This window comes from Hyla sarda, chromosome 1 (genome assembly GCF_029499605.1).
Source record: "Hyla sarda isolate aHylSar1 chromosome 1, aHylSar1.hap1, whole genome shotgun sequence".
Classification (NCBI taxonomy): domain Eukaryota; kingdom Metazoa; phylum Chordata; class Amphibia; order Anura; family Hylidae; genus Hyla; species Hyla sarda.
The window spans coordinates 212,125,393-212,269,571 of record NC_079189.1 but is presented as its reverse complement, the minus strand read 5'-3'; the positions used below and the strand labels follow the sequence as shown (position 1 = coordinate 212,269,571).

General features: G+C 43.3%; 1 protein-coding gene and 1 long non-coding RNA gene across 3 annotated transcripts in view; both read right to left on the bottom strand.

Moving 5' to 3' along the window:
- Positions 1-37,519: 37,519 nt before the first annotated feature.
- On the bottom strand, positions 37,520-97,832 carry BTC (betacellulin). Of its 2 annotated transcripts, none has more exons than XM_056568198.1 (6): positions 97,532-97,832; positions 70,500-70,598; positions 57,841-57,958; positions 54,923-55,069; positions 53,352-53,453; positions 37,520-37,866 (listed from the first exon to the last, which is right to left on the bottom strand). In XM_056568198.1, exons 1-5 carry the CDS (start codon positions 97,563-97,565, stop codon positions 53,354-53,356), a joined length of 498 nt encoding a protein of 165 aa, XP_056424173.1. In that variant the 5' UTR covers positions 97,566-97,832; the 3' UTR covers positions 37,520-37,866; positions 53,352-53,353. The 2 variants fall into 2 exon arrangements, with proteins under 2 accessions (XP_056424173.1, XP_056424181.1); XM_056568206.1 differs by lacking the exon at positions 97,532-97,832 and adding an exon at positions 91,979-92,012.
- Positions 97,833-138,934: 41,102 nt separating this feature from the next.
- LOC130362979 (uncharacterized) overlaps positions 138,935-144,179 on the bottom strand; it is a 46,672-nt gene continuing 41,427 nt past the window's right edge. The window contains exons 2-3 of the long non-coding RNA XR_008891669.1: positions 141,599-141,664; positions 138,935-139,079 (exon numbers count right to left, since the gene is read on the bottom strand). This is a non-coding gene — a long non-coding RNA (uncharacterized LOC130362979). The remainder of the gene's footprint in view (positions 139,080-141,598; positions 141,665-144,179) is intronic.

The window sequence follows — 144,179 nt, the reverse complement described above, 5'->3', positions numbered from 1 at the left end:
AATACAGTGAAGGATGTATCGGTGCATCCTGTTGCGGGTACATACCTGTTGCAAGGGCATACCATAATTCTATAAAAGGAAGCGGTTAATTGTTAACTGAGGATAGATATATGTTTATCCAAGAGATGTTTATATTCACTGACTGTATTTTTACCAACCACATCTGTTGGGAGACTGTTCCAAGTATATATAATAATAAGATTGTGCCCCATTCATGTTGTGCTTAGTTTCTTAATAAAAACACTTCCCTTTTACTTCAACTGGGTGAAAAAGTAGTATGAAGAACACAATAATTGTATCTCTTTATATTGTCTTGGAACAAGCTCCCCTAATTGCATAGTTTTACAGCGAGCTGCACACTCCTTTGTTAGCACAATAAATATGAAGTAGGCGTTTGGCACAATGCTAGAATTATGGTTGCACCCAGCTCTGGAAGTCACCTGTCTTTCGCGATTTTTCATTGAAAAAATAACTTAGGTTTTGTAAGTGATAAAGTTTGTTTACCTAGTACATACTAATGTTAATGGTCAGAACGTGTAATGTAGCCTTTGTTTCATCGTACAAAAAATATGTCAAATAGACTACTTACTATTTAATGTGCAAAAAAGCCATGTGGGTATCTGTAAGGGGGAATTTTTTTTTTTTCTGGGATCCCCGCTGCCGCACTGCGCTCTCATTACAGCACAGAGCGAGTTCGCTCTGCACGTAATGATGGGCAGTACAGGGGCCGGAGCATCGTTACATCACGGCTCCGCCCCTCGTGATGTCACAGCCCGCCCCTTTCAATACAAGTCTATGGGAGGGGGCGTGGCGGTCGTCACGCCCCCTCCCATAGACTTGCATTAAGGGGACGGGCAGTGATGTTACGAGGGCCGGAGATATGACATCACGCTGCTCTGTCCCCCGTATCGCCCGTCATTACGCACAGAGCGAACTCGCTCTGTGCTGTAATGAGAGCGCGGTGCCGCAGCGGGGATCCCAGGGCTCCCCAGCAGCGGGACCGCGGCGATCTGACATCTTATCCCCTATCCTTTGCATAGGGGATAAGATGTCTAGGGGCGGAGTACCCCTTTCAGGATGCAGGAATTTTCCATTTTTGTTCTTTTGTTTTTTCCTCCTCACTTTCTAATAATCAAAACGCTTTCAATTTTCCACCAATAAAGGCATCATTTTTGTGCCACCAATTTTACTTTGAAATGACATCACACATTTTACCACCAAATCTATGGTAAAACAAAACAAAAAATATTTGTGAGGCAAAATTGAAAAAAAGAATGCCATTTTGCAACTGTTGGGGGCTTCAATTTCTACGCGGTGCAATTTTCGATTAAAATGATACCAAGCTTATATAGGTTTTGTTTAATTTTATACTTTAAAAAAATTACTTTTTTGTATGAAAATGAGTATGCTTAAAAATGTCCTCTTCTGACCCCTATACCTCTTTTATTTTTCTGTATACAGGGAAGTATGAGGGCTCATTTTTTGTGCTGTGAACCATAGTTGTTATTGGTGCTATTTTTGTTTTGATGGGACCTTTTGATTGCTTTTTATCATTTTTTTTTCTGGTATATGAAATGACTAAAATATTTGTTATATTTTATAACATTATATAACTATAATATATGTTTTTTTTTTTTTTTTTTACATTATTTTATTTGGAACATTGGAAACGGAGGGTAATTCAAACTTTTATTAGGGAAGGGGTTAACTTATTGCTTTTTAATGTTATTGGTGCTCCATTGCTCTATCCTGCCATGGCTGCTGGAGCATTAAAGCATCAGATGGCAAGGAGAAAGGTAAAGGACCTCCCACTCTCCTCTCAGTTGATCGTGATCTCGCGATTTTGCCACTGGTGTCCAGATCAGCTCCACTGAGCTACCAGCATGGGAATGTTCCTGTTTTCTAAGGGGTTAATGTCGGACATCGGCCGGGCATTAGCCATGTGTCCTGAATGCTGAAAGCAAGCCCAGACCCTCTGGGTAGGTAGGACGCTTCATAACACAGGAGCGGGTGCAGGACGTACATATAAATCCTGCATCATTAACCCCTTAAGGACTCAGCCCATTTTGGCCTTAAGGACTCAGACAATTTAATTTTTACGTTTTCATTTTTTCCTCCTCGCCTTCTAAAAATCATAACTCTTTTATATTTTCATCCACAGACTAGTATGAGGGCTTGTTTTTTGCGTGACCAGTTGTCCTTTGTAATGACATAACTTATTATATCATAAAATGTATGGTGCAACCAAAAAACACTATTTTTGTGGGGAAATTAAAAAGAAAAACGCAATTTTGCTAATTTTGGAAGGTTTCGTTTTCACGCCGTACAATTTATGGTAAAAATGACATGTGTTCTTTATTCTTTGGGTCAAAATGATACACGATTAAAATGATACCCATTATTACATACTTTTATATTGTGTAAATCACAAACTTTTTAACCAAATTAGTACGTATATAATCCCTTTATTTTGATGACCTCTAACTTTTTTATTTTTCCGTATAAGCGGCAGTATGGGGGCTCATTTTTTGCGCCATGATCTGTACTTTTTTTTGATACCACATTTGCATATAAAAAACTTTTAATACATTTTTTATAATTTTTTTTTAAATAAAATGTATAAAAAAAGTAGCAATTTTGGACTTTTTTTTTTTCGTTCACGCCGTTCACCGTAAGGGATCATTAACATTTTATTTTAATAGTTCTGACATTTATGCACGCGGCGATACCAAATATGTCTATAAAATTTATTTTTTACGCTTTTTGGGGGTAAAATAGGAAAAAACGGACGTTTTACTTTTTTATTGGGGGAGGGGATTTTTCACTTTTTTTTACTTTTACTTTTATATTTTTTTTACATTTTTTTTTACACTTGAATAGTCCCCATAGGGGACTATTCATAGCAATACCATGATTGCTAATACTGATCTGTTCTATGTATAGGACATAGAACAGATCAGTGTTATCGGCGATCTTCTACTCTGGTTTGCTCGATCTCAGACCAGAGCAGGAGACGCCGGGACCCGGAAGGAGGAAGGTGAGGGGACCTCCGTGCGGCGTTCTGAATGATCGGATCCCCGCAGCAGCGCTGCGGGCGATCCGATCTTTCATTCAAATCACGCACTGCCGCAGATGCCGGGATCTGTATTGATCCCAGCACCTGAGGGGTTAATGGCAGACACCCACGAGATCGCGGGCGTCGGCCATTGTCGGTGGGTCCCTGGCTGCGATCAGCAGCCGGGATCAACCGCGCATGACACGGGCATCGCTCCGATGCCCGCGGTTATGCACAGGACGTAAATGTACGTCCTGGTGCGTTAAGTACCACCGCACCAGGACGTACATTTACGTCCTGCGTCCTTAAGGGGTTAAGAGGTTAATTAAAGTGGTTATCCCAGGATATGACCATTTTCAGGGGATGGGGGTAAAATAGCAAAGTAATACTCACCTACTTTGATTCCTGCAATTCTCATGCAAATTTCTTCTTTTTCTTGATTGAAGAGCCAGTCATGTGTCCCTTTCTAGCTGCTCTTTTTTTTCTTCTTCTGATCACAACCCGTGTTTCTGACTTCCGTCGGCCTGGTGTTATTTCTGGTGTAACTGGCATAAATACGCGGAAGTATGGCTCTTAACTGGAGCATGCGAGGTGCGCCCTCTCCATGGTTGCCACACGCATGCTCTAGTGGCGGCCACTTCTGCCGGATTTCCTACACGGGATGTCATTACTGATGTCAGTGCCGGAAAGACAGCTGAAGTGTAGTGCTCTACAAATGTACTGTCATTGAAACTTGGTCTTCCAGGCAACCATAAAAGGAAACTTAAAACCTGATGAGGGTGAGTTAAGATGACCATAAAGAATGGAGAGTACCCCCGTGCTACCAGGAGAATATTATGCCATATCCTCAAATCATTTCTGAAATATTCCCACGAGAAGAGACTACAGACTTCAAATAAGAGAACACTTGCTGAGCCCAAAAAGTTTTGGTTGAAGGAAGAGTAGCAGTAGAGTAAAAAGTGCTCCATAGCAATAGAAAATCAGAGAATTTAGCAAAGTTATTAGAGTTATTACTAAAGGAAAGGAGACGGGTCTAGACGCGGTTTGAAGGTGAGGTTGGGAAGGAGAGGTGTTGGGGGACAAGCAAAAGAATGAAGATAAAACTTAAAGTGAACCAGGCGCCATAGAGAATGGGAAATAAAGAGTGACTTGAGCATTGGGGGAACCAGATGAGAGACAGGAGAAGAAGCCCACATTAACACAAGAAGAGAGTAGGGAGCTACCAGGTTGGATTTAAAAATAAAGGAGATAAAGGATGTTCACAAAGAAGTCAAAGAATTCCATATGCAATAGAAATTTAAAGATATGAGGTCAGGACACACAATCAAAACTCTTTTTAATATCTAGGGTCAAGTCCAACATAGGAGTACAGAGTGGTCACTGAATGAGATTAAGGACTGATATTGAATTTGTTTGATATTGAATTTCTTTGTCTTTCTTTTCCCTGGAAGTTCGTTATCTGCAGCCTAGACAAGAGTATTGTCTTGAACCTTTTTTAGCTTGCTGTGCGGCCTGAGCCAATACATGCTTTGTCTGTTTTATATGAAGCCAGGCCCCCTGATAACGTTACTGGTGCACATATGGATGCATTCTTCATCACACAGATCCACAACTTGTGTCAGGTTGTGCATTGCTGCAATGGGTGGGGAAACTGATGTGTGGGAGGGAAAAAAATCACCTTGCTCCCTGAAACAAAGGATCCTGGGGATTGTCGTCTGAGAGAGGTCACCGAAGCAGGAAGTAGCCAGTTCCCAAAAACAAGCCAGCAGCATGATGGGGGACACAGCACACAGCTATTTACCACCAACACAAGCACAGATCCTTGGTAAGCATGTCCATTACTGTAAGACACTTAATCACTAAAGTCACCTTATGTTGGATAACCCCTTTGAGGGATCCTCTGACATCCAACATCAAAGAAGGAAGAGACAGACGTGTAAAAAAAAAATCTAAAATAGTAGAATAATCAGAACACCTGTCAAGTTCAGAATGTGAAGAATGGAAAAAAATTAAGCACAGAATAAATATGAGAAAAAATTCGGATTAAAAAACAGTCCTGCTAGGTTAATGATTTGAAAATGAAAGTTGAAGAAAAGAAAGAAAAAACAAAGGGAAATATGTCCAATAGATTCAATTGCAATTTATTTAAAATATACTAAGATGCCTTCTGCAGGGCCCATGCATCAGACATAAGTTAATAATAAAAATAAAGTAATAAAAAGTAATTAGTGTATTGTACTCAGGGCTCAAGTCCTTCAGGAACTCTTGGGAATGGAGTTCCTGCACTTTTACCACAGCAAGAAAGCAGTTCCCATTAGCAGGAGTCCTGCAGGACCAACCCTTACAGGGGTACTCCGCCCATAGACATCTTATCTCCTATCCAAAGTATAGGGGATAAGATGTCTGATCGTGGGAGTCCTGCTGCAGGGACCCCCGCGATCTCGGTTGCGGCACCTCAGAGATCCAGTTCACGGAGCGAGCTCCGCTCCGTGCAGGATGATTGGTGATGCGGGGCAGAGGCTTGTGACGTCACAGTAATGCCCCCTCAATACAATTCTATGGAAGGGGGCATGACGGCCGTCACGCCCCCTCCCATAGACTTGCATTGAGGGGCCGTGACATCACGAGCCTCCGGCGCTGCACCCAATGCTCTAAACAAACGCCGGGTGCAGCAGGGAGAACATGGGAGTCCCCAGCGGCGGGAGCCCCGGGATAAGACATCTTATCCCATATCCTTTGGATCGGGTATAAGATGTCTAGTACCCGTTTAAGTGGAAATCTTGGGTGAGTTCCCACACTTTTTTTTCCCCCAGGACTTGACCCCTGATTGTACTGTAATAGGATGATGATTTTCTCCGCACTATGATGTTATACAGTGATACAGCGTTAATCCAATGTGATGGCTCGGGTGGCGCCGTGCCGTGTTAGTAACCGAAAGTAAAGTTAGTGGGTGCCGCCATGAGTGCTGCAGTACCTCTATTTCTGTCCCACTCTACCCTGACAGTGCAGGGCTATGTGCAGTTGTGTCTTTGAGTGGGATGGGGATTAGGTAAATGTGCATAGCGTGCCTGGCACCTAATCCCCATAGAGGTATTGCAGCGCTGCTGAGCGCACATGCCGGCACCCACTAACTTTACTTTCAGTTCCTAACACGGTACGACGACGCCCGAGCCATCACATTAGATTAACACTGTATCACTGTATATCATCATAGTGCGGAGAAAATCATCATCCTATTACAGTACAATACACTAATATCAAGTGGAGAGACTCTAAGCCCTCCCAGTAAGACTGTATGCCAAAAATTCATTTCTGCAAGCAATTTTAACAATTCTGCATATTATCATTATCATTTTTAGTACACCTTTTTTATTACTTTATTTTTAACTTGCATCTTAGTATATTTTAAATAAATTGTAATTTAATGTATTGGACATATATCCCCTTGACTTTTCTTTTTTTTTCTTCCATTTTCATAACCTAGCAGGACTGTTTTTTAAATTTTTTTCTCTTTTGTCCCGAATAAAAGCATTATGGGCTAAACAAATCCACACAGGATTAGTAGCATTGAAGTGAGAGAGATCCTCTTGAACCTGTGTCTTAATAAGGGGAACAGTCAACATAGCCTCATTAAGTCTCTATAGGGAGTGGGGGGGGGGGGAGTACCCAAAAAATCTAAAACTGCCAAAACAACATCATGATCCGACAAGGTTGTCAGAACATGATATGTATAAAGTTAATGGGAAAAAGTAGATGTATTAAGCAACACCCAATCTATGCTGGTACGGTGATGATGGGAGGGTAAGTAATAAGGTGCCATTATGTTCTTTCCACACATCTGCCAATGGAGAAACAGAGAATTAATGAGGTGTTGTTGTGTCACAGATCTCCTGAATGGAGCAGAATTAGACCGTTCCAAGCAACCTTTAAAAACTAGCTTAAAGTCACCTGCCCACAAAAGTGGTCCGTGGGGGCACAAGTATTAACAAGACAAATAGTAGCATCATTAGAACAGCCCAGAAATATAGTACCCCCATAAACTCACTAACATAAGAGGCTGTTTGACTCCTGCTGTAGGAGCGGTGAAAAAACTTTGGAATGGAGTATAATGGGAATTTTTAAGACAAATAACATCCAGTTTCAACTCTTTCTTCTGCTTGCTGGGCGCATTAAAACCCCTAACATTGTGGGATATAATCCTACACATTGACAGAAAACTAATACTATACTAATACTAAACTAAAAAAGTACAGAAACAAACTCAGGTCTAGAATAGCAATTAAAGAAAAACTGTCACAGTGTCACACGAACTAACCAGTGGCACTGGCTGGTAGTGCGGGTCACACTGATTACAATCATGCCTACCACAGCTTGGGGCACAGGTAGGGTTACGATCTCTCCTTCAGGCATGATGACATCAGTGCTGTTCGTCCAGTGCTCGGTTTAGCTCATAAATATTCATGTCATTCCTCTGCCTCCCCACTCTGTTTCATGACCAAGGTCCAAGATGGCCGCTGTGAAGTTGTGTCATGTCTGCTTCCAAGTATACCCAGATACCCAAGTATACCGCACATGCGCACTGGGGCATGAAATGGAGCAGGGAAGCAGAGGAATGATATCAATATTTATGAGCACTGAATGAACAGCACTGATATTAGCATTGCTGAAGGAGAGATCATAACCCCGCCCGTGCCCCAAGATGCTAGTTAGCATAATCACAAAAAGAAGAATGACAGAGATCCACATCAAATTGGCATCATTTTAATCAGCTTCACCCGCACTACCAGCCAGTGACATTGGTTAGTGCGGGTGACACTGGTGACTGTTTTGCTTTATTAAGATACATCTTGTGGAATTTCTGTGCAATAACAGACAGAGAAATAGAACATGTTATGTACCCCAGAACATAAAAAGCAAAATGGGAAAATGCGCTTTTTCCTATGTTTTGCTTTTCTTTTTTTTACAACTCTTCTGATCTGTCGGGTTTTTCCTCAGCTTAAATCCCCCACATTTTATGTGGAAACCTTAGTAAATATGTTGGGATTTTTCAAAACTTTCAGGGGCACTCCCCTTTTTGTCGGGACCACACACCCTTTCTTATATGGTCATGCCCCATTTTTTGTTTTGTTTTGGTTTCGCACGTACAAAAACTGAGCACAAAACCCGAGAAAAAAACAGTCGGGATCACGTTAGTAAATAGCACCCAATTTGTGTATTAGGACAAACCATCATCCTTCCCAAAATGGGTGTGGGATGCAACAAAGTCCAGAGCGCAATTGGCCATGCTAACTATAGGGGAATGTCTTACAAAAAATCAAAGGTCAAACAAAGATAATAAAAGGTAGGCATGGCATTCAGCAGTCCCCATCCTACAGAGGAAACATATGGTCTTGTCTGCAGTCAGTAGCGGTCCGACTCTGTCCGGGCCAGGATCCACATACCAGATGGCCGTTTGTCCCATTGAGGCTGAGGTAGAGAAGTGGACATGCAATGTTTTCTTTAGACAGAAAGTCCCGAGCTTCTTGGAGTAAACAAACTGTATGGGCACAATTGCGCAGCTGGGAGAAAAGGGAAAATGGACATCCCCATTCATACTTGATTTGTTCTTTTTAGAGAACCAGGGTCATAGGTCAAAATTCTCTGCGACTTTCCGGGGTTGAGGTAGCCAGATCAGAATATAAACGAACAGGTGGAAGCACACCTGGCAGGTCTGTAAGGGGCCGTGTGGCATTCAGAAGGGAGACCCTGATATCAGGGTAAGAGCTTGAGTATCACATCACGTGGTAAATCTGGGTTCTTAGGCTAAGCAATCCCCGATATATGGTAAAAATGTAAAAGTTCTGGCCTATGTCATGGCAATAGTGTTTGGAATAGAGTTTCCACAAAATCTTTTAGGTCCAAAACAGCCTCAGGCAACCCCCTAATATGAATGTTAGCCCAGGGAGAGCTGTTTTCCAAATCTTCTAACTTAAGCTCAAAGATTTGCAATTTAGGAGTATGGCTATCAAGATCTTTGCCATCAGCTTCCAGGGCATCTGTCAACTCCTCTAGTTTGGATTCATTATCTGCCACCCTTTGTCCCAGATCCTGGATTTGCGAAGTGAAATCGCTTACTGCCTTGCTGAGCTCCTGTTGGAAAAGACACTGTATGTTTTGTAACATGGCATTAGGAATTAGGTGACCCAGGTTAGCGAAGTCATGAGATGCAGTATGAAACAGCTGAGGAATAGACTTAGAGAGTGGTTAGGTAAGCTATAAATTCTTCTTTTTTATGCAGATTTAGCCATGTCAGGGGGAGATTAGAAACATTTATCCCTGCTATGGAATACATTTTTGGTGATGAAAAGGCTGAAAAAGTTCGAACAGCACTGAGATGACTTGAACAATATCCATTTCAGTGACCCCCCAATTTAAGTCACTTCAGCTATAGATACAACATTCGATTGTAACTGTATAACAAAGAACTAACTTGTGATTGGCCGAACAGGAAGAGGTCATCTCTGTGCATACGCAGTAGACACAGCCTGTTGTCCGGATATTACTCCTTGTAGGTGACTGTAGTCTGCATCAAGATTGCAGGGTTGCTTCCCCACTTATGTTGATTTTGCAGGCAAGTTATTGCAGGCAGGATCCCCAGCACTGCTTCAGTGGCTGGCCGAGTCTGTAAGGCTTCCACTGTGTGGCTATGCAACAAGGCCTTCTCTCTGATTACAGCTAAACATGGCCAATCCCGCTGGTACACCACTCTAAATGACCCCCTTCTCCTCTTTAAAATGGGCTAAATTGGTTCAATAGCTTAAAGAAGATGTCCATCAAAAAATACACAGGATAGGGTATAAGTGTCTGATTGCGAAGGGTCTGACCACTGGGACCCACTGGGATCACCTATATGGGACGCGGGCTCGGCCCGACTCTGCTCAGCTCAAGGAAAGACATTTCGCACCCAGCATGTCAGCTGGTTGAAACATGCCCCCTCCATTCATCTCTATAGGAGAGGAAGAGACCCAGGTGCTGGGTATAAAAAAGCGCATTAGCAGAGCAGAGTCAGGGCCCGTACAAAAGATCAGATACTTATCCCCTATGCTGCAGAATTTTTTAACTTGACATCTTCTTTAAAGACCTGGTAGGACCAGACTATACAACTAGCCTGGTGTTATAGGGGGATGTCCAGACTACACAGCCAGACTGCTATTATAGGGGGAGGTTCAGACTACACAGCCAGACTGCTGTTATAGGGAAACATTCAGGCTACACAACTAGACTGCTGTTAAAGAGGGATGTCCAGACTACACAGCCAGACTGCTGTTATAGGGAAACATTCAGGCTACACAACTAGACTGCTGTTATAGGGGGATGTCCAGACTACACAGCCAGACTGCTGTTATAGGAAAACATTCAGGATACACAACTAGACTGCTGTTATAGGGGGAGGTCAGGACTACACAGCCAGACTGCTGTTATAGGGGGAGGTCCAGACTACACAGCCAGACTGCTGTTATAGGGAAACATTCAGACTACACAACTAGCCTGCTGTTATAGGGGGAGGTCCAGACTACACATCCAGACTTGAAACATTCAGACTACACAACTAGACTGCTGTTATAGAGGGAGGTCCAGACTACACAGCCAGACTGTTGTTATAGGGAAACATTCAGGCTACACAACTAGACTGCTGTTATAGAGGGAGGTCCAGACTACACAGCCAGACTTGAAACATTCAGGCTACACAACTAGCCTGCTGTTATAGGGGGAGGTCCAGACTACACAGCCAGACTGTTGTTATAGGGAAACATTCAGGCTACACAACTAGCCTGCTGTTATAGGGGGAGGTCCAGACTACACAGCCAGACTGCTGTTATAGGGAAACATTCAGGCTACACAACTAGACTGCTGTTATAGGGGGAGGTCAGGACTACACAGCCAGACTTGAAACATTCAGACTACACAACTAGCCTGCTGTTATAGGAGAATGTCCAGACTACACAGCCAGACTGCTGTTATAGGGGGAGGTTCAGACTACACAGCCAGACTGCTGTTATAGGGAAACATTCAGGCTACACAACTAGACTGCTGTTATAGAGGGAGGTCCAGACTACACAGCCAGACTGCTGTTATAGAGGGAGGTTCAGACTACACAGTCAGACTGCTGTTATAGGGAAACATTCAGGCTACACAACTAGACTGCTGTTATAGGGGGATGTCCAGACTACACAGCCAGACTGCTGTTATAGAGGGAGGTTCAGACTACACAGCCAGACTGCTGTTATAGGGAAACATTCAGGTTACACAACTAGACTGCTGTTATAGAGGGAGGTCCAGACTACACAGCCAAACTGCTGTTATAGGGAAACATTCAGGCTACACAACTAGACTGCTGTTATAGAGGGAGGTCCAGACTACACAGCCAGACCGCTGTTATAGGGAAACATTCAGACTACACAACTAGCCTGCTGTTATAGGGGGATGTCCAGACTATACAGCAAGACTGCTGTTATAGAGGGAGGTCCAGACTACACAGCCAGACTGCTGTTATAGGGAAACATTCAGGCTACACAACTAGACTGCTGTTATAGGGGGATATCCAGACTACACAGCCAGACTGCTGTTATAGGGAAACATTCAGGCTACACAACTAGACTGCTGTTATAGGGGGATGTCCAGACTACACAGCCAGACTGCTGTTCTAGGGAAACATTCAGGCTACACAACTAGACTGCTGTTATAGGGGGATGTCCAGACTATACAGCAAGACTGCTGTTATAGAGGGAGGTCCAGACTACACAGCCAGACTGCTGTTATAGGGAAACATTCAGGCTACACAACTAGACTGCTGTTATAGGGGGATGTCCAGACTACACAGCCAGACTGCTGTTATAGGGAAACATTCAGGCTACACAACTAGACTGCTGTTATAGGGGGATGTCCAGACTACACAGCCAGACTGCTGTTCTAGGGAAACATTCAGACTACACAACTAGCCTGCTGTTATAGGGGGAGGTCCAGACTACACAGCCAGACTTGAAACATTCAGACTACACAACTAGACTGCTGTTATAGAGGGAGGTCCAGACTACACAGCCAGACTGTTGTTATGGGGAAACATTCAGGCTACACAACTAGACTGCTGTTATAGAGGGAGGTCCAGACTACACAGCCAGACTTGAAACATTCAGGCTACACAACTAGCCTGCTGTTATAGGGGGAGGTCCAGACTACACAGCCAGACTGTTGTTATAGGGAAACATTCAGGCTACACAACTAGACTGCTGTTATAGGGGGAGGTCCAGACTACACAGCCAGACTGCTGTTATAGGGAAACATTCAGGCTACACAACTAGACTGCTGTTATAGGGGGAGGTCAGGACTACACAGCCAGACTTGAAACATTCAGACTACACAACTAGCCTGCTGTTATAGGAGAATGTCCAGACTACACAGCCAGACTGCTGTTATAGGGGGAGGTTCAGACTACACAGCCAGACTGCTGTTATAGGGAAACATTCAGGCTACACAACTAGCCTGCTGTTATAGAGGGAGGTCAAGACTACACAGCCAGACTGCTGTTCTAGGGAAACAATCAGGCTACACAACTAGACTGCTGTTATAGGGGGAGGTCAGGACTACACAGCCAGACTGCTGTTATAGGGGGAGGTCCAGACTACACAGCCAGACTGCTGTTATAGGGAAACATTCAGGCTACACAACTAGACTCCTGTTATAGGGGGATGTCCAGACTACACAGCCAGACTGCTGTTATAGGGAAACATTCAGGCTACACAACTAGACTGCTGTTATAGGGGGAGGTCAGGACTACACAGCCAGACTGCTGTTATAGGGGGAGGTCCAGACTACACAACTAGCCTGCTGTTATAGGGGGAGGTCCAGACTACACAGCCAGACTTGAAACATTCAGACTACCCAACTAGACTGCTGTTATAGAGGGAGGTCCAGACTACACAGCCAGACTGTTGTTATAGGGAAACATTCAGGCTACACAACTAGACTGCTGTTATAGAGGGAGGTCCAGACTACACAGCCAGACTTGAAACATTCAGGCTACACAACTAGCCAGACTGTTGTTATAGGGAAACATTCAGGCTACACAACTAGACTGCTGTTATAGAGGGAGATCAGGACTACACAGCCAGACTTGAAACATTCAGACTACCCAACTAGACTGCTGTTATAGAGGGAGGTCCAGACTACACAGCCAGACTGTTGTTATAGGGAAACATTCAGGCTACACAACTAGACTGCTGTTATAGAGGGAGGTCCAGACTACACAGCCAGACTGTTATTATAGGGAAACATTCAGGCTACACAACTAGACTGCTGTTATAGGGGGAGGTCCAGACTACACAGCCAGACTGCTGTTATAGGGAAACATTCAGGCTACACAACTAGACTGCTGTTATAGAGGGAGGTCCAGACTACACAGCCAGACTGTTGTTATAGGGAAACATTCTGGCTACACAACTAGACTGCTGTTATAGAGGGAGGTCCAGACTACACAGCCAGACTGTTGTTATAGGGAAACATTCAGGCTACACAACTAGACTGCTTTTATAGGGGGAGGTCCAGACTACACAGCCAGACTGCTGTTATAGGGAAACATTCAGGCTACACAACTAGACTGCTGTTATAGGGGGAGGTCAGGACTACACAGCCAGACTTGAAACATTCAGACTACACAACTAGCCTGCTGTTATAGGAGAATGTCCAGACTACACAGCCAGACTGCTGTTATAGGGGGAGGTTCAGACTACACAGCCAGACTGCTGTTATAGGGAAACATTCAGGCTACACAACTAGCCTGCTGTTATAGAGGGAGGTCAAGACTACACAGCCAGACTGCTGTTATAGGGAAACATTCAGGCTACACAACTAGACTGCTGTTATAGAGGGAGGTCCAGACTACACAGCCAGACTGCTGTTCTAGGGAAACATTCAGGCTACACAACTAGACTGCTGTTATAGGGGGAGGTCAGGACTACACAGCCAGACTGCTGTTATAGGGGGAGGTCCAGACTACACAGCCAGACTGCTGTTATAGGGAAACATTCAGGCTACACAACTAGACTGCTGTTATAGGGGGATGTCCAGACTACACAGCCAGACTGCTGTTATAAGGAAACATTCAGGCTACACAACTAGACTGCTGTTATAGGGGGAGGTCAGGACTACACAGCCAGACTGCTGTTATAGGGGGAGGTCCAGACTACACAACTAGCCTGCTGTTATAGGGGGAGGTCCAGACTACACAGCCAGACTTGAAACATTCAGACTACCCAACTAGACTGCTGTTATAGAGGGAGGTCCAGACTACACAGCCAGACTGTTGTTATAGGGAAACATTCAGGCTACACAACTAGACTGCTGTTATAGAGGGAGGTCCAGACTACACAGCCAGACTTGAAACATTCAGGCTACACAACTAGCCTGCTGTTATAGGGGGAGGTCCAGACTACACAGCCAGACTGCTGTTATAGGGAAACATTCAGGCTACACAACTAGACTGCTGTTATAGGGGGAGGTCAGGACTACACAGCCAGACTTGAAACATTCAGACTACACAACTAGCCTGCTGTTATAGGAGAATGTCCAGACTACACAGCCAGACTGCTGTTATAGGGAACCATTCAGGCTACACAACTAGACTGCTGTTATAGGGGGATGTCCAGACTACACAGCCAGACTGCTGTTATAGGGAACCATTCAGGCTACACAACTAGACTGCTGTTATAGGGGGATGTCCAGACTACACAGCCAGACTGCTGTTATAGGGAAACACTCAGACTACACAACTAGACTGCTGTTATAGGGGGAGGTTCAAACTACACAGCCAGACTGCTGTTATAGTGAAAAATTCAGACTACACAACTAGACTGCTGTTTTAGGGGGAGGTTCAGACTACACAGCCAGACCGCTGTTATAGGGAAACATTCAGGTTACACAACTAGACTGCTGTTATAGGGGAGGTCCAGACTACACAGCCAGACTGCTGTTATAGGGAAACATTCAGGCTACACAACTAGACTGCTGTTATAGGGGGAGGTCCAGACTACACAGCCAGACCGCTGTTATAGGGAAACATTCAGGCTACACAACTAGACTGCTGTTATAGGGGGAGGGCCAGACTACACAGCCAGACCGCTGTTATAAGAGGAGGTCTGGACTATACAACTAGACTACTATTATAGGGAAGGTTTGAGGCTACACAACTAGACTGCTGTTATAGGGGGATGTCCAGACTACACAACTAGACTGCTGTTATAGAGGGAGGTCCAGGCTACACAGCCAGACTGCTGTTATAGGGAAACATTCAGGCTACACAACTAGACCACTGTTTTAGGGGGAGGTTCAGACTACACAGCCAGACCGCTGTTATAGGGAAACATTCAGGCTACACAACTAGACTGCTGTTATAGGGGAGGGCCAGACTACACAGCCAGACCGCTGTTATAAGAGGAGGTCTGGACTTTACAACTAGACTACTATTATAGGGAAGGTTTGAGGCTACACAACTAGACTGCTGTTATAGGGGGAGGGCCAGACTACACAGCCAGACCGCTGTTATAAGAGGAGGTCTGGACTATACAACTAGACTACTATTATAGGGAAGGTTTGAGGCTACACAACTAGACTGCTGTTATAGGGGGATGTCCAGACTACACAACTAGCCTGCTGTTATAGAGGGAGGTCCAGGCTACACAGCCAGACTGCTGTTATAGGGAAACATTCAGGCTACACAACTAGACCACTGTTTTAGGGGGAGGTTCAGACTACACAGCCAGACCGCTGTTATAGGGAAACATTCAGGCTACACAACTAGACTGCTGTTATAGGGGAGGGCCAGACTACACAGCCAGACCGCTGTTATAAGAGGAGGTCTGGACTATACAACTAGACTACTATTATAGGGAAGGTTTGAGGCTACACAACTAGACTGCTGTTATAGGGGGAGGGCCAGACTACACAGCCAGACCGCTGTTATAAGAGGAGGTCTGGACTATACAACTAGACTACTATTATAGGGAAGGTTTGAGGCTACACAACTAGACTGCTGTTATAGGGGGATGTCCAGACTACACAACTAGCCTGCTGTTATAGAGGGAGGTCCAGGCTACACAGCCAGACTGCTGTTATAGGGAAAAATTCAGGCTACACAACTAGACCACTGTTTTAGGGGGAGGTTCAGACTACACAGCCAGACCGCTGTTATAGGGAAACATTCAGGCTACACAACTAAACTGCTGTTATAGGGGGAGGGCCAGACTATACAGCCAGACCGCTGTTATAAGAGGAGGTCTGGACTATACAACTAGACTACTATTATAGGGAAGGTTTGAGGCTACACAACTAGACTGCTGTTAAAGGAGGGAAAGTCCAGACTACACAACTAGACTGCTGTTATAGGGGGATGTCCAGACTACACAACTAGACTGCTGTTATAGGGGGATGTCCAGACTACACAGCCAGACTGCTGTTATAGGGAAACATTCAGGCTACACAACTAGCCTGCTGTTATAGAGGGAGGTCCAGACTACACAGCCAGACTGCTGTTATAGGGAAACATTCAGGCTACACAACTAGACTGCTGTTATAGAGGGATGTCCAGACTACACAGCCAGACTGTTGTTATAGGGAAACATTCAGGCTACACAACTAGACTGCTGTTATAGAGGGAGGCCCAGACTACACAGCCAGACTGCTGTTATAGTGAAAAATTCAGACTACACAACTAGACCACTGTTTTAGGGGGAGGTTCAGACTACACAGCCAGACCGCTGTTATAGGGAAACATTTAGACTACACAACTAGACTGCTGTTATAGGGGGAGGGCCAGACTACACAGCCAGACCGCTGTTCTAGGGAAACATTCAGGCTACACAACTAGACTGCTGTTATAGGGGGAGGGCCAGACTACACAGCCAGACCGCTGTTATAAGAGGAGGTCTGGTCTATACAACTAGACTACTATTATAGGGAAGGTATGAGGCTACACAACTAGACTGCTGTTATAGGGGGATGTCCAGACTACACAACTAGACTGCTGTTATAGGGGGATTGTCACGATGCCGGCTGGCAGGTAGTGGACCCTCTGTGCCAGAGAGGGATTGGCGTGGACCGTGCTAGTGGACCGGTTCTAAGCCACTACTGGTTTTCACCAGAGCCCGCCGCAAAGCGGGATGGTCTTGCTGCGGCGGTAGTGACCAGGTCGTATCCACTAGCAACGGCTCACCTCTCTGGCTGCTGAAGATAGGCGCGGTACAAGGGAGTAGGCAGAAGCAAGGTCGGACGTAGCAGAAGGTCGGGGCAGGCAGCAAGGATCGTAGTCAGGGGCAACGGCAGAAGGTCTGGAAACACAGGCAAGGAACACACAAGGAACGCTTTCACTGGCACTAAGGCAACAAGATCCGGCAAGGGAGTGCAAGGGAAGTGAGGTAATATAGGGAAGTGCACAGGTGAAAACCCTAATTGGAACCACTGCGCCAATCAGCGGCGCAGTGGCCCTTTAAATCGCAGAGACCCGGCGCGCGCGCGCCCTAGGGAGCGGGGCCGCGCGCGCCGGGACAGAACAGACGGGGAGCGAGTCAGGTAGGGGAGCCGGGGTGCGCATCGCGAGCGGGCGCTACCCGCATCGCGAATCGCATCCCGGCTGGCAGCAGGATCGCAGCGCCCCGGGTCAGAGGACGTGACCGGAGCGCTGCAGCGGAGGGAGTGAAGCGAGCGCTCCGGGGAGGAGCGGGGACCCGGAGCGCTCGGCGTAACAGTACCCCCCCCCCTTGGGTCTCCCCCTCTTCTTGGAGCCTGAGAACCTGAGGAGCAGACTTTTGTCAAGGATGTTGTCCTCAGGTTCCCAGGATCTCTCTTCAGGACCACAACCCTCCCAGTCTACTAAAAAAAAATTTTTCCCTCTGACCTTTTTGGCAGCCAAAATTTCCTTGACCGAGAAGACGTCCGAGGAGCCGGAAACAGGAGTGGGAGGAACAGATTTGGGAGAAAAACGGTTGAGGATGAGTGGTTTGAGAAGAGAGACGTGAAAGGCATTAGGGATACGAAGAGAAGGAGGAAGAAGAAGTTTATAAGAGACAGGATTAATTTGACACAAAATTTTGAAAGGACCAAGATAGCGTGGTCCCAACTTGTAGCTAGGGACACGGAAGCGGACATATTTAGCGGAGAGCCATACCTTGTCTCCAGGGGAAAAAACGGGGGGAGCTCTTCTTTTCTTATCCGCGAACCTCTTCATGCGTGAAGAAGCCTGTAAGAGAGAATTTTGGGTCTCTCTCCATATAATGGAAAGGTCACGAGAAATTTCATCCACAGCGGGCAGACCAGAGGGCAAGGGGGTAGGGAGGGGGGGAAGAGGGTGACGGCCGTACACCACGAAAAATGGGGATTTGGAGGAAGATTCAGAGACCCTGAAGTTATACGAAAATTCGGCCCATGGAAGGAGATCTGCCCAGTCATCCTGGCGGGAGGAAACAAAATGTCGCAAATAATCACCCAGGATCTGGTTAATTCTTTCTACTTGTCCATTGGACTGGGGATGATATGCAGAGGAAAAATTTAATTTAATCTTGAGTTGTTTACAGAGAGCCCTCCAGAATTTAGACACGAATTGGACCCCTCTATCCGAGACAATCTGCGTAGGCAACCCGTGAAGACGAAAAATGTGTACAAAAAATTGTTTAGCCAACTGAGGCGCAGAAGGAAGACCAGGAAGAGGGATGAAATGTGCCATTTTGGAGAATCGATCAACGACCACCCAAATAACGGTGTTGCCACGGGAAGGGGGTAAATCAGTAATAAAATCCATACCAATCAGAGACCAAGGCTGTTCGGGGACAGGCAGAGGATGAAGAAAACCAGCGGGCTTCTGGCGAGGAGTCTTATCCCGGGCACAGATAGTGCAGGCTCGCACAAAGTCCCCAACATCCGTCTCCAGAGTCGGCCACCAATAGAAGCGGGAGATGAGTTGCACAGATTTCTTGATGCCCGCATGACCTGCGAGATGGGAGGAGTGACCCCATTTGAGGATTCCGAGGCGTTGGCGTGGAGAAACAAAGGTCTTTCCTGGAGGAGTCTGCCTGATGGAGGCAGGAGAAGTGGAGATCAGGCAGTCAGGTGGAATGATGTGTTGCGGAGGGAGATCAACTTCTGAGGCATCCGAGGAACGAGAGAGAGCATCGGCCCTAATGTTCTTATCGGCAGGACGAAAGTGAATCTCAAAATTAAATCGGGCAAAGAACAGAGACCACCGGGCCTGGCGAGGATTCAGCCGTTGGGCCGACTGGAGGTAGGAGAGGTTCTTGTGGTCGGTGTAGATAATAACAGGAAATCTTGATCCCTCCAGCAGATGCCTCCATTCCTCAAGTGCTAATTTAATGGCTAGAAGCTCTCGATCCCCGATGGAGTAGTTCCTCTCCGCTGGAGAGAAGGTCCTAGAGAAAAAACCACAAGTGACAGCATGCCCGGAAGGATTTTTTTGTAGAAGAACAGCTCCAGCTCCTACTGAGGAGGCATCAACCTCCAATAGGAAGGGTTTGGAAGGGTCAGGTCTGGAGAGCACGGGAGCCGAAGAAAAGGCAGACTTGAGTCGTTTAAAGGAGTCTTCTGCTTGAGGAGGCCAGGACTTGGGATCAGCATTTTTCTTGGTTAAAGCCACGATAGGAGCCACAATGGTAGAAAAATGTGGAATAAATTGCCTGTAATAATTGGCGAACCCCAAAAAGCGTTGGATAGCACGGAGTCCGGAGGGGCGTGGCCAATTTAAGACGGCAGAGAGTTTGTCTGGATCCATCTGTAGTCCCTGGCCAGAGACCAAATATCCTAGAAAAGGAAGAGATTGGCATTCAAACAGACATTTCTCAATTTTGGCATAGAGTTGGTTGTCACGAAGTCTCTGAAGAACCATACGGACATGCTGGCGGTGTTCTTCTAGATTGGCAGAAAAAATTAGGATATCGTCCAGATATACCACAACACAGGAGTATAACAGATCACGAAAAATTTCATTGACAAAGTCTTGGAAGACGGCAGGGGCATTGCACAGTCCAAAGGGCATGACCAGATACTCAAAGTGTCCATCTCTGGTGTTAAATGCCGTTTTCCACTCGTCCCCCTCTCTGATGCGGATGAGGTTATAGGCGCCTCTTAAGTCCAATTTAGTGAAGATGTGGGCACCTTGGAGGCGATCAAAGAGTTCAGAGATGAGGGGTAAGGGGTAGCGGTTCTTAACCGTGATTTTATTAAGACCGCGGTAGTCAATGCAAGGACGTAGGGAGCCATCTTTTTTGGACACAAAGAAAAATCCGGCTCCGGCAGGAGAGGAGGATTTACGGATAAAGCCCTTTTTTAGATTCTCCTGGACGTATTCGGACATGGCAAGAGTCTCTGGGGCAGAGAGAGGATAAATTCTGCCCCGGGGTGGAGTAGTACCCGGGAGGAGGTCGATAGGGCAATCATAAGGCCTGTGAGGAGGTAGAGTCTCAGCTTGTTTTTTGCAGAAAACATCCGCAAAGTCCATATAGGCCTTAGGGAGACCGGTTACTGGAGGAACCACAGAGTTACGGCAAGGGTTACTGGGAACCGGTTTTAGACAGTTCTTGGAACAAGAGGACCCCCAACTCTTGATCTCCCCAGTGGACCAATCCAGGGTTGGGGAATGAAGTTGAAGCCAGGGAAGTCCAAGGAGAATCTCCGAGGTGCAATTGGGGAGGACCAAAAGTTCAATCCTCTCATGATGAGATCCGATGCTCATAAGAAGGGGCTCCGTGCGGAAACGTATGGTACAGTCCAATCTTTCATTATTTACACAATTGATGTAGAGGGGTCTGGCGAGACTGGTCACTGGGATGTTGAACCTGTTGACGAGAGAGGCCAAAATAAAATTTCCTGCAGATCCAGAGTCCAAGAAGGCCACTGTAGAGAAGGAGAAGGCAGAGGCAGACATCCGCACAGGCACAGTAAGACGTGGAGAAGCAGAGTAGACATCAAGGACTGTCTCATCTTTGTGCGGAGTCAGCGTACGTCTTTCCAGGCGGGGAGGACGGATAGGACAATCCCTCAGGAAGTGTTCGGTACTAGCACAGTACAGGCAGAGGTTCTCCATACGGCGTCGTGTCCTCTCTTGAGGTGTCAGGCGAGACCGGTCGACCTGCATAGCCTCCACGGCGGGAGGCACAGGAACAGATTGCAGGGGACCAGAGGAGAGAGGAGCCGAGGAGACGAAACGCCTCGTGCGAACAGAGTCCATATCTTGGCGGAGTTCCTGACGCCTTTCAGAAAAACGCATGTCAATGCGAGTGGCTAGGTGAATAAGTTCATGTAGATTAGCAGGAATTTCTCGTGCGGCCAGAACATCTTTAATGTTGCTGGATAGGCCTTTTTTGAAGGTCGCGCAGAGGGCCTCATTATTCCAGGACAATTCTGAAGCAAGTGTACGGAATTGTACGGCATACTCGCCAACGGAAGAATTACCCTGGACCAGGTTCAACAGGGCAGTCTCAGCAGAAGAGGCTCGGGCAGGTTCCTCAAAGACACTTCGGATTTCCGAGAAGAAGGAGTGTACAGAGGCAGTGACGGGGTCATTGCGGTCCCAGAGCGGTGTGGCCCATGACAGGGCTTTTCCGGACAGAAGACTGACTACGAAAGCCACCTTAGACCTTTCAGTGGGAAACAGGTCCGACATCATCTCCAGATGCAGGGAACATTGGGAAAGAAAGCCACGGCAAAACTTAGAGTCCCCATCAAATTTATCCGGCAAGGATAAGCGTATCCCAGGAGCGGCCACTCGCTGCGGAGGAGGTGCAGGAGCTGGCGGAGGAGATGACTGCTGAAGCTGTGGTAGCAACTGTTGTAGCATAACGGTCAGTTGAGACAGCTGTTGGCCTTGTTGCGCTATCTGTTGTGACTGCTGGGCGACCACCGTGGTGAAGTCAGCGACAACTGGCAGAGGAACTTTAGCGGGATCCATGGCCGGATCTACTGTCACGATGCCGGCTGGCAGGTAGTGGACCCTCTGTGCCAGAGAGGGATTGGCGTGGACCGTGCTAGTGGACCGGTTCTAAGCCACTACTGGTTTTCACCAGAGCCCGCCGCAAAGCGGGATGGTCTTGCTGCGGCGGTAGTGACCAGGTCGTATCCACTAGCAACGGCTCACCTCTCTGGCTGCTGAAGATAGGCGCGGTACAAGGGAGTAGGCAGAAGCAAGGTCGGACGTAGCAGAAGGTCGGGGCAGGCAGCAAGGATCGTAGTCAGGGGCAACGGCAGAAGGTCTGGAAACACAGGCAAGGAACACACAAGGAACGCTTTCACTGGCACTAAGGCAACAAGATCCGGCAAGGGAGTGCAAGGGAAGTGAGGTAATATAGGGAAGTGCACAGGTGAAAACCCTAATTGGAACCACTGCGCCAATCAGCGGCGCAGTGGCCCTTTAAATCGCAGAGACCCGGCGCGCGCGCGCCCTAGGGAGCGGGGCCGCGCGCGCCGGGACAGAACAGACGGGGAGCGAGTCAGGTAGGGGAGCCGGGGTGCGCATCGCGAGCGGGCGCTACCCGCATCGCGAATCGCATCCCGGCTGGCAGCAGGATCGCAGCGCCCCGGGTCAGAGGACGTGACCGGAGCGCTGCAGCGGAGGGAGTGAAGCGAGCGCTCCGGGGAGGAGCGGGGACCCGGAGCGCTCGGCGTAACAGGGATGTCCAGACTACACAGCCAGACTGCTGTTATAGGGAAACATTCAGGCTATACAACTAGACTGCTGTTATAGAGGGAGGTCCAGACTACACAGCCAGACTGCTGTTGAAAAATTCAGACTACACAACTAGACCACTGTTTTAGGGGGAGGTTCAGACTACACAGCCAGACCAATGTTATAGGGAAACATTCAGACTACACAACTAGACTTGCGTAATGAAACAAGGAGTACTCTCACTAACTTTATCGGAACAACACACAAGCTGTGGAAGCTGGGAGAGGAATAAAAATATGCTCCCCTAGGCTTTATCACTGCATTGCCAAAGGGCTGTGGCTGTAAAAGGAAGTACAGGACTCCAATCCTGGTAAGGAAAAAGTAAATTTAACAGATAGCAGGGCTGGGCGGGCTTAAAGGGGAACTCCAGTACATAAGTTCCTATAACCCTATCCTATCCACAGGTTAAGAGACCTCTGGTATCCCCGTGATCTCCTGTTCAGCACCCGGCTCAGCACCCTGCAATCAGACACTTATCCCCTATCCACAAGATAGGATCAAATGTACCAGAGTTCCCCTTTAACAGAGGTGGTTTGTGGATTTTACACCCCAGCTGTGTAAACACATGTTTGTAGTTAAGTGTTTTAAAGGGGTTATTCACCATAAGGTGATTTTAGTACGTACCTGGCAGACAGTAATGGACATGCTTAGGAAGGATCTGCACGTGTCTTGGGGCTAAATGACTATGTTGTGAGATTACCATAACACTGTGGCTAGCTTTTTGTGAACTGGTATTTCCTTTTTGAGTTTTCTTCTTTGCCTGCAAATCCTATAATTCCATTTTCCTCCCTCCCACACATCAGCCACTCCACCTATTGAAACATAAATGAGCTGCATTCATTCAAAAGACCTGTGGTTTTCAATCAGGGTGCCTACAGCGGTTGCATTAGTTGCAGATTGATCTCTCTCCCACCAAGCGATCGCTCCACCCATTGAAGCAGACAGGCTCCCTGTCATCAGCTGACTAGTGAGTCAGGTCTCGGCCACATTGCAACCTGGGATAAATTTGAGACAACAGTAATTTTGTATGCTGTTAAAAATAAATATTTGGATGAAAATCACATAAGAATTGTGAGAAAACCGTAACACACAGGTACAGACACTATATTATGAACTACACTAACTTTACAGCACCTGTAACATTGTCAAATAAAAAAAATCCTGGAGTACCCCTTTAACTTTAGCCAACATGTTCGGTTTAACAATAGGATGTGCAGAGGTAACACAACTTGGTGTGCCGAAGGGGGCCCAAACACCCTCTGCCAAAAGGAAAGCAACAATATTAAAAATGGTATATGGTGGACAGTTAGAAATTTTGTATTGAAACCAAGCAGCTTCACATTAGGCCTCTGGCTTCCTAAGTAAGTTGAGTCATTTAAATGGAAACAATTCTCAGTATCGATTTAGTACGGTGATTGCTATAGTACTGTGAAATAAAGCCTTGTGATTCTTCTCTATGTTATTGGATTTTCAGATTACACATAAAGGTGAACTCGATATTTCAGATCTTATCAATCAGATAGTCAGAATAACTCCCAGAATATTCCACGTTAATTATGAATCAACAAGGTGTAATCCACAGCATTGGGAAAGTTACTAATCTGGATTAGCATCCTCCCACCTTGTTTATCCATCAACTTCATAACCAGCAGATGATTATTAACTAAAGTAATGTAGAAGAACGTGGGATGTAATATGTGCAGAGAAGTGTGGCCAGGATATAATGTGACACTATAGTCATGTGTTATGGCCACTCTCAGGGGAGGGTAAGTCCTTAGTGCTTGCTGTATAGTGAGCCGACTGCTAAACACATGATCCATCTTAAATCACAGGATATTTTATTGATTACATTTAAAAAAAGTTAAACATTTTAACAAGTTTGGCAATAAAATTAAACACTTTTAAATAAATGTATATATAACACAATAAATACACTGTAAGTATTATAGTTTTATACAGTTACAATTAGTTGAGATAGCGCCTACATGCATTGATATAAAAGTAATAACATTATAAAAAAATTTTTTTAAGATAGCACTCACCTAAATTAAGAAGTAAATTCTTTAATGTATATTATTTTTACCAGCAAGTGGCACTATACTAATCAGTCATAACAAAACTAAAACCACCTACTCAGGGACGTGCACAGACATTTTGGAGGACAGGGGCTCAAATAAAAAAAGGGCACTATAAAAAATAGCGTATTTTTTATAAAAAGTGATCAAAACAAAAATGGTACAGATAAAAACTTCAGATCACGGTGCAAAAAATTAGCTCTCATACCGCCCTGTATGCAGAAAAATAAAAAAGTTATGGGGGTCAGAAGATGACAATTTTAAACACAAATTTTGGTGCATGTAGAACTAATTTTTTCAAAGTAGGAAAATAAAATAAAACCTATATAAATTTGGTATCCTTGTAACCGTATGGACCTACAGAATAAAAATTAAGTGTCATTTTTACTAAAAAGTGCACTGCGTAGAATCCGGAGGCCCCCAAAAGTTACAAAATTGCTGTTTTGTTGTTTCAATTTTGCCCCACAAATATTTTTCTGGTTTTGCCATAGAGTTTGTGGTGAAATGATTGAAGTCATTACAAAGTACGATTTCTGATGCAAAAAAAAAGCCCTTATATGGGTATATAGGTGGAAAATTGAAAACATTATGATTTTTAGAATGTGAGGAGGAAAACACGAACGAGAAAAAAATAACTTCTGTAGTTCTATTCTTCTTTTATTTTCGTCTGGAAATGTTTGATTCAGAGTTTCCCAACCAGGGTGCCTTCAGCTGTTGCAAAACTCCCAGCATGCCCGAACAGCCAAACAGCTGGAGACACCCTGGTTGGGAAACACTGGTTTGGTTATAGGCCATTATATGCTTGATCTCCTCAAAATCAACTCCCTCCCTCCCCGGCTCCCCCCAAAAATAGCTCAACTACAACCACCAGCATGTAAAGGAAAATAGCACTACTACAACCACCAGTATGTAAAGGAACATAGCTCTACTACAACCACCAGTATGTAAAGGAACATAGCACTACTACAACCACCAGTATGTAAAGGAACATAGCACGACTACAACCACCAGTATGTAAAGGAACATAGCACTACTACAACCACCAGTATGTAAAGGAACATAGCACTACTACAACCACCAGTATGTAAAGGAATATAGCACTACTACAACCACCAGTATGTAAAGGAACATATCACTACTACAACCACCAGTATGTAAAGGAACATAGCTCTACTACAACCACCAGTATGTAAAGGAACATAGCTCTACTACAACCACCAGTATGTAAAGGAACATAGCTCTACTACAACCACCCGTATGTAAAGGAACATAGCTCTACTACAACCACCCGTATGTAAAGGAACATAGCTCTACTACAACCACCAGTATGTAAAGGAACATATCTCTACTACAACCACCAGTATGTAAAGGAACATAGAACTACTACAACCACCAGTATGTTAAGGAACATAACACTACTACAACCACCAGAATGTAAAGGAACATAGAACTACTACAACCACCAGTATGTAAAGGAACATAGCACGACTACAACCACCAGTATGTAAAGGAACATAGCTCTACTACAACCACCAGTATGTAAAGGAACATAGCATGACTACAACCACCAGTATGTAAAGGAACATAGCTCTACTACAACCACCAGTATGTAAAGGAACATAGCATGACTACAACCACCAGTATGTAAACGAACATAGCTCTACTACAACCACCAGTATGTAAAGGAACATAGCTCTGCTACAACCACCAGTATGTAAAGGAACATATCTCTATTACAACCACCAGTATGTAAAGGAACATAGCACTACTACAACCACCAGTATGTAAAGGAACATAGCTCTACTACAACCACCAGTATGTAAAGGAACATAGCATGACTACAACCACCAGTATGTAAAGGAACATAGCACTACTACAACCACCAGCATGACAGCCTATACAGCTGGCCGCACCCTGGTTGGGAAACACTGATTACAGACAAATATAAAAACTTATATACAAACATAAGTGTACTTCAGGGGCACCATGCGATTTGCAAACACCACTGCGATAAGTGCTGTATCAATCCTGAATATCAATTCCTATAGATCACTTGGGTGATCCTAAAAAAAACAATTTCCCATATATCCCAAAGCTTTATTATTATTATTATTATTATTATTATTAATAATAATTATTAACATTATGTGTGTTAATAATTAATAATAAAGCTTTGGGATATATGGGAAATTTTTTGTTTTTTTTGATCACCCAGGTGATCTATAGGAATTGATATTGAGCATTAACCCACCATATATTGGTCTTTGTATGGCTGTATCAATCCTGGGCCTTGTTGGCCTAGTGACAGATACAACACTGCATATAACATACATAAAATACTATACATATACACACTTACACATATACCATACATGTATATATACATGCAGTACATACACACCACACTATACACAAAGGCTAGTAAGTAACAGACATTACACACACATGTTCACACAATACATCGGCATACACATTACACACACATGTTCACACAATACATCTGCATACACATTACACAGACATGTTCACACAATACATCTGCATACATATTACACACATGTTCACACAATACATCTGCATGCACATTACACACATGTTCACACAATACATCTGCATACACATTACACACACACATGCTCACACAATACATCTGCATACACATTACACACACACATGCTCACACAATACATCTGCACTCACTTTTATAGGAAGCTGGCTGGGCGCAGGGAATACTTCAGTAAATGGATGTTCAGGCAGGACTCTGTGCTTCCTGCTGCCTGCAGACTCGTTCACTCATCGGCAGACAGGAAGTTACACTGTGCAAGATCGTTCAGCAACACGAGGAGGAAGACGGAGGAGCTGGGGAGGAGGGGGTGGGGGTTAGGGGGTGTTAAAGGAACCGAGCATCTCCAAGAGTGCCAGCGCTATACCAGTGACCCCTGCAGAGAGGCTCACTCCTAAATGAAGGGCAGGGAGATGCTCGGCTAAAGGGCAGGGGCAGGGCAGGGGACACACAGTAGGCCCAGGGACACACCTAAAAATTTACTTAGGGGAGTGGGGGTCCGAAGAGTCACAAAGTCAGTAATAAGTTATAGCGTGCTATGTAACATCTCAGGCTGGTTTATGGAGATACCTAAGAATGCCAGAACCAGTGGCGCACATTGCACAACATTTTAACTTATGCCCTCTCAATTTATTTAGACTTAGGCTATGTTCACACAGCTGAATTTCCACCATTCCACAGAAATTCCATTCAGCAAAGCTGGAATTGAAGCAGAATTGCCGCAGAATTTCTGTGTTCTTAGAACACAGAGTTATGCCGAAATTGAAGCCCAATTGATTTCAATGGGATTACACAAAATATAAGACTGATCTTATATTCCTGCAGAATGCGGAGCAGCAGAATGTAGAATTTCTGCAGCAAAATGCTTGCCACAGAAATTCCGCCATGTGAACTTGCCCTAATACTGCTGTAAATGCAGCCTAGAGCTATATTAAGAGTGTCTGTGGTATGGATCAGGGCCCTTCAACTACAGTAACACAGCCCTCTACCAACTCTAGACTAAGTCCAAGAACAGTCACCTATGACTTCTGAGCTACATGCTTTACTTCTTACATCAGGAGTCTTAAAGGGAATCATTCAGCTCTGTACAAGGTAGAGGTCTGCAGACACTGGCGGGTAGGTAATTGGGAACTTGAGCTCTTTTCCTATAGGCTACTCCAGGGTGACTGCTTCTTGGTACCTGGTAAGGAGTTGACAGATTCCCTTTAAAAGATCAGGAGCATAGGCCCCGCCCCCTCATAAAAAATGCATACCCTAATATAGTTATGAAATAACATTGTTGCCGATATACCATGAGCAAAAATTACCAAAATAAAGTTATAAAATATTACTTCTATACTGTTACTGAACTTAACACCATATACACAGAAAGCTATTACCAATAACAACACTACATAATGCCTTATACTGCCACACAATGACTGCTATAATTACCACTACATACTGTAGACCATATAAGTGATTACAATGCAGTTACATTCATTGACACAGGTGACACCATTTCTGATTGGAGCCGTTCACTTTCCCTTTTCATCTTGATACAGTCCAGATGACCATGCTGATTTTTCCAGGTTGCCAAATAAACAATTTAAGCTCCTCACATTTTTCGAACCCTCCCATCTTTTCCCCCCACCTATAGTGCCCCAATGGGTATAATGCCCCCTTAGTGTCCTGCACAGTAAAATGGGTAGACCCCTGGATGCAGCTTGCCCTGTTTAAGTAGGATCCTTGTAGGTAGTTTGTCCAATTTAGGTAGGCCCCCTGTAGGTGATTTGCCCTGTTTAGGTAGGACCCCTGTAGGTCATTTCCCCCCCATTTAGGTATGACCCCTTTAGGTTGTTTGACCATCAATGTCCCTCTTGTCTGTTCACCAATAGTCCTTTCTTGGACAGTTTTTTTGTAGCTACTAAACACTGGATGCCGAGACCACTCACAATTGGGACCTTGTTGCTCAGATCCTTACGATTGCCCCCAGCTTCCAACACTACTGCATAATATTTTCCCGCCCTGTGGAATTGTGACAAGATAATCGTTGTTATTCAATTTAGGTTTTAATGTTATGGCTGATCAGTATAGATTATAATATGTGATGGAGTTATGCAAAAAAAAAAAAAAAATATATATATATATATATATATATATATATATATATATACACGAAAAACAGTCTTTAGAAATAAAGTACAATATACATTTTTATTAATAAAACATTTATTAAAATACTTTAGTTTCTTCTACAAAAATAGTTTACGATGATACAATAACTACAGAAGTGAAAGCTTTATTAATCGTTTTTCAGATATAATACTTACAGAGTTCATGAAAATACAGCTAAACATAAAAAACTATAGATAAGCTTAAAAGTGATGAAGGCTCAATTGTTAAGGAAGCAATCTGTGACCTCTTACCAAAACTATAAATTGTTCTAAAATAACTAAAAAAACATGGTCCATTCATAGCTAAACCATTTTATGGCCATATACATGCAAGTCTGTTATTTACAGAAATAGAAATACGTGCTGCTAGTTGTACCATATGTGTGTATTGTTAATACAAGGTCTTATATGGGGGTAGTGGATTTTAGGGTTTGTCTGCTTTAGAAGATCCCTGGTTAAGAATCCCAGAAGGGCACTTTGCTCGGACTGAATGGATACCTACACTGAACCTACACTATGTTTTCTCCAGTGTCGACTGCATTTTCTTGGTGCAATGGGGACTACCAGCATTCAGTCTGCCTAATGAGGGGTCTGAACTGAGTATGCCTTATTGTAGGAGAGATAAGCATCATTCTCATCCTACCTGAAGGAAACAATAGAACCAGGCAAGTAAAAGCCCAACCTGTTTGATCCTTTATTACCCCAACAGCAGAGGTAGGCAGACTGGTTGGTAGCCCCTAACTGTCTGTATACCTGCCAGAAGGTTTCCTCTTGAAATTATTGTGTATATGGACAAATACCACAAACAGCTAACAATGGTAAACAGTGCCATACACAATAAGGCTTTAAAAAAAGAAAAAGAAAAAAAAAGCTAAACAGATATTAACATATTTTTCTAATCTCACTGTTATAACTATATGACATTATGCCCCTTTGTAACCAGGTACTGAATACTTACAATTTCTCTAAATGTTCCTATGTTATGTGTCTGAGCCCAATTTTAGCAGACTGGAGGTTTACTATGTTGTGCTGGTTCCTACTGCTGACTACCATAAACATACTTGACAACCCTCTTGGGGTCTCCGGAAAAAGGAGAGACCTCTCAAAATCCTTTATTCCAGGCCAAAACTTTTTTTTCTTATATATCAACTGGCTCCGGAAAGTTAAACAGATTTGTAAATTACTTCTATTAAAAAATCTTAATCCTTCCAATAGTTATTAGCTTCTGAAGTTGAGTTGCTGTTTTCTGTCTAACTGCTTTCTGATGACTCACGTCCCGGGAGCTGTGCAGTTCCTATGGGGATATTCTCCCATCATGCACAGCTCCCGGGACGTGACATCATCATTGAGCAGTTAGACAGAAAACTTCAGAAGCTAATAACTATTGGAAGGATTAAGATTTTTTAATAGAAGTAATTTACAAATCTGTTTAACTTTCCGGAGCCAGTTGATATATAAAAAAAAGGTTTTGCCTGGAATACCCCTTTAACGACCATGAAAGCAGCTAAAGTGCTGTTCTCGATGTATACCATACAAAACACACACATACGTACATAAGGTTCTCTATATTAAAAGTGATCAGCACCAGAAAAGGACGAACATGTACAAAGATGTTTGGCTAATATCACTAGCCATGTGTTCTCTACAGCAGACACAGTCAGTAAAAGCACTCTGGTACTGTTCTGAGGGCACTCTGGCTGACATTATTATGAAGGCACTCTGGCTGGCAAAGTTCTGAGGGCATTCTGGCTGGCACTGCTTTAAGGGCACCCTGGCACTGTTCTGAGGGAACTCTGACACTGTTCTCAGGGCACTTTGGTTGGCACTGCTATAAGGGCACTCTGGCACTGTTCTGAGGGCACTTTGGCACAGTTCTGAGGGCACTTTGGCACTGTTCTGAGGGCACTTTGACTGGTACTGTTAGAAATGCATTCTGGCTGGCACTGCTATAAGGGCACCCTGGCACTGTTCTGAGGGCACTTTGGCTGGCACTGCTATAAGGACACCTTGGCACTGTTCTGAGGGCACTTTGGCTGGTACTGTTAGGAATGCATTCTGGCTGGCACTGCTATAAGGGCACCCTGGCACTGTTCTGAGGGCACTTTGGCACTGTTCTGAGGGCACTTTGGCTGGTACTGTTATGAAGGCAATCTGGCTGGCACTGTTATAAGGGCACCCTTGCACTGTTCTGAGGGCACTCTGGCACTAAGAGAACACCCTGGCACTCTTATGTGGGCACCCTAACACTGTTCCGAGGGCACTTTGTTAAAACATTTCATTAAAGTCGTCCGTAAAGACTCTAATGATCAATAGTTTAGCTTTTTTGTATATTTGTGTTGTATAGAGAACTTTGGTCTAACTTTTAATGACATAATATCTGTTATAGTGTACATACATGTCACAAGCTAACTGTGCCATCTACTGACCATTTTTAGGTAAAGCATCCTAGTGAAAGAAACCTTGGTGCTTATTGGTATATTTGCATCTCCAATTCTTTTTTTATTCTTTATTATTTATTGCACTGCAGTTCCCATATTACACATGGAGAGACAGTCACCTACTGTTTCATGTGAACTGTCTAAACCTGGGTTTCTGTGAGATAAGCACAAAACTATGTTCCCAACAGGTTTTTCTGTATTCTATGGTTAGCATATGTTAAGTTGTCAGAAAAGGTTACTGATACATACCATTATGTCATTGGACCCAATGAGTTTAAGGGACCAAGGGAGCCAACTAGTGACTACATTCTGTCCATTTCCCCAACATACTGGCTAATTTTGCAGGACTCATAAGTACTGAAGTAACATGATGGGAACATAGCAGAAATAACAATGTTACATATCATTCAAAAAAGTAAGTTTTCTATCCAGTTTTGTTGTCCCTATTGTTTACAATATACAGAATTACATTGTTTGGTGGACTGAAGCTCTGTCAATTGCTTTCCCTTCTCTAAAACTTAAAGGGGTACTCCCGTGGAAAACTTTTTTTTTTTTAAATCAACTGGTGCGAGAAAGTTAAACAGATTTGTAAATTACTTCTATTAAAAAATCTTAATTCTTCCAATACATTTTATGGGCTGTATACTACAGAGGAAATGCTTTTGTTTTTGGATTTCTCTGATGTCATGATCACAGTGCTCTCTGCTGACCTCTGCTGTCCATTTTAGGAACTGTCCAGAGCAGCATATATTTGCTATGGGGATTTTCTCCTGCTCTTGACAGTTCCAAAAATGGACAGAGATGTCAGCAGAGAGCACTGTGGTCATGACATCAGAGAAATCAAAAAAGAAAAGCATTTCTTCTGTAGTATAAAGCCCTTAAAAAGTACTGGAAGGATTAAGATTTTTTTTTTAAATAGAAGTAATTTACAAATCTGTTTAACTTTCTGGCACCAGTTGATTTACCCCTGGACAGGGAGTTCCCAAAAAGGCATATACCTAAGTGTTTCTTTATGTGTCCCAAACCAGACATTTATAGAACATGTCGAAAAATAAAAAAATGGCTGCTATATGCGGTAATGCAACTAACTCTCTTCACTTTAATAGAGCTGAACCGCAGTACCAGACATAACCTATGCACCAGTTTGACAATGTCTTAAAGGGGGTTTCCAGAAAAATATGGCTGATTTCTTTAAGAGGCACTGGATTATCAGCCATATAGTATCATTTGATGGTCATAAATATATAACACTTTTTTGAAAGGGTAGAGCCCACAAATATAGGTAAATTAATTCATGGTCCAGTCCCAGGGCAGTACAGTCCAGTTCCAGTTATCTTCTACAGGACATCATTCCATAACTAGAGCTTATACTGTATAAAAATAAGTGTTTGCATCTGTGTACTAACAATATACACAAAGCATGGGGAGTAAAATGCATTTCTCTTTCTACAGACCATGCTGAATAATGTAAAAATAGCGGCCCCCGCCAGGTCTGCCATATGTAGAAATGGTTAATGTACTGCCCATAAGATAATGTATTGAATATTATTACCTGTCTATTATACATAAATAAATAGAATTAAAATAAAGTAGCATCGGTGAGTTATCATATATTATTGTATATGAATGATTCTATCTGTGAAATAACCTTTCGTTTAGCAATAAGTAAGAATCCATATACGAGCATTATTCAAGAGCTTGTACTATTACATGAAATTGTACTTATAGGGTCCCAGATGAGCTCCCTTTCTCACAAAATAGTAAACATTTACTAAATAGTAGAGAACTGCATTTTTTGTAATCTCCTAATATATTTCTATCAGCAGTTATATTTGTGTAATATGGACCTGAATGAAAGACGATCTTTAAAGGGGTACTCCGTTGGAAAACTTTTTTTTTTATCAACTGATGCCAGAAAGTTAAACAGATTTGTAAATTACTTCTATTAAAAAATCTTTATCCTTCCAGTACTTATTAGCTGCAGAATAGGAAATTATTTTATTTTTGGAACACAGTGCTCTCTGCTGACATCACGAGCACAGTGCTCTCTGCTGACATCTCTGTCCATTTTAAGAACTGTCCAGAGTAGGAGAAAATCTCCACAGCAAACATATGCTGCTCTGGACAGTTCTTAAAATGGACAGAGATGTCAGCAGAGAGCACTGTGCTCGTGATGTCAGCAGAGAGCAATGTGTTCCAAAAACAAAATAATTTCCTATTCAGCAGCTAATAAGTACTGGAAGGATTAAGATTTTTGTAATAGAAGTAATTTACAAATCTGTTTAACTTTCTGGCACCAGTTGATTTAAAAAACTAATTAACATAATTCTCCAGTTAGAGGGTCACTGTAGATACAAATGACATTCCTCAGCAGTTATACATAGACCTGACATACTACAAGGGGCTGAACACTGTTTATAGGTCAAACCAGTTTCAAATTCTGATGATTTTTTTTGTACACTTTTTGTAATCTCACCTGAAATTTTAGTAATAATCATAGTATAGCGCCACCTTTTTTTTTCCAGTAAATGTCAGCAGAGATGCTAAGGAAGCACAACTAATCTCCTCTGCTGAGAACTTCACCTGGCTCACTGCACCAGGGATCCTTTATAGACCCAGTGAATGAGAGAGAAACATATGAGCATGTGTGTCCACCTCGACACTTACTAAGATGGACAACATAAAGCTATTGAAAAGAGATAGTGGGTGGTGTGATATTAAAGGGTACCTCTCATCAAAAAAACTTTTGATATACCGTATTTATCGGGGTATACCACGAACCGGCCTATAACACGCACCCTCATTTTACCAAGATATTTGGGTAAAAAAAGTTTTTTACCCAAATATCCATGATAAAATGAGGGTGCGTGTGTGCGCGTGTATACCCCGATATACCCCCAGGAAAGGCAGGGGGAGAGAGGCCGTCGCTGCCCGCTTCTCTCCCCCTGCCTTTCCTGGGGTCTAGAGCGCTGCTGTCGGCCCTTTTCACCCCCTGGTTATCGGCGCCGCTGCCCGTTCTGTCCCCCTGACTATCGGTGCCGGCGCCGATAGCCAGGGGGAGAGAAGCGACGCCGACAACCAGGGGGAGAGAAGGGGCAGGTGCACCCATTGCCGGCGCCGCTGCCCCGTTGCCTCCCCCCATCCCCGGTGGCATAATTACCTGAGTCGGGTCCGCGCTGCTCCAGGCCTCCGTCGTGCGTCCCCAGCGTCATTGCTATGCACGACGCGGCGCTCTGACGTCATGCACCGCGCCGTTCAGCGCATAGCAATGACGCCGGGGACGCACGACGGAGGCCTGGAGCAGCGCGGACCCGACTCAGGTAATTATGCCACCGGGGATGGGGGAGGCAGCGGGGCAGCGGCGCCGGCAATGGGTGCCGCTGCCCCTTCTCTCCCCCTGGCTGTCGGCGCCGCTTCTCTCTCCCTGGCTATCGGCGCCGGCACCGATAGTCAGGGGGACAGAACGGGCAGCGGCACCGATAACCAGGGGGTGAAAAGGGCCGACAGCAGTGCTCTAGACCCCAGGAAAGGCAGGGGGAGAGAAGCGGGCAGCGACGGCCTCTCTCCCCCTGCCTTTCCTGGGGGTGTATCGGCGTATAACACGCACACAGACTTTAGGCTAAAAATTTTAGCCTAAAAAGTGCGTGTTATACGCCGATAAATATGGTATTATAGATTAATGTATGCAGAATAACTTCACAATTGCATGTTATAAAAAAATATTCTTCTTTCTATTTAATTTTCCACTTTGAAGAAATGACCACTAGGGGTCTCCCTACCAGTTCTGGCAGCAAGCATTTCAGACTCATGCTGGAGTCCTAAACACTACGAGCTGCCAGTCTGCCTTGTTCACAAAGGAGAACACTCAGAGCTGCCAGCCTGCTTTGTTCACAGCCTGTTTGGCTGTGAACAAAGCAGGCTGGCAGCTCTTAGTGTTTAGGACTCCAGCATGAGTCAGAAATGCTTGCTGCCAGGACTGATCGGGAAAAATACAATAGAAAGAAGCATATTTTTCATTAACATGCTATTGGAAAGTTATTCAACATTCATTAATCTAAAATATATCAAAAGTTTATTTGATGAGAGGTACCCTTTAACATTACTGGAAAATCTGAAAAGAGGAACATTTTCTGAATCATTGTTAACACAAAAATGTTCAGAATTCGTTGCTGGATTTAACTATTAAAAAGATTTTTCATGGGGAAGCAACTATCTAACACTATTGTAGAAGTAGTTACAGAGATGGATGTTGCTATAACTTTATGACTTTAGCCTGCTGCTTTCTTTTCTATGTGTTCTATTGTATGCCGACCCCTACTGCTATACATGAACAGTCTCTAGCCTTAAAGGGGTAGTCCAGGCTACTGAATTTATCAAACACTTATCCCCTACCCACATCACGGGGAAGGGGTGGTCCAACCACGTGATCTCCTGTACTTAGCCCCAGCTACTTACATGTCCCCTGTGCACTTCGTCCCCCACCCTCCTGGATGGAGGCAAGTGAAGGCACACTTAGCCAATCACAGTCAGAGGTAGGACACAACTGCAACCGGGGATTGGCTGAGAGGGACGTTACTTGCATCAGTCCAGAAAGGTGGGGGCCAGAGCGAGCCGAAGACATGTAAGTAGCCAGTGCCTTGTACAGAGATTGCTGGCCAGCGGTCAGACAACCCCTTTCCCCATGATCAGACATTCATCCCCTGTGCCCTGGACTACCCCTTTAAATGAAGGAGCAGGAATGTGGCATTAGTCTACTCATCCTTTCCAGTCTAAGGCACAAGTTTGTGTTATTTATGGCACGGGAATTAGTTCTGTTGGTCAGCAAATGTATTGGCCTTGCTTAATTTTTAAATTCAAGCATTAAAACAGCTATTAGATGATACAATAGATTTGCAGCAATGCACATGAGCACTGGGATCACAGGTGCCTGATAGTAGGGGAAAATCTTCCCGTCCTAATAATTTCACTTCACTGCTTTCCTGAGCCTCTTCTTAATAGATCAAACAACAATATTGTTAGTTACACATAAAATAATATATTGGTCATAATAATTGAAAGTTATCAAAATATAATATTTTCTATATACACATTCCTATTTTGAGTATCCAATAGCCTTTCAGTATCCGTGCAAGGATAAGTTAAAGGGGTACTCTGGAGGAGAATTTTTTTTTTTTCAAACAAACTGTTGAAAGAAAGTTATTTGTAAATTATTTCTATTTAATAATCTCAAGTTTTCCAGTACTTATCAGCTGCTGTATGCCCTGAAGGAAGTCATGTAGCCTTTCCAGTCTGACCATAGTACTCTCTGCTGCCATCTCTGCCCTAAGAAACTGTTTGGAGCAAGATAGCTTTGATACTGCTCTAGTCAGTTCTTGACACTGACAAGAAGGTAGCAGCAGGGAGCACTGTGGTCAGACTGGAAAGGCTACATGACTTCCTTCAGGACATACAGCAGCTGATAAATACTGGAAGGTTTTAGTAATATACAAATCTATATAACTTTCTAACACCAGTTGATTTGAAAACAATAGTTTTTCTCTAGAGTACTCCTATAAATGAAATAGATAAATTCTTATCTATGCTGTTATAGAAATACATTAATTTATCTCATAGATCAGAGAACTTAGTAATACTGCATTAGAAGACTACAGAAGGTATTGAAAAAGATTTTAGGGGCTAAAATGTTATATAAAATGTGTGTTACAGTCCCAATGTTATTAATGTGCCATCCAATTTCCTTCATCGTTTCTCAATGGTGCAGCTTATTCTTTTGGGTAACAGCAGCATGAAACCTGCCTGCAGGTATTGTAGCTTCATTGTAACCTGGGGAAACACATGAATAGCAATAGTTAAAACAAAAGTTCTTGGTATAAAGTAATGAGAAATCACATTTCAATTTGATATCAGACAGCCATGTTGTCATCTCATACATGTCTAATCTATATATGGTGTGTATTCAGTAAACAGGTTTTTTGAAAGGGTTAAGTGATTTAGCCCTTAGCTTTTCAACCATATGTTAGGTACTGGCATTGTCCTCAAACTGAGCTTTGATGCAGTTTATTTGAGTAGGTTTTTTTTTGGCTCTGCTGGCAGTACATTATACATTGGTGCATAGCACACTTATGTATACTATACAGGAGCCGGGACTCCCATTTCTTTATTGACGGGAGTCCTTGCTTCTAGCGGGGCTGAGCTATGCCTGCAACAGCTGATGATGAATTTACAGTGAAACAGCAATGTGTAGACATTGCTGCATTACTGTAACCCCTTGCTGGGCTGTGAATTAGCCCAGCAAGGAAAGAGTTAACTCACACTGCTGAGCATGTCTAATTAACTGTTTGAAGGGTAGCCAGTATATACAGCCATCTATAGATGACTGTATATACTGGATACAGTAGACAGATGTCCACTTATCCCTGTGTAGCTCTACCCCTAGTGACGTCTTAGGATTGGAACTACAGCCGGGAGCCAGTGTGGTGAGTATGGCTCTGTCCTCTATATTTGTTTTGCATAATGTGAACAGAGCCTTTCTGGCAGTGTTTTCACAAGCAGGGAGCCTCCAACTGTTGCTAAACTATGATCCCCTATCATTCCCAGACAGCCTTTGTTAGTTTAGCAACACCTGAAGGCTCCCTGTTTGTGAACATACTACATTATGGGCGTGCTCCCATGGGGAAAAATGTACTAACCTATTTTTTATGTTTTTCTTTTCTACTCGTTTCAGATCTGTGTATCCTGTGGACTATGTCGGATTCGGTGTACTACTTCGTTGACCGGATTTTTTAAAATTTCAAGAAAATAGTTAACGAGGGCTTGTGGGAGCCAGTTTTTGTAATAAAATGTTTTTTCCAACATGCTGAGTTTCTTTAAATTTAAATTTCAGGCTTAGTACTGGAAGCCGTCTCATAGATAAAGTTCATTACTAAGCCGGGGCTTAGCATGAGCTCCAAAAACAGCTAGCGCTAACCCCCAATTATCACCCTGATACTCATCACCACAAGGGTACTGGTAAGAACCGGTATTAGTAGGCTCAGAGTGTCAAATTGGCGCTTCTGGACCTAGGTAGCAACAGGCTGACATTATTTAGGTTGGGGAGGGCCAGTAACAATGGTCCTCGCCCACCTTGGTAATGTCAGGCTTATGCTGCTTGGTTGGTATCTGTCTTTTTTCTTAAAAAAATAAATAAATAAAAAAAGAAAACAAACATTTGTGGTTCCCCTTATCTTCATTCTCATCCAGACACCAAACAAACAGCAACAGCCTGACATTATCAGGGCGGGTGAGGACCATTGTTATTGGCCCTCCCAAGCCTAAGCAACAACACCCTGTTACCGCCTAGGCCCAGAAGCGCTGATTTTTATGCTTCAGACCTGTTGGAACCCTTGTGGCAGTGGGTACTGGGGTAATAATTGGGTGTCATTGCCAGCTGGTTTCGGGGCTAACACTAAGCCCCTGCTTGGTAATGGACTCTACTGCTAGACTTAAAAATGTTATTTAAATAAACATGTTGGAAAAAACATTTTATAAAAAACAAAGCTGGTCATTAAAGTAGTCCACATACTACACAGGATACAACCTTTGGCTGTCTGGGAATGATGGGGGTCAAAGTTTAGCAACAGCTGGAGGCTCCCTGCTTGGGAACACACTCTCAGCAAGGCTCTGTTCACATTATGCAAAATGCATAATGAGAACAGAGCCATGCTCACCACCCTGGGCCCCAGCTGTAGCTCCACCTCTATTGACATTGAAGAGTTAATTAGCACTGCTCAGCAGCATGAGTTAACTCTTTCTTTGCTGAGCTGGCATATAGTGCACAGCCCAGCAAGGGGTTACAGTAATGCAGTAATGTATACACATTACTGTTTTACTTTATTTTCTTGCTGGACAGGATATATACAATGTATAACTACTGCCCTGCATCAGCTGTGCTCAGGGCTATATAACAACAGTCATAGCTTAGTCCTGATCTCTGCAAGGACAGTATATAGCGCTGCACAATGCTGAATTGGATACTGTACAGCTGCGGAGGGAAGTAGTGATGGTATTCCCTTACTACTTCCCTCTGATGCTGAAAATATGACCAGGTCAGCGAAAAAAACACCATACCCAAAATGCAAAGTGTATTTGCAGTTGTGCATTTCCCTATAAATGCCACAGGGCAGTTTGGGCATATTTTTGGGGTGTTTTTGCCCCAAAAAACTAATAAACAAGTGGAAACTTAACCTAATACTCCCTGGCATCTGAGCCAAATCTTGGCTGATGGCATCATATTTCTGTCTAATCAGTGCTCTGAGTTTAACACAATTTTTATGTTTTTGTTTGTCCCCCTTTTTTTTGAGGATTGAACAAGTTCTGTCTCATGTCACCGGTAAAGCATTTTTAGACCATTCATGGGTAAGGTTGCTTTTCTTCTAAGGGAGTGGGTTCACTCACAATTTTACCAAAGATCATTGCCATGAATAAAGAATGGCATCTAATCATCCTCCAAGAGCGGCTTTTCTCAATGATCCAGTTGCAATTTGGTGATGAGCAATGCTTTTTCCAGCATGATGGAGCACCATGTCGCAGGACTAATAGTAAATAAGTGGCTTTGTAAACAAAACATTGATTTTTTTTTTGCGTCCATGGCCAGAAAACTGTCCAGATATCAATCCCATTGAAAACCTGTTGTCAATCTTAAAAAAGGGTGGATGATCAAAATCACAGAAATTGTGATAAACTGCAAGAACTGTTAAAGTAACAATGAGTTGTCATCACTCAGGATATGGCCCAGAAGATGATATCCAACATGCAGGGGCAAATTGCAAAAATCTTGGTTTCCATAGAAACACTTGACTAAAAGATCTAAAAATACTCAAGCAGCAAACTTTGTAAAAACCAAAATTGATCTTAAATGTTTTGTCCATGACTGTAAATGACTCATTTCAGTATGCCCTAGTAGAGGCTACAGAGCTAGTAGAAAAAACAGAGATAGGTACATCCTTTAACTAGTTGAAATCTATTGCATTGTGGAAAATAGGTACTGTCAACAGAAATATGTAAACACCAGATTACAGCAAAACTTCTTTAAGAAGGCCACCAATAATTGCATAGAAATGTGTTGTTCTATAAGGTTGGTCTTAAAGAAAATGGTCATAATGCAAACTGTATAGTTGACTAAAAATCCATCACTTGAAATCTGGTCTGAATAAGGAAGTGGTCGTCTCATAGAAGCAGTCTTTTGGAGAGGTTCCACTGTACATCACTGTCTATACACTAGAAATTGTGGATGGCACCACAGCACCTTTCGGTGACAAAAAGAGTGTGACATATGCTGACTGAGGGAAGAAAATATGCCAAGCAATACACCTAAGAAATTTCCAATCCACTATGGTCACTGATGTTGATTAACTACATTGGGTGGGGTTGGACAGAATCCAGTATCTCCAATTAGCAGTTTTCAGCAAATTCAAGAATATTTAAAATCATTCCACAAAAAAATATGCAGCATATACAGGCATGGCCGTAATTGTTGGCACCCCTGACATATTTCATGAAAATGAAGTATTTCTCACAGAAAAGGATTGCAGTAACACATGTTTTGCTATACACATGTTTATTCGCTTTGTGTGGATTGGAACTAAACCAAAAAAGGGAGGAAAAAAAGCAAATTGGACATAATGTCACACCAAACTCCAAAAATGGGCTGGACAAAATTATTGGCACCCTTTCAAAATTGTGGAAAAATAAGATTGTTCCAAGCATGTGATGCTCCTTTAAACTCACCTGGGGCAAGTAACAGGTGTGGGCAATAAAAAAATCACACCTGAAAGCAGATAAAAAGGAGAGAAGTTCACTTAGTCTTTGCATTGTGTGTCTGTGTATGCCACACTAAGCATGGACAACAGAAAGAGGAGAAGAGAACTGAATTGAGAACCAAAATTGTGGAAAAATATCAACAATCTCAAGGTTACAAGTCCATTTCCAGATTTGCCTTTGTCCACATTGCGCAACATTATCAAGAAGTTTGCAACCCATGGGACTGTAGCTGGAGAAAAATTGATGAAAGGTGTAAACTCAGGATAGTCCAGATAGTGCTTAAGCACCCCAAACCAGTTCCAAAGATATTCAAGCTGTCCTGCAGGCTCAGGGAGCATCAGTGTCAGCGCGAACTATCCTTCGACATTTAAATGAAATGAAACGCTATGGCAGGAGACCCAGGAGGACCCCACTGCTGACACAGAGACATAAAAAAGCAAGACTACATTTTGCCAAAATGAACTTGAGTAAGCCAAAATCCTTCTGGGAAAAGGTCTTGAGGACAGATGAGACCAAGATAGAGCTTTTTGGTAAAGCACATTATTCTACTGTTTACTGAAAACAGAATGAGGCCTAAAAAGAAAAGAACACAGTACCTACAGTGAAATATGGTGGAGGGTCAATGATGTTTTGGGGTTGTCTTGCTGCCTCTGGCACTGGGTGCCTTGCATGTGTACAAGGCATCATGAAATCTGAGGATTACCAACGGATTTTGGGTTGCACTGTAGAGCCCAGTGTCAGAAAGCTCGGTTTGTGTCCGAGATCTTGGGTCTTCCAGCAGGACAATGACCCCAAACATATGTCAAGAAGCACCCAGAAATGGATGGCAACAAAGTGCTGGAGAGTTCTGAAGTGGCCAGGAATGAGTCCAGATCTAAATCCCATTGAATACCTATGGAGAGATCTTAAAATTGCTGTTGGGAAAAGGCGTCTTCCAATAAGAGAGACCTGGAGCAGTTTGCAAAGGAATAGTGGTCCAACATTCTGGCTGAGAGGTGTAAGAAGCTTATTGATGGTTATAGGAAGCGATTGATTTCAGATATTTTTCCAAAGGGTGTGCAACCAAATATTTAATGGGTGCTCCAGTGGAACACTTTTTTTTTTTAATCAACTGGTGCCAGGAAGTTAAAGAGATTTGGAAATTACTTCTATAAAAAAATCTTAATCCTTCCAGTACGTATTAGCTGCTGAATACTACAGAGGAAATGCTTTTCTTTTTGGAACACAGAGCTCTCTGCTCACATCTATGTCCATTTTAGGAACTGTCCAAAGCAGCATATGTTTGCTATGGGGATTGTCTCCTACTCTGGACAGTTCTTAAAATGGACAGAGATGTCAGCAGAGAGCACTGTGCTCGTGATTCAGCAGAGATCTCTGTGTTCAAAAAAGAAAATAATTTCCTCTGTAGTATTCAGCAGCAAATACGTACTGGAAGGATTAAGATTTTTTAATAGAAGTAATTTACAAATCTGTTTAACTTTCTTGCACCAGTTGATTTAAAAAAAAAAGTTTTCCCCCGGAGTACCCCTTTAAATTAAGGGTGCCAATAATTTTGTCCAGACCATTTTTGGAGTTTGGTGTGACATTATGTCCAATTTGCTTTTTTTCCTCCCTTTTTTTGGTTTAGTTCTAATACACACAAAGGGAATAAACATGTGTATAGCAAAACATGTGTTACTGCAATCTTTTCTGTGAGAAATACTTCATTTTCTTGAAAGATTTCAGGGGTGCCAACATTTACAGCCATTACTGTATTCCCATTGAAAACAACTGGTTTGCATTGCACATGTTTTCCAGCTTATATTTTGGAGCATAATAATTATCAAATAATGTATTGAAAAATTCTGTGTGAACCCAGCCTTAGTCTTTACTCATAACGCATATCTGGATCCATCACAACTAGGGAACATCGATAGCACACACTTGTTTCCTTCTTGACTTTTGAAGCCATCCTTCTTTACATGTAAGAAAACAAGTTTTGAGCAACAAAACAATTGAAGGTAGGTTTACAAATGAGTTGCTTTTCTATCAGTTTATGTAGAGATGAGAACAACCTAATGAAGAATCTTCTGATATTTCGGCATGATAGGGTGCTAGATCAGATGTAAATGTAATGGCGCCCTTTGAAAAAGCGATTTAATGGCAAAAAGTTAGTAAGGAGGATTCATATTTTATTGCAGCACTGTGACATGGGTTCCAATATTAGTATATGGAATGCTGGTACTTACAAGTCAGCTGATAGTATAAACTATATACATCCAGCCTATATTACAAGTGCTTAAAAGCATGGTTTAAAATTCATTCATCAGAACGTGTATGCACAGTGCTGTAATTTTAATACTCCACTGCCACCTTGTGGCCACTGAGCACAAAGTCTTATTTTCTCAAATGAAATAAAAGTTAAGTTTTATTTGCATACTAGCTGAGTACCCGGCATTGCCCGGTTTTTCCTTCCTAATCCTTGTTGGGGAGGAAAATCAACAAAGGAGGAAGCTTCTGACTTCAAATCCCATCCCCATATATTGTTGTCATATCTCAACCCCATATCCCGTCCTCATATCCCGTCCTCATATCCCGTCCTCCTATCCCGACCTCCTATCCTGTCCTCCTATCCCGACCTCCTATCCCGACCTCCTATCCCGTCCTCCTATCCCGTCCTCCTATCCCGTCCTCCTATCCCGACCTCCTATCCCGACATCCTATCCCGTCCTCCTATCCCATCTTCCTATCCCGACCTCCTATCCCGACCTCCTATCCCAACCTCCTATTTCGACCTCCTATCCCGTCCTCCTATCCCATCCTCCTTTCTTGACCTCCTATCTTGACCTCCTTTCTCGACCTCCAATCCCGTCCTCCTATCTCAACCTCCAATCCCGTCCTCCTATCCCGACCTCCTATCTCGACCTCCTATCCCATCCTCCTATCCCGACCTCCTATCCCGTCCTCCTATCTCAACCCCCTATCCCGTCCTCCTATCTCCACCTCCTATCCCAATCTCCTATCCCGTCCTCCTATCCCGTCCTCCTATCCCATCCTCATATCTCGACCTCCTATCCCGACCTCCTTTCTCGACCTCCAATCCCGTCTTTCTATCCCGACCTCCTATCCCGTCCTCCTATCTCCACCTCCTATCTCCACCTCCTATCCCGTCCTCATATCCCGACCTCCTAACTCGACCTCCTATTCCGACCTCCTATCTCGACCTCCCATCCCGTCCTCATATCCCGACCCGTAATATGTGTACCAGGTATTGAAATATCTCCAGACGTACAGAAGTTATGTGGGAACATACATTTCCTATTGATTTGCATGGGACTTTAAACAAAAACCCTGACCCTCACAAATGGGGTAGTTAAGGGTTAAATTAACTATCCTATATTTTAAGTGGACATATAAGAAACATGTGACCAAATATTATCGAAAAATTTCCAGCCGTTTGGAAGTTATGCAGCAACATATATTTTCCATAGACTTGTATAGGACTTTAGACATAAACCCTGCCCCTGGCAAATGGGGGTGAGTAAGGGTTAAATCACCTATCCTATGTTTGTTGTTGACATATAAGTAACATGTGTGCCAAGTTTCATGGTAATATCTTTAGCCGTTTGGATGTTTTTGTGGAACATACACACATACATACATACACACACACGTTGAGTTTTATATATATATAGATATATTTTGGGAGTCTTTAGTCAGGGTTATCCCTGAGGGGAGTAACATCCCCAAGGAATTTTGTGTCACATATATGATGCCCTAAGACCCTCAGGGGACCTTTCTTGGTGGTTTTTAGTAAATGTAACGGGTCACGGCAGGCGGTGGATCCTCCGGGCCTGTGTGGATGATGACGTGAGCTATGCCAGGGAGCAGAGTCTAAGGTGCCACTGGTTTACACTAGAGCCCACTGCAAAGCGGGATGGTCTTGCTGTGGCAGACGGCGACCAGGTCGCTACCCCTGGCACGAATCGTCCACACAGGTTGCTGGGATGTGGCGTGGCACAAAATGAAACTGGCAAGACATGGTCAAGGTAACAGTAGGTCAAGGCAGGTGGCACAGGTGCAGGGTTAGATAACGGAACAAGGATCTGGTACACAGAAATCATGAACACAGAAACACAGTAGCTTTCTCTAGGGCACAAAGGCAACAAAGATTCGGCAGGGAACAAAGGGAGTAGCTGACACGTAAAGACAGGGTGCAGGTGTGAACACTTAATTAAATGAGTACTGGCCCTTTAAATGTAAGAGCTCCAGCACAAGCGCGCCCTAGGAGTTGGGGGCACGCCTGCCGGGGCTGCAAGGCCAGGAAGACAAGGTAGGTGAGTGACGGGCTGGGATTCACATGTAGGCCCTTTCCCGTGATGCAAATCCCAGCCCTGCCGGCAGATGGGACAAGAGAGCGCTCACGGCCAGCGTGTCTGGCTCGGAGCGCAGATGTTACAGTAAAAAAGGGTTTCATGGTGTGCTACCTAGTTGGGATGGGGGAGGGGGAAATCACAGGAGGCTATTTTTTAAGAGAGAAGAATTGTGGATTTTTGCCCTTAATTCCACATATCCAGCTGGTCTAAATTACTGACATGACCTTATTTGCCATTGGGACTAGCACAAAATCATCTATCAACAATTTTTTTTTTTATATATATATATATATTGTTCCTTATGTAATTATAAGAAACTTTGCTATTTTCTTGCTGTTAAAATTCTCAACCTTTATGTTTTAATGTGATTGAAAAACTGGCCACAGATAGTTTGGTCTCCTCCTGGCCTGGCAGGAGACCAAACTCAGGAAGTGCGTGCAGGGCATGGCAAGGTACAGTGACATCACGCCTGTTGGGGAACGCACACATTGTGAGCAAGGGGAAAGGTATGATACACAGCTTTTTAAAGCTCAGAAAAAAATGTAAGGGCAGGAGGAGTGTTAGGTGTAGTTAGGGAATATTGCCTGAGTTAGTTTAGAAAATATGGTTTGATGACAGGTACTCTTTAATCTCTGCATCAAAAAATATATAAGTAAGTTTTATGGAGTCTTTCTTCTCCTGTTTTTTTTTTTTCTTGGTAAACTTGATAAACTTTAGTGTTTTGCTTGTGAAGGAGCCTGATCTTCAGTGTGTAAGAGCAGAATAATACTCTAAAATGTAAGGGGAAGGAAGATCTATGTCACTTATAGCACTTAGATGCCATTTAGAGCTAATACAGTGATGAGACTCTGCCTCCACTTTCTGCAAACTTTGAGGAATCATGGGAAGTATAGGCAGGAGTAGTAAATTATATCAGAAAGGAAAGAAGAATCAAGATGGCAGAAAGTATATGCATGCCAGGTACAACACAAGCCTTCATTTTATTATTTAATACCACCCTATGTTGCTATGTATAAGGTAAATCCTTTTTTTCCTGGACTGCTTCTGTAATGATGAAATAAGTGTGTGCTTTCTATGTTCACTAATTCTGAGTAATGACTTAGGAGGAGTAAGAACTATTGATCCAATTTTTTTCAAATGAATATGATGGCCTAAATGACATATTACACATAAAGAAGATAACCATTCTTTTATCAAGGGACAGAGTGTTTCTTCCACTATTGCTAAACCATGTCCAACATTTTCGGTGCACCTGGGGCATGGGGAGGTGGACTTTGTATGTTGGTTTGAAAGATGCTGACTGATGGTACATACAACACATTTGGAAAGTCTTGAGACCCTTTCACTTTTTCTCATTTTGTCATGCCATGGTAAGAGAGGTAACAAGAACCCAAAGGTCACTTTGACTGAGCACCAGGTCCTGGTAATGATCCTATGTGGGAGAAAGTTCCAGAAGGTCCCCATCACCATAGCACTCCATCAATCTGGGCTTTATAACAGAGTGTCCAGAAAGAGGACTTTCATGTGTAAAAGACAAATGAAAGCTCATCTAGAGTTTGCTAAAAAAAATAAAAATAAAAATAAGAACATCTTGTCTGATGAAATCTAATTCAACAAATTAAACTGTTGGGTCTCAATTCCAAGTTTCATGTCCGGGAAAAACAAGGCATTACTCTTCCTCTGCCCAATACCTTCCCTACAGTGAAGCATGATGGAGGGGGCATCATGCTGAGGGGTGTTTTTCAGCAGTTGGGACAGGGAGACTTGTTAGGGTTGAAGGAAATCTTGAGCAAAGAACATAGACATTGTTAGAGAAATCCTAATCCTTAGTGCTCTGGACCTCAGACTGGGCTGAAGATAATAACACTATGCAGACAATCAAGACAACACAGGACTGGCTTAGGCACAACTCCCCGAATGTCCTTGAGGGACCCAGCCACAGCCCTGACTTAAACATCTCTAGAAAGACCTGAATATGGCTGTCCACAGATGGTCCCCATCCAACCTGACATAGCTTGAGAAGATCTGCAGAGAACAATGGCAGAAAATCCCTAAATCTAGGTGTACATACCTTGTGGCATCATATCCAAGAAGACTGGAGGCTGTAATCCCTGACAAAGGTGCTTCAACTAAGTACTGAATAAAGGGTCTGAATACTTATGTCAATGCAAGATTTTAGTTTTTCCTTTTCAATAAATTAGGAAAGATTTGTAACATTCTGTTTTCACTATGAGGGGCATTTACTAATCTTTTACTATGTAGTCTGGTTTTTACCCTGTTTTTTTCTACTTCATTTTTGACTATGTGCGACAAATTTACTAAATTGTTGCACGGCATTAATAAATTTGGCACACATAGGCAAAAGTGGGAAATTTACTTCATGCAGTAGAAAAAATAGTCTGTTCCTTTTTCCTGCTGTCTGAATAGGTTTGGCTGCTGGTTTCCTTATGGATCTTTTGTTTTTGAGTTTTTTTTTAGCTTTTTCACCACATCTAAATAATTCAATAACTACAGTGGTCCCTCAAGTTACAATATTAATTGGATCCAGGAAAACCATTGTAAGTTGAAACCATTGTATGTTGAGACCATAACTCTATGGAAACGTGGTAATTGGTTATAAAGGCACCAAAATGTCATCCAAAAATAGGAAAAAGTGACAAAGAAAAATAAGTAGATAACTAATATAGATAAAGCAAATCCTTACATATAAAAGTAATAAAGATCTGCTGGGAGCTGTAAATTACTGTCTATGTCAGTGTTTCCCAAGCAGGGAGCCTCCAGCTGTTGCAAAACTATAACTCCCAGCATGCCTGGACAGCCAAAGGCTGTCCGGGCATGCTGGGAGTTGTAGTTTTGCAAAAGATTGGGCCACCCTGCTTGGGAAACACTGGTCTATGTAGAGGACAGGAGCTTCCTCAGGGGTCCTGTACAGTACAATCAATGTCCCAAACAAGTAATGGAGTCACCCTCACCAGGTGTCCAAAAGAGCAGCTAACCCTGATACAGGTAAAGTGTACAGAACATGTAATACCAGACACCAGTCAGTGCATACACTTCAGTAATACAGGGGTTTTACCAGTGAATGCCCATTTTGATTGGTTGGTTCTTCCAGCCATTGACACGTTTCACAGATCTGGACTGTCTGTAGCATTGTATGTTGAGTCTGGTTTCAACTTACGATGGTCCAGAAAAGACCATTGTATGTTGAAACTATTGTATGTTGAGGCCATTGTAAGTTGAGGGATCACTGTAAATTGTAGTCATGGCTCAGAAGTGGTAAACGGCGTTTAGTGTGTGTGTGTTTATTACATTTTTTTAACACAGTTGTTTTCTCCCTAAATGTACTTACACTTTTTTTTTTGGGTTACTTCTTCTACAGATCTGTGTATCCTGTGGACTCCTTTGGATTCGGTGGACTACTTCGACGACCAGCGTTTTTCTTTGCTTGATGTTAATAAAATGGTTAACGAGGGCTTGTGGGGGAGTTTTTTTGTAATAATTTTTTTTTCAAACCTGTTGTGTTTTTTTTTATTTTACTTTACTAGACAGGCTTAGTAGTGGAAGCTGTCTTATAGACTGAGTCCATTACTAAGCCGGGCTTAGCGTTAGCCACAAAAACAGCTAGCGCTAACCCCCAATTATTACCCCGGTACCCAACACTGCAGGGGTGCCGGGAAGAGCCGGTACCAACAGACCCGGAGCGTCAAAAATGGCGCTCCTGGGCCTAGGCAGTAACAGGCTGGCGTTATTTAGGTTGGGGAGGGCCAGTAACAATGGTCCTCGCCCACCCTGGTAACGTCAGGCTGTTACTGTTTGGTTGGTATTTGGCTGAGAATAAAAATAGGGGGACCCTATGCGTTTTTTTAATATATTTAATTATTTATTAAAAAAAAAAAAAAAAAAACGCATAGGGTCCCCCCTATTTTCATTCTCAGCCAAATACCAACCAAACAGTAACAGCCTGACGTTCCCAGGGTGGGCGAGGACCATTGTTACTGGCCCTCCCCAGCCTAAATAACGCCAGCCTGTTACCGCCTAGGCCCAGGAGCGCCATTTTTGACGCTCCAGGCCTGTTGGTACCGGCTCTTCCCGGCACCCCTGTGGCGTTGGGTACCGGGGTAATAATAGGGGGTTAGCGCTAGCTGTTTTTGTCGCTAACGCTAAGCCCAGGTTAGTAATGGACTCTGTCTCTAAGACAGCTTCCACTACTAAGCCTGTCTAGTAAAGTAAGAAAAAATCACAACAGGTTTTAAAAAATTTTTATTACAAAAAACACTCCCCCACAAGCCCTCGTTAACCATTTTATTAAAATCAAACAAAGAAAAAGCTGGTCATCGAAGTAGTCCACCGAATCCGAAGGAGTCCACAGGATACACGGATCTGAAATGAGAAGAAAACAAAAAAAATGGGTTAGTACATTTATTATCACCTGCTCACACATCTCCCGCCCCGCACGACTACAACTGCCAGCATGCCCTTACAGTAAGGACATGCTGGGAGTTGTAGTTGTGTGGTGCAGGAGATGTGTGGGCAAGTGACAAGCTTGTCCGCTGCCCCCAGCTGCAGGACTACAACTCCCAGCATGCCCTTACAGTAAGGTGGGGCGGAGGCCGGGCACAGTGTTTCCCAACCTGGGACTTGTAGTTTTGCAACATCTGGAGGCACCCTGGTTGGGAAACACTGTTTTAGGCCAGTGTTTCCCAACCAGGGTGCCTCCAGATGTTGCAAAACTACAAGCCCCAGCATGCCTGGACAGTCAAAGGCTGTCCAGGCATGCTGGGAGTTGTAGTCTTGCAACATCTGGAGGCAACCTGGTTGGGAAACACTGGCCTATAACAGTGTTTCCCAACCAAGGTGCCTCCAGATGTTGCAAAACTACAAGTCCCAGCATGCCTGGACAGTCAAAGGCTGTCTAGGCATGCTGGGAGTTGTAGTTTTGCAACATCTGGAGGCAACCTGGCTGGTTAACACTGGCCTAAAACAGTGTTTCCCAACCAGGGTGCCTCCAGATGTTGCAAGACTACAACTCCCAGCATGCCTAGACAGCCTTTGGCTGTCCAGGCATGCTGGGAGTTGTAGTCTTGCAACATCTGGAGGCACCCTGGTTGGGAAACACTGGCCTAAAACAGTGTTTCCCAACCAGGGTGCCTCCAGATGTTGCAAAACTACAACTCCCAGCATGCCTGGACAGTGAAAGGCTGTCTAGGCATGCTGGGAGTTGTAGTTTTGCAACATTTGGAGGTAACCTGGCTGGGAAACACTGGCCTAAAACAGTGTTTCCCAACCAGGGTGCCTCCAGATGTTGCAAGACTACAACTCCCAGCATGCCTCGACAGCCAAAGGCTGTCGAGGCATGCTGGGAGTTGTAGTCTTGCAACATCTGGAGGCACCCTGGTTGGGAAGCTTGGGTAACTTACCGGCTTCCGTAGGATCCAGCGCTGCACGACAGTGCCGCGCGACACTGCCGCGCGATAGTACCGCGCGACGATCCCCGACAGCGATCGTCGCTGGAGCCTCGGAAGGTTAAGTGAACGTCTTCGCCGGTCCCCTTCAGCTGTTTAGTTTTGCAACAGCTGGAGGACTACAGTTTACAGACCACAAACCAGTGGTCTGCAAACTGTGGCCCTCCAGCTGTTGCAAAACTACAACTCCCAGCATGCCTGGACCGCCAATGGCTGTCCAGGCATGCTGGGAGTTGTAGTCTTGCAACATCTGGAGGCACCCTGGTTGGGAAACACTGTTTTAGGCCAGTGTTTCCCAACAAGGGTGCCTCCAGCTGTTGCAAAACTACAACTCCCAGCATGCCTGGACAGCCAAAGGGTGTCCAGGCATGCTGGGAGTTGTAGTCTTGCAACATTTGGAGGCACCCTGGTTGGGAAGCTTGGGCAACTTACCGGCTTCCGTAGGATCCAGCGCTGCGCGACACTGCCGCGCGTCACTGCCGCGCGACGATCTCCGTCAGCGATCGTCGCTGGAGCCTCGGAAGGGTAAGTGAACATTTTCGCCGGTCCCCTTCAGCTGTTTAGTTTTGCAACAGCTGGAGGACTACAGTTTACAGACCACACACCAGTGGTCTGCAAACTGTGGCCCTCCAGCTGTTGCAAAACTACAACACCCAGCATGCCCTGACAGCCAAAGCCTATGGCTCTCAGGGCAGGAGCCCAGGCTGAGATTACAGTGCAGCCGCCCGGGCTCCTCATACGGTCTCCCCGCTACCCCCCCTTGTCTCCCGCCCGGGCTCCTCATACGGTCTCCCCGCTACCCCCCCTTGTCTCCCGCCCAGGCTCCTCATACGGCCTCCCCGCTACCCCCCCCCCCCTTGTCTCCCGCCCGCGCCGCTCAGCTCCCGCTGCTACAAGACTACAACTCCCAGCGTGTCCTCACTGTAAGGGCATGCTGGGACTTGTAGTCTTGCAACAGCAGACAGATGGGAGTTGTGTGGCGCTGGCAGGTGAGAGGGGGGTGGGATGTAAATCACTGTAGTGTCCCGGTAGCGCAGTGAGGGTAGCGGGGAGAAAGTATGTCGGAGCCCGGGCGGCAGTAGCTTTTCCTGCTCCATGTTGGAGCTGGAGTAAATTTAGTCAATTTTTACGGCCGTTGCGACAGTTTATTGCGCAACTGCGACTGTCTCAGTTAATAAATTCCTGACCACTGCAAGTAAAAACTGAAAACTTGCGTAAATTAAGCGGGAAATTTTTTTTTAACTTTCTAGCTCTTGCTAGGGAAAGTCGCACAATTTATAGGGTAGGCGTAATTGCGACAATTTTGCGCCAAAAATAGTCAGAAAAAAATGACTAAACCCCTTAGTAAATGCCCCTGTATGTTTTTATGGGGTATTGAGTGCAGAATGATGGGGCAAACATGATTCCTTTTTATTTTGCACAAGGCAGATACATAACAAAATGTGAAAAAAGTGAAAGGGTCTGAAGACTTTCCAAATGTCCTTTATATATTTAAACATTTGTCTGCCTTGTATTTTTTCTGTCACCATTAGTTGCTGTCCTTACAGAATCATTCATGCTAAATGACAGATCTGCAATTCTATCAATGGACGCCCTGATTAGGCCACAGATCATGCCAGAGATCAATTGGTAACTTCTCTGAAATCTGAAAAAAAAATTCAGAAGAAGGAAAGATAAAGACCAAACCAGTTACCTTTAGGCAAAATGTGTTTCTTCCATTTTCCCTGTGGGATCATTACTAAGGCTTTCCATTTCCTTCCCTTTTATTTTTCTTCTATGTGCTTTTCTGCAGTGACTGTTAAAAGGATACAATATAGTTAAAAGCAGCTCCAACCACAATGCATTATTTTCATCAATATCCATATACTAGGATGTTATTTATACAAACTTTTAACATGTTGGGAAAACCTGTCAAAAATGTAGATCCCAGCAGGTCTTACTCCTGCCGAGAAGTAGCACGGTAAAGCAAGCAGCAGTGCACTTTACTTGCCGGCTAACCACCCGCCCGATCCCATGATGTGATCCATAGACTATAATGGAGCTTAACCTTCTGATTGGGCAACTGGTCATGGAGGAAAGTGTGGTGCCTTGTGCTTCACCTGAGTATAACTCATGATCTCAGCGTGTCTCAGGAGTGAGACCCGGTACGATCTGAACTTTTGTCATGTCTGGACAACATGGAAAAAGTCTGTATAAATGACAGAGATGCTTTACAGAGGTTTCCAAGCTAATGGGAAAAGCTGCAATACCAGGTAAAGCCACCATCAAATGTACAGAGCTGTGACTGGTATGAGAAGAAGAGGCCACAGGGGCGGTCAGACCCCTACCATCTGTTACTGATCCTAAGACTAGGCAATCAATACATCCCAGAAAACCCCTTCAATGTATTGCAACAGATTTTTAAATCAACACATTTCGATAATTAAGGGGGAGATTTATCAAAACCTGTGCAGAGGAAGAGTGGTGCAGTTGCCCATAGCAACCAATCAGATTGCTTCTTTCATTTTCCACAGGCCTCTTTAGAGGCCTGTGGAAAATGAAAGAAGCAATCTGATTGGTTGCTATGGGCAACTGCACCACTCTTCTTCTGCACAGGTTTTGATAAATCTCCCCCTAAATTGATAACAGTGACTATCATTCTCCCAGTTCATCACCAGTATGAATGCATAGCATATTTTCCTGTTCAAGTTGCCAAACTGAAATAAGAAAATAAATCCTGCTTTATATGTAGGGTTTCAGCAGCAAGGATTGGATATAACTTGGATCACAGCTGTTTAGCCACTTAGATGCTGAAAGTGGTTACCATGCTGCAGGAGAGAAGGGGAGTAGCTGGACTAGTAGAGACAGTGGCAGACAAAGAGACTGCAGAGAAAAAGTAATACAGACCTTGATTCACAACTCCCACTGTTCCATACTGCTTTATAATGTTGACCATGCTGCTGCTATACAGGGTGTGCTCTACTATGTGTGTGCAAAATATGGGATACACCATAGCAACGTGTCTGTAACCACTAATTCAGGGAGAACTGAAAATTAGTGATGAAGCCTGCAGAGCAGGCTAAGTCGACAACCGCTGTGCCGCGGGGTTCGTGCAGAATCGAAGTACTGTAACTTCGCTCATCTCTAATCAATTCACAAACAATAGTTTCATTTGATGAATTTTCAATATTATCAGTACATTTGTTAGCTGCTATCTGGTCATACATAAGATTCTTGTAAATATGACATTTTAAGATGAGTCCTAGTAAAGTTCAAAAATCTTACTGGGAGCAAATGCAAATAGAAATGATGACAATAATAAGTGCCACCATTGCAATAATGAGGCCAATCACAACAAGTTGTCCTCTGTCTTCTTTCAAGTAAAATAGGTCCAATTTTTCACATCTCGACCCGGTATAGCCCTGTTCACATCTAGAAAAGAAAATGGAAATGACTACTATTATTTCTAATGAAACATTCTGTTCTAAGCCTTGCTTCTCACTAAATGCTTGTTCCATGCTGCAAATACCTAATGTACATGCCAAAAAGCTTGTGTCCTGATTTCTTTGCACAGGAGAAGCCACATACTCATAGACACAATGCTCAACCGTCCAGACAGAATCAAATATATCATAGTTAGTATAAAACAATAACTGTCACTTGCTTATTATTAGCACATTATTATACCTATTAATGTACAGTATATTGTTATCTTTATTAGTTTATATCAGTGATCTCCAACCTGTAGCTCTCTAACTGCTGCCAAACTACCACTCCCAGCATGCCCAGAGAGCCAACAGCTGTTCAGTAATGCTGAGAATTGTAGTTTTGCAACAGCTGCAGACAGGGACAAACATAGAATTTATAGGGCCCCATAGCAAAAATCAGAACTGGGCCCTCCAGACTAATATTCACCCATAAAGTGACAACTTAGCAGTAGATTTCAACAGTGACTAACAGGTGACATATTCTTGAAATCATTCTTTTTCCTTCTCTAAACCACCATGATGACTTCTTCCATCCATGATTCTTTTCTGCAGACTGTGCCAGAAAAACATCTAGGGCTTCTTCTGACATGCATCCTACCTCTATACAATCTCCCTATCTATAGTCTCCCAAACGGCAATACTGCCCCCTTGGTGTCCTGCACCGTAAAACTAGGTAGGTAAGTAGGTCCCCTGTTAGGTAGATAGTGTGGTGTCCCAGCACCAAAGGCTGTCCTGTGGCAGGGTGTGTGATGCAGGGCAGATGTTGTTACCCTAGGGGCAGATGGCATTAACTTCTTGTATTCGTGACGCAAGGGCGTGGTTTAGCCTATAACCACCCGAAGGTATACCGCTGGATCCTGGGCTAGCCACTGGGGCAATAAAGACTCTGACACCAAGTTATGGACAACAGTAGCTTTACTGAGGGTAGACAGCTGGTAAAGTCTATACAGTTCAGCCAGGGCACAAGGAGGAGACCAGTGATGCAGAGACCTTAAAGGCTTGCTGGGACTTGTAGTAGGACTGGACAACTGAATGCAGACCACGCTGACTTGGCAGATGACAGGGACTTACTTGACTTGACTCCTAAAGCTGTGACTTTAGCTTACTTGACTTGATGGTGGCTGCAGGACTTGACTTTGAGGTCTCCAACACTCTGGACACACACATTAGGCACGACTGCACTGGACCTCAGCAGAAGAGCAGAGCTCAAAGAGAGAGAAGCTAGCTCCACCCAGGGCTTATATGGGGGAGTCTAGCAGGAGCCCATAGGTCACTCTTAGGATCACCTGGTCACTGGTACCTCTTGGGTAACAATCACATGACATATCACATGGTATAATTCTTAAAGCAACATTACATTTTCTAACACTTTACATGGTAAAACATATTTACAATTGGGAAACAAGTGCAGGGGGCCTTGGGGACACTAAAGGAGGCTGCCAGACAGAACAGCAGGAGCACGGGGTAACACCTCCCGTACTGGGCCACCACAGCTGTATTCTTCTATTATATGTGTACTGCATCCTTAAGAAGGAGATGCAGAGTAACCAGGTGACCCTGTCCACCCAATGGCAAATTGCCCTGTATAAAAGGTAGGAGTGGCCCAGTTTAGTTTTAGAGCTAGCTAAGCTCTTGAGCAGGGCTCCATGTGAGCTGCTGTGTGGAAAAAGAAGGTGGAAGAAGTATGAGGTGATTCCAAGGGAAGCCTGAAGAAAAGCTCTTAATCAAGTCAGCCCCGCCATTCTGCAAGTGTTCCGCCTATAGGAGTTGGTGAGTCATACCCTGGCGGTGTCAGTACTTGGACCTTAGCAGAATCCTAGTCAGTGTGGGATATCTCTTAATCTCCAAGTCTCAAGTCTATCTAATTTTAGTGGGTGAAAAGCACCATAAGTCCCAGCAAGGCAACAGGGCTCCCAAGGGTTAAACTGCATCCCTTTTACTCTGCTCCGTAATGTAAGTGTTTTACCATCTGCTCCTGCCTCAGTAAAAGACAGTTATCCATAACCCGGCATTGGTGTGTTTATTGCCCCGTGCCTGGCTTAGGAGAAGCGGTCTCCACCTCGGAACATGTATAGGCTAACAGTGCCCTGGTGTCATGAATTGATAAGTATACCTTGCACCCACCGTGTCACAATAATAAGTTCCCCCTTAAGTGTGTCTCTTACAGCGGTAAGGTAGTTCCCTAAATAGTTACCGGTAGGTATGTTCATAGGAATGTAGTTCTCCCATTATGCATGTAGTCCCCCATTTGGCAGTAGGAAGGTGTAATCCTCCTTTAAGTATTTCTCTAGAGTATACAGGTAGTTCCCCGCATTAGGAAAGTTGCCCCCAGGTAGGCAGGTAGTCCCCTCAGTAAGTAAGTAGTCCTCCTATTACCCAGGTAGCCCCCCAGCTATTAGCCAATTAGCCCCTTATTAGCAAGGCAGTTCTCCTTAGCCAGGTAGCCCCCAAGAAGCCAGCCAGTTACCCCCCCCCCTTCATAGTAGGCATGTAGTCCCCCCCTACCTGCTGAAATGATAAAAAAAAGACCAATGGTTCATGTTAACAAGCACTACCTGTAGACATGTAGTTAAAAATGAAACAGGCAGACATCTATAATATGGCCCCGTTCGAGAGGTGTCAAACTGTATATGCATATGAAGTATACAGTATTTTGTAATGAATACTGCAGAATCACATTTAAATAAAATCTTTATAATAAAGAAAACTACTTACACACAGGCAGGCTCTTTCAAAACTGTTACAAAACGGCATTTCCCCTTTACACAGTAATGTTTATATGACTTTGGACATCGGGAAAAATGGCCTCTCCATCTTGCTGGCTCAGAAATTCCTGCAAATAAAAATTGACTTCATCAGTTTCCAGGCAGAAGTAATCTAACACAAATTACTTCATGTGGTAGTTCCACTTTTTTTGCGGATGGTTGACTCGTCATTCAACATTGTGGTACTACTAGGTAAAGGTACTATTAGGTGAAGGTACTACTAGGTGAAGGTTGCTAATGTGTCTGTCACTGTTTGGATGCACTCTCTGATCCTGAATGGCTAGCATTGTATGGGGGAACTGAAGGTGAGCATCGCAGTAAGTCATTTATAAGTAAAATGTGTCTGGCACTGTTAAGTGATGAAGGATTAGGTACAGAGTAACATATATATATATATATATATATATATATATATACGGTACATTTTTTTGTAGGCTCTGACAGATATGCTTGTATCAAAAATGTATCAAGAACAACTTTAAGTGACAATAAAGTATGTTGTCTTGTGATTCTATAACTCTGTTCCTGCTGCTTGCCCAGAAAAAAAACAATTTCTGGACATCTCAATGACTGTTATGCCAATGATGACAGTTTTGTAAGGAGTTGATCTTTTCTATATTGTGCAGTCATGTGAGTCACACAAGAACACACTTCATTATAATGTTACGTTCTTCTCCCTTGGCAGATCCTCTTTAGATTCTCTTAATGTACAACAGAGTGTAAAGTCCTGTATGAAGCTCTGATGACGACTACAGACATTCCGTACAACATTTAGTAAGTTAATAGTTTCAAACATTTTGAAAGACAGCATTATTTTATATTTTGAATGTAAAGTAAATAATATAAATTATACGCAATGCAATGAATGTATTTAAGAAGTTGTTATCATAAGCTGTGGCATTATCATACATGTGACAGGAGCAGATATTGAAAATGTCAATTTTTTACCATGAAAAACAAGAATAATTGCCTTGTCAAAATGAAAGTAAACAAAATAAAGCAACCTTAAATAGTTCCGACATGTCAAAAGTTTATATCACTATGGGCCCAAAGTGTCTGCTAGCATGCATGCTCCAGTGCCTTGCCAGCTTCTAAATCTGGCTCATGCACTACATTAGAGTCTATAGTAAATAAGTTGGGTTGAAGTGAGAGCTAGAGATGAAGGTGCACACTGGCATACACTTCACCTGGCTGTGACTCACAAGGACAGGGGGACTAAGGCCTGATGCTAAAGGGGCTCATTTTCCTCACTATGATACTTTCATTCATCAGCAGTGTCATGTTCTTCTTTAGAAGTCTGCAGGGCCAGATCTAGGTGTTAGAAATCTCTCGGCCTTAGAAAAGAGAAAAAAGAAGTGCCCACTTTTTGTGAAAACCACAAAAAAAATGTTGGGTAAAAATGCAAGAATCACACTCAACCCAGTATTGCTGCATTTAAAGTGCCACACCTCAGATGGCTTACAGAATAATCTTGGAGTCTTGGAAGCGATTCCTCCCAATCCATACCGAACCAAGGTTCCTTGGTCAGTCTACTTATTTGGTAGAGGAAACGCAGGAAAACAAAATGTTCTAAACAGTGCTGGTAATACTGTGTACTCATTGGAAAATCAGCGTCATTCAGAAGATCCAATTTTCCACCATATTCTTAAAGTAATGGCCTTAAAATGGAATGTGTTAGCAGTTTTGAGCTACCAGAAAGACACCTGGCATGGGAGTAGAATCATACAATAGGTCTAGATTAGGCAGCTTGCATGACAGAGATAAAGAATCAAGTGTCAAAAAGATCAGCTTTTCTTCAGTCCAGCTCCATTTATCGAGAGCTTTCTTGGCCCTGCCTCTCACATATTGATGGACAGTTCTAGCATCCAATCAGAAGACCATTACAGCTGCAGTTGTACGCAAGTGGCGGGGTCAGGAAAGCTCTTAATGCAGGGAGCTCCATGCTGTAAAGTAAAAGAGCCCCCAGACACATAATAATGTTTATCACAGTCACACAGGCTGCATGGCCAAAACCTAATGTAAGATCTCCCCATCAACACCTTTATGGGGCTGTCAGCAGTTTTGGTAGCTAACAATTGGTGATTCAATTTTAAAGAGTAATCCGGCCAAACACTTCAGGTCCAAATTAAAAACTACTTCAGGAGATTTGCCACTGGCCCAATATGTTATTATTTTTCCCCATGGTTTTTTAGTAATCTTACCCTGCATTAGCAGCCAGAAGTTGCGTAGTTCTTGTGAACATGCCAACGTCATGTCCCAATTCTCCATTTTGTGTTTTGGCTCCCTCCCCTTCCTCACTGGGAGTGTGGTCAAGCAACAGCGTCCCGTTCTGACTGGCTCTCTGCACATGGATCAGAATTGTCCTGCAGGCAGCCTCAGTCCTCTCCCAGACTTCTCCCAGACGGAGGAGGGACAGTCCTCTCAGGGAAAAGACTGAGGCTGCCTGCATGATAATTCTGATTTACCCCGTCAGATTCAAAAATGTTTTATATTTTTACAGGTGAAAATTAAAGACCTTTTGTAATATGGCTGTTTAAAAAATATTGATTATTTAATAAAGAAAACGGCTCCCAAAAATCCCACCACTAGGTGTTCTCACACCTATTGGGACACTAACCCGTCCTGCAGCAGCATCAGGCTTGTCCATACTCATGGACAAGGCTGCATGACCAGATACACCAATCACCTCCCACCACAAGGGAGGGACATGCCCCTTCCCCTGAGAGGATTTCTAACACTGTGAGATAATGAAAAGTGGTATTTTTAGAATAAATATAGGTGATAAAGGCATAAAAATACTGAGTTACATATTATTATTTATTTTCTTTTTTTTTTGTGTGGGATCTGACAGGTATGCTTTAAAGGGGTATTCTGCCCCCAAGACATCTTATCCGTTATCCAAAGGATAGGGATTAAGATGTCTGATCAGGGGGAACCCACCACTGGGGACCCCCGCAATCTTCCTGCTGCACCCGGCGTTCAGTTAGAGCATCGGGTGCAGTGCCAGAGGCTTGTGACGTCGTAGCCGCGCCCCGCTCATGATGTCACGGCCACGTCCCCTCAATGCAAGTCTAAAGGAATGCCGGGTGCAGCAGTGGGACCTCCGCAATCAGACATCTTATGCCCTATCCTTTGGATAGGGCATAAGATGTCTAGGGGCGGAGTACCCCTTTAAGGTTGTAATAGTTCAGTACATCCAAGCCTACAATAAAAATCCCTACTACAGACCATTGTCATGATCATGGGAGTTCTACAGAGCCTCTATGGCAATGCACAGAGTCTCGACTGCTTTGTACTAAGGAGCCATACAGGCTGTGTGCACGGGGCTCTGCCATGTGCATGAGCCCCAACTCTGTGCAACCCTGCCCATCATGTCATAGCAATAATAGTATACATTATAATATAATTAATATTACTACATGCCAGGCTCTGGAGTTGGTAAGCCAAACTTCCGACTCCTCTCTTTTTCCACACTCTGTCCCAACTCTGACTCCCGCTCTGACTGCTTCATAAATGGCTCATGTGTAATAATTACCAATAACAAACTTCCAGTAGTAAAATGGTAACATCAGGCTTTTCATCACCTATAAGAGGATATGGTCAACAAGCTACGCATGCAAGAAATTATTTATACAATATTAATAATATGAATGTAATAAATATTCCTATTTTCAACCTAGATTTAAAGTTGGTGCATTTCTACCAGCTCCACCCAAAACTTAATCCCTGAGTCTGACTCCAAAGCCCTCATTAAATAGGGTTCATGATGACTATATAAATCTTAATATTACGGCTTACATTAGCCCTTTTGCAGACTATTCAGCAGGCCAAAGGAATCGATGCTCTCCATGACTAAGCAGGTCGGAGCCACAACCTGTCAAGTTGGAGTAACTTTTTTCTTTAGTCATTTCACGGGTTGTATCTCTGCTATTCCTGTATGCTGGAATGTCAGTTTCCCTGGTGCTCCCCTGCATATTATTAGTCAGGGCAAAATGGTGGGCAAAAACACAGGACACAAGTTGCAGGATACATTTATACACCAGCACCACCCCTAGCTTTCTTAAAGAGGTTGTAATGTAATAGAAAAATGCTGCCTATTTTTTTTGCAAAAACAGCATCACTCCTGTCCACAGGTTCTGTTTAAGATTGTATGTGAGCTTGAAGTGAATGGGAGCTGCAGTGCTACCTGTGAACAGGAGTGGTGCTGTTTTTGCAAAAAAAAGAAAAAAATAAGCAGCATTTTTCTAATACTGGACAGCCCTTTTAATCAGTCAGTACTGACAGAGTACCACACTTTTCTGATCGAGGACCATGATAAAATGATACCAAGGTGAGTGTTAGGGACATACGACTGATTGTCCCCCCAACAAAATGGTATTAAAAACAGTATAACCATAAAAGACACATTTTGGAACACAATAGGCTTAGGTACGCCTCAGCAGTACAATGTTCCTGCATATTATTTTATAATGAAAATGGGCTCTGTGGGGTCTAGAACCTGTATCCATAACTGCATAACCTTGCAACTCCAATAATTTAAGCTGTCATAAACACCAGTCCATATTAGTATACCTCTTAATAATGTAGTCGTACACTTAACAAATAGTACTTCTTTACTAGAACAAAATATCATCTCCACACAATGACATATACAGTAACAAAGAATAATATCCCCTATACAGTGACCATAGTTCTGCACTGGCACTCTGCAGAGTATAACCATGCTGTGAATATACTACAATTAAATACAATGATTCAAAGGTGACGTCTTCTATGATTTGAGTGATTTCCTTTCCCCTTTTCTCTCCCTCCCACCCAGACTGCGATGACTACTTCTCACAGGCACAACTCATTGCTGCCCAGATTTTTTTGGGCTCTTTGCTTTTCCAGCACCCTTACCACCCTTTAAAAAAAAACTTCCCCTCGTGCTTGGACCCTACTAATATAGACATATAGGCATAAACTCAGCCTGCTGCCCATGTATGATTGACAGAATTACTTTATTAGGCTTGTTGGCCAGGACCTTAGCAAGTAGCTTGTAATCAAAGTGAAATAGTCCTGTAAGAGCAACAATCTAATGTTTCTTTGTCATAAAAACATAGAATGTGTCGGCAGATAAGAACCATTTGGCCCATCTAGTCTGCCCAATAATCTGAATCCTATCAATAGTCCATGGCCCTATCTTATATGAAGGATAGCCTTATGCCTATCCCATGCATGCTTAAACTCCATCACTGTATTTGCAGAGATCACTTCTGCAGGAAGGCTATTCCATGCATCCACTACTCTCTCAGTAAAGTAATACTTCCTGATATTACTGCAGAAACCTTTGCCCCTCTAATTTAAAGCTACGTCCTCTTGTGGTAGTTTTTATTCTTTTAAATATGCTCTCCTCCTTTACCGTGTTGATTCCCTTTATGTATTTAAAAGTCTCTATCATATCCCCTCTGTCTCTTCTTTCTTCCAAGCTATACATGTTAAGGTCCTTCAACCTTTCCTGGTAAGTTTTATCCTGCAATCCATGTACTAGTTTAGTAGCTCTTCTCTGAACTCTCTCTAGAGTATCTATATCCTTTTGGAGATACGGTCTTCAGTACTGTGCACAATACTCCAAGTGAGGTCTCACCAGTGTTCTATACAGCGGCATGAGCACTTCTCTCTTTCTACTGCTTATACCTCTCCCTATATATCCAAGCATTCTGCTAGCGTTTCCTGCTGCTCTATTACATTGTCTTCCTACCTTTAAGTCTTCTGAAATAATTATTCCTAAATCAGGGTTAAGCAATACCAAAATGTAGCACCATAAAGGGTATCAGGTAGAGTTCTGGTCCTGAAAGGTGAATGTGTACATGGAATGAAGGGGGCAGTCACCCTAGGTCACCATCTGGACCAGGTGCCTTCCCTTAAGCCAGGTCACAAATAGCATTGAACATTTCTTCAGCTAAAATATAAGGTCAGGTATATGGTCATTAGGACCTATTAGTTGGAGCCAGAAGTGGTGAATTGTATAGTGTTGGAGGAGAGCCAGGGCTGGAAGAGTAATTTGCAAAAGCTATTATGAGTGGTCAGAGATAGCACTGGTTTTATATCATACTAGCTGAGTACCCGGCGTTGCCCGGTTTTTCCTTCCTAATCCTTGTTGGGGAGGAAAATAAACAGAGGAGGAAGCTTTTGACTACAAACCCTGTCCTCATATATTGTTGTCATATCCCAACCCCATATCCTGTCCTCATATCCAGACCTCCTATTCCGTCATCATATCCCAACCTCATATCCCATCCTCACATCTCGTCCTCATATCCCCACCTCCTATCCCAAACTCTTATCCCGTCCTCCTATCCCGTCCTCCTATCCCGACCTCCTATCCCATCCTCCTATCCCGACCTCCTATCCTGACCTCCTATCCCGACCTCCTATCCCGTCCTCCTATCCCGTCCTCCTATCTCAACCTCCTATCTCAACCTCCTATCCCGTCCTCCTATCCCATCCTCCTATCTCGACCTCCTATCTCGACCTCCTATCCTGACCTCCTATCCCGTCCTCCTATCCTGACCTCCTATCCCAACCTCCTATCCCAACCTTTTATCCCCTCCTCCTATCCCGTCCTCCTATGTTGACCTCCTATTTCGACCTCCTATCTCGACCTCCTATCCCATCCTCCTATCTCGACCTCCTATCTCGACCTCCTATCACGACCTCCTATCTCAACCTCCTATCCCGTCCTCCTATCCCGACCTCCTATCTCGACCTCCTATCCCGTCCTCCTATCCCGACCTCCAATCCCGTCCTCCTATCTCAACCCCCTATCCCGTCCTCCTATCTCCACCTCTTATCCCGACCTCCTATCCCGACCTCCTATCTCAACCTCCTATCTCAACCTCCTTTCCTGTCCTCCTATCTTGTCCTCCTATCTCGACCTCCTATCCCGACCTCCTATCTCGACCTCTTATCCCGTCCTCCTATCCCGTCCTCCTATCTCCACCTCAAATCCCGTCCTCATATCCCGACCTCCTAACTCGACCTCCTATCCCGACCATCCCCTCCTCCTATCTTGACCTCCTATCTCGACCTCCCATCCCGTCCTCATATCCCGACCTGTAATATGTGTACCAGGTATTGAAATATCTCCAGCCGTACGGAAGTTATGTAAGAACATACATTTCCCATTGATTTGCATGGGACTTTAAACAAAACCCCCGTCCCTCACAAATGGGGGTAGTTAAGGGTTAAATTAACTATCCTATATTTTAAGTGAACATATAAGTAACATGTGACCAAGTATTATCGAAATATCTCCAGCCGTTTGGAAGTTATGCAGTAACATATATTTCCCACAGACTTGTATAGGACTTTAAACATAAACCCCGCCCCTGGCAAATGGGGGTGAGTAAGGGTTAAATTACCTATCCTATGTTTGTTGTTGACATATAAGTAACATGTGTGCCAAGTTTCATGTTAATATCTTTAGTCGTTTGGAAGTTTTTGTGGAACATACACACATACATACACACACACACGTTGAGTTTTATATATATAGATCGGTGATCAGAGAGAAGACAAGGGAGTTACAATATACCAGGTATATACGGGACAGATACTTCCTTCCTATGTTATCTGGTTGGAAACCTCAATCTGAAAACATTCAGCCAACCCTCTTTATGAGCCAGTAGAGCATGAGCATCAGAAGCTCCCCCAGCAACAGCAGTGCCACCGGTAGTATAAGAGTACATATGTGGATTAGGCATCAGATGAAAGTCCCCAAAACAAAAACAGCAACCCCCAGGATAGAAAGCAGCAAAGGTTGGTGAATAACATCATGGAATGTTATTAATAAAGGCACATACAAAAATAAACTGGCCATGGGGATCTTTCAAATTCAAGTTCCCACTAAAAGGATTAATGGATCAAACTTGATAACCCCCGTGCATAGGAAGTGTGGTATGAGTGAACCTGCCATTGCACCAATAGCCTGGCCAACAATTTACTCTTATTAGTGATTCAATGTGTTTCCTGAAAAAACACTATATGGGGTTAAACTGTGTATATGCTAGAAAATCAAAATTATTTTTTTGGTAGACCCAATTCCTCCAAAGAATTTATGGTTATTTTTTTTTTGGTTCATCGTCACTTAAATTCATATAGTCCCGTATTGCTAGTACATATGACTTTTAGTATAGACTATATTATTCTGTTCAGTAATTGTTTTTCGCCAGCACACACACATTCCCTGGTTGGGGGACTTAAAAAGTCAACATGTAAATACTTTTCTACGCTTCCTCAATGCCTAGGTATGGCTGCTCCAGTCCCGGTATGTTCCACATTCTGAGGGTCAAAAACATGTTCAGCCAATCACTGGCTGAGGCGGGATACCACTGTGGTTAGTGATTGGCTGAGCAGCTCAGCAAATCACTGGTCACAGCAGAGTGGCACTGCGACAGGTCCGGGAGAAGGGGATAACTAAGGCAGCAGGGGAGTGTAAGGAGGTTTGTACATGTTATTGTTTTTTAAGTCCTGCAGTCTGGGTACTCGGAGTACCCCTTTAAGGCTTTTTGTGATTTTTCTTAGGCAGTTTTGTGACTTGGAATCTTCTCTTTGGATGTTTTTTTTTTTTAAATACTAGTAATAAACATTGATATATTTTTTTTAATAGATGTGGTGCTCTGAATTTTCTGCCAAGGTAAAATAAATGTAATTTTTTTATTTTATTTTTATTATGTAAAGTTATACAATTTTACAACAAACTGTTTACATTTCTAATGGATTTCAAGATCTCTGTTTGCAGTCATTCATTAGGAATAGGTATTATTTTTTTTCCAAAGGACGACACGCTTAGATGGTCATGTGATGGACAAACAAGTGCCGTGTCTTATAACAAGCTGAAAACCTGTGTGTACAACACTCGATCAGAACTGATATTTATCCACTTAAAGAAAACAAAAAGGTCTATATTTATTGATCATATTTTACAGCACTGATCACAGATCGTCATCCCTCCCTTCAGTTCCCATTAAAGCTCACAATCTAAATTCCTAAGTAACCTATCAGTTGAGCCACCACTCTTAACCTTATATTGTTTCCTAAAAATGACTGACCAGATAATATAACTGGTGAGATCAACTAGTTACATGTAGTCAATGTAATCGGATGACCTGTTATATGGTAAGGGGTTTCTGAACTGCATAGAAATTTGTATTTAATGGCAATTTCTTTTTATCTGTTGGGGAAACACCAATCAAGATATCCAAGGGCACACGATTTACCAAACGTATTTTTTAAAGTTTCTGTTAGCTGCTTCATAAAGCTTTTTGTTGGCAATATATCAAATGATTAGTCAGAGGGAAATCCCTGTAACTGACACTTTATTATTCTCAGAGACTTGTTTGGGTTTCACCAAGTCTTTAGCATACTCCAATAGTTAAGATTTCCATCAACTCATTTTCTTCTGTCACCATGGTAGAAGTAAGAAAATCATGTTTTTTTTTTTTTTTCTACTCTTGTTTCGATTTATTTTATGAACTTTTTAAGCTATCTATTGGTGAAAACATCACTACGTAATTTTCTAGAAATAAAGGTATTTGTTTAAGGGGTATTCCTATCTCATAAAATGATGGCATGCTGCTAGTCTGACCTTTGAGTCACAGAACTGTTATACCCCTGCATCCCCTGTTGTACAGTGCAGCCTCATCCAGTAGGGCTCGAATCATGTTTTGTTGGCTGTTTTCTGCTAAGTCCTGTGGCTGGGAGCCCCACTGTGCAGAAAAGAAGTGGATGCAGCACTACACTCCATCTGTGTCCTCCTTATTGTCCCACTATGTCACAAAGTTCAGACCTCAACTAAACAAGTGAGGGCAATGCCAATATGTCTTCTTTACAAGATGGGAAAACAAGGGGAGAGTTGTCAGAACCTGTGCAGAGAAAAAGTGGTGCAGACGCCCATAGCAACCAATAAGATTGCTTATTTTATTTTCAAAGGCCTTTTTAAAAATGAAAGAATGAATCTGATAAGTTAGTATGGGCAAATGCACCACCTCTACACAGGTTTTGATAAATCTTCCCGTATTTTCCCATCTAGCAAAGAAGACAGAATTTGCCATCATTTGATTTGTTGAGGTCTAAACTTTGGGACTCCCACTGATTGTGACAATGAAGAGAACGGGTATGGAGGGAAGGGTCTGGTCCCAGGTCTAAAATTAATTTAGAGATCTGGTGTAGGGTCCAAATTAAATTTGGGTTCTGGTTTTGGATTAAAATGTATTTGTGTTTCTCTAGAGGCTGGGGATAGCAAGCGTTTAAAGGGAACCTGTCATCAGATTTTACCATATATAACTCTTTACATATGGTAAAATCTTCTTCCTTACAATCCCGGGGAAACGTTTCTGCCCGCAGGGATAGTGAGGATATATAGTTTAAAAGTGTTCTCTGCTGGCCCCGTAAGTAGTCCCTTGGGCGAGGAGCTATACTCACCTAATCCCATCTGCTGCATTGTAATCACGGTCCCTTAGCGTGATTGACAGCTCTTGTCCCTGCTCTGCTCCCTAGGCAGACAGAGCAGAGCAATGACGTGAGCCATGCACGGACTGTCAATTACGCTTAGGGGGCATAATAACATTGCAGCAGACCAGACTAGGCGAGTATAGCTACCCACCCAGGGGACTACTTACAGGGCCAGCAGGGGACACTTTTAAACTATATATCCTCACCATCCCTGCGGGCAGAAACATCTCCCAGGGATGTGAGGAAGATGATTTAATCATATATAATGCAATGCCACACATTTTATATGGTAAAGTCTGATGACAGGTTCCCTTTAAAGATGTTACATCCAATTCGGCAGTCATCAGAAGGAGCTTTCATAGTGATTTGCCCTGGACAAAGAAGAAATGGAAGACAATATCTACAATTAATGTCACGACAGGGGTAGGGAGCAGTGCAGTCCTGACACTAGTCCAAACCACTCTCCGCAACTACTTGGACGATACTCCCTAAACGGCGGCCTCCAACTGAACGAGGGTCACTACCCTGGACAAAGGTCCAAGGGAGTCAGAAATAGTCAGTGAATCAGAAAAGAGAAACAAGTCAGAAACCAAGAGGACAGCTGCCGATACTGCAGATGATTGGCCCAGAACCCACACCTTCTTATTGGCAGGACTGCCATCACTACACTGATCAATGCCACAGCTGGAGCGAATGGCAGTCAGGGCTGGTGCTGGAACCAGTAACAGGTACATACAGGGACAGAGCATCATTTCATTCTCGGACGCAGGAAGCAAGATGCTTTGGGGCAACTCCAATACACTATGAATGCCAGTCCAGCTGAAGAACATATACTGTTCATTGCCTCTAGTAGTGCCAGTACCACTAAACCTGGGACTGTATGGTGATGTTAGTCATTAGGTGATCAGTGCAGGTCAAACCCTGTGTCAATCCTGGCTTTTAAACTATCACACTTCTTCCATGTTTCTTTGTCTTGGTTTGTAGTTTAGCCCCATTCTAGAGAAATTCTGGTCAATCACAATTTCTGCTAAACATAAGCATACACACTGTTGGAACCAACATTGGCCACACTAATATAATTTTGATGTGTTTTTATTATGGACTCAAATATAATGGAATGCAGTGGAATGTCATGGATGGAATGGTGTAGGGTGTTGGCAGGACTGGCTCCAGGAATTGTGGTTGAGGCAAACAGCTGATTAGACAATCATTTGCTTTCATCCTGTTTAAAGCCATACGATAAGCCTGGCACCTGAGTGATAAGAATGGAGGTGAGCTACAGTTCCTGTTACCTCCAATAATATAAGCGATAAAACCAGCCCCTGCCGTGTTGGATACAATGGACTGCAAATCATCAAGTTGTGGTTCTCAAGGAAACTAGGACATCTGTCAACACAGTAGGGGACAACAAAGAAGACCAAGAAGACATCAAAAGGACAAGAACTGATTGCAATGCAAATAAACTGTAACTGTTCTGATTGGCCATGGAGATGTCTTGGGATGGACAATGTATGGGTAATGTGTGTGGGTGACTGCTATATATGTGTTACTTATAGGATGATGAGAGAGAGAGAGCACTTCCTGCCCCCTTCCTTTCACTTTCCCTCTTCCTTGCACCCCTATCCCTTAATTAGTTAGGATCCCCCTTTTGTATTTATATGTATATGTGTAGCTTGTAATAAACCCCTATAAAGATCCAGTTGTCCTCAATCAATTAGTAAGGCACCCCAAAAACAAAGCGGTTTCTACACACACATAAATATGATGATTAATATGATCCGATCAGCCCATCTCCTTACACAACTCTATAGTTCCATTCAGAAACTCACGTGCTCCCTATAGAGGCTTTTGGATCCTTACTCTTTCTTTGAGTCTTGTAAAAGCTACATAATCACTTCTTTTCTCATAGTAAAAGCTGGATATATCTTCCCTTTCAAGGGAGGACCCATTCAATGTTTTTCAATGGGGACATTTGACATGTATGTATACCCTAGGTTTATGATGCATGTTACGCATCTTATATATGTATTCCCCTTTAACGATAGCTTCTTTTGTGCGAATACTGTTGCATTTTAGACATTAGGAAATTCCCAGCCTGTGCTTCCGGTAAATTACCTGAGCAGTTTTCTACGTACTGAGGACATGGAAAACTTCTTGTTTCAGGTCGGGCAGTTGAATTTCCTTCTGAATTCACCCATGGAAAAACGATAAAGCCTAGTAAGAAAAGACACAAAGCATAGAGGAAATATTTTACATATTTGATAAATAGGTTTCTATAAAGGCAAAAAAATTGAAAACAAGATTCTCCTTGACTCCTGAGAAATGCCATAAATCTTTATGAGTCCTAATTCTGGGGACACAATTGCTCAGTCCACTTAAGTGTGTTATAGTGTAGTCCAGTTGTAGAGTTTCTAATCATACTGTATCAAATGTGTTAATGTGTGGGCACTTAATCATTTACATGGAAACCAAAACAAAATGATGTCCACTCATGTCACATGGCTTTCTATTTTTGTGGCTTTGCTAGTTAGTAAGTTTGGCAGCTGTTTTGTGCATCAGTTTCTAAAAGTAGCTCAGTGATTCCACCAGATCTCTCCTAGTAATACAGATTGACAGAAAGATGACAGCATTATTTACTGTATTTCATGTACCTAGGAGAGGAAATACAGTAAGGAAACATAATTAGCAATAAAATTATTCATCACTAAAAACAGGCATAGGTGGGTAGTGCATATGATTTAATATAATACATTTTAATATTAAGCGTATGTAAAAAACACATCAAACATTCCTAAAATACTGTTTTTACACTGGAAGCTGAAGCAAACACAGTAAGCTGAAATTTTGGGGTTTCTGGAGCTCACATCAATGATCTGATGACCGATGACGGAACCCCTGACTCTGGTGATTGACTGAGCAGGCAACCGGTCCAACACATCTCAGAGGGTGGGGGCTGCTCTGCTCCAGTCGGACACCCGCGATCAGACACTTATCCCCTGTTTATACAGGATAAGTTTTATTTGCCCGGAGTCCCCCTTTAAGAGCTGCCCTATTATCCATAGTAACCATTATGTCATCTGTTGGCTGTGGTCTACTACTCTGTGACATAAAAAGCAAAACAGCTACTATTCTGTGACATGCTCCCGGCTCACACAGCAGGCTAACTGGCATACAAGGAGCCTGCACAGAGCCCTGTTTGTCCTGCCTTTACTTCCTGTATTTTGTCTACGCAATAGCTGAAGGGACAGCATTTTTTCACCCAAAAATATACAAATTATTTTACCAAGATATATTACAAATATACATACACACTGAAAGATAACAGGTGTTCTTTAAGTAAGAAATTAATAAAATAAAAAAAATCATATTAAACAATAAAAAAATATAACGAAAATTAATAAGTCATAGTCTACGCCCATGGATCAGCACAGCATTTTGTCTTAAAAACATAATAGTGGTCATTTACCGATATACCAAAATATTGCCATTACTTTTAATTTTACCATGATACTCCCTTTGCAATCATATTCTACACAAAGTACATCGATGTTTTCTCATATTTAACCTTTTAACGTACATGTACATCACAAGTTGCATAGGAAGTACTGTATTGAGCAGGCTCAAGAGCTGAGCCTGCTTCATTCAGGGTGCTGGCTGATGTCTGAAAAGAAGGTGAAAGATGCCACTCTTGTCCGAAAACTGATTGGCATCCCCCTGATGCAACTGCGGGGTGCCCATGGAACACAGGGGTCTTGTGAAAGCCTCTGTTGCTGCCATGTCAGATCTACTAGTGTAGCCTACCAATGCCAGAGGTGTCCATATTCTAGAAAATTAAAAAGTTATATGGGTCAAAATATGGTGAGGCAAAGCAATAATAATAAAATAATAATAAAAATACCGTAGTTAAACAAAAGCGATATAAGTTTGGCATTGTTGTAATTGTACTGACCTGAACATTACCGTTACAAGTAGCTCTACAGTATGATGAGTGCAATTACTTTTTTTTTTTTTTTCCCCACAAATTATTTTTAATTGGCTTTGTTATACATTATATGGAAAAATAAGGGTGCTTAAAAAACAGCCCACAAAATATATGCCCGTTATGATTCTTGCCATAGAAAAATAAAACGTTATGGATCTTAAAAGGTGAGCAGGAAGAAAAAGTGGGAAAGGGTTAAGACTACATGTTCTATTCAAAGACACATATTCACTAAAAGCGCAAGAACATACAATGAACAAATGATAAAAAATAACTCTTGACACTGATAGGAGCCACACACAGCTAGAAGACAATCTATTATAGAACGTACTATAATATAATATCACAGAATCTTAATATACATTACCGCACTAGCCCCACTGTATAAACAAAGAACTGTCATCAGCAAAACCCTAGATTCTATACAAAAACATTAGACTGGTGTGCAAAAAGACATTCTATACATACCATTAGTATAACCAACAAGCATGTATGTGGCACTGTCCCAAGGCATGTATTGCTTATGTATTGCTTATGCTTTTTCAGAGGGTATCCTGACATACACATTTAAAGGGTACCTCTCATCAAATAAACTTTTGATATATTTTAGATTAATGAATGTTGAATAACTTTCCAATAGCATGTTAATGAAAAATATGCTTCTTTCTATTGTATTTTTCCCGATCAGTCCTGTCAGCAAGCATTTCTGACTCATGCTGGAGTCCTAAACACTCAGAGCTGCCAGCCTGCTTTGTTCATAGCCAAACAGGCTGTGAACAAAGCAGGCTGGCAGCTCTGAGTGTTCTCCTTTGTGAACAAAGCAGACTGGCAGCTCATAGTGTTTAGGACTCCAACATGAGTCTGAAATACTTGCTGCCAGGACTGGTAGGGAGACCCCTAGTGGTCATTTCTTCAAAGTGGAAAATTAAATAGAAAGAAGCATATTTTTTAATAACATGCAATTGTAAAGTTATTCTGCACACATTAATCTATAATATATCAAAAGTTTTTTTGATGAGAGGTACCCTTTAAGTCTACCCCTTCCATCCTATATGTATATGATTCAATGCAGCTATAAATAGGAAAAAAAAGTGGTGTTCAAAAAAAGAAACCAAAAAAGGAATACAGTGACACTAGAGCTACTTCAGCTATATTCCTATAAATACTGTAGGTTGGTTCCTACTGTTAATCGAGGTATGTCTCTATAGATCATCCAGATATGTTCCAAAAGCACATTCATATAAGTTCCTATAGATACTCAAGGTATATTCCTATTTTGGTATGTTCTTAAAGATAATCCAGGTACATTACTATAGCAAGTACAGGTATTTTCCTACAGTTACGCAAAATATATTCTTTTCTTACAGCTGCACCAGGTATGTTCCTACAGCTACTCCAGATATATTCATATAGATAATTCAAGTATTTTTCAGCTGGTATCCCAGGTATGTATCTACAGTTACTCCAGGTATGTTCCTAAAACTAATCCAAGTATGTTCGTACAGCTACTCCAGCAGTTATTATTCATATAGATACTACAGGTACAGTATTTTATAGGACTTACCCAGATATGTTCCTACAGCCACTCGAAAAGTGTTCTTTTAGATACACCATGTATGTTTCTATAGATACTCCAGGAATCTCCCTATAGATACTCAAGGTGTTCCTACAGATACTCCAGGTATGTTCCTATGGATATACCACATGTTTCTATAAATATTCCAGGAATGTTCCTGTAGATATTCCAGGGGTGGCGTCACTCCAGCAGACCTCCATAACTATTGTATACTATATCTGGGTATGTATGTATTCCTCAATGAGCCTGCTAATGTTTGTGTATGGGTTCCTATAGATATTCGACGTATGTTTCTATAGATATTCCAGGTAGATTTGTCTAGATACTCCAGGAATGATCCTATAGATACTCCAAGTATGTTCGTTCCTATGTTTCTATAGATACTCCAGGTGTTTCTACAGATACTCCAGGTATGTTTCTATAGATATTACAGGTATGTTTCTAGAGATCCTACAGGAATGTTCCTATATTCCTATAAATACTCCAAGTGTTCCTATAATTAATCCAGTAATGTTCCTATAAATACTCCAAGCATTCCTATAATTAATCCAGTAATGTTCCTATAGATACTCCAAGCTTTCCTATAATTAATCCAGTAATGTTCCTATAGAAACTCCAAGCTTTCCTATAATTAATCCAGTAATGTTCCTATAGATACTCCAAGCGTTCCTATAATTAATCCAGTAATGTTCCTATAGATACTCCAAGCATTTCTATAATTAATCCGGTAATGTTCCTCTATAGATACTCCAAGCATTCCTATAATTAATCCAGTAATGTTCCTATAGATACTCCAAGCATTCCTATAATTAATCCAGTAATGTTCCTATAGATATTCCAAGCATTCCTATAATGAATCCAGTAATGTTCCTATAGATACTCCAAGTGTTCCTACAATTCATCCAGTAATGTTCCTATAGATACCCCAAGCGTTCCTATAATTAATCCAGTAATGTTCCTATAGATACTCCAAGCGTTCCTATAATTAATCCAGTAATGTTCCTATAGATACTCCAAGCGTTCCTATAATGAATCCAGTAATGTTCCTATAGATACTCCAAGTGTTCCTATAATGAATCCAGGATACAAGAAAGAAAACGGTGTGCACCTCGTGCAGGTAAATAGGGTAACTTTGTGTGTCGATAGTGATAAATGGGCCAGCAGGGTGGTCCTTTACCTTACGGTGTTATGCTCAGAGCATAACATCTACAGTCACTTTGAGTTTGGAGAGGGAGGTCGCAGCATCCAGGTTCCTCTGGGCTCTGGGTAGCGGAGTCCAGTGCATCAATAGAGAAGTGTAACGGATGATCCGATTACGAAAAAAAGGGGAACATCTGAAGGAGCGCAGACCTCTAAAGGTTGAGTTAAAATGAATGATTTATTTTAAAAATATGCAACGCAACATAAAAACAGCGTTTCCAGCCCGTACCGGGCTCTTCCTCAGGCAGTGATAGAAACAGGTAGTTACACGTGTACATTTAAAACAAACTTGTATTTTACTTCCGGGTCCGGTATCAGGGCCGAACCGGAACCGAACCATACGGTCCAAAGTGAAAAATGACACTAATGAGTATAAACAAAAATAAAAAAATATATACACAGAAATTAGGAAGAGAACGTTCCTAAGCAGGTGGCTATATTGGGTGAAGTGTGTGTAAATGAAATTTCAAACATTATCGATGTCGTTGAGGGACCGGTGGCGCAGGCGCAATGGTATTGGTTTTCTGAGCGGCTGAGGGTCAGATGTAGAGAGACATAGTTGGTGCATGCGCAGCAGTGTGGCGAACCCAAAAAGCTGGACATGTATGGTGCTTCTATATCTGTAAAGATATATAATGAATCCAGTAATGTTCCTATAGAAACTCCAAGCATTCCTATAATTAATCCAGTAATGTTCCTATAGATACTCCAAGCGTTCCTATAATTAATCCAGTAATGTTCCTATAGATACTCCAAGTGTTCCTATCATTAATCCAGTAATGTTCCTATAGATACTCCCCAGCATTCCTATAATTAATCCAGTAATATTCCTATAGATACTCCAAGCATTCCTATAATTAATCCAGTAATGTTCCTATAGATACTCCAAGTGTTCCTATCATTAATCCAGTAATGTTCCTATAGATACTCCCCAGAAGTCCTATAATTAATCCAGTAATGTTCCTATAGAAACTCCAAGCATTCCTATAATTAATCCAGTAATGTTCCTATAGATACTCCAAGTGTTCCTATCATTAATCCAGTAATGTTCCTATAGATACTCCAAGCATTCCTATAATTAATCCAGTAATGTTCCTATAAATACTCCAAGCATTCCTATAATTAATCCAGTAATGTTCCTATAGGTACTCCAAGAATTCCTATAATTAATCCAGTAATGTTCCTATAGATACTCCAGGTGGTCCTATAATTAATCCAGTAATGTTCCTATAGGTACTCCAAGAATTTCTATAATTAATCCAGTAATGTTCCTATAGATACTCCAAGCATTCCTATAATTAATCCAGTAATGTTCCTATAGATACTCCAGGTGGTCCTATAATTAATCCAGTAATGCTCCTATAGATACTCCAGGCATTTCTATAATTAATCCAGTAATGTTCCTATAGATACTCCAAGCATTACTATAATTAATCCAGTAATGTTCCTATAGATACTCCAGGTATGTTTCTTAGCCTTATTTTGGCATATAATTTTCACGAGTTTCTTTTTCTTCTTTTTTTACTGGTCGTCCTCCAACCCTCCCCTTTAGTCACAGTCATTAGTAATGGCCAGTGCTGCATTTGATGGATCACAGGGCGCATTTTGGCACCGTCATCCCATCTCCCCCTCATTTTACCGGCTGGCTTACATTCTTATTGTTAGAACCTCCCACTACGATCACAAATCTTTTCTTAATTCTGTATTTTTCACTGCTTTACTTGAATGCATTGGTTACATAAAGATACATTTGACGTGTGCCTAATACATTTGGTCCAGCGTGTCCCTAAATGTTCATAATTCTGCAGCAATTACACTATGACATTATAGACTTCACAGCTGAGTCTTTTCAGCAGACACAGATGTATCATAATCATATCAGATTATCTCACCCATGCAGTCATAGTATCCAGACTGTAGCTGCAATAACTCCCAGAGCATGAAATGAATATACATATGGCCATCTCTACACACCCTTGTATTTTCCACTGACATATTTGATAAAATGCCTGCAGGATTTGTAGGCTCACCCTCCTGGCTGAGGGAAGTAGATGTTACGTCGTCTGTACATGAGGACTTTGTGGCATCCTAAAAAAATACATTATAGCAAATTGATTGAAAAATGTATGCATTTATAATGTATACAAATCCCTACAAAGATCTATACACTGCTAATAAGAAAAGGATGGAAAATGTTCATTCTGATTATTTCTATTCCTTTTTTTTTTAAGCTTTTTTTTTTTACCCTAAGGGTAGGGTCATATGTAACAGATCCACAGCGTATTTAACGCTGCAGATCTGCCGGTGACCCCACACATTTTGTGCCTCCAGCTGTTGCCGAGTCCACTGTCGCCGATTTCACTCAGTCATCACGGAGCAGCTGCCATGCCTTCCGCAGTGCACTCAGACATAGTGGCTGCTCCGCGATGTCAGAGTGGATTTGGCGACTCGCAGCGGCGGATGGCGGATTGAAGGATTGTAGGGGGGATCAACAGCACAAAATGGGTCGGGTCACCGGCGAATCCGCAGCGTTAAATACGTTGCAGATCCATTACGTGTGACCCTACCCTTAGTGTACATTGTATATAACAAAATTTATATCCAGTACTGTCAAAACATTCATTCAAGATTTTCAGCCAATTCAACCCTAAAGATTCATGTTACTCTTCTTAAATCAGGTTACACATATGAGAAAGCTGGATTACAGGGAATCAGGCATTTATGGTGGAGACCCTATATAAAGTCATTGGTTATTTTCTTTCCTTGACAATATCTACTCAGTCTAGTTTAAAAATAAAACAAAGACTGTTGTCTCTAACACCCAAAGCAGAGCTCCAGTCTGTATAATACACAGGGAACTATTGTGAAAGGGTCACAGCGCGAAATCCAAAGATTGGTGAAGATCTCAGAGATCCTAATGTTCAACTACTATGGGACAATTTATTAATGGTACAAATACTGGAACAGATCTACATCTGTCCAAACTAAAGCATAAAGTATCCTAATCAATGCAACAAGAGATCTTGTAAACAGTGAAATGCTATATAAATTATATTGGGAAATAGTTTACCTTGTTATTATTATTATTATTTATTTATTTTTTTATTTTATTTTTTTCATGAAATTATAGTATCCCTTTACAAGTGCCAGTTTTTACACACAGTCATCTCTAGGGTTTATGGAGAATGGTCAGAAAATAAAGAAAATATCCAGTAAGCAGCAGTTGTGTGGAAGAAAATGTCTTTCTGATGTAAGAAGTCAGAAGAGAATGGGCAGACTGGTTTGGGATGACAGAATGGCAACAGTAAAAAATAACCACTTATTGCAACCAAGGTATGCAGAATTCCATCTCTGAACTTGCAACATGTCGGACCTTGAAGGAGATGGGCTACAGCAGCAAAGACCACACTGGGTGCTTATCCTGTCAGCTAAGAATAGGAAACTGAGGCTACAATTTGTCCAGACTCACCAAGATTGGACAATGGAAGACTGAAAGAACGTTGTTTCATTGGCTTCCAGGTGTGGCTTCAGGTGGCAGGATCAGAATACAACATAAACAACATAAAAGCATGGATCCATCCGGTTCAGGCTGGTGGTGGTGGAGTAATGGTGTGGGGAATATTCTCTTGGCACACTTTGGGATTCTTAGTACCAATTGAGCATTGTTTTAAGGGGTACTCCAGTGGAAAACCATTTTTTTTAATCAACTGGTACATGAAAGATAAACTGATTTGTAAATTATCCTTCCAGTACTTATCAGCTGCTATATACTACAGAGGAAATTATTTTATTTTTAAATTTCTTTTCAGTCTGACCACAGTGCCCTCTGCTGACACCTCTGTCCATGTCTGGAACTGTCCAGAGTAGGAGAAAATCTCCATAGCAAACCTCTCCTGCTCTGGACAGTTCCTGATACGGACAGAGGTGTCAGCAGACAGCACTGTGGTCAGACTGGAAAGAAATTCAAAAAGAAAAGAACTTCCTCTGTAGTAACCAGCAGCTGATAATTATTGGAAGGATTAAGATTTTTAAATAGAAGTAATTCACAAAACTATTTAACTTTCTGGAGCCAGTTGATTTAAAAAAATAATTGTTTTCCACTGGAGTACCCCTTTAAACGTGACACACTACCTGAGTTTTGTTGCTGACTATGTCCATCCCTTTATGACCACAGTGTGCCCATTTTCTAATGGCTACTTCCAGCAGGATAATGCACCATGTCACAAAGCTTACATCATCTCAAAGAGATTTCTTGTACATGTCAGATATGCAGCCGACAAATCTGCAGCAACTGCCCATATGGACCAAAATCTTGTAAAAAGTATGCTACAAAGAAAGAAGGCAGTTCTGAAGGCAAAAGGGGGTCCAACCTGGTTCTAGAAAGGTGTACCTAATAAAGTGTCCAGGGAGTGTAGATTATATTAGAGTCAGTAGTGCTGGTTGATTATTCATATCATTTGAATTAAAAATCACTTCAATTATACACAATGCTGATTTTAGTCAAAATAGTAAACTGCTGTTTAGCTGTTAGGGTAAAAAAAAAAACACATGAGCTGTCGGCTGCATGAGACTAAGAGGAAGCATTATATCACCAAACAAGATTGCTGGCAAACTTCTACCACATTTCGGCCCTATGCAGCGGACCGTTCAAGCACTCTCTCCCTAAGGGTGGTTGTTTTTGTCCATTTAATACAATTCCTTGATGTATATTTTTTTACATCTTTTAGATTATATGTATGTATGTATATACAGTATATCAAATTGTCCAAAGTGTTAGATTAAAATGAATGCAATGACTGTGATATGTGTTTTATTATAGTTCCTGTACCTAATATTACATTGTGTTTATAGAACTGAACCCACTGAGTGTAATAAATCCTTTCTACAAGCTGGAATACAACAGTATATGAAGCCAAATCATGGAGTCACAACATCAATCATACACCTCGCTTTGTTTCTCTTTTTGGCACTCCTGTGTTGTCAGGACATTCTGATCAATGACTCTGTAAACCAGATATACTTTGTATTGTTGGCTTAAAGGGGTTGTCCTATGAGGGATGCTGGAGGGAAAATGATTAGCAACATTTTTAGAAGAAAGTAGGATTAGGATAATGCTATGTTTGGGTATAATGTCAGATCCAGAGATAAAAATGTAAGTAATTTTAGACTGAATAAGATGAAATAATTAAAATATTGATAGTATGAATTATTAATTATAGCCAGCACAACTACCTAATACATGTGTGCACGCTTCTGTGGCAAATACAGAGTATACAAAAAAGAAGGTTGCAGCAGCACACTTGGTCAAAAAATGGAGGCTCTTAGCACACTTTTTGATCAAAATGTGTCCCCCATCCACCATGCGGAGGTGGCCTCATTTCGGATTGGACCCTAGCACTCATTTCACTCACCTCTGCTGGGCATATGGCCTCTGACTGTGTGACATGCTGGATCCAATATCAATTTATAAAACCTCCTATGAACAGGGAGGGGTGCACGGCTACAGAGGGTGCCATTCCCCCTAAATTGCACAGCAGAAGCAAAAAGCAAAATAGCCAGCACAACTACCTAATACACGGGTACATGCTGCTGTGCAAAGTTTTTGCTGTGCAATTTAGGGGGGAGTGGCACCCTCTGTAGCCGTGCACCCCTACCTGTTCATAGGAGGTATTATAAATTGATAATGGATCCAGCATGTCACCCAGTCAGAGGCCATATGCCCAGCAGAGGTGAGTGAAATGAGTGTAAGAGCCTCCATTTTTTGACCAAGAGTGCTGCTGCAACCTTCTTTTTTGTATACTCAATAATGAATTATATATACAATTGATTATACATTCAACTCTAATAAAACAAATTGCAGTAATCCACTAAGCTCCCCCTGGTGGTAGCTGCAGGCAACTAGAGTTTTGCCATGTATCTAAGGCTTTAATAAAAATAATGGAGCTTTCCATACTTATTAAGAAACTAGCAGAGTACCCGGCGCTGCCCATTTTTTCCTACCTTATCCTTGTAGGGGAGGAAAATCAACCAAGGAGGAAGCTTTTTGTCCTCATATCCCGTCCTTAAATCCTGACCCCATATCCCCTCCTCATATTCTGACCTCATATCCTGTTCTTATATTTTGTCCTAATATTTTGACCTCATATCCTGTCCTCATATCCCGTCCCCATATCCCGTCTTCATATCCCGCCCTCATATCCCGCCCTCATATCTCGTCCTCATATCCCGAACTCATATCTCGACTTCATATCCTGTCCCCATATCCTGGCCTCATATCCCGTCCTCATATCCCGTCCTCATATCCCGTCCTCATATCCTGTCCTCATGTGCCAAACTCATATCCCGTCCTCATATCCCGTCCCCATATCTAATCCTCACTAATCCTCATATCCCGTTCTCAGGTGGGGATGCGTTGTAGTAAAGATATTGTAAGCTGAAAATAAAAGGGGTGTGGCTTAAAGTGTGGGCGTGTCTTTGCAAGATGGATTGTGGCATGCAGGGAGGGTGTGGCTTGCCAGCTGGACTGACGCATTCACCAGGAGATGCAAAGCGGAGTTTGTGGAGTAAGGCACCAGAAGTCCTATATACTTGCATGGACTTGAAACAAAAAACCCATCCTTCACATATAGGGGTAGGTTAGGGGTTAATTTAACTATTATATATTTTTATTTGACATATAAGTAACATGTGTACCAGGTATTATCGAAATATCTCCAGGCGTATGGAAGTTATGCTGGAACATACATTTCCCATAGATTTGTATTGGACTTTAAACAAAAACCCCAACCCTCACAAATGGGGGTAGTTAAATGGGCACTGTCAGACACAAAAACTTTTGATATGTTGTATAGCATAGGTTTTGCAATTGCTTTCATTAGAAAATTTTCAGTATTTCATACTGAAAAAGCCAGTCAAACAACTGCCCCCCTGCCTGCTTGGAAACATTCTAGTCCTGCTGTGTCCATGAGTCATCACCTACATAATGGACACACTTCCTTGAATGACAGCTGTGAGCGCAGGGCTCACAGCTGGAGGAAAAATCCTCCCAATGTCAGCTTGTGTCCCGCTACTGTCAGTGAGCAGATAGCATACTGAGGGAGGGGGTGGAGACCTGCACAGTGAGGCCACACCCCCTCCCTTTGAGAGCAATTCAGACTAGTGAGCTTAAAAGTGTAATAAAAAAATAAATAAAGGTGCTAGATGTACATGGTCAGGATTTTTTTTGTTTGATCTGACGGGTACACTTTAAGGGTTAAATTAACTATCCTGTATTTTAATGGACATATAAGTAACATGTAGCCGAGTATTATAGAAATTTCTCCAGCTATTTGGAAGTTATGCAGTAGCATAAATTTCCCATAGACTTGTATGGGACTTTAAATAAAAACACCGACCCTGATGGGGGTGGGTAAGGGTTAAATCACCTATCCTATGTTTGTTGTTGACATATAAGTAACGTATGTGCCATGTTTCATGTTAATATCTTTAGCCGTTTGGAAGTGATGCTGGAACATACACACATACATACATACATTGGGTGAGATTTATCAAAAACTGTGCAGAGGAAGAGTGGTACAGTTGCCCATGGCCACCAATCAGATCGCTTCTTTTATTTTTAAAGAGACCTGTGAAAAATGAAAGAAGCAATCTGCTACACAGGTTTTGATAAATCTCCCCCATTGAATTTTATATATATAGATGAATCAACACAAAAGGGGAAATTTATCATTCTCTGCGCCAGTGCAGGATGACAAAATTGTGAACTTTGCGCCTCGTCCTTCCGCACAAAAAGCTTTATGCAGAAAAGGAATTTATGCAATGTTTACACTCTGTTCTGGTGCAGGGAATGATAGATTCCACCCAAAGTATTGAATCACAAGTTGTCCAGGATTAAAAAAAAATAAAAAATTGCTGCTTTCTTCCAAAAATAGCACCACTCCTGCCTATAGGTTGTGTGTGGTAACGCACCCTTTGCAAGAAAGCATAAAGTGTTGTTTTTTGTTTTTGTGTGTGTTTTTGTTTTAATTCTCACTACCCCCTTTAAAATGATAACATTTCACTTTAAGCACTTTTTATCAAAACCTGATCGCTTCTTTCATTTATGAAAATGCCTCTGAAAAATGAAAGAAGCGATCGGATTGGTTGCTATAAGCGGCTATAAATTTGGCACACGCAGGGGAAAGTTCAGAAATAACTTCAGAACACCACTTTGTAGGAGTCCTCCTCTCCTCTGCAAAATTCCTGCTTTTTCCCTGTTGCACAAAAAATGTGTGACTTTAAGGACCAGGCCACTTTTATTTTTGCATTTTTCGTTTTTTCCTCCTCGCCTTCTAAAAATCATAACTTTTATATTTCCATCCACAGACTAGTATGAGGGCTTGTTTTTTGCGTCACCAATTTTACTTTGTGATGACATTTAATTTATCATAAAATGTACGGCGCAACCAAACAAATATTATTTATGTGGGAAAATTTGTAAAGAAAAGCGCAATTTAGCAAATTTTGGAAGGTTTTGTTTACGGTAAAATGTACATGTTTTCTTTATTCTGTTGGTCAATATGATTAAAATGATACCCATGTTATATGCTTTTCTATAATTGTACCGCTTAAAAAAACTCTCAAACTATTTTAACAAAATTTGTATGTTTGAAATTGCCCTATTTGGCCTTGCCAGCTTTATTACAAATTCAGCAACAGGTACATGGACAACGTAGACAGGTGACGCGTTTTGGTTCGTCAGGGAACCTTAGTCAACTAAGGTTCCCTGACGAACCGAAACGCGTCACCTGTCTACGTTGTCCATGTACCTGTTCCTGAATTTGTAATAAAGCTGAGTTTTGCGGGAGCTGCGCTAGACATCCATCTTTCCTTTCCATTTCTCATTTTTCCTTAACAGGGCGGTAAGAGGGCTCATTTATTGCGCCGTGAGTAGTATTTTTTATCGGTACCACGTTTGCTTATATTTTACTTTTTATACATTTTTTTTTATTAATAATAATAATTGTATTACTGTTCGGAGCAGGAGAGGTTTGCTATGGGGATTTGCTCCTACTCTGGACAGTTCCTGAGACAGACAGATGTGTCAGCAGAGAGCACTATGGTCAGACAGAAAAGAACAACTCAACTTCAGCAGCTGCTAAGTACTGGTAGGATTAAGATTTTTTAATAGAAGTAATTTACAAATCTGTTTAACTTTCTGGAGCCAAACCTTTTTCACTGGAAAACCAATTAAATATTTTCATACAATTCATCTGAATATAACAATTTTCAAGATCCAAATGATACTAGACGATGGAATAACATAGATGTTGGGGGTCAGACAGTTAGCTTCAGGACAAAAAGAGGGATATTTAAGGAGCAACGAGGGACAAAGGGACTTGAGTCAAAAGTAGGGGCTGTCCCTCTAAAAGAGGAACACTTGGTAGATATGCTGAAGCTAGAACAGGGCCTTGCTATACATCACTAAATATGTGTTCCGTTAATAAGACAAATATTAGACAGAACGCTGGCAATGTTACTGAGCTGGGTGGGGGAAGCCACAGGAGAGGCCAGCATGGAAGGATATGTTAACATGATGGATTTTTACAGCAAAAAAGTCAGTTATGAAGTTTGAGACATAATCTGAGGCATACCCCTCTGTCGGGGGATTTCAGTATGTTTACTTCAGATCTGCCAATGCTTTTGGGCCCGTATAACAGGGTTAACCTGCATCCAGGCTACTGAACATGGAATATGCACACAATCCACATCAAAGAAGTGTCATGTCTGCAATTCACGTCGAGGAAAAAATCCACGTCATAGTTTGCAGAGTGAACTATGACCCAGATTGCCACTAAAACAGTAAGAAGCAGAATCCAATTCTGTATGCACAAAGCCTACCATTGGCACAATTCATGTCACAACTAGGTTTTCTGTAAAGTTTTTATATATTGCAGCAGAATCAGGGGAACAGAGCACTTGTAAAGCTTAGAAATGAGTTACTTGAATTCTAAAGGCTCCTTCACATGACGATCTGTCCTGGGATGTATTATGTCGGCATACCAGCACGACCCCATTAACTTTAATGACCCAAATATAGTCAACTATCATTGGGGCCATGTCAGTACGTGGACGCATATGTCAGCATCCCATCTTGACTGGATTCCAACACATACATGTAGCGCATATCTGGATGTGAATAAACCCTCATGTCTTTCTAAAATCTGGGTAATCTATAGATCTATTTCACAGCACCATCTGCATCCAGCATTTTTGTTATAAAATAATCTGAGATTAGTTTTGTATCCTATGCCATGCTTCCTTTTGTCCACTAAACTGTTTCCAAGCAGTCAATGTTATTCAAGGGCGCACAATATTTTGTGCACTCTATGCAGCTGGGACTGAAAGGCTTCCGAAATTCTGAGGACTGCGCGGGCAATGCTGACAGACGGCAATGTCTGTAGAGTGGATTCTGCCTAAAGAATGGACAAGGCTATTTGTTTGGCGGCAGAAGTTCAACGACAGAATGTCCGCTGATTAAATTCTGTCATGTGCAGTGGAACCCCTTTGCCAGCTGGAATTTCCAAACAAAATTGGTAAGTGGAATTCTGGTTGAAAATTCTGTAGTGTAAACCTAGCCAAAATGTCAAGCACCTTATTTTTTCTAACATATAATTTTCTCTTATTCATTTCCATATCTATGCGCAATAGACAAACTATATGTATGTAAGCTTTTAAAGGGGTTCTCCGGTGCTTAGACATCTTATCCCCTATCCAAAGGATAGGGGATAAGATGCCTGATCGTGGGAGTCCCGCCGCTGGGGACCCCCGGGATCTTGCACGCGGCACCCCGTTTGTAATCAGTCCCCGGAGCGTGTTCGCTCCGGGTCTGATTACAGACCACCACAAGGCCTACGGCGTGTGACGTCACGCCTCCGCCCCCCGTGTGACATCACGCTCCGCCTCTCAATGCAAGTCTATGGGAGGGGGCGTGAGAGCTGTCAAGCCCCCTCCCGTGGGCTTGCATTGAGGGGCGGAGCGTGACATCACACGGGGGCGGAGGCATGACGTCACACGCCGCCGGCCTTGTGGTCGTCCGTAATCAGACCCAGAGCGAACATGCTCCGGGGACTGATTACAAACGGGGTGCCGCGTGCAAGATCCCTGGGGGTCCCCAGCGACGGGACTCCCGCGATCAGGCATCTTATCCCCTGTCCTTTGGATAGGGGATAAGATGTCTAAGCACCGGAGAACCCCTTTAAGAGGGGGCCAATCTTACTTTTTACACTAATCATTTTGTCTTGTCAAAACACTAATCTGAAAAAAATCCAATCAATGTAAACACCAATAATATATATATATATATATATATATATATATATATATATATTATACTGTAGTTGTATTTTTACGCTATTTAGACTATAATAATCTGGCATACTGTTCACGAGGCCTACAGCAGAGTTCACCAGAAACAACGCGATCACACCCACTTACTGAGAACCACGCTCTGTCTCTCTTGTAGCCAAATCAAACCATCTGCACCTATAAACGTCACTTCAATGGACTTCAATAAAGCATGATTAAAAAAACGACTAAAACCATTTAGGAAAATATTAAAAAAGTGATTAGATTACGTGCAGAGAGTGAGGCAATTTGTTATGAGAAACAATTTGTGAGGTGACGGCAGCTGATGAGGTATTTGTCACATATGTAGACCTCCAATTTCACATTTGGTCTCAATAAATATATCATTTTACCTTGCTTTACCAGCTTTCTCCAAACAAAACTGAATATAAAAGCCACTGGAAAGTCACCTTTAAACCGTATGCATGTAAGTTGGCATCATGCTACGGTGCTCTATAAATGATGCCAGTATATACACCCTGTAAATCTTCAGTGTAGTTAGACTAGTTTTCACGCTGACCAATTTAGCCTTTCGTGACTACTTGGCAATGTTACAAGATTGTAAACCAACACCCATTATCTAGGTCTTAACATATAAATGTCACAGGCTTTATATATTATTAAAAGCACTGCTATCTTCCCTTTTTCATTTGTGCTCAAAAGAAATCATGTGGCAAAAAAATATATTCCTTACAGTAAAAACTGCTCTTTTTTCACAGCATGGACATACATTGGGGCACGACGCACTTTTTATTTGGATTTTCCAAGAGAAGATTATGAGTGGAATGCGCTTGCAGCAGCCTCCCATTGTTTTCAGTGGGATTCTGCTCCTCTGTTGACACATTGGAGGTTCCGCAGCTGAACTTTCGCCAGAAGAATGAACATGTTCATCATGATCCACACCTAATTATGGCTTCAAAACTGCATCTCAAAAACCTAGAGTAGACCTAATCAGAACCTGATCAAATATAAACATGTAAAAACAACCTAAAAATAATTCACTGCCCAATATTGACCTGCACGCTATGAAACAGACAAAGCTGTGGTCACATGTTGCAGTTTTACAGCCTTTTACTGTGCTACTTTACTGCGAATATTTAAATCCTGGTAAAAATAATGCATTTTTACAAACATCTGCATAATTTTTCCCCTACATCATGTTGTTTTTTGTTATGTTTTTTGACAGGTACACTTTAACTGTACTTAATACACTATGAAGGGGTACTCCGCCCTAATACATCTTACCACCTATCCAAAGGATAGGGAATAAGATATCTGATCGCGGGGGTCCCAACGCTGGGAGACCCCTGCGATCTGTCATTCAGCACCCACCTTTGCGAGCTCTCTGCAGCGCTGGAAGCTCCAAGTGTGCAGCGTGACGACCGTGGGGCCGGAGTATCGTGACATCACGACTCTGCCCCCGTGTGACGTCACGCCCCACCCCCTCAATGCAAGTCTTTGGGAGGGGGCGTGACACCAAAATCTGAATTAGGAGTGTTTTTTTGCGAAAATCCTACTTTTTTTGAGCAAACCTACATGGCCTAAATGAATACATAGGAAAGTGTCCAAAGGTGGAACCCTAAAGAGACAGCCAGGAGATGCTAAACTACAACTACTTCCATCATGGGACAGAGTAAGAAAGCCACTCATGGGAGTAAAAAAAACACAAACCACAGCCATTATTCGTAAATACCCCCCAATGGCCTAGGTGTTGTAAACGTTGCGGGGGGAGACAGCTCGGTAACAGGTAAGCTGCATTTAGTCTGAAGGTTAGTGCATGTGACTTAACAGACAGACGCAACAGCTCTCTGTTATTCCAACTTGGGGCACGCAAATTCTGTTGCGCTCGCCAGGTTATGTTATTGATCAATTTTGGCGATTAAACAACAGGAGCAACCAAAATGCCTAAGTAATCTCTACAGCTTTGTGGGGTAAAGCCAACACCAGTTGTAGTGTCTCCAGCTGTTGCCAGACTATTTAGAACTCTCTGTATGACAATTCTGTCATTAAAAAAAGGGCCGTCGGTACCCTGGTAATGTCTGGCATTCTTTGTAGCTTTTATTTTAGCTTTGTTCAAAATTAAGACAGGCAGAAAGACTTTTTTAACAATAAACACTTACAAGTAGGGCACCCTGCTATGACAGCACCTTCTGTACGGAGCACACAGGTCTCCGGAGTACAGTCTGAGGGAAAACGAAAGCAAACTTCCAATTTGGCGTCTCACAGCTGTTTTTGAGGTGAATTTAAAATTGCACAATATTTATTAAAGTCTGTGGCCCTTTTTGATAAATTTGGTGCACTACAGCAAAAAAACTGTGCAAAAAGAAAACGCTCAAAAAAAGACTTTGCACAGCAAAACAATGATAAATCTCCCCCATGTCCACTTTTCCTGTGAGGTGCAGCTCAGGTGTACAAATAGAACTGTGTGGAGATTTAGAACTTTGCACAAAATGTATCATGTGGCTTGCACAAGTATGGTAAATTTGGTGCACTTGCACAAAATTTAGACCAACCAAAACAATCTACAAAAAACATCTACCACACCAACATTGATACATGTCTCTCCATGGGTGCAAATCTAAACTCCACATCACGGCTGACCAAAACTTACATAAACTTACTTAAAACTGTTATGAAATTGTTACGAAAATAGCAACCTGGTGAAAGTCAACATGAGAGATCTTAGTTTGGATTTCATTAGGTTGCACTTAAAGGGTTACTCTACTCCCCAGCTTCCAGAACATTGAGTTCCTAACGCTGTGTGTGGGCTTCCGTGCTCACGCCCGCCCCCTCGTGACGTCATGGCCTGCCCCCTTAATGAAAGTCTATGGGAAGGAGGTGCGACGGCCGTCACGCCCCCTTCCCCAGACTTGCATTGAGGGGGCAGGACGTGACGTCACATGACGGGGCGTGACGTGAACACGAAAGCCCACACACAGCGTTAGGAACTCAATGTTCCGGACGCTGTGTAGCGGAGTAACCCTTTAATGGCAGCCTGAACCAAATAACTATGGGCTAAAAATAGTCTCTGACCGGGAAAACTAAATGGTGAGCACTAAATGCAGGGTGTTCCTGTAACCACAGGTATTGGGAGGCAGGTGCATTCCTCTGCATAAATATGCCCTACCTTAGTTCTCACGCTGCCTAATAATAGACTCTGAAAACAAAATACCTTATTTAGGAAGTGACTGTGTATTTACGTGTGCACATACAGATCTTACATGCTCGGTTTTCTTTAGTATTTATTTTATTTTACTGAACCTAAGAATGATATTTAGAGCCATCGCTGGATGACCAGCAGATCCAAAGGTGCAGTTATTCCTGGGCATAAGAAATCAAATGACTGTACAAAAGTGACATCACAACGATGGACCCTTACACTGCCAACACGTGAATGTACATCCCCTGCAATATTCGGCAGCACTTTGTACATTCCAGGGACAATTTTGTCCCCATTCTTAGGATTGGTGGGAATTCCAGTAATCGGATCCCCACAATTAGCTTGTTATCCCTTAACCTGTAAATAGGGAATAACTTGATCACATTGGAATAGCGCTTTAAGTGCTAATAAAACACAACTTATTTATACAGGCCAAGTGTTCTATGGCAATAGAGACCCATGACCAGGAACGGACTGCCCATCATGCAATTCTAGCAAATGGCCCGATGTTTGCACTGGTTGGCCTGCGTAACCTTAAACTGTATCTTTGTTCTCAGAATGTGGTTCCAGATGAAAACTATAGTGGAGCAGGAAACCTTTAGGCCCCTGCTCTGCTATTTACTCTCATAAGCCACATGTTGCAATAGACTGTGAAAGGCTGGGAATATGCCGAGGATGTTAGCATCCGGGCACAAGCAGTGACGATATCCCAGGTGCTCATCGTGTGGATGAGGAGATTCCGTTTTGTTGTTGTTATTATGTTTATTGCTGCAAAGGGAACGCTATTAATGCAGAAGGAGCACTCAAAAGACATAACTACTATAAGGGGGCTCAAAAGAGGAATACTACTGTATGAGGCACCAGAAGTGGGCTACTACTATGTAAGAGGACAAAAAGGGATTATTATTACTGTATGGCAAAAGGTGGATAATTACTATATGAAATATAGAAAACTTTACTTTTATTGTTACTTTTTTAAATTACTTGTATGACTTTTATTTATAAAATTATTTGAGGGCCATACAAAATGATCCACTTTTAAAATGACCTGCTATGTTAGTCACACATTTAATTAACCCCCCCCCTAATGTGATAGATGGAGCTGCTTCTCTTTAGTGAAGGCTGTCAGCTGGTATTGATACGGTTAGGCTAGGTTCAGACTGCGCAATCTCCAGACGGAAAATTTCCTTCTAGAGATTCCGAGTGTAGCCGGCACTAGGACTGTGCGGATATTGCAGTCCCCAATAAACGGCAATGTGTTTTGCGAGTATATCCGCAACGCCATTCTTCAGGTGGATATTTTAAAGCAGATTTTCCGTTCAAATATTCCGCTTAAAAAATTCTGAAGTGTGAATTAGTGGACGGAAAACCCATTCACTAGCAGGTACATTTTAGTAAGCAGAATTTTTGACTGCAATTTCAAAGCCGTAATTCAGTAGTGTGAACCTATCCTTACTCGTAACTGCTTTCCCAGGTTTGCATCAGTCAGTCTGGAGGTAACTTGCCCCTGTAGGTAGTCCCCCCTCCTTATATGTAGCTTGTTTCTTATATGTAGGACCTCCCCCCCCCCCCCCCCCTACAGATAGTTTGACCCTGGTATGTAAGATCGCCCTAAAGGTAGTTTGCACCGTGGATGTATGACGAACCCCCCTCTGTAGGTAGTTTGCCCCTGTATACTGGACCCATCTGTAGGTAGTTTTCCCCCAGTAGGTAATGCCCCTGTAGGTAGGACCCCCACCTAAAGGTAGCTTTCCCCTGTGTGTAAGTCCCCCCCCCCCCACACCCTACAAAGGTAGCTTGCCCCCATTAGGTAAGACACCTGAAGATTGAAAAAAACTCAAAACATACCTTCGCGGCTCCTCCCTTCAGTCACCACACTTACCTCCTATATGTAGGCTGTGGTAGTGTCTCTACCTTAGGGACGTGCATGATGATGTTACTCATTGTGCATGTTCCAGAGGAAAAGACGCTCCAGGCTTCCAGTGGTCACAGGCATGGTGCTGTATATACTTCACAGCCTAGGAGGCGCTAGGACACTTGGGTGGTGCAAAATCACAGGGATTCTAGCATGTCCTGTCCCCATGCTGCACCATGTCCTGTCACTGGTCTACTGCCTTGGTGGGCTAGACTAGACCAAATGATGTTGTGGGCCTTATACAGTACATCAACAAAACGTATTGAAAAAGAACAATTGGTGACCATCCCCACAAAAAAAAAACAATAACTCCGCAGGAAGTAGAATACATCTGTACTGCCTGTACAACAATAATAACCAACATATATAGCTGTCATACTAAGAAACAGTACAGGAATCATTAGTATTGGAGGGGGGGGGGGTGTACACAGAGGGGGAGATTTATCAAAACCTGTCCAGAGGAAAAGTTGCTGAGTTGCCCATAGCAACCAATCAGATCACTTCTTTCATTTTCAAAAATGAAAGAAGCGATCTGATTGGTTGCTATGGGCAACTCAGCAACTTTTCCTCTGGACAGGTCTTGATAAATCTCCCCCAGAGTGTGATAAATATTCTCCCACATGTGGTGACATTGATTCAGGGAAACAAATGCACTAAATGCTATTTCTTACTATTTTAGCTACACCATGTTATTGCTGATGAAATCTCAGATATAAGCTCTGTAAATGAATGTGCCCTCTTTTAAGTCCCAACCAATACTTATTTGCCAGTAATTTCCCAACAGTAATAAATAATAGGTCCCTTTTATTATAGTTTGGATTTAAAGGGGTACTCCGGTGAAAACCTTTTTTCTTTTAAATCAACTGGTGGCAGAAAGTTAAACATATTTGTAAATTACTTCTATTATAAAATCTTAATCCTTCCAGTACTTATTAGCTGCTGAATGCTACAGAGGAAATTCCTTTCTTTTTGGAACACTGATGACATAACGAGCACAGTGCTCTCTGCTGACATCTCTGTCCATTTTAGCCACCATGCATAGCAGATGTATGCTAAGGGCAGCATGGTGGCTCAGTGGTTATCACAGCTGCCTTGCAGTGCTGCGGACTTGGGTTCAAATCCTACTAAGGACAACAATAAATAAAGCATTATCATTATTATAATAACGTCAGCAGAGAGAACTGTGCTCGTGATGTCATTCCAAAAAGAAAAGAATTTCCTCTGTAGTATTCAGCAGCTAATAAGTACAGGAAGGATTAAGATTTTTTAATAGAAGTAATTTACAAATATGTTTAACTTTCTGCCACCAGTTGATTTAAAAGAAAAAAAAGGTTTTCACCGGAGTACCCCTTTAAATGCAAAAAAATTTAACATTTAAAATTTAGTCTCACTGTGTCTCTTTTAATAGTTCAGTACTAAATGCCCGCACCCACAGAATGACTCAATTATAAACTCACTGGACTATAGCGGGAATACGGAATCAGTCAAACAATGAAAAAAGTGAGTGCTAAAGGAAGAAACCAGGATACCGGAGAGCCTAAACAGGGCAGGAGAAGAACATTTCAAGAGAAGAGAAAGAAGCTAGAGAAGATAAACGACAGAGAAAAGACACAGAGGTCTCCAAACTGTGGGCCTTCAGCTGTTGCAAAACTACAAATCCCAGCAAACGAACAGCTGGAGGTCCACAGTTTGGAGACCACTGTATTAAAACCAGGGATTGAGCAATCTCTCTTCATCTTAAAGAGGTGTCATTGTATATGCTAAAAGGGGTTTTGGAAGATTTAAAAAAAAAAAAAAGACCATGGAGTGAAATAACCCCAATTACTCACCTGATAGATCCCCAAGACCAGTGGTCTTCAAACTGTAGTCCTCCAAATGTTGGAAAACTACAACTCCCAGCATGCCCGGACAGCCAACGGCTGTCCGGGCATGCTGGGAATTGTAGTTTTGTAACATCTGGAGGGCCACATCAGCTGGGATTTACTGCCCATTACTTTCAATGGGATTTCGCTGTCCCATTCAGACAGCAGAATTTCACTGGAAATTCCGCTTTTTGCTTTCCACAGAAATACAAGATCATTCTATTTTGCGGAATTCCGTGGCGGAATCCCAATGAAATCAATGAGGCTTGAATTTCGGCAGAATTCTGTGTTCTGAGAACACAGACATTCCATCACAATTCCGTTGGATTTCCGCAATTCAGTTCAGCAAGCTTTGCGGAAAATCCACCACGTAAACATAGCCTTACTATGCAATGAGACTAGTGATTGGCTGGAGCAGTCATGTGAGCATAATAAACAATTACCAGTTATTTTGTTGAATAAACCCCACCCCCTCGCCAAAGCCCCCTCCCAGCTGAAATGTTTCCAATCAAAACTGTTTTGCATGTGATAATCCTGCACTATGAAAACACTCCCCAACCTTTTATTTTATTACTTAAAGGGGTATTGAAGGAAAACAACTTTTATATATATATACATATATATATATATATATATATATATATATATATATATATATATATATATATCTCAACTGGCTCCAGAAAGTTAAACAGATTTGTAAATTACTTCTATTAAAAAATATGAATCCTTTCAGTAGTTATCAGCTGCTGAAGTTGAGTTTGTTTTTTCTTTCTGACAACAGTGCTCTCTGCTGACACCTCTGCTTGTCTCAGGTACTGTCCAGAGTAGGAGCAAATCCCCAAAGCAAACCTCTAAGGGTACGTTTACACGTGCGGATTTTCGCATCGGATTTCGCTGCGGATCCGCCGCTGAAGGACCTCCTATATGCTGCCTTTATATGTGCCGCTACGAGCAGACATACTGCGATGTGCGAATCGCCGCACGCATGCGCAGTATACTCGCACATCACGGCAGGTCAGCAAGCAGGGCAAGCGGCCGCGATGTGTGCGAGTACACGGCGCATGTACGGCGACTCGCACATCGCAGTGTGTCTGCTCGGAGCGGCGTTTTGCCGCACCGAGCAGGCACATTTAAGGGCACCATACAGAGGTCCAGCAGCTGCGGATCTGCAGCATAAAATACGCTGTAAATCCGCACGTGTGAACATACCCTTATGCTTCGGACAGTTCCTGAGACAAGCAGAGGAGTCAGCAGAGAGCACTATTGTCAGAAAGAAAAGAACAACTCAACTTCAGCAGCTGATAACTACTGGAAGGATTAAGATTTTTTAATAGAAGTAATTTACAAATCTGTTTAACTTTCCAGAGCCAGTTGATATATATAAAAAAGTTTTTTCCCCCCCTGGAATAGCCCTTTAAATAAGCATTAACAGTAACACAACAATCTGACTACACATTTCTGGAATCCATGTGTATGTGTTGTCCACATGTGCATAGATAACACTGTATTTACCTGTGTACACATCAGTATGATAACACTCCCTCCCATACCGTACTCTTTACCTATGGAATTCTTTCATTACACCTACTGCTAGATATACAGAACACTACTATAGAAATTCACAGTCAGGTATATAAGAAAGAAAATCTAGATACACAAATAGATACATGAGCACTAGCACCTGCTTCCTCTCCAAACAACCGGCAATGATAATAACTGTTTACTTTACAGCTCCTCCTGATCCAGAGTTATTAAAGCGTCTACACTAATATACATGGAATTGCTTCAATAACAATGCCCTAATATATACTTATTATTGTAAATAGAGATGAGCGAACTTACAGTAAATTCGATTCGTCACGAACCTCTCGGCTCGGCAGTTGATGACTTTTCCTGCATAAATGAGTTCATCTTTCAGGTGCTCCGGTGGGCTGGAAAAGGTGGATACAGTCCTAGGAGACTCTTTCCTAGGAATGTATCCACCTTTTCCAGCCCACCGGAGCACCTGAAAGCTGAACTAATTTATGCAGGATAAGTCATCAACTGCCCAGCCGAGAAGTTCGTGACGATTCGAATTTACTGTAAGTTCGCTCATATCTAATTGTAAACACTGGCTTTATAGCATAATACAGCAGGAAGGGAGACAGGGATTCAGATTCTGTATAGATCCCTATAGAGCAGTGCTTCCCAACTAGTGTGCCTCCAGCTGTTGCAAAACTACAACTCCCAGCATGCCTGGACAGCCGAAGGCTGTCCAGGCATGCTGGGAGTTGTAGTTTTGCAACAGCTGGAGGCACACTAGTTGGGAAATACTGCTGGGCTTGGGTTGTTATAGGGGGCTATACGGCTACTTATATACGGCTACTTCTTCTGCATTAGTAAATTGCTATATGGTGGAATCCTGCAGATTTCCCACGTGGATTTGCAGCGGTATACTTAGATAACACTACACTACATGTGGCTGTAATATTACAAATCTCATCCACATGTTATTCATATCTGCAGCAGATTGTGACAGAAGATTTTACACTTTCCATGTAGCAGGGGAGAGAAATCTGTCAAGACTCAACAGCAAAATCCACTGTATGTGTATGTGGACCCTCCCTATGACATCACAGGGGCAATGCAAATCTCCTAGCCCCCAATGTAAAATCTGTAGCAGGGACCCCCTGGTATCAGGGACCAGATGTGACTGCTACCTGTCCAATGCCTTTGTTCTTTATATACTATTTCACTCCTGACCAGCGCAAAGTGATATTAATTCTCTAATGTAACAGTCAACTCTGCATTTAGAAAGACAACCAGGGGGTTCACAACAAACAAATCTATCTATCTAATATCTATCTATCATTTATTCATTTATTATTTATCACTATTCAATTATTTATCTATCTTTATCCATTTAATATTAAGTAAGATAGATATTAAATAGATTTATAATTCTGACATAGGCAGATAAATATTAGATCGATTGATCGATATTAGATATAGATATTAAATAGATAGATAGAAAGATAGATAGATATAGATAGTTATTAGATAGATAGATATGAGATAGATGATAGATAGATATGAGATAGATAGATATGAGATAAATAGATAGAGAGATAGATATAGATAGTTATTAGATAGATATGAGATAGATATGAGATAGATAGATAGATATGAGATAGATAGATATGAGATAGATAGATATGAGATAGATGGATTGATAGATATGAGATAGATAGATATGAGATAGATAGATATGAGATAGATAGCTATAGATAGTTAATAGATGGATATAGATAGATAGATAGATAGATAGATATAGATAGTTAATAGATATAGATAGATAGATATGAGATAGATAGATAGATAGATATGAGATAGATAGATATGAGATAGATAGATATGAGATAGATGGATTGATAGATATGAGATAGATAGATATGAGATAGATAGCTATAGATAGTTAATAGATGGATATAGATAGATAGATATAGATAGTTAATAGATATAGATAGATAGATAGATAGATATGAGATAGATAGATAGATAGATATGAGATAGATAGATATGAGATTGATAGATAGATAGATAGATAGTTAGATATGAGATAGATAGATAGATATAGATAGAGAGATAGATAGATATACATAGTTAATAGATATAGATAGCTAGATAGAGTTAATAGATAGATAGATAGATAGATAGATAGAGATAGACAGACAGACAGACAAACAGACAGACAGACAGACAGACAGACAGACAGATGATAGATAGATAGATAGATAGATAGATAGATAGATAGATAGATAGATAGATAATAAATAGATACATGTGCCATACTTGGTGACAGAAGACATGCCGGCTCTGGCAGGCGCAGTCCCTCCAGTATGGTGCACACCTCCCATAGGTTACATATATATAGCAGCACTATATACAGCAGTACATGTAGGTTCGGTGGCCGCCTCCAGGCACTTAGCTGTCCCTGTGCTGTATACTGGGGGTAGCAGTTCCCCGTCCCGTACACAGCACAGCTGTTGTGCCCCTCACCTCCGCCAGCGCTCACGTTCCCTTCTTACCGAGCACAAGCGTCAGCAGCACCGAGGTGTCCATCAAGGTGGCCCGCCTGGCACATGGGGGGGTCGGTGCCCGGCAGGCTGAGGCTTCCACCGTCCAGGAGCGTCTCAACTTGTGGCATACAGGCTGTAGGCAGATAGGGAGGTGACCTGCTGGGCTCCTTCTATCCCGGCGACATGCCCCTCCCCTGTCACTTCAATAACTCTGCCCAGCAATGCCCAAAACAGGCACACGGTTTCTGCCCTCATAGGGCTCACTTATAACAGGCACATGGTCCCTGCCCTCATAGAGCTCACTTAGAACAGGCACATGGTCCCTGCCCTCATAGAGCTCACTTAGAACAGGCACATGGTCCCTGCCCTCATAGAGCTCACTTATAACGGGTACATGACACCTGCCCTCATAGAGCTCACTTATAACAGGCACATGGCCCCTGCCCTCATAGAGCTCACTTATAACAGGCACACAGCCCCTGCCCTCATAGAGCTCACTTATAACAGGCACACGGTCCCTGCCCTCATAGAGCTCACTTATAACAGGCACATGGCCCCTGCCCTCATAGAGCTCACTTATAACAGGCACATGGCCCCTGCCCTCATAGAGCTCACTTATAACAGGCACATGGCCCCTGCCCTCATAGAGCTCACTTATAACAGGCACACAGCCCCTGCCCTCATAGAGCTCACTTATAACAGGCACATGGCCCCTGCCCTCATAGAGCTCACTTATAACGGGTACATGACACCTGCCCTCATAGAGCTCACTTATAACAGGCACATGGCCCCTGCCCTCATAGAGCTCACTTATAACAGGCACATGGTCCCTGCCCTCATAGAGCTCACTTATAACGGGTACATGACACCTGCCCTCATAGAGCTCACTTATAACAGGCACATGGCCCCTGCCCTCATAGAGCTCACTTATAACAGGCACACAGCCCCTGCCCTCATAGAGCTCACTTATAACAGGCACATGGTCCCTGCCCTCATAGAGCTCACTTATAACAGGCACATGGCCCCTGCCCTCATAGAGCTCACTTATAACAGGCACATGGCCCCTGCCCTCATAGAGCTCACTTATAACAGGCACATGGCCCCTGCCCTCATAGAGCTCACTTATAACAGGCACACAGCCCCTGCCCTCATAGAGCTCACTTATAACAGGCACATGGCCCCTGCCCTCATAGAGCTCACTTATAACAGGCACACAGCCCCTGCCCTCATAGAGCTCACTTATAACAGGCACACGGTCCCTGCCCTCATAGAGCTCACTTATAACAGGCACATGGCCCCTGCCCTCATAGAGCTCACTTATAACAGGCACATGGCCCCTGCCCTCATAGAGCTCACTTATAACAGGCACATGGCCCCTGCCCTCATAGAGCTCACTTATAACAGGCACACAGCCCCTGCCCTCATAGAGCTCACTTATAACAGGCACATGGCCCCTGCCCTCATAGAGCTCACTTATAACGGGTACATGACACCTGCCCTCATAGAGCTCACTTATAACAGGCACATGGCCCCTGCCCTCATAGAGCTCACTTATAACAGGCACATGGTCCCTGCCCTCATAGAGCTCACTTATAACGGGTACATGACACCTGCCCTCATAGAGCTCACTTATAACAGGCACATGGCCCCTGCCCTCATAGAGCTCACTTATAACAGGCACACAGCCCCTGCCCTCATAGAGCTCACTTATAACAGGCACATGGTCCCTGCCCTCATAGAGCTCACTTATAACAGGCACATGGCCCCTGCCCTCATAGAGCTCACTTATAACAGGCACATGGCCCCTGCCCTCATAGAGCTCACTTATAACAGGCACATGGCCCCTGCCCTCATAGAGCTCACTTATAACAGGCACACAGCCCCTGCCCTCATAGAGCTCACTTATAACAGGCACATGGCCCCTGCCCTCATAGAGCTCACTTATAACGGGTACATGACACCTGCCCTCATAGAGCTCACTTATAACAGGCACATGGCCCCTGCCCTCATAGAGCTCACTTATAACAGGCACATGGTCCCTGCCCTCATAGAGCTCACTTATAACGGGTACATGACACCTGCCCTCATAGAGCTCACTTATAACGGGTACATGACACCTGCCCTCATAGAGCTCACTTATAACAGGCACATGGCCCCTGCCCTCATAGAGCTCACTTATAACAGGCACACAGCCCCTGCCCTCATAGAGCTCACTTATAACAGGCACACGGTCCCTGCCCTCATAGAGCTCACTTATAACAGGCACATGGCCCCTGCCCTCATAGAGCTCACTTATAACAGGCACATGGCCCCTGCCCTCATAGAGCTCACTTATAACAGGCACATGGCCCCTGCCCTCATAGAGCTCACTTATAACAGGCACACAGCCCCTGCCCTCATAGAGCTCACTTATAACAGGCACATGGCCCCTGCCCTCATAGAGCTCACTTATAACGGGTACATGACACCTGCCCTCATAGAGCTCACTTATAACAGGCACATGGCCCCTGCCCTCATAGAGCTCACTTATAACAGGCACATGGTCCCTGCCCTCATAGAGCTCACTTATAACGGGTACATGACACCTGCCCTCATAGAGCTCACTTATAACAGGCACATGGCCCCTGCCCTCATAGAGCTCACTTATAACAGGCACACAGCCCCTGCCCTCATAGAGCTCACTTATAACAGGCACATGGTCCCTGCCCTCATAGAGCTCACTTATAACAGGCACATGGCCCCTGCCCTCATAGAGCTCACTTATAACAGGCACATGGCCCCTGCCCTCATAGAGCTCACTTATAACAGGCACATGGCCCCTGCCCTCATAGAGCTCACTTATAACAGGCACACAGCCCCTGCCCTCATAGAGCTCACTTATAACAGGCACATGGCCCCTGCCCTCATAGAGCTCACTTATAACGGGTACATGACACCTGCCCTCATAGAGCTCACTTATAACAGGCACATGGCCCCTGCCCTCATAGAGCTCACTTATAACAGGCACATGGTCCCTGCCCTCATAGAGCTCACTTATAACGGGTACATGACACCTGCCCTCATAGAGCTCACTTATAACAGGCACATGGCCCCTGCCCTCATAGAGCTCACTTATAACAGGCACACAGCCCCTGCCCTCATAGAGCTCACTTATAACAGGCACATGGTCCCTGCCCTCATAGAGCTCACTTATAACAGGCACATGGCCCCTGCCCTCATAGAGCTCACTTATAACAGGCACATGGCCCCTGCCCTCATAGAGCTCACTTATAACAGGCACATGGCCCCTGCCCTCATAGAGCTCACTTATAACTGTTACGCCTAGCGCTCCGGGTCCCCGCTCCTCCCCGGAGCGCTCACGGCGTCTTTCTCCCTGCAGCGCTCCGGTCGGTCCCGCTGACCGGGAGCGCCGCACTGTCATGGCCGTTGGGGATGCGATTCGCACAGCGGGACGCGCCCGCTCGCGAATCGCATCCCAGGTCACTTACCCGTCCCGGTCCCCTGCTGTCTTGTGCTGGCGCGCGCGGCTCCGCTCTCTAGGGCGCGCGCGCGCCAGCTCTCTGTGACTTAAAGGGCCAGTGCACCAATGATTGGTGCCTGGCCCAATTAGCTTAATTGGTTCCCACCTGTTCCCTGGATATATCTAGTCTCCTCCCTTGCACTCCCTTGCCGGATCTTGTTGCCCTAGTGCCAGTGAAAGCGTTCCTTGTGTGTTCCTTGCCTGTGATTCCAGACCTTCTGCCGTTGCCCCTGACTACGATCCTTGCTGCCTGCCCCGACCTTCTGCTACGTCCGACCTTGCTTCTGTCTACTCCCTTGTACCGCGCCTATCTTCAGCAGCCAGAGAGGTTGAGCCGTTGCTAGGGGATACGACCTGGTCACTACCGCCGCAGCAAGACCATCCCGCTTTGCGGCGGGCTCTGGTGAAAACCTGTAGTGACTTAGAACCGATCCTCTAGCACGGTCCACGCCAATCCCTCTCTGGCACAGAGGATCCACTACCTGCCAGCCGGCATCGTGACAGTAGATCCGGCCATGGATCCCGCTGAGGTGCCGCTGCCAAGTCTCGCTGATCTTCCCACGGTGGTCGCTCAGCAATCGCAGCAGATTGCCCAACAAGGACAGCAGCTGTCGCAGTTGACCGCCATGTTACAGCAACTTCTGCCTCTGCTACAGCAGCAACCATCTCCTCCGCCAGCTCCTGCACCTCCTCCGCAGCGAGTGGCCGCTCCTAGCCTCCGCTTGTCCCTGCCGGACAAATTTAATGGGGACTCCAGACTCTGCCGTGGATTTTTGTCTCAGTGTTCCCTGCATATGGAGATGATGTCGGACTTGTTTCCTTCAGAACGGTCTAAGGTGGCGTTCGTAGTAAGCCTTCTTTCAGGAAAGGCCTTGTCTTGGGCCACACCGCTCTGGGACCGCAATGATCCTGCCACAGCCACAGTCCAGGCCTTCTTCACTGAACTCCGGAGTGTCTTCGAGGAACCAGCCCGAGCTTCTTCTGCCGAGACTGCCCTGTTGAACCTGGTCCAGGGTAATTCTTCCGTTGGCGAGTATGCCGTACAATTCCGTACTCTTGCTTCAGAACTATCCTGGAATAACGAGGCTCTCTGCGCGACCTTTAAAAAAGGCCTATCCAGTCGCATCAAGGATGTGCTGGCCGCACGAGAGATTCCTGCCAATCTGCAAGAACTCATCCATCTAGCTACCCGCATTGACATGCGTTTTTCTGAGCGACACCAAGAGCTCCGCCAGGAAAAAGACTTAGATCTCTGGGCACCTCTCCCACAGTATCCGTTGCAATCTACGCCTGGGCCTCCCGCCGAGGAGGCCATGCAAGTGGATCGGTCTCGCCTGACCCAGGAAGAGAGGAATCGCCGCAGGGAAGAAAATCTCTGTCTTTACTGTGCCAGTACCGAGCATTTCTTGGTGGATTGCCCTATCCGCCCTCCACGCCTGGGAAACGCACGCACGCACCCAGCTCACGTGGGTGTGGCGTCTCTTGGTTCCAAGTCTGCTCCTCCACGTCTCACGGTACCCGTGCGGATTTCTTCTTCAGCCAGCTCCTCCCTCTCAGCCGTGGCCTGCTTGGACTCCGGTGCCTCAGGAAATTTTATTTTGGAGTCATTTGTTAATAAATTCAGCATCCCGGTGACCCGTCTCGTCAAGCCGCTCTACATTTCCGCGGTCAACGGAGCCAGATTGGACTGCACCGTGCGTTACCGCACTGAGCCCCTCCTCATGTCTATTGGACCCCACCTTGAGAGGATTGAATTTTTCATTCTCCCCAACTGTACCTCTGAGGTTCTCCTCGGTCTGCCTTGGCTCCGGCTTCATTCCCCCACCATTGATTGGACCACCGGGGAGATCAGGAACTGGGACTCTGCCTGCCACAGGAAGTGCCTCTCCCCCCCTCCCAGTCCCGTCAGGCAAGCCTCTGTGCCACCCCATGGCCCCCGTCCTGGTGTCACACTGCCCCGTGCCAGGTCTCGCCCTCTGCCCTCCCTCCCCATTCCCACTCCGGTTGTACTGCCTGCCGTTGAGGAAACCCTCCATTCTTTCCCGGTGTCCTCATCCCAGGGGAGGCAGTTACTGGACAAAGAGAAGGGGAGACCTAAGGGGGGGGGTACTGTTACGCCTAGCGCTCCGGGTCCCCGCTCCTCCCCGGAGCGCTCACGGCGTCTTTCTCCCTGCAGCGCTCCGGTCGGTCCCGCTGACCGGGAGCGCCGCACTGTCATGGCCGTTGGGGATGCGATTCGCACAGCGGGACGCGCCCGCTCGCGAATCGCATCCCAGGTCACTTACCCGTCCCGGTCCCCTGCTGTCTTGTGCTGGCGCGCGCGGCTCCGCTCTCTAGGGCGCGCGCGCGCCAGCTCTCTGTGACTTAAAGGGCCAGTGCACCAATGATTGGTGCCTGGCCCAATTAGCTTAATTGGTTCCCACCTGTTCCCTGGATATATCTAGTCTCCTCCCTTGCACTCCCTTGCCGGATCTTGTTGCCCTAGTGCCAGTGAAAGCGTTCCTTGTGTGTTCCTTGCCTGTGATTCCAGACCTTCTGCCGTTGCCCCTGACTACGATCCTTGCTGCCTGCCCCGACCTTCTGCTACGTCCGACCTTGCTTCTGTCTACTCCCTTGTACCGCGCCTATCTTCAGCAGCCAGAGAGGTTGAGCCGTTGCTAGGGGATACGACCTGGTCACTACCGCCGCAGCAAGACCATCCCGCTTTGCGGCGGGCTCTGGTGAAAACCTGTAGTGACTTAGAACCGATCCTCTAGCACGGTCCACGCCAATCCCTCTCTGGCACAGAGGATCCACTACCTGCCAGCCGGCATCGTGACAATAACAGGCACACAGCCCCTGCCCTCATAGAGCTCACTTATAACAGGCACATGGCCCCTGCCCTCATAGAGCTCACTTATAACGGGTACATGACACCTGCCCTCATAGGGCTCACTTATAACAGGCACATGGCCCCTGCCCTCATAGAGCTCACTTATAACAGGCACATGGTCCCTGCCCTCATAGAGCTCACTTATAACAGGCACATGACACCTGCCCTCATAGAGCTCACTTAAAACAGGCACATGGCCCCTGCCCTCATAGAGCTCACTTATAACAGGCACACGGCCCCTGCCCTCATAGAGCTCACTTAAAACAGGCTCCTGCCCTCCTCATAGAGCTCGTTTACAACGGGTACACAGCCCCTGTACTCATATGGGTAGAGGTATCAAAACCTGTCCAGAGGAAAAGTTGCTGAGTTGCCCATAGCAACCAGATTGCTTCTTTTATTTTTGAAAAGGCCTTTGCAAAGTGAAAAAAACAATCTGGTTGCTATGGGCAACTAGGCAACTTTTCCTCTGGACAGGTTTTGATAAATCTCCCCCATAGGGCTCACTTATAACGGCACACTGCCCCTCATAGGGCTCACTTATAACTGGCACATGGCTCCTGTCCTCATAGGGCTCACTTATAAAGAGGCACGCAGGGCTCAAAAGGCACACGCTCCCTGCCCTCATAGGGCTCACTTATAAGGCCCCTTTCACACTGACGTTGTGCCCTGTAGGCAAACATCCGTCAGGCGGACGGACACAATGAGAAACAATGGGTCCCGACAGATCCCATTTACTATTATGGGGTCCATCGGGCGCCATTGTTTTTTGACGGGAGTAGTGGGAGGATAAAACGTTGCATGACGTAATTTTCCCGACGGACGTCACACTGAAGTGTCACAACGGCAGTGTGAAAGAAGCCTTACAGGCACATGGACTCTTCCCTCATATGGCTCATAGGGCACATAGCCCCTGCCTTAATAGGGCTCACACATAACAGGCACACGGCCCCTGCCCTCATAGGGCTCACTTATAAGAGGTACACGGCTCCTGCCCTTTTAGGGCTCATTTATAACGTGCATACGGCCCCTGGTACACGGTTCCTGCCTGTGATGTCCCAGTACGGGATATCATCCTATAGTCCTATCAGCTTGAGTTCCTGTATGTCCTCAGGGCTCACCTGCAGTGTTCCCCCATAATGTGTATAAGTTATGTACTAAGGGTAAAGGACCTTTGATATGGTCACATGATAAGGGTTGTCACATGTTTAAGTAATATGTTTTGTTACCCAGAGAGCACCAGGTGACCAGATGACCCGCAGCCAGCCTATGGGCTCCTTGCTCAGCCCCCTTTATAAGGAAGGGAGGAGCTGCAATCTGTCTCTTTTGCTCTTACACCTCTCTTAGATCCTGAGGTCAAGTCCAGTCCAGACATCTCAGAGCCAGTGTCCAGCACATCTGGAGGCTTTAAGCCTAAATTGGAGCCACAAGTCAGTAAGTCAAGTCATCTCTGTCTGCTGTCACTATCTTCAGTCAAGTCAAGTCAATTATAGCCAGCGTGGCTTTGTTAAAGTCTGTCAAGTCACTGCAAGTCCCAGCAAGCTGTGAGGTCCCCTGTGTTACTGATCACCTCTCTGGGATCCTGGCCTAGCTGTAAAGACTGTACCATCTGTCTACCTCAGTAATGCTACCATTAACCTAACTATTATTTACCCCTGCCTAACCTAGGAGTAACGGGGTTACAAAGGCAAACCACGCCCTGACCTCACATCGCACCCCCGTGGCTTACCACAATCTTTGGCGTCACAAACAGGATACGGGTGTGTGCCATAGCCATAAAGCCACAAGTCCTCCCCCCTAGTCTGAATCTGAACTGTGTTCAAGAAAAATCACGTCGATGTGAAAAAGTTTGCGCCAGAAAAGTCTATGGGACTGTTCTAATTGCAAAGTGTTACTAGCAGGCACTGTTGAAGTAGAGGGGGAGGTGAAGGAAAGACTGTTAATTGCCGTTGCAGAGTATGAAAAATCAGTACCGGACAGGGTAAACGTAGTCTGGTGTTTTCCGCACATGCGAGCGGTCACAGCTCCGCCCCGTCAGTCCCCAGCGGTGACACCTGTTTAGTGTGCGAATACAAAACTAAAGATCCACCCCGTGTTGCACGGGGTAAGACTTTACCAGCCGTACTAAACAGGAAGTTCCCTGGGCTCAGCCATATTGAAGGTTCCGGCGGCTGTGTCCGGCTCTGCGATATACAGTCAAGCATCCGCTGCAGCGCAGACTCTGCATAAACCAACAATCTCCTGCAGTAAGTCTCCTGCCTCTGTAGTGACTCGCATTACCCCTTAGTGCCCAACAGTGTCCCCGGGTACTTGCAGTATAGTTGAGGAGCGCCACACAGAGGGTTCCATTTAGCCAAGATTAAGTTGCTGCAGCACCTTACCAGACGTCTTAAAGAGAGAGCGCACTCAAATCATCTTAAAGCGACAGTTCACTCAAATCATCTTAAAGCGACAGCGCACTCAAATCATCTTAAAGTGACAGCGCACTCAAAGAGAACTACAAGATGTCAGCACCCAGCTCTCCAGATCAACCCGGCGACAGTGCCTCTTCATCACCAGCAGCAGGAGCGTCTGCTGCTCCAGTGGTCGGTATACTGCAGATTCCACTTGCAGTTCACGTCAACAATGTGGTTGTTCCAGCGTCAGCACCAGTGTTCTTGAGGAATCCTGTCCTCCCTATCTACAATGGAGACCCCTTTACCCTGAGGGATTTCAAGGAGAAGATCAAGAGTTTGTTGGTCTTTTCCTCTCTCCCTCCTAATCAACAGGTGCAGCTGCTCACAGAACAACTACAAGGACCAGCACTTTAGGAAGTCCGCACCTGGCCCGCCTGAGAAAGCGATTGTAGAGCAGATCTTTGAAGAGCTGTACCAGATATTTGAGTCACATTCTCCGTCAGAGGTACGTCTCCGGTTGTATGAGAGACGTCAGAAACCAGGTAAGACTCTAAGAGCTTATGGCGTAGCCCTACAGAATGCCCTAGAGACTGTTCAAAATTTAGATGGTATCACTCCCGATCAGGGTAAAAAAGTATTGATTGACCGATTTATTGATGGGGCTTATAATAAGTGGGACAAAGCTCAGCTGAGGATATTAGCAGTGCAAAATCCCAGTCTGTCCTACCCCGCGTTTAAGAGGCTGGCTATACGGGTCATAGAGTCCGGGACTGAGTTAGAAGAAAATTGTGCCCCTGTCCCAGAGCCACTAGGGGTGGTAGTCGGACCCATGCCACCACCACCGACTCCCATCCCAGTGTCCACTACCCTACCAGTCACTACAGCCTCAGAATTTAAGAGTGTTAAGCAGGACATTGAACAATTGACTCAGGCTGAGAAGGAGCTCGCCAGTCACCTGACCGTGAACCACACCTACATAGGAAACCTGTCTCTTTTTCTGCTCCCTGCTATGTTTACCTCCGTATTCCTCTGCCCAATAGACCCCTGGGGACTCAGAGACCATTTTGTACCTATTGCAATAAATCTAGACATTGGAAAGTACAATGTTGGGATTTAAAAGGATTTTCCCTGAGGTCGCGGACCGGCCCGCAGGAAAACAGGTGCCAGGTGCGAACCCAGAACGACCTAAGTAAGGACTCTCACTTTATGTCGCCCCCTACATATTTGTAAAGGTCATTGTAGAAGGAGTACCATTGGAGGCGTTAATAGATACATAATCACTATATCTACTATATCCAAAGATGTTTTTTACCACTGGAGTACTGGAATGCTAATTTGTTATATGAACCCGATGATGTTGGTTTCAGAGTAGTAGTAGGCAATGGGAAACCAATACCCAGACATGGATATTGGGAGCCCACCATCCAGTTGGGGAAACATGTACTCAGAGGGCAGGGAGTGATTGTAACTGATGTGTCTGATAAAGGGTCTGCAGAGTTTATATTGGGGATGAATATCATGAAACACTGTTTTGCTGAAATCTTAGATTCTTTGCATGCCTCTCTCCTCTACATGTCTCCCTCAGGCCATAGGGCTGCACAGCACCACTTAAAGGTTCTACAAGCGGAGCAGAAGTTTGCCAACCAGCTAGGTGAAATTTGCAGAGTGCGAATTCAAGATATCAGGTCGGTGACCTTACAACCCAACACAGAGACAATCATTTGGTGCCGTGCACGTCCTGGAATAAGAAACAAGGACTATCAAGCCCTGCTAGAGCCTATGCAGTTGGAAGACGATCCCCTAGTCCAAGCTGCAAGAAGCCTTGTCACAGTTACCAATGAGAGAGTTCCAGTCCGGTTAGTCAATCTGTCTGATGTGGCTACAGTTTTACCTAAAACCACTCCCGTCGCCCAGCTGTATCTTGTAGAATCCAGGGACATCTTAACAGAATGCAATGTTGCCCAACAGCAGACGGCCCAAGCGACTCCAGAATCTGCTGTAAGTTCCAATGAGCCCTGGTGGGCACAACTCCAAGTGGGAGACTAAGCCACTCCAAGAGATCAAGTCAGTTGAGTCATCAGTGTCGCCAAGAGGCACCACAAGGCTTTCAGTAAGCACCCCACCGACTTTGGCCATGATCCAGCACAGCCCACCTATCAAAGAAAGACACTGTCCGGTCGCACCAGGCATGTATCAAACCGTTAAGAAGATGCCGGTAGACCTGAAGGACACAGACGTCATTCAAGAGAGTCAAGAAGAAGGATGGGACCTTCTTTGGTGTCGACTACAGGAAACTGAACAATGTCACACATAAGGACGCTTATCCCCTTCCAAGAATCGAAGAATCGCTAACAGCCCTCAGGTCGGCTGCCTACTTCTCCACCTTAGACTTAACCAGTGGGTATTGGCAAGTGCCTATGGCCATAGAAGACAGAGAGAAGACTGCCATTGTGACACCCATGGGACTGTTCAAATTCAAGAGTATGCCGTTTGGGCTGTGCAATGCCCCTACTACTTTCTAGCATCTGATGGAGCGGTGCCTGGGCCATCCAAACTTTCAGAGTGTCCTGTTGTACCTAGATGATGTCATTGTGTACTCCAAATCCTACCAGGAGCACCTTAGGCATCTGTCAGACGCCTTCCAAGTCTTGATCAAACATGGGCTGAAGATTAAACCGTCCAAGTGTCATCTGCTTAAACCTCAGCTACATTACCTAGGTCATGTTGTCAGCGCCGAGGGAGTCCAGCCTAATCCCGAGAAGATAGAGATTGTCAAGGACTGGCCTACCCCGGGCACAGTGAAAGATGTCCAGAGCTTCCTGCTACTACCGTCGCTTTATTCCCCACTTCGCCCAGATTGCATAGCCTCTCACAGCTCTCTTACGAGGTACGGCAAAGGAGAATTATAGTGGAAGACTACCTGTTGAGTGGGCCGAAGAGCAAGAAACGGTGTTCCGAGCTCTTAAACATCTGTTGACAGAACCTCCCATCCTGTCGTATCCAGACTGCAGTCAGTCGTTCCGGTTGTATACCGATGCCAGCTTTAAGGTCTGGGAGCTGTCCTGTCCCAGGTCCAAGAAGGGCAAGAGTGAGTGATAGCCTATGCCAGTCGTAATCTGCGAGAAGCAGAGAAAAGTTATGCCAACTACAGCTCCTTCAAGATGGAACTCTTTGCCCTTGTATGGGCCATAACTGAGAAATTTAAAGACTACTTGGCTGCCACACCATTCCCGGTCTACACAGATAATAATACTGCCAAACTGGGTGCCATCGAACAGTGTTGGGCCTCAAGGTTGGCCAACTACAACTTCACCATCAAGTACAGAAGCGGCAAGTCAAATGTCAACGCCGACGTCAACATCTCGAATGACCCCCGAGAAGAACCACCTGTCAAAGATGAGTGGGAATATGTGGCGATGCCCCCATTTTACCAGAAGTTCGTGGGTCAGAATGCTGTGACCGCCCTCGAAGAGGGTGAACACAGGTCCGAGAAGGTTCAGGAAGACCTCTATACCTGAAACACACTACAGGACAAAATCGAGTCATTGGGGATCTGTTGGGCTACCTTCTGATGAAACAGGTACCAACCGGTCTACGCCGGGCTCGGTGTGACTTCGAGGTGAAACAACTGTGACAAAAGAGGAAGCGACTGTTCGTGCACAAGGGACTGTTGTACCAAAACTCTTTGGATCTGATTTCAGGTGATCGACTTCATCAGATTCTGGTTCCCCGAAGAGGCGCACTGATGGTCCTCTATGCCTACCATGATCAGTCAGGACACTTTGGAGTCCACAAAACCGAAGCTACTGTCAGACGAAGGTTCTACTGGATTGGGATGCGGAGCGACATCGAGAAATGGTGCAGTGAGTGTGCCGCCTGCAACATCACCAAGGACGGGCGCAAGGACGCCAGAGCACCCCTCCATTCCATCCATAGTGAAAGACTTAACCAGTTGGTCACGCTAGACTATGTCAAGTTGTCTCCTACCTGGTCCGGGTACACTTCTGCTCTGACCATGGTGGATCACTATTCCAAGTGGGTTGTCATGCCCGTTAAGGATCTCACAGCCAAAACCACGGCCCAGATGTTCTACACTCATTGGGTGCAAATCCTTGGGTGCCCAGAGTCTGTCCTAACGGACCGAGGAACGGCCTTAGAGGCCCAACTCTTCCAGGAGCTATATCAGTTCCACGCCTGCAAGAAACCCCGAACTACTGCTTATCACCCTCAAGGGAACGGGCTCTGTGAGCGCATCAATCAAGTTTTTATCCACATGCTGCGAACAACGTCTGTGTCAAAGCACAAAGAGGGGCCCCAGTTGTTGCCCGAATTGCTGGAAATTTATAATAACACAGTCCACTGTTCTACTAGATACGGCCCGTTCTACTTGATGGGACGTTCGGACTTCAAGCTACCTTCAACAATTCTCCACAAGCTTCTATGGAGTGGGTCTCTGACCCTCAAAGAAGGATCCAGGAAGCAAAAGTCAATAAAAAGATGGATGAGGCTCAGCAAAGACAACACAACACTACAACCGTCATGCCTCCGCCAAACCTCTCCAATTAGGTGACAAGGTCTGGCTGCGGAAGTTCTCCAGGACCCACAAACTGGACTCCATGTGGGAAATGGAGCCCTACATGGTGACGGCCGTACCCTACCCAGACTCAGATGTGTACGCAATCCAGAAACAAGGGTACGAGCTGCAAGTTGTCCACCGTAACCGGATAAAGTTATGCTGCAATAAAGACCTGCTTGAACCTCCTGTACCTCCTACACCAGCTGTCAGACCTATACAGGAGTATGTGCCTGGAGAAGGGATCCATCCCTTCATGAATGTTCCCATGTTCTCTCCCAGTCAACCTGCAATCTTTGGTATCATGCCCTCTCAGGGGCCGGTGCAACAAACTCTAGTCACCTCACCGGCTCAAGCCCTGTCACCATTGGCTCCAGTCTACACTCTGGTTTCCAGGTCTCCAGTATCTCTTCCAGCCAGCCCAAGTCCAGATAGTCTAGAACCAGCTCCAACTCCAGAAATGGATCTTCAAGAGGCCTCTATCCCTCCAGTCATGCCAAGAGCTCCAGAATAGGGAAGTGTTACTGAGTCAAAAGAGGCGGTGCTGCGTAGATCCCAACGGCTTACCCAGGGTCAGTTACCTGCAAGACACAAGGACTAGCATCATGTACAGAGTAAAATCGTGTACTACACATAGTCCACAAGTATACATAAAGTCATGTACACATATCCATTGTACATTAGGGCTGTAACACTCACAACTACACAGTCCATACAAATGTCTTATATATCTAAAATGTCTAATGTAATTTCTTGTGTCCACATGCTCAGGATACTTTGCTGGCCAGAAGGTAATCCTGTTCCCACAAAAGCACGTAATTCAAAAGTCAGAGATAATAAATGTCAAATGTTATCTGAAAAAAAAGTGGCTGTGTTAAAGTCTGAATAATCAAAACGTGAAAAATTATAAGGGGCTCACACAGGTCCCGATGTATTCATCATCCAGCCTCAAAGATTATATCAAAAAGATGGACCTCAAGTCCGGGATGAGCAAATAGGATTAGTGTATATATTAAAACATAACGTTTAATTCTATCTAATAAAATAATATATTAAATTCTATGGTCAATAGAAATCGAACTAGGCGGCTCTGGGTTCTGCAGGGCCCAGCCAGCCCAGAGCTGCCACCCACTTGGGGTATGTATATAGCAAGAACCACAACAAGTAGGACTATGATGCAAAATGCCAACGCGTTTCTGCCAGTTTGTATTCACTGGCGTCCTCAGGGCATCAAGAAATTATCTAACACAATTGACCATTGGTTAAGAATGTATAAAGGTCACAATAATTCTAAACATCAATATTTATGCCACCTCAGGGCATCAAGAAAATATCTAGCACAATTGACCATTGGTTAAGAGTATATAAAGGTCTCTCTGATTCTAAACATCAATATTTGTGCCAACAGTTGTGGCTTGGTCATATATACTGTGACAATCGATTCAATTAGACCAGAGACTCTGCAAGAAAATATTTATATGCTTTCCCTAGTTTACTCCTGCAGGGTGAAACAGCATGACAGATTCCTGCAAAGAAACATAGGGGGACAAAGGGAGAAGTCTAGCCCTATTAGTGGTCTCTGTTTCGGTCTTCTCCCTGTAAGAAAGATAATCCACATTTACTAATTGATCCTGTGAAGAAAAGGCACTAGAGCTGTACATAAACAGATCCAGACCTACTCACGGTTTTGAAGTGTCACAGCAGCATACGACGCTGTCCTGCTGATCAGCAGGACGCCTGTTTCGGCATCTCTCACCTAGTGCGGTGAGTTGGCGTCTGACGTCACGTCCGCCCGCTCTGCCTTTATACAGCGCGAAGCGCCGCGCCTCCCATGACGCGACCTGGGAGGCGCGGTCCGGCTCTGCCTATCCGCGCTGCCACAACAGAAAGCACGCGGGCGGGGCGGCGAGTGTAAACAAACTAGCAGGGTTATCTGGCAGATAGACTCCGACAGGATACTAACGCTGGCTCGTGATATAAAGATTATTAAGTAAGTAAGCTGAGATGTATATCGGTCATTTAGATGAGACAGATAAATAATTAAGATAGATCCTAAACATATCCACAAAGGGGATGTAATGGATTAACATATATTAAGCATAAATGCTAGAAATACCTCAGGCACAGCCACTGGCAAGCCCTAGGACACGCGGCGCAATTGGAAAAAAATTTTATTATGAAATGGGGGCAAAACCCCAAGAGTTATCATATATTACTCAGGAGAATACTCCGAGGTGGCAATTAGGAGGAGGGGGGGGGGGGTCCCTAAGTGGTAAGGGAGGGGTAATAGCGGGGCCCTAAGGAGCCTGTCATGGTCCTGGAAGGCCCTACACTGCCAGCCCTAAGCCTAGGCGGGGTGGCCGCCCTAATAAGGGCGGTCCCGCACAGGAACCTCCTGTTAAAATCTATTTAGCCCTAGCTAAGGGAGTGACTGACTCCTTATCAGCCTGGCTAAGGCTGTCCCTGGCTGCCTATCCACACTCCCCAAGTCATTGCCACCTCAGAGGAAGCTAGCAAAATGTAATTGTTCATTTAGCCCATATGGGGATGTGGAGTTTAGCCTATAGATCCAACGACATTCTTTTTGTTGTAGCAATCTATCCAGGTTGCCCCCCCTCTCTGAAGGGATAATCTTCTCAATTCCTGTAAAGTGTATAGCCTTCGGATCACCACTATGTACAGTATTCATATGGAGAGCTACCGGGGTCTCTCTATGATTCCTTATGTCCCCCATATGCTCTAGGACTCTTTTCTTTAGTGGGCGAATAGTCTTGCCTACATAAAGTAGTGGGCAGGTACATGTGGCAACATATACTACTCCAGGGGTCGAGCAATTAATGAACTGATTAATATTCAGGGAAGAAGATGGTATACAAGAGGTCTTATTAACAAACTGACAAGCCCGACAGTGGCCACATTGGTAACATCCATTGGGGGGTCTTGATTTTCCTAGCCAAGTTTGTCTACTAGAATCATTAGTGCTCAGGTGACTCTGTACTAAAAGATCTCCTAGACTTTTCCCACGTCTGTATGTAATCTCGGGTTTTTCCCCTATTAAGTCACTTTGGTCCGGGTCCATTTTTTAAATATCCCAATGTTGCGAAATTATGTTTCTAATGGGGATGGCTAGTTTATCAAACATTCCGATGATTCTAGCTGGTTGGCGCCCCATTAATTCCCTAGGTTTAGGTATCAAAAGATCGCCACGTGTCCTAGTGGTTGTCTCAGTGAGTGCTTTCTTGAGGATATAATGTGGATACCCTCTCTCCTGGAAGCGTTTTGTCATCTCTTTAGCCTCAGACTGGAAATCCGCATGTCTCGAACAGTTCCTCCTGAGGCAGAGAAACTGCCCCTTGGGGATCCCCCTTTTAAGGGGGGCTGGGTGGCAACTCTCCCACCTCAGGAGGCTGTTCGTCGACGTTGGTTTGCGGTATATGGTGCTCTGTAGGGAGAGATCACTGTCTATCAGTATTTTAATATCAAGAAAGGCCAGTTCTTTGGTCTGGGTTTCATAGGTGAAAAACAAGCCCAGATTATTCTTATTGATCTCTCTCACTAATAAACCGAACTCTTCCTCAGTACCATTCCATAAAACAAAAATATCATCAATAAACCGCAGCCAAATCATGGCTGGGTCGCTAAAATGTTCTCTTTCATCGCTGAACAAGGTGGTCGCCTCCCACCAGCCCAGGGTGAGGTTCGCGTAGCTGGGGGCACAAGGGCTCCCCATTGCGGTCCCCCTGAGCTGGTGGTAGAGGCGGCCTTGAAACAAAAAATAATTCCTTGTCAGAACAAAGTTCATTAATTGTAGAACAAAAAGATTATGCTCATGGTACTGGGAGCCCCTAGTGTTCAGGAAGTATTCTACAGCCTGTAGTCCTACTGAATGGCGTATAGACGAGTAAAGGGCTTCAACATCTATACTTGCTAGTATAGTTCCTTCAGTCACTGTAATTCCCTCTATCCGTTTTAAGAGGTCCATCGTATCTCTAAGGTACGAGGGTAAACAGAGTACAAATTGTCGCAGAATTTTATCCACATAAATCCCCACGTTCTGCGCCATGCTACCAACCCCAGATACAATGGGGCGGCCCTTTAGAGGAATTAGGCCCTTATGTATTTTGGGTAGGGCGTAGAACGTGGGGATCGTAGGTGTGGAGGGGGTTAGGAAATCAAATTCTTTTTTGTCAATAAGTTTCTTGCTTAGGGCAGTCTGTAGGATCGATATTAGCTCCCTGCAATAATTATTGGTAGGATCTGTGGGGAGTGTCTCATAGGTTTCCTGATCATCAAGTAATTTTCTTACCATCCTGATGTATTTTGGTTTATCCATCAGGACGATGTTCCCCCCTTTATCAGAGGCTTTTATAATCAATTGGTCCTCACTCCTGAGTTGGGACAGAGCCCTTCTCTCCCAATGTGTTAAATTATCTCTTAGAGCAGAAGTTTCTCTTGACGTATCTGAGAGTTCCTTAATATCTCTCGTGACTAGTCTCAAGAAGACATCGATACATGAAGTATCATTAATTGGAGGGAAAATTTTACTTTTTGGTTTTAAATTAGTAAACGGGCCCAGGCCCTCAGGGTGCTCTCCTTCCACCAACAGGCCCACAAGTTGTCTAGCCACCTGTAATTCCTCCTCCGTCAATCCATGCTCCATGCTTTCTCGTTTCTCCTTTAATTTAAAGAATTTATGCCATTTGAGGCGTCTGGTAAATAAATTTAGATCTTTCATCCACTCAAAGGGGTCATGATTGACAGTGGGAACAAACGAGAGTCCTTTTAAAAGGACACTCCGTTGTGCCTCCGTTAAAACCACACTAGATAGATTAACTATGTGGGTCTGTTGGGGCGGGTTTAGTGACGATATTGGGGTCTGCGAATCGGGGGCTGCCGTAGCTGATAGGGATCTCTTGATTGATGGTCCTGATGACTCATCTCTAAAAAAGAGGATGAGGAAGAGGATGAGGGTGGAGGTACATTCATATTGCATGGTGTTGTAGAATTATTATATGTGCCTCTATAATTTCCTCTATAGTTCCCTCTCCCTTTTCCTCGTTTACCTCTAGTTGTATAGCGATTATAGCCCCCTCTCTGTGGTTGGGAGCTACCTTCAGAGAGGTCAGTATCTGATGATGTTAGATCTGTGTCAGTGTCCCTAGATTGGGTATTTTTCTCCAGGACGCTGTATGCTTTATTTTCCTTAAAATCAGCTAGATCCCTAATGAATTGGGAGTGTTTACGTTGTTTTAGCTGATACTGATATTTTTCTATCTGATTTTGTAGTTGTATTTCACGATTCTTGAATTCTGGATCACTTTTAAAACGAAGTACTATCTCCTTTTGTTCTTGCAGCTTCACTGAAACCTGTTCAAGATTGTTTTTTTCTGCTTCTAAGAGAAAGGTCATGAATTTAAATGACGTTGCGGTTGCCTCTGTCTCCCACTTCTCTAAGAGTGAGGGAGTTCTTAATCTTTTGGAGGGAAAAATTGGGATCCTCAGTCCTCTCGGGACTATTTTATTATTTAAATAACTATCAAAAGCTTGAATCTCCCAAAAGGAGGTAATGTGCTGTTTATAGAGATATGTCACCTCCCTGAAGGCCGAATGCATCGATGGCGTGTATCTCGGTTGGGAGAATTGACTCTCTGAAAAAACATCTCTTGCTTCTGTCACCCAGCTATTAGTGTCTAGAGCATTGTCAATGAAGCCTGCCATAACCAGTATATTACTACTAAGTAGAATAATCAAAACGTGAAAAATTATAAGGGGCTCACGCAGGTCCCGATGTATTCAACATCCATTTTTTCCAATTGCGCCGCGTGTCCTAGGGCTTGCCAGTGGCTGTGCCTGAGGTATTTCTAGCATTTATGCTTAATATATGTTAATCCATTACATCCCCTTTGTGGATATGTTTAGGATCTATCTTAATTATTTATCTGTCTCATCTAAATGACCGATATACATCTCAGCTTACTTACTTAATAATCTTTATATCACGAGCCAGCGTTAGTATCCTGTCGGAGTCTATCTGCCAGATAACCCTGCTAGTTTGTTTACACTCGCCGCCCCGCCCGCGTGCTTTCTGTTGTGGCAGCGCGGATAGGCAGAGCCGGACCGCGCCTCCCAGGTCGCGTCATGGGAGGCGCGGCGCTTCGCGCTGTATAAAGGCAGAGCGGGCGGACGTGACGTCAGACGCCAACTCACCGCACTAGGTGAGAGATGCCGAAACAGGCGTCCTGCTGATCAGCAGGACAGCGTCGTATGCTGCTGTGACACTTCAAAACCGTGAGTAGGTCTGGATCTGTTTATGTACAGCTCTAGTGCCTTTTCTTCACAGGATCAATTAGTAAATGTGGATTATCTTTCTTACAGGGAGAAGACCGAAACAGAGACCACTAATAGGGCTAGACTTCTCCCTTTGTCCCCCTATGTTTCTTTGCAGGAATCTGTCATGCTGTTTCACCCTGCAGGAGTAAACTAGGGAAAGCATATAAATATTTTCTTGCAGAGTCTCTGGTCTAATTGAATCGATTGTCACAGTATATATGACCAAGCCACAACTGTTGGCACAAATATTGATGTTTAGAATCAGAGAGACCTTTATATACTCTTAACCAATGGTCAATTGTGCTAGATATTTTCTTGATGCCCTGAGGTGGCATAAATATTGATGTTTAGAATTATTGTGACCTTTATACATTCTTAACCAATGGTCAATTGTGTTAGATAATTTCTTGATGCCCTGAGGACGCCAGTGAATACAAACTGGCAGAAACGCATTGGCATTTTGTATCATAGTCCTACTTGTTGTGGTTCTTGCTATATACATACCCCAAGTGGGTGGCAGCTCTGGGCTGGCTGGGCCCTGCAGAACCCAGAGCCGCCTAGTTCGATTTCTATTGACCATAGAATTTAATATATTATTTTATTAGATAGAATTAAACGTTATGTTTTAATATATACACTAATCCTATTTGCTCATCCCGGACTTGAGGTCCATCTTTTTGATGTGTTAAAGTCTGTCAAGTCACTGCAATTCCCAGCAAGCTGCGAGGTCCCCTGGGTTACTGGGATCCTGGCCTAGCTGTGACTGTGTCATCTCTCTGGGATCCTGGCCTAGCTGTAAAGACTGTACCATTGTCTACCTCAGTAAAAGCTACCATTAACCTAACCTGACCTTGGACTATTAATTACCCCTACCTAATCTAGGAGTAACGGGATTACCTTCGGGTGGCAAACCACGCCCTGGCATCACAAACACGAAAGGGTTAACACTGTTTGCCCCTGGGCAACACCATCTGCCCCTACACTTCACATCGCACCACCGTGGCTCACCACATGCCCTTTTAGGGCTCATTAATAAAGGGTACGTAGCCCCTGCCCCCATTAGGCTCATAACGGGCACACAGGGCTTATAATGGGCACACAGGGCTCATAGGGCACAGGTCCCCTACCCTCATAGGGCTCACTTATAATGGGCACACGGCCCCTGCCCTCACAGGGCTCACTTATTACAGGCACACTGCCCCTGCCCTCATAGGGCTCACTTATAACAGGCACACTGCTTTTGCCCCCATAGATCTCACTTATAACAGGCACATGACTTTTGCCCTCATAAGGCTTACTTATAACAGGCTCACTTATAACAGGCACATGTCCCCTGCCCTCACTTATAACAGGCACACAGACCCCTCCCTCATAGGGCTCACTTATAACAGGCACATGGCCCCTGCCCTCATAGGGCTCACTTATAACAGGCACAGGGCTCTTGCTCTCATAGGGCTCACTTATAAGAGGCACACAGGGCTCATAGGGCACACAGCCCTTCCCTCATAGGGCTCACTTATAACTGGCACATAGCCACATAGCACTTGCCCTCATAGGGCTCACTTATACAGGCACACAGCCCCTGCTTTCATAGGGCTCACTTATCACAGGCACACAGCTCCTGCCCTCATAGGCCTCACTTATAACGGGTGCACGGCTGCTGCCGCTCATAGGGCTCATTTGGTTTTGGGAGGGGGGAGGGGCGCTGTGAAATCTTTAATTTTTCTAAAAGTTTTTTTTCTACTTTAGATTTTTTACCCCCACTATGGAATTTAAACAGGGAAATTGACAGCCCATTCACCCACACTAAACTTTATACAGCAAAAGTTACTGGGTCCCCCTCTCCCAACTAAGAACTCCCCCCAAGGCAACATCCCCTGCCACATCAGTAAAATGTGTCTCCTCACCATAAAGCGTTACAGTCATTAGAAAAAAAAATGCTTAAATCAGTGTAGTAATGTGCCCTAAGACCTGTATGCATAATAATATGCATGTGTTAATATGTAAAATACCTTTTGAATTATGTATATCTGTGATCAGTTTTCTGAATTCCTCTCAGAGGCTGGGGGGTGTTTCCCCTGAAGTATGATGAGCTCCTCCCCCCTCTCCCTTGTCATGAGATCTACAAAAACATTTTTACAACTTGTTCAGGTTTCTGCCTAAATGCATGCTCAATATAACTCTAATGCAGCAATTCATGCTCTATATAACTCTAATGCAGCCATGTGAAACCATATGATGCAAGGACAGAAGAAAAACCTGTATTTTGTGCAAAAAAAAATTATATTTTTTACATTTTCACAGCTTTGTGACCAAAGTTAATGCTTTTTACAACCCTAAAGCAGCCCTAACGAACCTTTATGGTGCAAATACACAAGAAATAAGTTCATAGAAGGACCAAAGAGAAACCATTTTGCATATAAATAATCGTTTAGCACCTAGTATTGCTTGTCACTGTGCATGTGAATGCTTCTCATCTGAAGAAGCTGCTAGCTGTCTGCATCTTGTCTGGTACTCACAGGTGTTCTCACACAGTTGAAAGCTGGATTATACACTGTACTGAGTGAGCAGAGGAAAGAGAAAACCACACCCCTACTCCCCCTCCCTTCAGAATTTCAGTCCTTTTCTTTGTAGTAATCAGGACCAAAGAGCCATAGATACCAGGGTTCATTTTCAAAATTAATGAGACAGAGACCCCTAGTGGCCATGCTTTGAAACATTTATTTCACATCTTTAGCAATACATTTTTTAATGAAGTATATTAGGAAAATGCTTAGTTTTTAAGGAGGTATTAAATGGAAAAAAGTTGTTTCAAACAACAGTAACTCTTTAACATTATCGAGCCACTATTACTATGGGTCAGTATAGCATAATTAATGTAATGTACAAAACTTGTGTAGCGAAAGAATGGTGCAGTTGCCTATAGCAACCAATCAGATCCATTCTTCCATTTTTCACAAGCCTCTTAAAAAATTAAAGAAGCAATCCGGTTTCTATGGCCAACTGAACCACTCTTCCTCTACACAGGTTTTGATAATTCACCTCCAAACTAGCAGATTACTGAGTACAGCTCTGGAACTCTGCAACTTAGAGGTAGGGGTGGGACGCTCCCATTACAGAGAGCTTGGCGAAAGAGCCTTCCTCTCCGACTGTTTAGCTGTTGCGGTCGTGCAAATAGCATGAATGAGAACACATCTGTCAGCTGTTTTACTACCACAAAACTGCTGACATAACTTTTCAGTGCTGAGCCCTTCCGATCATTAGAACAGTGGAGAGAAGTGCACCGTATTATGCTTCACTCCCTGGCTTGCAGTAATCTCTGTCCTGCAGCCCCATTATAAGTCTATAGCACTTTACAGTGAATATATGGTGATACTGCATGCTTCTCCCTGCTGGCAAAATGATCGCTGGTGGACTCAGCACTGAGACCCCAACCATTTAAAACTTTTTTTTTTTTAAATTAACCTCTTCAGGACACCGGGCGTATGCATACGCCCTGCATCCCAAGTCCTTAAGGACGTGGGGCGTATGCATACGCCCGTGGGAATTCCGTTTCCCGCTGCTAGCCGGTTGGGGATCGGACTTGGATGCCTGCTGGAATCATTCAGCAGGCATCCCGGCACATCGCCGAGGGGGGTCCTGAGACCCCCCCATGTCGGCGATCACAGAAAATCGCATGTCAATTCAGACATGTGATTTTCTGCTATTCCGGGCTGATCGGGTCTCTGGTGACCCAATCACCCGGAAAATAGGGATGATCGGAGCTGTCAATGACAGCCCCGATCATCCTGAGGAATAGGAGCGAGGTTGCAGTGTTGCAATCTCCTCCTATCCCCTGCTATTGGTCAGAACTGATCCTGACCAATGGCAGCGCAGGACAGTGGGTTGCCATGGCAACCCCCCATTCTGCCCACCCCTGGATGTCGGGCAGAACGGGGGGAGAAGATGGAGGCCGGTACCTGCAAAAAAGATGTGTGGGGACCGCCGATCGTCGCTGGAGACAGCGGAGATCACGGCGCAGGTAGGGAAACGACAGGGGGGGGGGGGAGGAAGGGGGCGGTAAGTGATATTTACTGCTGCCTTCCTAGTGGGTGCCAAACTGCAACTCCCAGCATGCCCAGACATCCAAAGGCTGTCTGGGCATGCTGGGAGTTGTAGTTTTGCAACATCTGGAGTGTCACAGTTTGGAGACCACTGATACAGTGGTGTCAAAACGGTAGCCCTCCAGATGTTGCCAAACTACAACTCTCAGCATGCCTAGACTGCCCAGGCAGGCTGGGAGTTGTAGTTCTGTAACATCTGTCCCTTCAGATTTTGCAATTTTCATGACATTTTTGAAAATTGCTGCTCTACTTTGAAGCCCTCTAATTTTATCAAAAAGTAAAAATATGTCCATTTTATGATGCCAACATAAAGTGGACATATTGTATTTGTGAATAAAAATAAAATTTATTTGGAATATCCATTTTCCTTACAGAGAGCTTCAAAGTTAGAAAAATGCTACATTTTCACAATTTTCATGAAATTTGGGGATTTTTCACCAAAAAAGGATGCAAGTAACAACGAAATTTATCACCAAAATAAAGTAGAATATGTCACGAAAAAACTATCTCAGAATCAGAATATTCGGTAAAAGCTTTTTAGAGTTATTAATGCGTAAAGCTACGGTGGTCAGAATTGCGAAAAAGGGCTCAGTCCTTGAGGTGAAAATGAGACAAAAAAGTCTTTCAGGCCCAATATAACGGGGCCTAGTTGGAGATTGACCTATGAAATTTTGGCCCATAAGATATAATATTGATTAAATCACACAAATCTGCTATGACAGAGGTGTCAGCAGAGAGAACTGTGGACAGACAGAAAATAAATTCAAAAAGAAAAGAACTTCCTCTGTAGTATTCAGCAGCTGATAAGTACTGGAAGGATTACCATTTTTTTATTAGAAGTAACTTCCAAATCTTTATAACTTTCTGGCACCAGTTGATGTAAAATAAATTGTTTTTCACCAGAGTACCCCTTTAATATGTCTAAATGGCAGCCCTAGTAAAGAGCATTAAAAAGAAAAAAAAAAGGCCGGCTGGGCCCCCTCTAATCTAAGTTTTTGTCCGGGCCCCTGATCGTAGGCTCGCCATTCATACCCAGATGGTAGCCCTGGGATTATAGTGCAGGTACTTCCTTGTATGGCAGGCCTGGGGCTGTTTGAAAGGTCTAAAATGTACGATTCAACAAAAAATATTATTTGTGGTAGGAAATTGAAAAGAAAATTGCAAATGTATTAACTTTTTTTGTGGTGGTGTTGGGGGGCTTAGTTTTTACACAGTGCACTTTATAGTAAAAATGACATGTTATGGTATGGACTCTCAGACTCTCTTCCACCACTCTCCACAATATCCTCTCTCCATGATACAGACACAAACACTTCATCCTATGACACCACAGTCACCTTAGCCCTTAACACACAACAGAACTCAGCAGATTAATAGACAGCCCTGGCACATCAACATGACAAAACAACTGAGGCAAGCCTCTAGGGCTGCAGAGCGACAATGGAAGAAAACCCCTACACAGAAGACTTTACAACAGACAAACATGCACTCTTTACCTTCAAGTCTCCATTCACTTCTATTAAACAATCCTACTTCACTAACATCATATCCTCTCTTTCACAGAACCCCAGGCAACTCTTTATTACCTTTAACTCCCTTCTCCATCCCCCGCTGCCACTCCTCACATCTCTCATCTCAACAGATGAATTTGCTACATACTTCAAACACAAGATCGACACAATCAGGGAATGCTTTAACTTACAGTCCCCACAACCCATATTCACACCCGCCCAGTGCCCCGCCCCCATAACTAATTTTTGTGAAATCAAGCTACATTCCTTATCGCACCTTACCACCTGTGCACTTGACCCATTCCCATCCCACCTCAACCTGACTACGGTATTAAACCCAGCCCTAACTCATCTCTTCGATCTATCACTAAACACACTTTTCCTTTACTTAAACAGGTAACTTTTACACCCATCCTTTTTGTCCAGCTATCACCCCATCTCGCTGCTTCACAAATTTAGTCCTTTCCTGCATCTCCTCGTACCTCACTAACCGCACATTCAGTTTCTTCCACCCACACAACACCTCCTCAGCTTGCTCTCTCACTATTGGAGTCCCCCAGGGGTCTGTGCTGTGGGCCCCTACTTTTGTCTGTCTATACCATTTGCCTGGGACAGATCATTGAATCCCATGGCTTCAAGTATATATTCTATGCTGATGACTCTTGAATATTCCTCTCTGGTCCTGATGTCTCCTCCCTCCTATCTAAAATCTCTAATTGTCCTTCTTCTTCTGCTGTCTCAAACTTAATACATAGAGAAAAGGTAATTAATATTTTTTTACTCCATCTTGAAATTTCTCAACTTTGACTCAACTAATCTACTGGTATATGCCCTCATCATCTTTCACTTGGATTACTGCAACATCCTCCTCTGTGGCATTCCATTAAGGACTCTTGCTCCCCTCCAATCCATCCTCAACTCTGCTGCTCGACTAATCACCTTGCTTCTCGTTTGCTTCTCCCCTGTACAAATCCCTTCACTGACTACATGTTGCCCACCTAATTTAGTTTAAACTTTTCACCTTAACATACAAGGCCATCCACAACATCTACAATCCAATACATCTCTGACCTGGTCTCCTGATACCACCACTCACATAACATCTGATCCTCTAAAGACCTTCGCATGTCCTTTCCCCTTGTCCGCACCTCACATAACTGTCTCTAAGACTTCTCTTGTACTCCCCCATACACTGGAACTTGCTGAGCCGACAAATTTGACCCACCATCAAGATCTTCAAGAGCAACATGACGACTCATCTGTTCAAGCTAGCCTATCAAATACAGTACCTCACATAAGTGAATACACCACTCAAATTTTTGTGTGTCTTACAGTCACTCATGGTGGTGAAAGTGTCATGGTCTGGGCCTGCATAAGTGCTGCTGGCATTGGGGAGCTACAGTTCATTAAGGAAAACATGAATTCCAACATGTACTGCTACATATTGTCACAGTACATGTGGCCGCAGGACAGTACATTGTAGCAGAGCATTGTTTCTTCAGTGTTATCACATGAAAAGATATAATAAAATATTTACAAAAATGTGAGGGGTGTACTTACTTTTAGTGATGAGCGGCAGGGGCCATATTCGAATTTGTGATATTCATCCTATGTTCGCGAAATTTCGCATTTTCACTATGTTCGTTCACCTTTTTTCCATGTAAAAATCGTAATGAAATTCGTATAGTGCACATGCACGATTATTTCTTTCAACTAACTATCTGTGGGCAACTTTCCTATTGGTTGCTAGGGATGTTGATAACCTCTGACAACTGTATTTGCATCTTTCTCATTGGCCCACAAGCTAAAAGAAGGGAGTGATCAGTGTCGAAAGAAAACGAGATGATCCAGCACTTGAAAAACAGCTTGCTTTATTGTAAAAATCCTCTTAAAATGGCATGCGACTGTTACACTTCACATATTCTGAGAGATCTTGACGCGTTTCGAGCGCATTCGCTCTTTGTCAAAAGATACCTGCTCTACTTCCTGGGGCCCAGATAATGGCAAACTCCAGGTGAGCTCAATCAATTAAAATGACAGGCTGCCAAAAGAAAAGCACGCCTTAGACATGTTATATAAAAGTTTGAGAGAGATATTTATAAAAACATCCAACATGTACGGTTCCATTCGAAAATTAATATAACAAAAAAAGAAGAGAATGTGAATTTGGAATTACTATGATGCATATGTGTATTACTTAAATAGTATTATTTGATATGTGCAAAAATAAACGCACAAAAAACGCATCATGTGAATTGCACGATGTTTGTATATAGTCAAATGGAAACGACAAAACAACCCATATGGTAACCTACACAATAATCAAATGAAAAGTGGCATTTTGATTATTGTGTAGGTTACCATATGGGTTGCTTTGTCGTTTCCATTCGATTATATACAAACATCGTACAATTCACATGATGCGTTTTTTGTGCGTTCATTTTTGCACATATCAAATAATACTATTTAAGTAATACACATATGCATCATAGTAATTCCAAATTCACATTCTCTTCTATTTTGCTATATTAATTTTCGAATGGAACCGTACATGTTAAATGTTTTTATAAATATCTCTCTCAAACTTTTATATAACATGTCTAAGGCGTGCTTTTCTTTTGGCAGCCTGTCATTTTAATTGATTGAACTCACCTGAAGTTTGCCATTATCTGGGCCCCAGGAAGTAGAGCAGGTATCTTTTGACAAAGAGTGCATGTGCTCAAAACGCGTCAAGATCTCTCAGAATATGTGAAGTGTAACAGTCGCATACCATTTTAAGAGGATTTGAACAATAAAGCAAGCTGTTTTCCAAGTGCTGGATCATCTCGCTTTCTTTCACTATTGGACACATGGAGCCTGGGTGCTGACCCGTGTACTGGACCAAGTAGGTGAGCTGGATTCGCTGTATATTTTCACAGTGATCAGTGTCCTCTGGCAGTGCCAATATTCGCGAATATTCGCATATACAAAATATTCGCGCTCAACATCGACTCACACAGCAAATAATATTGAACCCTTCCTTGGACCACAAGCTGGAAGCAGGGAGGGATGATCACTTTTTTTTTTTACACAGTACACATCATTGTGATGTGCACTGTGATAAAAAAATGATATTCGTCATTCGAAGTGCCGACATTCATTGTAAAAAATTAGAATTTCAAATATTTGCGTTCAATACTATTACTTATTTGAGATACAGTACAATAATCCTGCTGCCACTGCACTGCACTGTGAACAGCTACTTCCCCACATTCACTGTTTCCCTCCCCTCTCCTTGTAGATTGTTAGGGCCCTCTCTCCGTCTATATCATACAACCCACTAAACACTATTGAATAAAAAAAACTGTAAACATGATTATAGTAAATACTTCAGTTTCATTAGAAATACATCAATAGAACCCCCCCCCCCCCCCCCACGAAAACATACACACATAGAATATGTTAAAAATAAGATGATTAGTAACACCCCATGATAATGTAACATATATTAATTCATATCTGAGAGGCCTTCTTCATACACAAAAAAATATTTGTATGGATGGTAAATATAATTAACTAATTAACTGTACAAAATACCTAATAGTATGAGAATATGGGCAACAATTAAAATGACTAGTGCAGTTATATAGTGATACACAACAGTTACACTATGCAAAATATTGCAAATTAACCCTACATAGTAACCCTACATAAAGTGACTGCTGCTCATACAGTAAATGCTAATAAATGTTACTCCAGTCACTGGTCTAATTGTGCACAATAATACAAATATCACGGTATTACAAATACACTAGTCTCAAACACAAATAATGTGTAAAAAAAAACTTCCAAAATGTAAATGTAGTGGCGTCTAAGGTGTTTCCCCACACTCCAACGCGTTTCGCCTAGCTTCCTCTTCCATCTGTATATGTCTACTCTGAAACTCTGTATCTCATTTACTGTTCCTGCGTTTGTATTGTGTGTTTTATTATGTCAAAGCTGGACACTTGGTCAATTTAATCCAAGAGCACTTGGTTATATAGGTAGTAGGTTGTATATTTTAGACTCCTGGTTGCATTAGGATTATGTTGTCATTTTGTACATGCTCTTGATTGTACACGCTTGACTTTCTCTGTGGTTGAGGATGCTATGCTCTAACTCATTGCCCTATGCATTGTATCATCTACTGCCAACTATCAATCAAAATAATTAGGAAAAAAAAAGGCCATGAAAAAAAATGGTACCTAAAAAATTATAGATCACAGTGCAAAAAATGAGCCCTCACACATCCCTGTATATGGAAAAATAAAAGAGGTATAGGGGTCATAAAAGGAACTGTTTAACCCCTTAAGGACCGGAGGTTTTTCCGTTTTTGCATTTTCGTTTTTTGCTCCTTGCCTTTAAAAAATCATAACTCTTTCAAATTTACACCTAAAAATCCATATGATGGCTTATTTTTTGCGCCACCAATTCTACTTTGTAATGACGTTAGTCATTTTGCCCAAAAATCTATGGTGAAGCGGGGAAAAAAATCATTGTGCGACAAAATTGAAAAAAAAAACGCTGTTTTGTAACTTTTGGGGGCTTCCGTTTCTACGTAGTACATTTTTCGGTAAAAATGACACCTGATATGTATTCTGTAGGTCCATACGATTAAAATGATACCCTACTTATATAGGTTTGATTTTGTCGGACTTCTGGAAAAAATCATAACTACATGCAGGAAAATTAATACGTTTAAAATTGTCATCTTCTGACCCCTATAACTTTTTTATTTTTCCGTGTATGGGGCGGTATGAGGGCTCATTTTTTGCGCCGTGATCTGAAGTTTTTAACAGTACCATTTTTGCATTGATAGGACTTATTGATCACTTTTTATTCATTTTTAAATGATATAAAAAGTGACCAAAAATGCACTATTTTGGACTTTGGAATTTTTTTGCGCGCACGCCATTGACCGAGCGGTTTAATTAATGATATATTTTTATAATTCGGACATTTCCACACGCGGTGATACCACATATGTTTATTTTTATTTTTATTTACACTGTGTTTTTTTTTTTATTGGAAAAGGGGGGTGATTCAAACTTTTAATAGGGGAGGAGTTAAATGATGTTTATTCACTTTTTTTTTGCAGTGTTATAGGTCCCATAGGGACCTATAACACTGCACACACTGATCTTCTATGTTGATCACTGGTTTCTCATAAGAAACCAGTGATCAACGATTCTGCCGGATGACTGCTCATGCCTGGATCTCAGGCACTGAGCAGTCATTCGGCGATCGGACAGCGAGGAGGCAGGTAGGGGCCCTCCCGCTGTCCTGTCAGCTGTTCGGGATGCCGCGATTAGCCGCGGCTATCCCGAACAGCCCGACTGAGCTAGCCGGGAACTTTCACTTTCACTTTTAGCCGCGCGGCTCAGCTTTGAGCGCGCGGCTAAAGGGTTAATAGCGCGCGGCGCCGCGATCGGCGCTGCGCGCTATTAGAGGCGGGTCCCGGCTTCACTATGACGCCGGGCCCGCCATGATATGACGCGGGGTTACTGTGTAACCCCGCGTTATATCAGAAGAGCAGGACCAAGGACGTACCGGTACGTCCTTGGTCCTTAAGGGGTTAAAGGGGTACTCCAGTGAAAACCTTTTTTCTTTTAAATCAACTGGTGGCAGAAAGTTAAACATATTTGTAAATTACTTCTATTAAAAAATCTTAATCCTTCCTGTACTTATTAGCTGCTGAATACTACAGAGGAAATTATTTTCTTTTTGGAATGCTCTCTGATGACATCACGACCACAGTTCTCTCTGCTGACGTTATTATAATAATAACGCTTTATTTATTGTTGTCCTTAGTGGGATTTGAATACAAGTCCCGAGCACTGAAAGGCAGCAGTGCTAACCACTGAGCCACCATGCTGCCCTTAGCTTACATCTGCTATGCATGGTTGCTAAAATAGACAGAGATGTCAGCAGAGAGCACTGTGTTCGTGATGTCATCAGTGTTCCAAAAAGAAAGGAATTTCCTCTGTAGCATTCAGCAGCTAATAAGTACTGGAAGGATTAAGATTTTTTAATAGAAGTAATTTACAAATATGTTTAACTTTCTGCCACCAGTTGATTTAAAAGAAAAAAGGTTTTCAACGGAGTACCCCTTTAAGTATACTCCTTTCCGTGCAAAAAGTTTTCAAAAGTAGTAAAAGAAAACAAAACCTATATAAATTGGGTATAGTTGTAATCATATGGACCTACAGAAAAAGCATAGTGTGTCACTTTTATCAAAATTGTTTTCAATTTTGCCCCACAAATAATTTCCCCCATATGGGTCTGTAGGTGTAAAATACTTCAAATCTTTATGGCTATTAGAAAGCGAGGAGGGATAAAATAAAAGTGCAGAAATGCATCCTTAGGTGTTAAGTATGCTTAAAATGTTCCTATTCTGACCCCTATAACTTTCTTATTTTTCCACATGTAGTTTTTATCAGTAGCATGTATTATGACTTTTTGATCAATTTTTATGGCATTTATTCTGGGATAAGATGTAATCAAAAATCAGCATTCCTGCTGCTTGGTATTTTGTTACATATATGCCGCTCACTGTACGGGATCATTATATTTTAAAACATTTCCACACATGGCAATACCAAATATGTTTATTTTATAAAATTTTTTTTTTTTTTTTTGTAAAATGGGAAAAGGAGGGGTAATTACATTTTTTATTGGAGGAAGGGCTTAATAACATAAAAAAAACAAAAAACTTTCTTTGCCCCTTTTCCATTTTCTTTTAGTCTCCATAGGTGACTATTAATAGTAATCACTCAACTGCTTTTACTGTTCATTGCTCAGTGGTAGCGGCGATCCACTCTTCATGATTTTTGGTTTTAATCAAATTTTTTGTGTACATGTTTTTAACTGCTTACTAACGCAGGAAATTTTTATTCTTGGGTTTTCATTTTTCCCCCTTTTGTTTGTAAGAGCCACAACTTTTTACATTTACTTTTCCATCTACAGGGCCATATAAGGGCTTCTTTTATGCAGGACCAATAGTAGATTGTAATGACATCATTAATTTAACCATAAACTGTAAGGCGAAACCAAAAAAATATATATTTGTGGAGTGAAAATGAAATTTTTTTTTTCTTTTTGCCAATTTGGCATTTGTTTTTAACTGGTTGCGATCTAAGGACGAGCTAGCTTGCCCTAAGACGGCAAACAGTGTTTGATTCGAGCCCGCACCATACCTGGCGGCCTTCAGCTGATTCCTGTTGCTGAGGGCCGCCGTTATTAGCCGATATGCAGCAATCGCCGTGGGCGGCTATTGACACTTAACCTCTTAAGGACCCAGGACGTATGGGTACGTCCTGGGTCCCGGTCCTGCAATATAACGCGGGGTCACACGGTGACCCCGCATCATATCGTGGCGGGCCCGGCGTCAAAGCTGAGCCGCGTGGCTAAAAACGAAAGTGAAAGTTGCCGGTTAGCTCAGGGAGCTGTTCGGGATCGCCGCGGCATAATCGCGGCATCCCGAACAGCTGTCAATACAGGAGGAAGGTCTCTTACCTGAGATCCAGGCTTGAGCATTCAATCGCCGAAAGCATGCGGAAATGTCCGAATTATAAAAATATACTGCTTTTTAAACCGCATGTTCAATGGCGTATGCGCAAAAAACTTCCAAAGTCCAAAATAGCGCATTTTTGATCACTTTTTATACCACAAAAAAGTTAATAAAAAGTGATCAAAAAGTCTGATCACAACAAAAATTGTACCGCTAAAAACTTCAGATCACTGCACAAAAAATGAGCCCTCATAGCACCCTGAACACAGAAAAATAAAAAATGTATAGGGGTCAGAAGATGACCATTTTAAACGTATAAATTTTCCTGCATGTATTCATGATTTTTTCTGAAGTGATACAAAATCAAACCTATACAAGTAGGGTATCATTTTAACTGTATGGACCTACAGAATAAAGATAAAGTATAATTTTTGCCAAAAAATGTACTGCGTAAAAACGGAAGCCCCCAAAACTTACAAAATAGTGTTTTTTCATACATTTTGTCGCACATTGATTTTTTTTACCGTTTCACCGTAGATTTTTGGGTAAAATGACTAATGTCACTACAAAGTAGAATTAGTGATGCAAAAAATAAGCCATCATATAGAATTTTAGGTGAAAATTTTAAAGAGTTATGATTTTTTAATGTTAAGGAGGAAAAATTGAAAATGAAAAAAGGGAAAAAGCCCGGGTCCTTAACCCCTTAAGGACTCAGCCCATTTTGGCCTTAAGGACTCAGACAATTAAATTTTTACGTTTTCATTTTTTCCTCCTCGCCTTCTAAAAATCATAACTCTTTTATATTTTCATCCACAGACTAGTATGAGGGCTTGTTTTTTGCGCGACCAGTTGTCCTTTGTAATGACATCACTCATTATATCATAAAATGTATGGCGCAACCAAAAAACACTATTTTTGTGGGGAAATTAAAACGAAAAACGCAATTTTGCTAATTTTGGAAGGTTTTGTTTTCACGCCGTACAATTTATGGTAAAAATGACGTGTGTTCTTTATTCTGAGGGTCAATACGATTAAAATGATACCCATTATTATATACTTTTATATTATTGTTGCGCTTGAGAAAAATCACAAACTTTTTAACCAAATTAGTACGTTTATAATCCCTTTATTTTGATGACCTCTAACTTTTTTATTTTTCTGTATAAGCGGCGGTATGGGGGCTCATTTTTTGCGCCATGATCTGTACTTTTTTTTGATACCACATTTGCATATAAAAAACTTTTAATACATTTTTTATAATTTTTTTTAATAAAATGTATTAAAAAAGTAGGAATTTTGGACTTTTTAAATTTTTTTTCGTTTACGCCGTTCACCGTACGGGATCATTAACATTTTATTTTAATAGTTCGGACATTTACGCACGCGGCAATACCAAATATGTCTATAAAAAATGTGTTTTACGCTTTTTGGGGGTAAAATAGGAAAAAACGGACGTTTTACTTTTTTATTGGGGGAGGGGATTTTTCACTTTTTTTTTACTTTTACTTTTACATTTTTTTACATTTTTTTTTACACTTGAATAGTCCCCATAGGGGACTATTCATAGCAATACCATGATTGCTAATACTGATCTGTTCTATGTATAGGACATAGAACAGATCAGTATTATCGGTCATCTCCTGCTCTGGTCTGCTCGATCACAGACCAGAGCAGGAGACGCCGGGAGCCACACGGAGGAAGGTGAGGGGACCTCCGTGCGGCGTTATGAATGATCGGATCCCCGCAGCAGCGCTGCGGGCGATCCGATCGTTCATTTAAATCGCGAACTGCCGCAGATGCCGGGATCTGTATTGATCCCGGCACCTGAGGGGTCAATGGCGGACGCCCGCGAGATCGCGGGCGTCGGCCATTGCCGGCGGGTCCCTGGCTGCGATCAGCAGCCGGGATCAGCCGCGCATGACACGGGCATCACTCCGATGGCCGCGGTTATGCTTAGGACGTAAATGTACGTCCTGGTGCGTTAAGTACCACCTCACCAGGACGTACATTTACGTCCTGCGTCCTTAAGGGGTTAAGGGGTTAAGATCGCCACTGTCAAAGCTGACAGCGGTGTCTAAAAGTACCTCTAACTCCTTGGGGACGGAGGGCATACCTATGCGTCATAGCGGGTCGTGCCCGGCCTCTAACAATAGCCGGGACCCGTGGCTAATAGCGCGGCATTGATCGCGGTGCCGCGCGCTATTAACCCTTTAGACGCGGCATTCAAATTTGAACACCGCGTCTAAAGTGAAAGTAAAGCACTGCCGGTTAGCTCAGGGAGCTGTTCGGGATTGCCACGATGAAATCGCGGCATCCTGAACAGCTGTAAAGACAGCAGGAGGGTCCCTACCTTCCTCCATGCTGTCCGATCGGCGAATGACTGCTCAGTGCCTGAGATCCAGGCATGAGCAGTCAAGCGGCAGAATCATTGATCAATGGTTTCCTATGAGAAACCATTGATCAATGTAAAAGATCAGTGTGTGCAGTGTTATAGCCCCCTATGGGAGCTATAACACTGCAAAAAAAATGTGAATAAAGATAATTTAACCCCTTCCCTAATAAAAGTTTGAATCACACCCCTTTTCCCATTTAAAAAAACAAACAGTGTAAATAAAAATAAACATATGTGGTATCGCCATGTGCGGAAATGTCCGAATTATAAAAATATATCATTAATTAAACCACACGGTCAATGGCGTACGCGCAAAAAAATTCCAAAGTCCAAAATAGCATATTTTTGGTCACTTTTTATATCATGAAAAAATGAATAAAAAGTGATCAAAAAGTCCGATCAATACATAAATGGTACCGCTAAAAACTTCAGATTATGGCGCAAAAAATTATACCACTCCATACGCAGTATTTTCCTGCATGTAGTTATGATTTGTTCCAGAAGTACGACAAAATCAAACCTATATAAGTAGGGTATCATTTTAACCGTATGGACCTACAGAATAAAGACAAGGTCATTTTTACCGAAAAATGTACTGCGTAGAAACGGAAGCCCCCAAAAGTTACAAAATTGCATTTTTTCTTAAATTTTGTCACACAATGATTTTTTTCCCGTTTCTCCGTAGATTGATATGTCATTACAAAGTAGAATTGTCGGCACAAAAAAATAAGCCATCATATGGATTTTTAGCTGCAAAATTTAAAGGGTTTTGTTTTTTCCTCCTTACCTTTTAAAAATCATAAGTGCAAAATCTGGAAAACCCTCCATCCCCAAGGGGTTAAACAGTCCCTAGTGGTCCAGCGGGATGGATTCCCCCCCCCCCCCCCCGCAGCACGATTGTGGGGTGGGGTTAGTGATCCACTGTGGAGGTAGCCAGAGGGCTTACCTCTCCTGTAGTCCGGTCCATGGCTCTGTGATTGATAGAGCCTGGCTGGACCAGGCTTTATCAATCGAGCGCAGAGCCCACCATTTTATGGAACTACATCTGATCTGTAAATTGATCTGTATCTGGAATCTAATGATTCCTCCTAAAAGTCCTCTAAGGGGACTAATAAAGTGTAAAAGAAAAGTTGAACAAAAGTTTTAAAAAACACCCATTAACCCCTTCCATATTAAAAGTTAAAATCACTCCCTTTTTCCCAAATTCCATATTAAAAGCGTGTAAAAATAATAAAAATAAACACTATACAAATATAATGTTAATTAAACCGCACGGTGAATGCCATATACATTAAAAAAAAAACTTCCAAAGTCCAAAATTGCATATTTTTGGACACTTTGTATACCATAAAAAAATTATAAAAAGCAATAAAAAAAGTACTACTTAATAAAGATAAGGTGTCATTTTTAACTGTATTTGCCCAGTACAGGATGGTGTTGCCTTTCCTGCCCTGTCAGGCAGTGTCCCTTGGTGACCCCAGGGCCCCCTGTGGTTGTTTCCCCATTTGTATATGTGTTGGATATTAAAAGATGTGTTATACCTTTAATAAAATGTACCATGTGATTGTTACCCAGGAGGTACCAGTGACCAGCTGACCCCCAGAGTGACCTATGGGCTCTCTGCTAGTCTCCCCCATATAAGCCCTGGGGGGAGCAAGCTTAGCTCTCTTGCTTCTTACTGAGGTCCAGTCAAGTCGTGCATAGAGTGTGTGTCCAGAGTAGTGGAGGCCTCAAGTCCTGCAGCCACAAGTCAAGTGCAAGTAAGATAAAGTCACCGTCCTGTCAGTTACAAGTCAGTCAAGTCATGTAATCTGTCTGCTTAACGTGGCCTGCACTAAATTCTCCAGTCCAACTACAAGTCCCAGAAAACCTGCGAGATCTCTGTGTCACTGGTCACGTATTGGGCCCTGGCTGTACTGCATAGACTGTAACAACTACTCTCAGTAAAGCTACTGTTGTCCGTAACTTGGCATTACTGTCTTCATTGCCCCCGTGCCTAGCCCAGGATCCAGCGGTATACCTTTGGGTGGTTAAGGATAAACCACGCCTTGGCGTCACAAACACAAGGGGTTAATGCCATCTTCCCGTAGGGTAATTACTAGGGATGTCCTGATACCGATACTAGTATCGGTATCGGGGCCAATAATATCCATCTGCATGGTATCTGGGACTCGTTTAATGTCCCCGATACCTGCTGCCGCTCCGCTGCTCTGTTCTCCCGTCTGCATCATAGTGTTCCATGGAGGAGCATGTGACACACACGTCACTCCACCTCCTCCACTGCACCAAGCGTAACGCTACGGAGGAAGCAGAGTGACGCGTATGTCACATGCTCCTCCATAGGACGCCATGATGCGGACGGGAGAACGGGGCAGTGGAGTGGCAGCACCCAACAGAGTACAGCCGCAGGTGAGCTGTCTGCAAGGAGGGGGGCTGCTGCTGCTGCTATCTAAAGGGGGGGCCCTGCTGCTGTCTAAAGGTGGGGCCTGCTGCTGTTTAAATGGTTGCCCACTGTCTACAGGGGGGGCTGCTACTAATGTCTACAGGGGGCTGCTATCTACAAGGGGGGAGCTGCTGTCTACAGGGGGGGCCTGCTGTCTACAAGGGGGGGCTCTACAAGAGGGGGGCTGCTGTCTACAAGGGGGGGCCTGCTGTCTACAAGGGGGGAGCTGCTGTCTACAGGGGGGGCCTGCTGTCTACAAGGGGGGGCTCTACAAGAGGGGGGCTGCTGTCTACAAGGGGGGGCCTGCTGTCTACAAGGGGGGGCCTGCTGTCTACAAGGCGGGGGTGCTGTCTACAAGGGGGGGCCTGCTGTTTACAAGAGGGGGGGCCCTGCTGTCTACAAGGGGGGCTGCTGTCTACAAGGGGGGGGGGTCTGCTGTCTACAAGGAGGCTGCTGCTAATGTCTGCAAGGGGATACTACCTACTATTAAAGGCAATCTTACAGCAGAGTCACCTGCACTAACTTGAATTTATAGGTAGATAGTGCAGGTGACCCGGTTTTCTACCGCTGCTCACCATGTGAACATCAGTCTTCACGCCAATGCAAATTCCCTGTTCTGCCCAATGGAGAAGAGAGAAATTTTGGCTCATATTACAGCAGCTGCCTCCATTGTACACAACAAGGAACCCACATATACGGTAAACAGCGCCAGAAACCGTGTCACCCTGCTGTCAGATTCCCTTTAAAATAAAAGTACTCATATTTGGTATTGGCGAGTACTAGAATTAAAGTATCGGTACTCATACTCGGACTTAAAAAAATGGAGTAATTACATCTGCCCTGCACCTCACACCCCGCCATACCATTATTTTTCTATGTATGGGGCGGTATGAGGGCTAATTTTTTGCACCGTCATTGGTACCATTTTTTTTATGGGACTTTTGATCGCTTTTTATTAATATATTTATAATATATGAAGTGACCAAAAAATTTTTAGCACAGTTTTGGACTTTGGTATTTTTTTACGTGTACGCCATCGACCGTGTGGGTTAGCTAACCTTATATTTTAATAGTTCGGACATTTATGCATGCGGCGGTGCCACATATGATTATTTTTAGTCTATATTACATTATTTTATTTAAAAAATGGGAAAAGGGGGGTGATTTAAACTTTTAATAGGGAAGGGGTATTGAACTTTTATAGGGGACTAAAACATCTTCTGATCTTCTGATTGCATAAATGCTATGCCATTGCATAGCACTGATCAGTGTAACCGGCGCTCTGCTGCTCTAGCCTGCTGCGGAGGCATGGAGGAGTACATCGCCAATCGGACGACGGAGAGGCAGGTGAGGACCCTCCTGTTCTCAGGTAAGCTGATTGGGATATCACAATTTTGTTCCGATAGTCCCGATCAGCTCCACTGAGCTGCCGGGATTCCTTTACTTTTGCTTTAGATGCCACGATCAACTATGATCGCGGCGTCTAAAGGGTTAATGCCCGGCATCGGCCCGATCAGCTGTGGGTCCTGGCTGCCCGTAGCAACCTGGACCCACCGGGTTTAACCCGTTCTCCGCCAGTGAGAACGGTTTAAACCTGTTAAACTGGACCAGGGCATACATGTACGCCCTGAGTCCTTAAGGAATGGGGATGAAGGGCGTATGCATACGCCCTGCGTCCCCTAGAGGTTAAGGGGTTAAATATGTAGGTCAATATGATTATATAGTAGCGACATATTGCTGCAAATATGGACACTATGGCAAAGTAGGAGGCTGACTCTAGGGGTGGTCAGTAACGCGTCTGCAGCTTCAAATACACTGGGGATGCAATATGTGTGACCTTACTCTTATAGTTCAGACTTTTCCATAAGTAGCTATACCAAATATGTTTGTTTTTTGTTTACATTTTTATTTGGAAAATAGGGAGGATTTGAATTTTAATAGGGTAGGGGCTTATCTATATTTAAAAAAAGTAAAACCTACATTTTTAACCCCCTGACGACACGAGCAGTATATATATATATATATATATATATATATGTATATATATATATATATATATATATATATATATATATATATATACATATATATGGCATGCGTGTCATCAAGGAATATGATAGCAGCCGGGACTTACAGTTAATGACGGACATAAGCGATCAATGCCACTAACGGTGCAGGTGTGTTCTGTGCTCCTTTCGTCTCCTCGCAGTTCCATCGCAGGGGCAGATGAGTTAAGATGGTGGCCAAAGGCCTCCTACATATGGTTTTCTTGTACAGTCTGCCTCAGAAAGACTGTACAAGTAGAGTGACAATATCACTTATCAATGCTATGCCGATGCATAGCATTGAACAGTATAAGCAATCAAAAGAGTGCTCATAATTGTCCCCTATGGGGACATAACTCCTTGAAGATTTGCGTATTATTGGCCTTGAGGACCCAGCATTTTTTTCATTTAGTTATCATCACATTCTAAGAGCTTTCAATCAATGTTGCTGTATGAAGGGCTTGTGTTTTCAAATATGCTTATATTGCTTTTCTTTCCATCCAGGACGGATAACAAAATAAGAGCTAATCAATACCTTAAATGCATCCCAAAATAATACCATTAAAAACTCCAACTCAACCTGCAAGAAAAAAACCATTCTTTATTGTTTTTAGTCCCTCTATATGGCATGGCAATGTGATATTCTGGTAACCAAAGCATCACTGCATATCAGTGTTACACTAACAGGCATTCTATTGGCATAGCCTATGAGGCATACAACCAACGCAGGCCTGGTGGCCTTTGTCAGCATACAACTGCCATGGCAACCATCAGTTCCTTCAATCACATTCCTAAAGTGTCCAACCAATAAGATGCCTTGGTCACAACTGACTATGGTGCCTAAGGGGTTAAACTGCTTGAAAAACTGAGATTTTTTGAAAAAAACAGCTATGTTTTACTCATCCTAGAAAATTCATGTAACAATCATTTATATATATATATATATATATATATATATATATATATATATATACACACACACATACTAAGATTTATAGGTTCTAAGATTTTTAGGTTTTAAGAAACCACTTTTAAAATTTTGGATCGCTTATCCACTATAACTACCCTGGACTATAAAATTCCTGGTTAAACCCTTCAACCTTATTTTGGTGATGAATAGCAGAGCTCTGAAGTTCTCATTAGATTTCACGTTAATTATAAACTTACGCCCAATGACAGAAGGGCGGTCATGCCGAAAATGCCAGCCTGTAAAAACAAAGTTCACAAAACGTACATCTGCACCAAGGATCCAAATGTAACACTTCGCTCAGCTATAGGAGGGGTTACTCCTTCCCTAACTATCCTCCTCCAGGTAACAGCTGCTCTCTTTTTATGGGTCATGCAGTCAGGAAGAGGTTAGCGCTGGAGTCATTTCCTGGTTTTCATTATTACTGGCAATGTTCCCAGGATGAAAGCTGATAGTATCCTTCCCTGTAGCTGGTATGGGCAGTCCTAGCAGTAATAAAGGTGCACAGACTCCTACAAGGAAACCTGTTCTATGGCACTCATAAGAAAAAGCACAGGCTTGTTTGAGGCATATAAAATGCATTCGGAAAGTTTTTCGTCTTTTTTACTTTTTCACATTCAGTTATGTTGTGGCCTTGAGCTAAAATAAAACAAATAAAAAAAAATACCTCCCCATAATTCTGCCCTTAATACCCCATAATGTCAAAGTGGAAACAGAATTTTGTTTCATATTTTTCCAAGTTTATTAAAAAAGAAAAACTTATTTTTTTTTCATAAATATAAGTATTCAGGCCTTTGCTATGACAACTAAAATTAGATCTAGAGGCCTCCCATTTCTCTTGATCGTCTTTGAGATGTTTCTACATCTTGATTGGAGTCACCTGTGGTAAATTAAGATGATTGAATATGATTATATAAGATCTCACAGCTGACAATGCATATAAGAGTAAAATTCAAGCCCTGAGATGGAATAAACTGCCTGTAAAGCTCAAATCAAAAGACTTCAGAGGAAGACAGGATAGTCCAGCACTGTCCGGAACAAGTCAAAGTGATCCACGGATACTTCAAGAGAAGATCTTTATTGTGACCAACATGCAACGCGTTTCGCTGCGCATGTGCAGCTTCATCAGGCATGAAGCTGCGCATGCACAGCGAAACACATTGCATGTTGGTCACAATAAAGCACATCTCTTCCCCCTCCTTCCTGTAGGATTACTTGGAATCCTGCACATGAAAGCGCTTTCTTAAATAGTTAAATTAAAAATAAACATGTGGGGTTCCCCCTTTTTTAGCATGAGCCCTGGCTTAGTAATTGTCTCTGTCTACGAGACATATTCTACTACTAAGCCTGTAAAGTAAATTAAAAAAATACTACATGTAAAAAAATAAAATAGAAACATTTTATTGGAGAAAAAAACACTGGTCATCGGCATAGTCCACACAATCCAGCGTAATTCACCATATAATATCTGAAAGGTATCTGAAACGAGAAGGAAAGAAAAACACAAAAAATGGCTTAGTACATCATAGGCATTCTCCCTGAAAACAGCCTCACTTGCTAACCCTTGTTCCTGTTTGTAGCTTCGCCTCTAGTGACATCAACACTAGAGGCAGGGCTACACCAGACCAGATCCAGAATAGGAACAAGGTGGGTAAGTGGACTTCTCTGGCCACAGTATACAGAATACAGCCATCTATACATTACCACTTTTGTTGCCAAGGTTTAGACATTAATGGCTGTATGTTGAGTTATTTTAAGGGGACACAACATTAAACCCTGCAATACAGACTGTGCACTCACTACTTGTAACAGAGTGACATTTCTTCAGTGTTGTCACATAGAAAGATAGAATAAAATATTTACAAATATGTGAACGGGGTACTTACTTATGTCTAATTCTTAGACACTGTATACATAGACTAAACAGTGTAAGGTTAGGTTTCCTCACAGGTTTTTTTTCTGTTTTTTTTTGTTTGTTTTTTTTTTTTTGTGGAAAACTGACATGACAGTTTTTGAGCCGAAGTCAGAAGTGGTTTCAGAAGGAAGTATACCTCCTTCCTTTATATTTCCACTTCCTTTTCAATATACTTCGGACTTTGGCTCAAAAAAAACACCAGAAAAACTGTGTGGAAACCGACCTAGCCTAAGAGTGAACCAAACTGATCTAAGTGGTTTAGGTTGTTTGACAAATCTGCTGCAATGATAGACTGTCTAGTCTAACACTGGACATACACTTACAATAACTGCTAGAAGAATGTTTATTCCGAGGACAGTTATTTCTCACATGCTCCCCAAAGCTTACTAATTTCTCTATAGTCAATCGGATTCAAGGACAGGTTATTTTACTATAATACAACAGAAATCCTTTAAAAATGTAACTTTTAATTGTTCTTATTAAAATATATCTACCAAGATTGGACAAAAAACATATAATCACCCAACTTATTAGTTACAGGTATATGTGCATTCACATCAATGCATTTAATGGCAATAATTTATTAAAGTCCAACCGACTCTTTTTCTCGGTTATTGCACCAAAATTTTAGTCGCAACGTCTGTGTGATTAATTATGCGACCACATTTTAGTCACACAGCCAACATTTTAGAAAACACTCGGAGTGTTTTTTTTTCACTCTGAAATGGGCGTGTTTTATGCAAAAATGGGCATTTTACCGACAAAAAAAAACAATCATTCGAGAAAAAGTATAAGTTTGCCTCATACAATAACCAAGTGAAATTCCAAAGATTTTATGATTTCTAACATGGGCCATTGTGTTCTTTGTGAAAGTAACTTGTTTTATAACCTGAAAACATTTTGTACAGTTCAACACTTTTATGAATAAAATATTGAATGCTTTTGTGATAGTTAATGTTTATATATTTTTTCTTTTTAACACATTTTCAATATTAGGTTTAAATCAATTTAACACCCAAGCTAATAAACAAGGATAATTGTTGTAATGTTTGAAAAATTATAACACATGAATACTTTTGATTCATGGAAACATTTTAAACAAACAAGTCTAAACCATTTTGACTCATACAACTAATTTCTTTAGCTCGGAGTTTGTGCGACACAATTGACTAGTGCGACACAAAAAAAAGCGCAACAAAAAAATAACCGACATGTGTGACAGAATAGGAAATAAGCCTGAAAAAAAAGGCGAGTGATATTGAAATCACTCCAGAAAAAACACTCCACTCTTAGTAAATCAGGGCCAATGTGTGCATAGGCATATAAAAGTCTCTATAACATAGAACAACTCAAAGAGCATGCCAGTGATGTAGGAGCAAAAAACAGAGGTCATATAATAGCGTATATACAGAAATGATCATACAATGGTCATGTAAAAAAATATATACAACATTTGTTCATATGTCATAAAATAACGGACTTACATGTAGAAGTCAGAATCAGGGGGTGGTAGGAGGTGCTCTTCTACAGGTAGGTGTCAACTGTAGTCACTAGGAAGAAATTGTTCAGGATGTAAATAGCCTCACTGATTCTCCTATAGAGGGACCTTTCCCTACCCATCAATGGAGGAGGTGCCCCCACTTCAACCGTCGACAATCCACTCCCTCAATTCTAGACTAAAGCATGGTTTATGGGATATGCCTACACCCTATGATGATGCATTGTCATAACGTAATAGTCAAATGACCAAAATAATAACATAATAGTCCACCCCAAAACACAGTGATACTAAAATCTAAGTGCATACATATATACTAAAAAGCTTTAACCCCTACGTGTTTCCCTCCACAAACAGATGCAAAAGTGGGGTTCCTCAGGAGGTACTAAACAAAAGTACTATGCATTCTCAGAAGACACCACCCTGATGAAACAGTGCTGGGCTGATAGTATAGCATAGGGCATGCTCAATGATGGTCTTGCATGCCTGAAGACCTGGCATGCAAGACCATCATTGAGCATCCCCTATGCCATACTATCAGCATAGGGGGCGTAGGTGCTGATAGGTGTACATGGGTGACAGAGGGGTGTTGGGGGTGTACAGCAGTGTACATGGTTGACAGGAGTGTAGAGGAGTGTATAAGGGTAACAAAGGGGTGTACATGGGTGACAGGTGTGTAGAAGAGTGTACATGGGTAACAGAGGGGTGTAGGGTGTGACAGGAATGTACATAGGTGACAGATGGTTGTAGAAGAGTGTACATCGGTGACGGGGGCATAGTGGGTGACAGAGGGATTTACATGGGTGACAGAGGAGTGTACATGGGGCAGAGGGGTGTTGGGGGTGTAGAGAAGTGTACATGGATGCCAGAGGGGTGTAACGGAGTGTACATGGGTGGCAGAGGGGTGTAGAGGAGTGTTCATGGGTGGCAGATGGGTGTACATGGCTGACAGATGGTTGTAGAAGAGTTTAGAAGGGTGACAGGGGACGTAGGGGGTGATGGAAGGGTGTACATGGGTGACAGTGGGGTGTAGAAGAGTGTACATGGGTGGCAGAGGGGTGTAGAGGAGTGTACATGCGTGATAGATGGGTGTACATGGGTGACAGAGGGGTGAATAGTGTACATGGGTGACAGGGGGTGTAGGGGGTGATACAAGGATGTATATGGTTGACAGAGGGGTTTTGGGGATGTAGAGGAGTGTACATGGGTGACAGGAGTGTAGAGGAGTGTACATGGGTAACAGAGGGGTGTAGAGGAGTGTACATGGGTAACAGAGGGGTGTAGAGGGGTGCGCATGGGTGACAGGTGTGTAGAGGAGTGTACATGGGTGACAGAGGGTGTACATGGGTAATAGAGGCGTGTAAGGTGTGACAGGGGTGTACATGGGTGAAAGAGGGGTTTAGAAGAGTGTACATGGGTGGCAGAGGGGTGTAGAAGAGTGTACATGGGTGACAGAGGGGTGTAGAAGAGTGTACATGGGTGACAGGAGGCGTAGGGGGTGAAAGAGGAGTGCACATGGGTGACAGAGGGATGTTGGGGATGTAGAGGAGTGTACATGGGTGACAGGAGTATAGAGGGGTGTACATGGGAAAGAGGGGTGAAGAGGGGTGTACACGGTTGACAGGTGTGTAGAGGAGTGTACATGGGTGACAGAGGGGTGTACATGGATGACAGAGGGATTTAGGGAAGTGTACATAGGTGGAAGAGGGGTGTACAGGAGTGTACATCGGTGATTGATGGGTGTGCATAGGTGGCAGATGGTTGTAGAAGAGTGTACATGGGTGACAGGGGGCATAGGGGGTGAAAGAGGGGTGTACAGGAGTGTACATGGGTGACAGAGGGGTGTAGAGGAGTGTACATGGCTGATAGATGGGTGTACATGGGTGACAGAGGGGTGTTGGAGTGTAGAGGAGTTTACATGGGTGACAGGAGTGTACATGGGTAACAGAGGGGTGTAGAGGGGTGTACATGGGTGAGAGGTGTGTAGAGGAGTGTACATGGGTGACAGAGGGGTGTACATGGGTGATAGGTGTGTAGAGGAGTGTACATGGGTGACAGAGGGGTGTACATGGGTAACAGAGGGGTGTAGGGTGTGACAGGGGTGTACATGGGTGATAGAGGGGTGTAGAGGAGTGTACATGGGTGGCAGAGGGGTGTAGAGGAGTGTACATGGGAGACAGGGGGGCGTAGGGGGTGAAAGAGGGGTGTACATGGGTGACAGAGGGGTGTTGGAGGTGTAGAGGAGTGTACATGGGAAACAGAGGGGTGTAGAGGGGTGCACATGGGTGACAGGGGGGTAGAAGAGTGTACATGGGTGACAGGGGGTGTAGGGGGTGAAAGAGGGGTGTACATGGGTGACAGAGGGGAGTTGGGGGTGTGGAGGAGTCTACATGGGTGACAGGAGTTTAGAGGAGTGTACATGGGTGATAGGTGTGTAGAGGAGTGTGCATTGGTGACAGAGGGGTGTACATGGGTAACAGAGGGGTGTAGGGTATGACAGGAGTGTACATGTGTGACAGATGGTTGTAGAGGAGTGTACATGGGTGGCAAAGGGGTGTAAAGGAGTG

Excerpts from the sequence above, each read along its gene's own strand:
- BTC (XM_056568198.1), bottom strand. The coding sequence starts at position 97,565 with ATGGACACCTCGGTGCTGCTGACGCTTGTGCTCG. Across the intron at positions 70,599-97,531 it reads GCTGCTGACGCTTGTGCTCG|GCTTTATCGTTTTTCCATGG; the intron begins GTAAGAAGGGAA and ends TTTTCTTACTAG. Across the intron at positions 53,454-54,922 it reads TCTATTTGCATTTGCTCCCA|TCACTGCAGAAAAGCACATA; the intron begins GTAAGATTTTTG and ends TCCTTTTAACAG.